Here is a 144,179-nt window from a genome sequence, read left to right on the forward strand (position 1 = left end):
CTGAGAGCCTACTAAATAGTTGTAGAACGTTTGAGCTAATGTCTAGAACGCAAAGCAGAACAGCTGTTCTATTTCTCAGTCACCTTTGGTTTGGAGCCTCAGGGATTGCAGGCCAGCACTCTGGGATATCTACTCCACTGTGCCCGGCATCAGGCTCAGGGGGACCCTCCAAACTCCCACTGTACTTCCGCTCTGGGGTTCTCATTCTCTCAGGAGACTGCATCCAGCATGGGGCTGAAGGAGGCTCTGGAAGACGCTCCCATGCTGCAGCCCTTCCTACCTCTGAGTGGTCCCTCCACCAAGGTTCCAGAGGAATCATAGTCAAGTTGCCACCTGGTGCTGTCTTCCTGCACCCTCTCAGCCTTTACTGGGGACATTGTCAGTGGCAAGACAAAGCAGTTGAGATGTGACAGGAAGTGTACCATCTTTTAGGTGAGCCTGGGCAAGTCGTATACCTTCTCTGATCACCTGGTCCTCTGCACACAAGGTGGTAGGCAGTAGGGGAGGATGGATGGAACACAGGCCTGTCTTGGCACCTCCAAGTCCTCAAAGTTACAGTACTTTTGAGATCTCTGGTTGTTTCCCTCCCCTGTGCCCTTTTCCCTTCCTCCCTCCTCAAAGCAGAAAAAACTCTGGTTTTTCTTTGGGTTTTATCACATTTGGATACGTCCTTCAACAATACTTTTGTTTGCATCCTTTGAACTTTATATAAGGTATCAAACTGTATTGTCTCCCCATGACTTGCATTTTTCTTAACATTATGTTCCTAAGATATAGCTGTTGCTGCATATAGCCGTGGTTCTTCTGTTTTCATTGCTGTTTAGTGTTCCACTGTCCAGATAGAAGGGTTTTTTTTTTAATTTAAAATAATTTTAGATTCACAGTGATAACATCTTACATCACCATCATACATTTAATTCACAATGATAACATCTCACATCGCTATTATACATTAGTAAAACAAGGAAATTAACATTGGGAAACACACAGAGGTTTCTTTCTGCTACTACAAATGCTGCTATGAATGTTCCTTATGTGCTTCCTAATGCACCTGGGAGACGTTTTTCCAAGATATTAAGTAGATGAATTGAGGTATAGAATCAAATATGTAGGGTGCCTGGGTGGCTCAGTCAGTTAAGCATCTGACTCTTGATTTTGGCTCAAGTCATGATCTCACAATTTGTGAGATTAAGTTTCATGTCAGGATTTTCTCTGTCTCTGTCTCTGTCTCTCTCTGTCTCTCTCTGTCTCTGCCCCTCCCTTGCTCATGCTCTCTTTCTCTCTCTCCCTCTCTCAAAATAAATAAATAAGCATTAAAAAAAAAGAAATATGTCTTTGATTTTAAGCCAAACTGTTTTCCAAAGATAGTCCTCAGGTCACATATTTCTACATCTTCACCTATGTTTTTTTTTTATTTTCTTCAAGAAAGTCTTGATATTCTCAGCCCTTTGCTGTGATATATACTTTTTTAAATTAAACTTTTTATTTTGAAATCATTGTAGATACACAAATAATTGTAAGAAATAAGACAGATTCTGTGTATCATTTTAACCAGATTCCTTCAAAGGTAACATCTTGCAAAGCTGTAGTAAAATGCCACAGCTAGGGTGTTGTCACTCAAACAGTCATGGTATAGAACATTGCCATCACCGGGGAGGAGTTAAGATGGAGAAGTAGGGGGACCCTGGGTTTTCCTTGTTTCTCAAAAACAGCTGTATTGAGGTCAGATCACTTTGAACACCCAGGAAACCAACCACAGGTGGCAGAGAGATCTCCACATTTGGAGGGAGACAGTGTGGCAGGCTTACTTCAACAAATAAATCAAAGCACACCTAGTTAAAGGTTCAAACACTCCCCACTGCAAGCAAGGAGGAGCTCTGCAGAGGACTGACCAGTGGGGAAGAGCAGCCAAGATGCAACAGCAGACTGCACACAACATGCACTAGAAACACTTCCTGAAGTGCCAGCCCCTGGACAGTGTATAGGACCCTTTTTTAATATAGCAGTCCTCTCAGGTACAGAAAGCCTAACAAACTTTTAAAATATGCAGAAGACAGAAACTTAGCCAAAATGACAAGGCAGAGGAGTTCTCCCCAAAAGAAAGGTCAAGAAGATATCATAGCTAGGGACTTGCTCAATACAGATATAAGCAATATATCTGAACAAGAATTTAGAACAGTCATAAGACTACTAGCTTGGCTTGAAAAAAGCATAGAAGACACCAGAAAAACCTTTGCTGTAGAGATCAAGGACCTGAAAACTAGTCAGGCTGAATTTAAAAACGTTATAACTGAGATGCAATACAGTGACAACGAGGATTGAAGAAGCAGAGGAGAGAATAGGTGATATAGAAGATAAAATTATAGAAAATCATGGAGCTGAAAAAAGAGTGAGAAAAAATTATTACATCATGAGGGGAAACCTAGAGAACTTAGTGATTCTATGAAATGAAACAAATCTGTATCATAGGAGTTCCAGAAGAAGGAGAGTGGGAAAAAGGGGAAAAAGGTTTATTTGAACAAATTATAGCTGAGAACTTCCCAAATCTGTGGGTGGAAATAAGCATTCAAGTCCAAGAGACACAAAGAACTCCCCTCAAAATCAACAAAAACAGGTTAACACCATGACATATCATAGTGAAACTTGCAAAATACAAAGATAAAGAGAGAATTTTGAAAGCAGCGGGGGACAAAATGTCCTTAACCTACAAGGGGAGACACATAAGATTAGCAGATCTGTCCACTGAAATTTGGAAGGCCAGAAAGGAGTGGCAAGAAATATTCAATGTGCTGAATGGGAAAAATATGCAGCCAAGAATTCTTTATGCAACAAGGCTGTTCATACAGAATAAAAGAAGAGATAAAGAGTTTCCCAGACAAACAGAAACTAAAGGAGTTTGTGACCACTAAACCAGCACTGCAAGAAAGTTTAGTGGGGATTCTCTGAGTGGAGGGGGTGGGGATTCTCTGAGTGGAAGGGAAGACAACCAAAGCAACAATGATTACAAAGGATCAGAGAACATCACCAGAAACACCAAATCTACAGGTAACACAATGGCACTAAATTCATATCTTTTAATAATCACTCTCAATGTAAATGGATTAAATACTCCAATCAAAAGACATAAGGTATCAGAACATATAAAAAACCAAGATCTATCAACATGCTGCCTACAAGAGACTCATTTTAGACCTAAAGCCACCTGCAGATTGACAGTGAGGGGATGGAGAACCATCTATCATGCTCATGGGCATGAAAAGAAAGCTAGGGTAGCCATACTTACATCAGATAAGCTAGATTTTAAAACAAAGACTGTAATAAGAGATGAAGCAGGACATTATATAATAATTAAGGGGTCTATCCATCAAGAAGATCTAACAATTGGGGAGCCTGGGTGGCTCAGTCGGTTGAGCATCCGACTTTGGCTCAGGTCATGATCTCTCACTCCGTGAGTTCAAGCCCCACGTCAGGCTCTGTGCAGACAGCTCAGAGCCTGGAGCCTGCTTCCGATTCTGTGTCTCCCTCTCTCTCTGCCCCTCCCCTGCTCATGCTCTATCTCTCTCACTCTCAAAAATTTATAAATGTTTAGAAAAAAAAAAGATCTAACAATTGTAAATATTTATGCCCCCAACCTGAAACACCCAAATATATAAATTAATTAGTAACAAACATAAAGAAACTCATTGATAATAATACCAACATGTCGAGGACATTAATACCCAACTTACAACAATGAACAGATCACTAAAGCAGAAAATCAACAAGGAAACAATGGCTTTGAATGACACCTTGGACCAGATGGACTTAACAGATATGTTCACAACATTTCATTCTAAAGTAGCAGAATACACAACCTTCTTGAGTGCACATGGAACATTCTCCAGAATAGATAACAAACTGGGTCACAAATCAGCCCTCAATGGGTAGAAAAAGATTGACATCATACCATGCATATTTTCAGACCACAATGCTATAAAACTTGAAATCAACCACAAGAAAAAATTTGGAAATCCCTCAAACACATGGATGTTAAAGAACATCCTACTAAGGAATGAATGGGTTAACCAGGATATTAAAGAAAAAAAAGTACATTGAAGCAAATGAAAATGAAAGCATGTCAGTCCAAACCCTTTGGGATACAGCAAAGGCAGTCCTAAGAGGAAAGTACATTATAATTGAGGTCTATCTCAGGAAGTAAAAAAAGGTCCCCAATACACAACTTAACCTTCTACCTAAAGGAGCTATAAAAGGAGCATCAAGTAAAGCCTAAAGCCAGCAGAAGAAGGGAAATAATAAAGATTAGAGCAGAAATAAATAGTATAGAAACAAACAAACAAAAAACAGTAGAACAGATAAACGAAACTAAATGCTAGTTCTCTGAAAGAATAAACAAAATTGATAAACTCCTAGGCAGAGTTATCAAAAGAAAAGAGAGAGGACCCAAATAGATAAAATCACAAATGAAACAGGAGAGATCACAATCAACACCACAGAAATACAAACTATAAGAGAATACTATGAAAAACTATATCCCAATAAACTGGGAAATCTTGAAGAAATGGAAAAATTCATAGAAACTCACTCACTACCAAAACTGAAACAGGAAGAGGGAGAAAATCTGAACAGACGCATAACCAGCAAAGAAATTGATTAGTTATCAAAAATTTCCCAACAAACAAGAGTCCTGGGCCAGATGGCTTCCCAGGGGAATTCTACCAGACATTTAAAGAAGAGTTAATACCTTTTCTCAAACTGTTCCAGAAAAATAGAAATGGAAGGAAAGTTCCCAAACTCACTCTATGAAACCATCATTAACTTGATTCCAAAACCAGACAAAGACACCACTAAAAAGGGGAATTACACCACTGAAAGGAGATCACTAATCTGATGAATATAGATGCAAAACTCTCAACAAGATACTAGAAAATTGAATTCCGTAGAACATTAAAAGAATTATTCACCATGATCAAGTGGGATTTATTCCTGGGCTACAGGACTGGTTCAAGATTCACAAATCAATCAATGTGAAACATGACAGTAATAAAAGAAAGGATAAAAACCATATGATCCTGTCAATAGATGCAAAAAAAGCACTTGACAAAATATAGCATCTTTTCTTGATGAAAACCCTCAAGAAAATAGGGATAGAAGGAACACACCTCAACATCATAAAAGCCATATACGAAAGGCCCACCGCTAATATCATGCTCAATGGGGAAAAACAGAGCTTTCCCCCTAAGGTCAGGAACACAACAGGCATGTCCACTCTCACCACTGTTATTCAACATAGTACTGGAAGTCCTAGTCTCAGCAATCAGACAACAAAAAGAAATAAACGACATCCAAACTGGCAGAGAAGAAATAACTTTCACTATTTGCAGATGACATGATACTCTATGTGGAAAACTCGAAAGACTCCACCAAAACTGCTAGAACTGATATGTGAATTTGGCAAAATTGCAGGATATAAAATCAATGTACAGAAATCAGTTGCATTTCTACATACCAATAACAAAGCAGCAGAAAGAGTAATCGAGGAATCCATCCCATTGACAATTGCACCAAAAACCATAAGATACCTAGGAATCAGCCTAATCAAAGAGGTAAAAGAGGTGTACAATGAAAACTATAGAACACTTATGAAGGAAATTGACGAAGACACAAAGAAATGGAAAAATATTCCATGGATTGGAAGAACAAATATTGCCAAAACGTCTATGCTACCCAAAGCAATCTACACATTCAATGTAATCCCTATCAAAATAACACCAGCATTCTTCACATAGCTAGAACAAACAATTCTAAAATTTGTATGGAACCAGAAAAGGCCCTGAATAGCCAAACTAATATTGAAAAAGAAAACCAAAGCTGGAGGCATCACAATTCCAGACTTTAAGCTGTATTACAAAGCTGTAATCATCAAGACAGTATGGCAATGGGACAAAAATGGACACTCAGATCAATGTAACAGAATAGATAACCCTGACACGGACCCACAAGCGTATGGTCAACTAATCTTTAACAAAGCAGGAAAGAGTATCCAATGGAAAAAACAGTCTCTTCAGCAAATGTTGCTGGGAAAACTGGACAGCAACATGCAGAAGAATGAAATTGGACTCCTTTCTTATACCATACACAAAAATAGATTCAAAATGGATGAAAGACCTAAATGTTAGATGGGAAACCATCAAAATCCTAGAGGAGAAAACAAGACACTAACCTCTTTGACCTTGGCCACAGCAACTTCTTACTGACACGTCTCTGGAAGGAAAGGATATTAAAAAAAGAAAAAAAGAGCTATTGGGACCTCATCAAGATGAAAACCTTCTGCACAGCAAAGAAAACAATAAACAAAACTAAAAAGCAACTGAATGGGAGCAGATATTTACAAATGACATACTGGATAAAGGGTTAGTATCCAAAATGTATAAAGAACTTATCAAAATCAGCACCCAAAAAACAAATAATCCAGTGAAGAAATGGGCAGAAGACATGAATAGACACTTTTCCAAAGAAGACATCCAGATGGCTAACAAACACATGAAAAGAGGCTCAATATCAGTCATCATCAGAGAAATACAAATCAAAACCACAATGAGATACCACTTCACACCTGTCAGAATGGCTAAAATTAATAACTCAGGAAACAACAGATATTGGGAGGATGCAGAGAAAAGGGAACACTTTTGCACTGTTGGTGGGAATGCAAAGTTGTTCAGCTATTCTGGAAAACAGTATGGAGCTTCCTCAAGAAATTAAAAATAGGACTACCCTATGACCCAGCAATTGCTTTACTAGGTATTTATCCAAAGGCATTTATACAAAAATGCTGATTCAAAGGGGCACATGCACCCCAATGTTTATAGCAGTGCTATCAACAATAGCCAATTACAGAAAGAGCCCAATGTCCATTGACTGATGAATGGATAAAGAAGATGGTGTGTATTTATTTATATATATATATATATATATATATACATATATATATGTATATATATAGTTATGTATACGTGTATATATATACACACATATATATGTACACACATATATGTATATGTATATATGTGTGTACATATATATATATGTGATCAAAAAATGTAATCTTATCATTTGCAACAATGTGGATGGAACTAGGGTGTATTATGCTAAGTGAAATGTCAGTCAGAGAAAGACAAATATCATATGATTTCACTCATGTGGAATTTAAGAAACAGAACAGATGAACATGGGTTAAGGGAAGGAAAAATAAAATAAAAACAGAGAGGGAGACAAACCATAAGAGACTCCTAAATATAGAGCACAAACTGAGTGTTGCTAGAGAGGAGGTGGGTGGGGGGATGGGCTAAATGGGTGATGGGCATTAATGCCCTCCTTAAGGAGGATACTTGTTGGGATGAGCACTGGGTGTTATATGGAAGTGATGAATCACTGGGTTCCACTCCTGAAAATAATATTACACTGTGTTAACTAACTTGAATTTAAATAAGTAAATTTAAAAAAAAAAGAAGGGGCGCCTGGGTGGCGCAGTCGGTTAAGCGTCCGACTTCAGCCAGGTCACGATCTCGCGGTCCGTGAGTTCGAGCCCCGCGTCGGGCTCTGGGCTGATGGCTCAGAGCCTGGAGCCTGCTTCCGATTCTGTGTCTCCCTCTCTCTCTGCCCCTCCCCCGTTCATGCTCTGTCTCTCTCTGTCCCAAAAATAAATAAACGTTGAAAAAAAAATTTTTTTAAAAATAAATAAATAAATAAAAAAGAAAATTTCCATTGTCAGAAGGGTCCCTCATGTTGTCATTATATTCTCTTCCTGGCCTAACCCCTTCCTAACTTTTGGCAACCAACCAACTGTTCTTCTTTTCAATAATTTTGTCATTTTAAGAATGTTATATAAGTGGAATTATACAGTATGTAACCTTTTGGGGGTTGGTTTTCACTCAGTATAATTCTGTGGTGATTCTTCCAAGTTTGTGTGTATCAGTTATTGGCTCCCTTTTTACTGCTTGGCTGAATCCATGGTATGGATTACCCCAGCTGTTTTTGTTTTTTGATTTTTGTTTTTTATTTTTTTATTTACTTTTTATTTTTAGGGAGAGAGATAAAGAGCATGAGCCAGGGAAAGGGGCAGAGGGAGAAGGAGAGAGAATCTCAGGCAGATTCCATGCTCAGCATGGAGCTGGACACAGGGCTCGGTCCCATGACCCCAGAAGCATGACTGGGGCCGAAATCAAGAGTCAGTCATGGGGCACCTGGGTGATTCAGTCAATTAAGTGTCCAACTCTTGATTTCAGTTCAGGTTATGATCTCCTGGTTCATGGTGCTGAGCTCCGAGTCAGTGTCTATGCTGACAGTGTGGAGCCTGTTTGGGATTTTGTCTCTCTGTCTCTCTCTGCCCCTCCCCCCTCCCCTGCTCACATGCATGGAGAATCTCTCTCACTCTCTCTCGCTCAAAATAAATAAATAAACATTAAAAGAAAAGAGTTGGATGTTCAATCGAGCCACCGAGGTGCCCCTGGATTACTCCAGTTTGTTTAAGCACTTACCTATTGAAGGGCTTCTGGGTTATTTCCATATTTTGGCCACTACCAATAGAGCTGCTGTGAACAATCATATACAGGTTTTTGTGTGACTGTAAGTTTTTTATTTCTCTGGGATAAATGCCCAGGAGTGCATTTGCTAAGTCATATGATAGTTGCATGTTGCATTTAGTTGTTTGTTGTTTTTTTTTTTAAATCAAATGCCAAACTATTTTCCAGCGTGGCTGTACCACTTTACCACTTTACATTTCTACTAGCAATGTGTTAGGGATTCAGTCTATCCATATCCTTACCAGCCTTTGTTTTCATCACTTTTCATTTGTTTTTTAAGCCATTCTGAGAGGTATGAAGTGATATGTCATTGTGGTTTTAATATGCATTTCCCTAACCACTAACAATGCTGAACAAAGCTTATTTGCCATCTATATATTCTCTGTGGTAAAATATCTGCTCATGTTTTTTGGCCATTTTTTAATTGGATTGTTTGTGGGAGTTTTTATGTTGAGTTCTGAGAGTTCTCTATATATTTAAATACTAGTCCTTTGTCAGATATGTGGTTTGCAAATATTTTCTCTCACTTTGCAGAATGTCTTTTCAACCTCTTAACAGGGTTTTTGTTTGTTGGTTGGTTGGTTGTTTTTGTTTGTTTTTTTCATTTTTTTGTAGAGTAAAAGTTTTTACTTTTGATGAAGCCCACTTACTGATTTTTTTCTTTTGGTGCTTTTGGTGTCATGTCCAAGAATGCTTCATTTGATCCTAAGTCCCGAAGGTTGTTTCCTATGTTTTTTCTAAAAGTTTAAAAATAGGTTTATGTTTTACATTTAAGTCTATGACCCAGTTTGAATTACATTTGTATGAGGTGTGTTGGAGGGTTTTGTTTTGTTTTATGCTGTGGATGTCCAGTTTCTTCAGTACCAGTTTTTGGGAAAGGCTATATTTTCTCTATTCAATTACTTTTGCACCTTTGCCAAAGGTTGGGCCCTGTTACTGTAGGGGAAGGGTGAATGTCCAGACTTCCTGCATGGTCTCCACTGATAGCACAGGTTGAAGCCCTCAGTCCTGCCTGGTGGGGATGAAAGGCATTGTCTCCCATCTTGGCCTTCCTTGACACACCATTGCAGCTCTGATATTGCTTGGTGGTGGTGGAAGTCCATACTCACAGCTTGGACATTTGCCAGGATAGGTAGGTATTGGGGGAGATCTCAGTTTTTTTCTGTGGTATTTGACTAGAGTAGAGCAGTTATTGACTAATGTTTTCTTTCTTGCTAGGCTCTCCTTTTCTTGGTCCTTTGGTTAGAGAGAGCAGGCTTTCGTTGGGGCTTTATTTTTTTCTGTACTAGGCGATGTGTTTTTTTTTTTTAAGTTTATTTACTATTTGAGAGAGAGAGAGAGGGAGAGGGACAGGGACAGGGAGAGGGAGGGAGGGAAGGAGAGAGAAAGAGAGAGAGAGAACACAGAGGGGAAGGGCAGAGAGAGAGGAAGAGAGAGAATCCCAAGCAGGCTCTGCGCTGTTAGTGCAAAGCCTGATACTGGGCTTGATCTCATGATTTGAGCCAAAATCAAGAGCTGTGCACTTAACCAACTGAGCCACCCAAGCACTCCTCAGTGGTGTTTTGAGTCACCAGCTTCTTCTGCTCCAAGTCTAGGATATATGAGGTAAAAAGAAAACATAGGGAATTCATCACCATGTCATTCCTTGTGTCCCAAGGTCCAAAACAGGTTTTCTTCTCTCCACCTTTCAGTTTTCTTAGCTTTGTTTTCTACATAACATCTAGAGTATTCACTTATATTTAGCAAGAGGAATAGTGAAAAGTGTGTGTGTTCCACCTTCCGACGTATATATTACCAATACCCTGGAAGTCTCCATCACCCTTTCAGTCATTATGCTGCTCCCACAAAGCAAATAACTATTCAGATATGTCAGCATGGATCAGTTGTGCCCATATTTGAACTTCATATAAGTCAAATAAAACAATGTGTACTCTTTTACATCTAGCTTCTTTCATTAAATACTGAGTTTTTGAGATTCACCCATGGTGTTGCATGTAGTTACAGTTGATTAATTTCCCTGCTGTGTAGTATTGCATTGTGTGATTGTATCAGTTCATTTATCCATCAGTTGTAGAGGGACATTTTGGTTGTTTCCAGTGTTTGGTTATTACCAATACTGCTGACTTGTCCAGAATCAGTAAATGTTTCTGGGGCAGAAGTAGTTCAAATGTTGAGCACACTTTTCTGGATTCTCATTTTCTCTAAGATCTAGGCCTGCCACTTTTTTTTTCAAAGTTTTAAGTTTATTTATTTTTGACAGAGAGAGAGAGATGGAGAGACAGAGAGACAGAGCATGAGCGGGGTAGGGGCAGAGAGAGAGGGAGACACAGAATCCCAAGCAGGCTCCAGGCGCTGAGCTGTCAGCAAAAAGCCCTACGTGGGGCTCGAACCCACGAGCTGTGAGATCATGACCTGAGCTGAAGTCGGATGCTTAACCAACTAAGCCACCCAGGCGCCCCTAGGCCTGCCACTTCTTTACTACTTTGCTCTCTCTCCAGTATCTTCAAGTATATTTTTAAAACTCTGTGCCTAGTTCCTCTTGTTGTCCTGAATGAATTTCCTGTCCTTCTATCAGAAGAGGCACAGGTTTGTCTTCTTTTATTGCTTCTTGTTCCTTCTTAATTTTACCAATATTCTCTCTTATATCTTTGAATATATTTGTTATATTTATTATACAATCTTATACCGTTGATCTGTCCTAGACCTACATTGTGTTTCGTTTGTTGTATAATCTTGTATAATGGTTTTACTCCTTGGGTCTCCATTGATTGTGGCTTGTGAGCTTCTGTTTCCCTTGTGGTTATCAGCTGCCCCGTCTGATAATGGCTAGGGATATGGTAGAGGTCTGCTTTTGTCCCTCCAGTGAATATGAAGGAAAGAGTGGAGTTGAGCCCTAGGATGGAGAACTTCAGGGACTCCAGAATTGCTACTCAACATCCCTCTTGCCATCGTGTCACAGAGAACTTTCCCTAGTCAGAGATTCCTCTTAAATTCTTTGAAAAAAAAAAAAAACAGCACTGAAAGAAGACAAGATCTTTAGAATGGTCAGCCACCATTCACAAGGAGATCATCCCACTGTCATTGAAATGCTCATGTGTCAATCCATGAGGGTTTTGAGGAGACTGGGATGGAAGAGTAAATGCCTGGGCATCTGGTCAGCCTGCATGTGTTTTTATCAGAATCTCAAGTCAGCATGGCTCCAATATTACTCTGCGATTCCTGAGCAGCCAAGCTATTGCCACTGACTTCTTTCCTCCAGTGGCAGAGGCTACCAGTCACCTTCCCTGGGAAATATGGGAGAGAGGAATGAACAGAACTTAAAATCTCCCTTCCTGAGTATTTCTTCCCACCTCTGTACCTCCCACCCCCACTTGAGACTGCTATTAACTTTTCACATTAGTTCACCCCAGCTTTAGTCGCTCCAGGAACCAGTCACAATTTTTATATTAGTTGTGTGACATCATTTCTGTAATTTTTTTTTATCACTGATAGTTTTGGAAGCAGCCAGAAGACAAGGCTAGTTCTGTATGTTGTAAGGCACTACTATCCCTCTTTCTCCTCCAACCTTTTCTCCTGGAACTCCTTGTCATTATGATTAATGTCCTCTTCTTTTTTCTTTGTCTTTCTTCTTTTCTTTTTCTACTTACTCTAAGTTTGATTATAGTTTATCTCTACTTTGCAAAATACTCTGCAAGAGAGTCTTTAAAGTTTGTTTTTATTTCTTTACTCTTTTGATTTGTTTTGACTTGTATTTGTCATGAATAGCCTTGATCCAATCATTCTAGTTGTGAATCGCTTGTTTGAGTGAGCAATTGAGCTTCTGTCATGTCAAGTTCTTATTGAGATCCATTAAAGTGGTGCGTCCCTAATATTTAACCTACCATGGGGGTGGGGAAAGTTAAAGTATGTGTAAATTGGCAAGTCACTTCTAGTGACTGGGTGTGGATGGTCGGAGAGCTAAGCAGTGGGTCAATCGATAGAAGGTTGTGACTGCAATAAAAATATCAGGGCAATGATGAAGGAGGTCTACAGGATTCCAAATGAGGGCAAAGTTTCTGCCTCATAGTCTTAGGTTATAATCTTTGCTGATGACTCTTCAATAAAGAGAGGATTGGTTACTGTACGAAGATTAGTAGGTTCAATTATTGGAGTGTTACAGGGTACCGTAAGACCCACAGTCTGTTGCAAGAATTTTCATATGAGTGAGAGACAGGTAGGGGCTCAGCCTCCTTATTGTGCTCATGGAATACTGTGGTCTTCTCTTGGTGGCTAGGAAATGGAACAAGATCAGAAAAGAATCTTAGAAGGAGACAGCTCCCTATTCTATGGAAGGTGTGGTTTTCAGAGTTGTCGGTGACTGGATAAATTAATAAACTGGTTGAATGAGTAGATGAATTAATAGAAAGAATAAAAGGATCCATAGGAGATAGAATGGACTGATTTGGGGGCACCTGGGTGGCTCAGACAGTTAAGCGTCTGACTTCAGCTCAGGTCATGATCTCACAGCTTGTGAGATTAAGCCCCATATAGGGCTCTGTGCTGACAGCTCAGAGCCTGAGCCTGCTTTGGATTCTTTGTCTCCCTCTCTCTCTGCCCCTCCCCACTTGTGCTCTGTTTCTCTCTCAAAAATAAGGATTAAAAATTTTTAAAGAGAAAAGAATGGACTGATTTGTGAAAGGGTAGCTTTGTTGGTGAGTAGATGGATAGATGAATGTCTGGATGAGTGGTTGTATCTATGTATGTATCCAAGTATAGGTAGATGGATGGATGTTGGAGTATATTAATATAGAAAAATGGATAGATAGGTGAATGGAAGGATGAAGGGTTGATGGACAGGTGCAACATGTAGAATGTCTGGATAGGTGAATGACTATGTATATATATGTATGTAAGTTTGTATCATATGTGTGTGAATGGAATAATGAAGAAGCAGGTAAATGGATGTCTGAAGGATGGATAGAGGTAACAGATAGATAGAAACAGAGCTACACAGGTGAGGAGTGATGGATAATGAGCGAATGTATAACTGAACGGTGTCAGTGGATAATGGATAGATGACAACAGGGTGTGCTTTGAAATTAGGCCTGTAGGGCCACCTCGGTGGTTCAGACAGTTGAAGGTCAGACTCTTGATTTCAGCTCAGGTCATGATCTCACCGTTCGTGAGATCAAGCCCCGTGTTGGGTTCTGCGCTGACAGCATGAGCCTGCTTGGGATTCTCTCTTTCTCTCTCTCTGCCCCTCCCAGACTTGCGCTCTGTCTCTCAAAATAAATTTAAAAACATTAAAAAAAGGAAAAGAAAAAGAAATGAGGCCTGCATTTGCATACTGACTTGGCACACTAGCTGTGTGACACTGGGTAAAAGCCTTTAATTCCTCTCAGCCTTGGGAAAAATTTAAATATTCAAGAAAATAGAAGTCACAAGTTACAGTAAAAAATTTAAGGGGAAATACTATTGAAAACAACGATTTCTGAAAATAAAAACATTCAAGAAATAAATATCATTAGCTGGGAGGGTATAAAGATCTTATTTGAAATTAAATTTCCATCAACTGAAATGAAGATTTCAGGAGTAGAGAAGCTGGTAAGATTTGGAAACATTTAACTATTTACTAATATTACTACAAAACACTTTACAAATTATAGTTACAAAATAAAATATAAATGCTATTTATGTAAGAATATTAATATCACAGTAGGTAAAGATGTGGGGGAGGGGAAAAGAAGGCTCTGGATCTAATGTCCTCATTTTTCATATCAAGGCATCAAAGGATAATGCCTAAATTGAAGTATGGAATGTAAAAACAATTACTGTAATCTCAATGTGTTTTCCTCCCAAGTCTTTTTTGTAATCATAAAAAGATCTTTAAAAAAAATATCTAATATTGGGGCTCCTGGGTGGCTCAGTAGGTCAAGTATCCGACTTCAGCTCAGGTCATGATCTTGCAGTTCATGAGTTTGAGCTCCATATCAGGCTCTATGCTGACAGCTCAGAGCCTGGTGCCTGCTTCGGATTCTGTGTCTCCCTCTCTCTCTGCACCAGCACCCCCCCGCCCCGCCACCTACCTCGATCATGCTCTCTCTCTCAAAAATAAATAAACATTAAAGAAAATTTAAAAAATCTAATATTTAACATAGCTAATAAAAAATATATCTAATATATCTAATATCTGAGAAATGTATATTTCTCAACCTAGTCTCAAATATATATCTAATGTATATAATTATATATTTTTATATTAGGCATAACAATTAGAATTAGATGTAATCTTTTAGATTCCTTTTGATTTCTTTTTCAAGTTTTCAATATAAATGAAATTAAATGGAATGACATTACAAATAGCATATATAAAACAATCACATATTTATCAAAATCTTTTGATGTATCTATTTAGCCTTTCTGCAACACACACATGAGAAGACCCTCCTAATGTAAATGCTAATTATTTATGAGCAGTGGCATTTGAAATTTTTTAACCTCCATGCAGTGCTTGAATAATTTATAATATGTATGCCTTCTTTTTACAAAACTCATACTGGTTTTCTTTCATGTAAAAGAAAAAAAATTTTAAATTATCTGCTCATTCTAATGTTGCTATCACTACCGTAAGTAGTTTATTTGCAGGAGTGTGCTGTAATCTTCTACAGTTTAACTCTAGAATTACCATAAATTTTCTTGGGAATGTAACCTCTCACCTTAAGGCCTTAGAAACTGAAATGCTTGTTTTATTTTGTATGTGTAGTAGAGAAGTGTTATTTTTTGTATGTCTGGTAGAGAAAAGTAGTTATCAAGATGCTCGTTATAAAAAATTATGAACGTTCACCCAGAGCTGCAAACTATATAGGGGGTAGGAAATTGATTTGCTCACAACCATTTGACAAGTAATCCTTGACTATGTCCCCTCTGACCTTGTTATAATTAATCTGGGTTTATAAACTAAGGAGAGTGTCTGTGGAATACGAAATTGAAGGTAAGCTTTCTTCCTTAAAAATATTTAGGCAAGAATTTATGGCATATTCATTTAAAAAGAAAACATAGGGTGTCTTTAATGACAATTATGGAGTGTGGCCAGAGGGACAGGCTACCTGGCCTCCCCGGCATGGAGCTTTATCTGGTGGGATGCCAAGGGTACAATACTTCCCTGCCAGCTCAGAGCTATGAGGGGTGGATTTTGCTGTATAACCACTAAATCATATACAGAAGGAGTTGCCTGCCCGCCAGCCAATGGGGTTGAGGACCAAAATTTTAGAAGCTCGGTCACAAGGTGGTTTTCTTTGAGAATGCAGGGTTCCGGCTGACGGGTAGTGTCCCAGCTTTCTGTGGCCACTGTAATCAATGACCACCACTTCAGTTGGAGTTGGTTCTGACCAACAGAGGATGACAGAAATGTATTCCTACAGTTCTAGAGGCCAGAAGTCTGAGAGTAGGATCACTGGGCTGAAATTAAGACGTCGGCAGGGCCACACCGTCTCTGGAGATTCTAGGGGAGAATCATTCCTTACTTCTTCCCATTGCCTTCTCTTCTGTGTGTGATCTTCCTCTGCCTCCCTCTTAGCAGACACTTGTGGTTGCATTTAGGGTCCACCCAGATAATCCGGGATAATCTCCCCATTTTATGATCTTTTTTTTTATATTTTTTAATGTTTATTTATTTTTGAGACAGAGAGAGACAGAGCATGAACAGGGGAGGGTCAGAGAGAGAGGGAGACACAGAATCTGAAACAGGCTCCAGGCTCTGAGCGGTCAGCACAGAGCCCGATGCGAGGCTCGAACTCACAGACTGCGAGATCATGACCTGAGCCGAAGTCGGCCGCTTAACCGACTGAGCCACCCAGGCGCCCCTTATGATCCTTAATTACATCTGCAAAGTCTTTGCCATAGAGCGTAGCATTCACAGCTTCCAGGGAATTTGGGCATGGACATATCTTTGGGGGCCATCATTTAGCCTACCACGGGTGGTAAGATTAAGAAAGCTAGAAAAGTGTCCAGCTCTACAGTGAGGCTCTACAGTGCCTCACACTGTAGAAACTGAGGTTTCCATTTCAAAGCTGTGAATGCGTGAATTACTCTGATCAGAAGCCCCCACCTGGGCGGGGTCTCTCGCTGTCCCAGACCAAGGTAGAGGTTCAGGCTTTCCTCAGGGCTCCCCTGGCACCCACTGGCCTCCTTTGTGGGGCCTCTCTGCAGCTAGAGGATAAAGCCTCAGTCAGAGAAGATAGCTGTGCTGGCTGGCTTGAGTGTTTGTTGTTTTGGGCCCTTGGCAAGGACAGGAAGGAAGAAGGGGCTGTACCGATCCACAAATGGGGTTTCACGCTTCTGGTCCCAACTTGTTTCAACAGGAGTCAGCTCTGATCACATTGTCTCTTTTCTTAACTGTGCACAGGGCATCTGTGTGGAGCACCATTCACATTTAAACGATGGGGCCCACGGTTCAGGAGCCAGAACAAAAAGGAGGTGTTTGCTGTGTATGTGTCAGGATGCGTCACCCCCTCTCTGGATTGCACCGTCTGCTTTGCACCCCCAGAAAATCCCCATACTCGACTAAGTCATGTGGGTTGAGAGGCCCTCCCAGCACGGGGTTGAGTACCTCCGTGCCACTGTTTGAGTGTGCAGGATGTTCCCCAGGAACACAGTGAAGTGGGCAGAGACAGAAGGGTGTGTCTCTGGGGATTCTCACCCAGCACATATGAATCATGGCCACATGCGGTTATCTATCCAAAGATGTGGAATAATACTCCAGAGGTATTCAGATAGACAGTACAGTGACTTATGGATTCCTGACTCATTGTCATAACAACCAAAGGCTTGATGAACATGTTGTTCTTTCCCCCGTCCCTGCAGTCTGAGGGGGCCCATCTTTGCAATTTTACAGAAAGCCAAGTGAAAGAGTATGATTTCAAAACTCTAAGATGTGTAGGGGCGCCTGCGTGGCTCAGTTGGTTAAGTATCCGACTTTGGCTCAGGTCATGATCTCCTGGTTCGTGGCTTGGAGCCTCACATCGGGCTCTGTGCCGACAGCTCGGAGCCTGGAGCCTGCTTCGGATTCTGTGTCTCCCTCTCCCTCCCTCTGCCCCTCCCCTGTTCACATTCTCTCTCTCTCAGACATAAATAAAAACATTAAAAAAAAAACCCAACCCCTAAGATGTGTGTAAGCATATTAAATGAATATTAAAATTCATTGTTAAAGGACAGACTTTATAAAAAATCCAAAACTTTATTCTTGAAATAGGATATCAAAGTAAGCTATGTATTAATAATTAAGCTTCCAGGGGTGACTCAGTTAAGTGTTGGAGTCTTGATCTTGGCTCAGGTCATGATCTCATGATTCGTGGAATTGAGACTTGCATCAGGCTCTGCTCTGACAAGGAGGAGCCTGCTTGGGATTCAATCTCTCCCTCCCTGCCCCTCCCCTGCTCATGCTCGCACTCATTCTCTCTCTCAAAATAGATAAATAAACATTTGAAATAATAATAATAATTAAACTTCCACTGGGGTGCCTGGGTGGCTCAGTCAGTTAAGCATCCAACTCTTAATTTGGGTCGGGTCATGATCACATGGCCAGGAGATCAAGCCCCATGTTGGCCTCTATGCTGAGTGTGGAGCTTGCTTAAGATTCTCTCTCTCCCTCTCCCTCTGCTCCTCCCTGGCTTGTGCGCGCGCTCTCTCTCTCTCTCAAAAAAAATTAAGCTTCCATTGAATAAGTAAATATTGTGCTCGGACAAGAGAGAACAAATATATGTAGATATTTTTGGGTAAAAAGCTATTAATTATAACATTTCAAGTTCCAGATGAATTTCAAACAATAAAGATTAAAATGTTATTACAATTTATGCTGAATGTTAAAAATGATAATCCATTTTTTTTTTTCACATAATTTGTTTTCTCCCCTATCAGTGCAGCCTGAGAAAGTGGGGAATGGAAAAGTCACTTCTTTATTTCTTTTATTAAGTTAAAAAAAATCAGACTTTTGGCTTGAAGCCACCTCCATCTACAATAAATTACAGGGCAGGTGGTACCTTGCAACATGGTAACATCGGCCCTCGTTAAAAAAAAAAAAAAATCATAAAAGTAAATTGGTAAAAGTTTTAGGATAGGGAATGCTTTCCATCTGAGGGCATTTCAATACAAAGACCATTTACTTAAAAAGATAGTAAAATGTTATTGTGTAATAAAACCATGAGGGCAAACCTAAAATTTACTCAGAACCCTGAATTTAACAAACTGTTGGAAAATCAAATCTGAAGTGTGAGTTTTACTTTGAGGACGATGCTGTGTTTTTTTCCCTGGGGTGAAGTTATGGTAACAATAGTGCCCAACTGAGATACGTGTGTGACATTTTGCCACTTTCTACTGTAAACTGTAATATACGGAAGCGCATAAAGCTCCACGTACAACTCCATGCGTTATCACAAAACAACGCCCCCACCACGAATTCAAGACATAGAACACGGAAGGCTACAACCACGGAAGGCTCCCTCATGTCTCCCCAGTTACTAAGCTTTCCTTCCTTGTTTTCTTCTGTCTCCAAGTTTTTGGTCTCATCAGCTAGAAGGCTGGAGTGCCACTAAGTGAGATGGGAAAGTCAGTTTGGGCAGAGAGATGGGGAGTTCAGTTTGGACTTCAGTCTCCAGCCGCCTGGCGGTCCGCACCGATTCCTCCCACCTTCTACCCGCCAGTCATCCACCTGCTTGTTATTTCTCAAACACGGCCCTTCTGTCTTCCTCCAGGCCTTTCCCAACATTCACCTGGATTCTCAGTGGCTTCGCTGGACTTTTTAAGGGTGTGTGTATGTGTGGAAATGTAAATACTCACAGGGTCCAAGCCAGTGCTGTGGAGACCGCAGCAACCCTAAGGGTACAAGGAGTGCTCTGTGCTCAGCTCCAGTCCCTTGACATCAGGCAGGAGTGCCGGGCCAGGGTTTTTCAAGAGAAACTCCGGAATTCAAACTCTCCCAATGTTTGCAGTTAACTTAAAAACACAAATGTCATGTGGGCCAATTAGAACCCATGTGCTGGGCCCAGAGATAGCCAGTTCCCAATGTCTGCTTTATCACAAGGCACATTCTAGGCACAGGGATCGGCTCCAGCCCTTCAGGCAGCGCACAGCCCAGATGCTGGGAGCCTGTGTGTGGCTGGGGTGCTCCTGATGCTCACTGGTCCTTCCCTCAGCTCTGGACCCGCTGGAGCATCCCACTTCCGATCTTTTTCAGCCCCAGTGCCTCCAGCAGCCATAATGACAAGAAGGAGGCCTCCTTCCCTAGAACCCACCTTTGCCAGCCAGGCTCCCTTTCCCAAGTACACTTGCAGCCCCAATGGCCTTTTATTAAGCTCAGAAATCTGGTTGCATCTTGCCTCTTACACTGTCAGTGCCTTTCCATTACCCACAGGCAGCATCCAGGTACTAAAGCAGGTGTGCACGGTGCAACCTATCACTCATTACACTCTGCCAACTGAGACCTATGCACCCCCTGCCCTCCAGGTAAACATACCCCAAGCTTTCTGGCCTCTGAGCCTTCACTGCTGCAGCCCCCTCTGCCCAGAACACCTCCATTCTCAGGTCCTGCTCAACAAACTTGACCCATCCTTCACGATGCAGCCCAAGTTCACTGCTTGTACTCCTGACCCCCAATCTGCTGGGGAACTGGCCTCTCTCACCTTTGTGGTATCACCACATACCTGCTCTTCCCCCTGCATTCCGAGGCGGGTGTCCTTCTGTCTATATGCACTTCTTCATGGCACTGCTGGCCCTGTAATAGGTTATTAGCCAGTTGCCACACTATTTGTGTGCCTTCTTGGTTAGGTCTGTTTTGCTTCCCAAATTGTAAATTCCAAGGGTGAAGGGGTTCCGTTTGTCATGTTCACTCCACAGGCCTGGTGCCCACCACTTACCTGATACCCGAATCCACAGGATGGGCAATTGGGACGCTCCCTGAGTGGAGATGCCCAGGATACAGACATAGCTTTCTCTCTGAAGCCTGCTCCTATTTCAGGGCCAGGCCCTAGGAGGTGCTCCGGGAACTGAAGGAAAGAGGGGTCAGAGGGACCTGAGGCCCCTGGAGCCGCGGAACATGGGTTCCGAGAGGGCGACGCTGTGACGACTGCATATGCAGGCTGAGTGAACCGTCTGCCCACAACAGGTCCGATTGCCTCTGGAAGCCCTGTGTGCTTTTGGTGCTTCCTGGCATCTTTTTCTTTGCTTTCCTTGTTCTTTATTGTACTGAATAACGCAGGTAAACAGACTAAATTGTGCTTTGTCGCGGAGCAGGAGAGAAGGACATTTTCTCAAGGCCATGACCTGTGAGCGGGTGCCCAGACTCTGGGCCGCTCTGGAGGCCGCCGTGGGATGGATGTGTGGAGCCCCGCAGGGCCGAGGGCGCCGGGGCGGGGAAGCCGGGCGGCCGGAACCCCGGGCAGAGCACCCCATCCGGGCGCAGAGCCGGCCCGGCCGCGCGTGTCTTGGGTCCGCGGGGCTGACTTCCTCCGGGCTCCCGGCAGGACCAGGGCCCAGGGACGCGCGCGCCCCCTGGTGGCCGACTGCCACGCGGCTGGCGCACGTGGCCCCTGCGCGGCGCCGCTCTCTGCAGACCTCAGCCTCCCGTTCCCGGCGCGCGCCGCCTCGCTGCAAAGGAGGGAAAAGCAGCCGAGACCGCTGTCCTCCTTGCCTCAGGCTCCTCGTCTGTGAAATGGCAAGATAATTGGATCTCATAGGGCTGCGGTGACGAGTCTAGGTGCAAAATTGTCTAAAGCATTTGGGACGGTGTCTGAGCGCTCCACACACCCGATGTATTGAAACTCTGCGCTTCAGGAACCCTTCTGGAATCTCAGTATGTCTGGGGAGGCTGCCTGGATCTAGAGGCCAGACAGAAACAGTGTGAAATCGGCCTGGGTCCTTTGCCAGTGTAGACGGCAAAGGGAGAGCTTCTGTCTCATCCAGACACCCCCGTTCCTCTTCTGTAAACTAGGGGTAATGAAGTGTGATGAGGATCAAGGTTTAAACCAATGTTCGTCCCTATCTGGCATCTCTGAGGTCACTTTTATGGATTTGGCTTCTGGAAAAGGGGATACCTCGTGTTTCTCACGCTGATGGATGATAGAGTAGAGGGGAGGGGGTTAGCAACACTGGGGGACTGAACAGGTGCCCCTTTAAATTAGTTACTCTATTCTGCCCTGAGACTGAACCTCTCTGACTCCCAGCTCCAAGCCTGGGGCTTCAGGGCCCAGATGGGCAGAGAGAAGCAGTGGGAAGAAAGGGATGGGGATAGAGTAGCTTTCACCCCACTCTGGGCTGGGACAGGCTCGAAGCTTTGGCCAAGAGGAAGGCTGCAAATGCAGCCTTCAAGCACTGCATTTGTGCATTGTGGCTCCTTCAAGCACAAGCGGTGAGTGGCTCCCTGTGTGAGTGCTGGGAGTATTGAAAGGGCAGCCCCCTTGAGGGTATGGCATGGCCCACCAGGATCCCCCCAGTGTAGACTCCAGGAGGGGCTACCTGAGCTAAGAGCTAAGAGCACCTTCCTGGGATTGGCTGGCTGGGGCCCTAAGGCCCTTCTCCAAGGCCCTGACCCAGGAGCCGGGAGCAGGCCGGCCCCACCACTCACAGCCTGGTGTAAGCCAGCCCTCAAGACCCTCCAGAAGTCTCTAAGCCTGGACCTGACTGCCTCTCCAGGCCTTATCTCTGAACTCCTTCATGGGTCCTGTGCCCAGGGGTCTCTCAGAACTTGTCCAGGTTTTGCTGCCTCCTTCTCTTTGCCTGAAGTGTCTTTGCACCTTGGAGTCTCTTGAGATCCAGTCCATCCTGCAGGATGAGCATCAACCCATTTTTCCGATCTCTCAGCCAAATGAGCTCAAAGCACTTGAACTCTGCCCTCTGTTACAGTCTTATTCTTGTTCCCGATATGCCCTTAAAGGCTAGCGACCCTGTGTTTGTCATCTCCAGTCCTCATCTGCATCAGGTACTAAATGAATAAATGGAGACACAAGTGACAACTAGAAGGGGCCTCATTTTCCCCATTCGTAGGATAGGACTAGCCATACTGGCCTTCCAGGGCTGGTATGCACTGGCTCATCGCCTCCTCCTTCCCAGGGTCACTCGGGCAGCTGTACTTGTCTGACTCCTCAGCCTCCCCAGTCCTTTACCCCTTTCTTTGCTCAGCAAATCTCTCCTGTCTCAAGAGGAGACCCTGTATATCTCTCTCAACTGCCACCCCAGCTCTGCTTTCTCTGCTTCCTCCCCCACCTCCCCATCCCTCTGCAAACTGTCTGCTGGCTCAGCCTTGCCTGGAAATCATCTCATCACCTTTTGGGAGCCAGCATTGATATTGCCTCCTTTGGAAAGCATTTCCCCCTCCCCAACAGCCTGGCCTAAGTGTCCCTGGGAGCACCCACGTCCCCCAGGTTCGCCCCCAGTGGTAGAAGATTCTAGTACTGTCCGTATCTGCGTTTTATTTCTTCTGAACTCACCCCACACCTGCAGTTCAGTCAGGGACATACATGTAAGTTCTGGCCAACAGGCTGGGAGCAGAGGTGAAAGCATGTTACTCGGGGCCAGAACATTTACTTACCAGTGCGAGACCTTTGAGGATCTGCCCCTACCTTGTCAACTGTAGTGGCATGTTATGAAATGGAGGGACCTCAGAATACTGGATTACTGAGCCACTGCTCCAGAGAGCCACCTAGACCCACAGTGGACTTTAGGTGAGCAAGACAGGAACTCCCGTTATGTCACATGACAGATTGGTCAGGGGACCACAGCATAGCCAAGCCTGTCCTGACTGAATTCCAATTAGATGAGCTTGTTAGGTGAGTGGATGGAGTGGATGGGTGACTTTGGGAGCCATAAAGATCCGTGTGCATTTTAGTTATTATTATTGTCATCAAGGTGTGGCAGGTGCCCGGGGGAGGGGGAATAGGGACTTCAGCAAGCTGGGGTGACCCCTGTGTAGTGTGGGGACGAATGGCAGGAGAAAAACTTTCTTTCACTTATGATTTGCCAAGGGCTTGCCCACGACCTCTTTACATATTTAATCTCTGAGGAAAGGTTATAACGAATCGGGTGCTATTGGCAGGAGATGGATATTTTTCCCAGGTATGTAGTTCCTGTGCTTGTAGAAGATAGGATTTCTCTTTTAGATTTGCACAGTTTCTCTGTCTGCCTCTCTCTCTGTCTCTGTCTCTGTCTCTCTCTCTCTCTCTCTTTCTCTCTCTCTCTCTCACACACACACACACACACACACACACACACAAAGACAGAGCCCCTGCCAATCTCTCACTTTGGGATTCGGTAATATAATATTTTAATATCAACCCGAGACTGACTGGATTCAGCCCCCAGTTTAGCTGCTTCTCTCCATCTTTGAGAGCGGTTAGAGAACTCCCATTACGGCTTTGTTTCCTAAGCGGGACTCTGCTAACCCACCACCAGGTGGGGGTGTTCCCTTGTGGGTCTGTGTTCAGCTCTCTCAGGGCCTTTTCTCCTGAAAGTTTTTTCCTCCTTGTCCCGTTGCTCTGCGACTCTCCTTTAACTCAGCAAGGGTAATGTTCTTGCCACTTGAATAGAAGCTGGGTAAATGAAGTGGTACCTGGTGCTCCCTACCTCCATAGCCCTCAGTAGATTCTGCACCCCCCGCCATGGGTCAGTGAAGTTCCGTGGGAATAGAGGGGCTTCCCCCCATTTCAGCAGAATAACTCAGTAGGGGCTCTGGGGCTGCAGCTGGGGCTCGAGTAGAAAGATCTGGGCAGCCTGGTTTAAGTCCAGACCCAGCCAGGTGTTATATGGGTGAAGTTGGCCACAATGATCTCCTCGATTTCAGATTCCTCATCTTCAAGTGGGGCCTTAGGACCAGGCTGGTCTCCCTCATGGGGCTGTGGTGAGGGCTTTAGGCCAAAGGATAATTTATGGAGATATGGTATTTGATTTTCACTGTGGGCCTAGCCCTGCATCTGGCCTCTGCAAGGTTTCCAGGCTCAGGGGGAAGCAGGGCAACTAGGGAGCCTCAGCCTGGGAAGGGACCAGAGACTCATACTGGCAGGACCCAAGTGCTTTGGGAGCCAGACCTGAGGATGGTTGGTGCTAAATTTCCGGCCAGCCAGCAGGAAGACAGCAAGAAATCAAACATAACTGATTTAAAGAATAATTGTGACTTTTTAAAGCACACTTAAGCTTGGAGAGTGAGAATTCCACTCTCAGTACTGGTATGAACTTAATATTAAATGTGAGCTCTTAGACTGTTGTTCATGCCTGCTGCCTCCTGATTTCAGCCACCCAGGAAATCAGATTAACAGGCACCCCTTCCCTAATCATCTTTTACTTACCAAAGGCCTACAGAGTCTCTAAATTTCTCAGTGGCCTAGGCACAAGTGGGCGTCCCCAAGGTTCTGCTGCACTGATAGCCCACCACACAGGGTTTAGAGACCACCCACATCGGCCTCACATGAGGGGCCGGTTGAAAGTGCCACTCCTGGGCCCTCTTAGATCCACAGAGATCAACTCAGGGGCTAGCTGGAGAGGTCGGGAATTTGCATTTTAACCACATCCTCTATGAGTGTCTAGCACTCTAGGAAGTTCCTTCAGCTTTGCTCTAGAAGTGAAATGAAGGTGACACCATTATATTCTCTGCTGGCAATCAGAAGAAAAGATTTGCTGTGGAGCCGTAGCACTGGCTGTGACCAAGTGACCGATGATGATTATGATATTAATTCTGATTTATGTCATGGACTTAGCTGTTGGTGTTCAATTCCACTTACGGCTATAAACTCAGGCAGGGATTATTAAGGCCTCCTGAGAGCCCAGGACCGTGGGCTTTGACAGTTATCTGCAGAATGTCACTGAAGGAACAGGGAGCATCTGCGGCCTGCTCTATACCAGGCTAATGGGTTGAGAGTCGCATTATCTCCGATCTCCATGGCTATGGGCCCCTGAGGTTGTGGCCTGGGCACCTTCTCTGGCCAGAAAGTACAGTTCTGTGGGCTCTCTGACAGATACACATGACAGTACAAATTCATAACCAAGTTACAGCAATAGCAAAATTATAATATATTAATAGCAATATCATAATAGAATAAAGCCTTGGGAGGGCAACCAATCTTCCAGAATCTGCAGGCTGGCATCCGATGTTTGTCAGCTCAGCTGAAGGTAGTGCCTTCAGAATTTGGTTACATCGCAGCAAGAAGGACCAGGATTAGTTGCAGGGAATCATTTTCCAAGCAGACCCATTTTAAATGCTGAAACTGGCCCCTGAGGTTGCATGGAGCCTCCCTTCCTGAGTGAGATCTTTGGAAATAAAAAGGTGGCTTAGGAAATAAAGCCATCTCTAATGGTGGCTTTCACAAAGACTTCAGTCTCATGGCAGTTTGGCCACTGACATACATTTTTTGGCTTACTACCGTATAAGCCGTTCTCAGAGGTGGCTTCTGGTATGCTTCTTCTAAGAGGAGTGGCACTCAAGAGAGTCATGTATGGCAATAACCAGTTCCCAGCTGCTCCAGAGGACATGGTGAGCCAGGTGTCTATCTGGCAAAGGGCCAGGTTCAGGGGCAACCTGGTGGGGCACTGATGGCCAAGATCCTGTTCATAAGCTCTGGGCTCGTGCTGTGCCTCTCCTGCTGCTCTCCACTGAGCACACTCTGGAAGAAGGCCCAGTGTAGACAGAGGGAGGTGAGGGGAGGTCTCAGGAAAGCTCGGTGGAGCGCCATGTACTAGCACTGCCTTGCACAAAGCTGCTTTGCAATAAATAAAATACTTGTTGATGAAAGGCCTCCTTTGTGGACTTCTAACTCTGAACCTTTACCACATAGCAGCAGGGTAGTGCAACCCAGGCCCACAGAGGGGCAGTGAGAAGAGGCTGAGAAAATGTTAATACAAGCTTGTTTGGAACAGGGGAGCCGACCATGCTGGCCTCTATTTTGCGAGCTGCAGCTTGCCATCCAGCTTGGTAGCCCTTGACGTCCCCTCAGCTTCATCACTTGCTCTGCCGACATCTGGACTGCCCGTCTTTACTCTTTGACACACAGGGTGAGGTCCAGACAGGGAGGCCCATGTGAGGCCACCTCGTCTGCTCCCAAGAAAACTTGGGGAGGGTCTTCTCATCAGTCTGAGTTGAGTGGTGTCGTCCTCACTTTGTGGGTGTGGGAGGTCGGGCTATGGACCACTTCACAGCCCTCCTCAGGTCTTCACCATGGTGTGGCTTTCTTAGCACAGAAGGGTCTAGAGTTAACGTGAACAGCATCTGGATGACCCACCCTCAGGGTTTCTTGGTTCCTGCTCTGGTGCCTGAGGATGAGGGAACTGAGAGGAGACTGACTGGCCATACTTCCCAACATGGCAGCTTCCAAGATGGCCTTTAAGAGCAGAACACAAAGATCTGAGGGGAAGGAGGCCAGCCCCTCCTGGGTTCCGTGCTGATGCTGAACGGAGACTCAAAGGGGCTACAGCCAGGCTCCCGTCTCCTCTAGCCTGGATCTGGCCATTAATCATAATCCAGCCCTCTCCCTTTTTCCTCTGGGAAGATATGCCTTTCCTCTCTCCACTTAGGAAACCACCCCCACCTCCCAAGGCTGGTGAGGGGCCGGGGCTGCTTTGGTGGTCAGCCAGCACTGAGGAGAGCCTCCTGAGGATCCAGAGAAGACCTGGCCCTCCAGTTCAGTGCCCATCCAGCCCAGGTGCACAGTGGACCTAAGGAATCCTGGGGGAGGAGGAGGCAGGGAAGGCGAATGGTGACTGGGGTTTCTCTCTTATTTAAAAAACAAAAAGGAAGTGATGTGTTAACAGTGAATACAGGCGGGTGTTGGGGGTGCAGGGTCCACTTTCTGGAGCAGGGCAGTGGCCGGGCCGGGCCGGGCATCCAGGGTCAGATGAGGCCCGCAGCCTTCTCCTGCACATTGTATTCCTTGTTCCTCTTCACCCGCCAGCTGATGAACACGAGCAGCAGCGTGCCCAGCGCCTTGTAGCCCACCTGCAGGCCCAGGTACCTGTACAGCAGGAGGAGGCGGGGCCAGTGAGGGGGTGTGGAGGCTCTGTGGACCGGGTCCCAGGGCAATGGAGAAGAGCATCATCATTTCCACAGTGGCCCAGGGACTATGTTGTCAGGTAAGGATCCATTACCACCCAGCTGGGGACCACTTTCCTCATCTCTCTGACCCACGGGCAGGAGCCTCCCAGAGAATAGGCATGATGTTCCCAATCCAGTAGTCCTTCCCCACCCCTGCACTGCCCCCCTCCCTGCCCCCCTCTCCCTGCCCCACCATGCTCCCAGGGCCAGAGACAACACTGCAACCCCAGCCAGTTTGGAGCATCTGGTCCTCCCAGCATAGCCAGGAGACGGGTGTCTGCTCACTGCCCTCTTGGTCCAGCCCTCTCCCGGCCTTCTATGCCACTCTGACACCGTTTCCAGACTCTGTTCCACCCCCTCAAGCCCACTCTCCCCTCAGTTTCTGGTCTATATGGTGATGGGCAACAGGTGAGATGGCTGGAAGGGGTGCTGAGGCAGGTTAGGCCCACCTGCCCTTGACCTGTGCCATGAGCCACGGTGGGGCCACCTCTCTCAGAGCATGGGAGATGGCCTGCATCATTCCACAGCCACAGCCTCGCCTCAGACTGCAGCCAGTCCCTTTCCCTTTGACAAACTTCTTTCTGCTGCTTCCCCTCCTGAGGGACTATGGACCAGGGGCTAGCTCCCAGTAGTGTGTGCGTGTGCTGGTGGGCTCTCTCTCTCTCTCTCTCCACCACCTGGATGGCTCTCTGTCACCAGTGACCCCCGGTCCCTCTCCATGGCAGTGCCCCTCTAGTCCCCTCCCTCAGAAGCCTGGCTGCCCCCTCCCCGCCCCCCCCCTCCCCAGAGCTGCCACAGCAGATGGCTGCCCTCTGCTCTGGGCTGGGGCCTGACCCCCTCTCCAGCCCCCCCAAGGCGGGCTGCCGGGCCCTCACCTGTCTCGGAGAGCATCATTGTTGTAGTAGGCACAGGCCCCACGCCTCCCTGAGCACTGCAAGCTCCACCGGATGCAAGAGTAGTCGATGGTGAGGCCGTAGAGGGCTGGAGACGGCAGCCAGGCTGGTGTCGGTGGGAAGAGAGTTGAGAGAGTCCAGTCACATGGAGGTGCAGGCTGAGGCACCCGACCGGGTGACAGGAGAGCACACCCACCCACCCATCGCCCCTGTGTGGTTTGCCTGAATGAGACCGTCTCTGCCCCAGTCCTGGGAACCACAGTGACTTTGGAAAGCCGAATAGCTTCCCAAGAAGCATGAATTCCTCTTTCACTAGAGGCTTAGAAAAGGGACCTGAGCCATCCTTTCGGGGCAGTGAGTCACAGAGGCCACCGTGATGCCAGCTCAGACATACCACATAGTTCTCACGCTGGATTGGTCCCAAGTGGAGACAGGCTGACCTCCACCTTGTGGCAGGAGCCTCCTGAGGGCATCGACTCCTCAAGTCCTCACAGGTGGGTGGGTACCCTTGTCTTAAGAAGGAGGAAGGTGGGCATGGCTAGCTCACCGTTGCATAGCCGGGAGGGTCAGGGCTGGGCTCTGAACCCTGGTTTCCTCTGGTCCCATCTTTCACCACAACAGGCTGCCTCTGTGGCTGAGACAGCACCCCCACAAGACCCCCAACACTCTGGCTGCTCAGAGCCTCTACCCCAGCCCCCTGAACTTCCCCACAGCTGAGCGGTGAGGCAGAGGCTATGACGTCCTGGTGTTAAATATTCAGAATGACTCCTGTATTGTTAGCTACAGTTCTAGGCAGTCTCGGGACTGGGGAGGGGCTTGTCCGGGATTCACACCCCAAACCCTGCCCTCAGAACAGTCTCCAGACTGTCTTTAGGGCCCTGTGAGAAGCTGCTTCAGGAAGAAAGAAAGAGGAAATCTGCTTGTGGCTCCACCCGTAATGGGAACCTTTGAGAACCAGCCTCTCTACTCAGACCCTGCTCACTTCCAAGTCTCCAGCTAAGCGGGGGATGGAAACTGGCCACAAGGATTGTCCACCAAGGATGCTTCCCTAAATAGAAACAAAATCCAGAGAAATTTTCAACCAAATTTCAGTGGGTAATTTAAAACTTGCTGGGTTTTATCCATGTCCTTCTTTCCACCCCAGAGTGGGGCTGTGTTCATGGGTGATGAATGGAAATGCCTTTAGCCTGGATTTTCTAACTGTGGTTCCAGATGGAGTTGTCTGAGCTCCAATGAGAAAACAAAGGCAGCAGGTGCTTTGAGCAGTGGGACCGTGACTGTTTGCAAGGCGGCTAGGAGAAGGTCCTCAGAGCCCGTCCTAGCTGCTGGCTGTGTTGAGCAGAATGCAGGGTTTCCTTCCCAGCAGAGATTTTGGAGCAAGTTATACATGAATCATGTATGATAGGCTAAATGACAGCAAGGAGGTGTGGTGATGGCAGTGCCTCTGCCACCAGGACAGGGTAGAGCCCACTGCCCTGCATCCTCCATGCTGGTAATACAGGCCTGAGGAGGAGGGTCCGAAGGCACCGTGCTGGAAGGAGGGGAGCAAGTGACCCGAGCCTGAGAAATCCCATTGAAAAGGCTGGTTCATTCCTCAAAGGTTCTCGCTCAGCAGGCCCCACCAGGGACATCACCAACACACCCCAGAACAATAATGGAGGGCCAAGCGAGGCCTGGCTCCTGGATAATAATGCACGGTGGGCCCTGCAGGGATTTCAGCATGTAGGGTCAGAAAGTCCACTCCCATAGCAACTGAAGTCCCTCTGGGGCAATTGCCATATTCCCCACTCCAGTGTGCACACACTGGGTCCTTCATACTCAGTTGAATTTAGTCCCTTTACTTGGTTTACCTGTCACTGCAAGGGTCTGCACATTGATTCCTGAATGTGTCAAGAAAGGAGGATCCAGCACGAGCCTCTGGGAGAGGGCGGTGAGGTCCACACATGCCCCAGCCTCCCCCAGACCATGCCCCCAGGGAGCTTGCCCTCGGGTGGGGGGTGGGGAGCATTACTGATCCTGTGCTCACAGCTCCATCCCTCCGGATGGAGGGTGGGCTCTGGGCTGCGGGAGCGTGGGCAGGGCTTGTCGACAGAGGCTTCCCCCCACCCCACCTCAATGAGAAATATTTGCTGCATAGAGGCAAGGGAGGGAGTTTTGTAAAATGGGAGGGAAGCCAGGGCTGGGCTCAGCTGCTGTTCTGGGACAGGAATGCAGGGTTTTTGTTCCTACAGCCAGTTCTTGGAGAGAGATGAAAAAATACCTGCCTTCAATTCTTTATTAGGTATTCTCAGCTGTGTCCACTTTTCATTTTTCTTACATGGTTTTGTTTGGAATTAATGCCATAGATGGAATCTTTCCTAACCTCAAGGAACAGGGAAACCGTCCATATAGGGTCTTGGCCTTTGCTGATGCTTGATTATGCACAGCTTCTCTTCACAGCAGAGATGAGAGAGGGCTTCCTGCAGCCCCAACCTGCACTTCACAGCCCTCAGATGCCTGGTGCCACTCCCCAGGAAGGAAGGGGGCATCGCAGACACTTACCCAGCAGGCGCATCAGCAAGAACTGTACCCCAATGGCAAATGACTTTTCTTCCTGGTTCACCACACTGTAAAGGAAGATTGGAAGTCAGCAGCTGGAGGACTGAGGGCTGTGCCTTCGCTCAGGGGCAGCCAACCTCAGAGCATGCCAGAACCTGCCCTCCAGTGGCCTGACAGCCACCTGACTGACTGGATTCACCTCAGCCAAGTGCTCCTGTTGTTTATATCTGTGGTTCTCAAAGCATCATCGCTGGACCAGCAGCATGAGCACCTCCCCACACCCCAGGAACTTGTTAGAAAGGCAGATTCCCAGGCCCTACCTCAGACCCAAGAATCAGATCCTCTGGGAGCAGGGCCCGGCCATCTGTGCTTTAGGAAGCCCTCCACGAGATTCTGTTGCACACTCGCATTTGAGAACCACTGGTCCCTGTGACTTTCAGGGTTGCCCAGTGTCCCCTCAAGAGGCAGAGGGCAGAAAAGGCTGGGAACGGACAGAAGGATGGGGAAGGGTGTGTTCAGGGCAGCAGGCCTGAACAACTCCCATGGAGTGTAAATAGCAATAAAGACAGCCCTGATGAAAGTCTAATTAAGGCCCCTGGGCTGTAGGCTTCTGTGTGCAACGAAAAGAATCCTCTCCCTGGGGCCAGCTTCCTGGGCGTGTGGCCTGTGCAGCCTCCCAGGCCCCCACCCTCGGAAAGGCCCCACGTCTGGTTTAACGGTCTGCTGCGGCCGTCTTGAAATTCTCAATAATTTTGGAACCAGGAGCCTCCCATTTTCATTCTGCACTGGACCCTACAGATTATGTAGCCAGTCTTACCCCTACCCTTCTTCCCTCAAGAGGGGATGAATGTTTGGCTGAGGAAGGAGATTCAGAGAGAGATGGGGAAGCTATCTGTCAGTGGTATTGCCAGGCCCTGCCATCCCAGCTGGGCGTGGGGCAGAAAAGGAGGACACCCCATCCACAAGGTGGGGAGCCAGGAGGTGGCCTGCAGAGGCATCAGGCTTCTCTGTGCTCTGAAAACCCACACTTCTGGGTGGGTATCTGTGGGGGAAGGGCATTCGGGGCCGAGGGCACATCAAGGAAGGGAAGTCAGAACTAATCTCCAGGTCTCTGCACACGTTTTGTTCTGTCCCCACAGTCCTGCCAGCAGAGAGGAATGGGACCCTCTTCCAGTTCCTCTGAAGGAAGGCCCAGTGAAAACAGTACTCATGGGGTGCAGCAGGGGAAAAAGACAGCCACTTGGGACCCCCCCAGTGGAAAGTGCCTCAAATCTCAATCTAATGGATGCTCCCTTTATGCCTATAGGTCCCTCCAGTGGCCCAATTCATAAGTCTTGGTCATTGTGCCTGGGCAGACTCCCCTAGATTCTGAACTGAATGGGGCTTGGGCACCCCAATTTGCCTTCTGATGGACAACTTGAGCCTCTTATGGTGTCTGCTGACATTGGAGGTGAATTAACTCTGGCATTCTGCCCACTCTCTCCTTCCACATTTCTGGTGAAGCTTCCCTCACAGCCTGTATTTCCATGCCTAGTTGGGGGTCAGGGTACAAACAACAGTTGGGTCACCTACAAAGTCATCTTTAAGCTTCACCTTCTCCACGCTAAATAGCATCTGTTTTCCCATCTTTCCCAGTGGGATTTATCTTTAAACAATTTGGGGGTCCTGGAGCCTCTTCAATTTCACTTCAGCCCCTGCCAGACTTAGAAGGGAGAGGTTTCCTAGGAAAGCCCATCCTGTGGTTGAAATGATGCTCCTTCTCCACAGCTTCCCTATCCCTAAGGCTTGTTGGAGTCTTCTGGGAGGCAGACTGCTCAGGGACTTCCCTGTGAAATTTCCTTATCCTGTTCCCTCTCCTCATCCTGGCCACCCACAGATCTTTCTCAGGGTTAGAGGGTCCTCCACGGTCCATCTGGTCCTGGTGCAAGAGGTAACCCCACCCAGGGGCCTCAGGTGAAAGTACTCATGCTTGGAATGCACAGGGTGGGGAGTGGTAGAAAGAGGGTACTGACGATATTGGGAGAAGCAAAATGCTCTGGATCTGAGCATCCCCACACGTTCCTGTGGAATATGCTAAGAACACAAGGTTCTGACTGCTCTTTTTCTGCGCCATTTCTCAGGATGGTGGTTGCAATGAGCAACCTGGAGGCATAGGGTAAAATCTTCCCCTAGACTAAGAGCAGTCTTGGTCTATATAGCTGTGACTCTCTCAAGCTCAGTGTTCCTCACTGTGTCATAAGCTCACTGCATGTGAAACATACACCTGGGTGCTCCAGGTCACCCCATGGGATGTGGAACACAAGGATAAATGATGTTCACGCTCCTTACTGTGCTGTGAGTAATAGTCCTTTATCTTTGAACCAGGAGTCTCCTGTCTTCTGCCAGCATTCTTGAAACAGTAACAAAAACAGGAGCTTGGTAGTTTGCAAGCTAACTTATAATTAGGATAAAATCCCAGGTCCTGACAAGCGGCTGCTTCTGTTCTTCATCTCCTAGCCTTTTGGGAAAAATAGGTCATTGGCATCTAGCTACCTGTTAATGATTCTTAGAGTTTGGTTAATAACGATAATTAACTAATATGCAGGATACCTTATATTTACAAGGCAATTTACCAGGTAATCCTAACACCAGTCCTTTCCTGTCAATTATCATTAACCTCTTTTCATAAATGAGGGAACTGAGACTCGGTGAGGTTGGCATTCAGCCAACGCATGGCAGAGCTGGGTCTTTGACCCTAGCGATGGGCATCCAAATCCTGTGTTTTTCCCTTTCTTCTTTCAAGGTGGGTGAGGACAGGAAAGAGGCGGGCAGGGGTGGGTTAGGTGAACTTGGTTGAAATGTTGTTTTCCCTTTTGCAGAGGATGAGGTGAAGGAAGGGTCAGTTCCCTGCTAAAACTTCAGAGACATTTCACCGCCACTGTAATGGGACACCTCTGTCCTCCCCTCCCACCTTGGCCAGCTTCTCCCTTCTGACTGGAGAACTTGGTCCTGGCTCCTCACACACTGGGCTTTTCTTATTTTCATTCTTCCTCATAGCCTTCATTCTGTCTCTGGAAAAACTTTTCACATTTTTCTTCCTTGATTTTGTGCATCTAACTCAATTCTCCTCCTTCTTCTCAGTTCTTCCAGGATTTAAATATGACTGAATCTACAGGCATTTCCACAGCATGGAACCAGGCAGCCCGGCTTCATCAGGACTTAACTGTTCATGGCTCTGCCCTCCCAGGGCTGGGGTCTCTCAGTGCAGAGTGGAGGTGCCAACAGGGCACATGGGTGCCCTGAGACAGACTGAGGCAGCACAGTGAGGGGCTCCGCACCGAGTCTGGCTCGGCAGGGCCCCCGGCATTGTTGTGTTAGTATCACCGTCCCGCATCACCCAAAGAGCATTGCTGATTGGCGTTCAAAGGACTCTGAGGGAAAGGAAGGAGAGGCAGAAGCAGGCAGCATGGGGAAGGAGAGGCGCACTCACCGCAGAACCATCATGTAGAGCGGGTTGTGGGAGATGCAGGCTATGAGGGCCACGAAGGAGATGAGGAAGATGGCCGGGAGCAGGAAGTGGGCACAGGGGATGGGGCATGATCCCGTCTTGGCTGAAGAGGACGCCCCGGTCACACAGCTGCAGTTCAAATAGGTCTTGGGAAGGAGAGGGAGAGGGGAGGGGGAAATCTGCTGTTATTATTTGGCCTCCACACGTGACAAACGCCTGCACCAGCTCTAGCCTAAGAGCCCCTCAGGTTTTGACAGCTCTGCCCTGGGGAGCTGGGCGATGCTGCATGTGGAGGCTGGAGAGCAGACTCGGTGAGGGGTTCGAGGTGCCCCATGGATACCACCTCTGACCTCTGTTTGGGCAATCAAAACCATCTTCACCAAAACTGGTCGTCTAGCATGGGCTGGGCCCCTCCAGCGGTTCCACTCACATCAGGACATGCAGGATCCCACTGCCAGGCAAGGCCTACCCAGCTTGGGACCAGGGGCTGGGAGGGCTCTCTTCAGGGCCAGGCCAGCCTGTGCCCAGCAGCAGTGGTTTCGTGGGTGGTGTTCTTGCAGTTTGTGTGCTTATTGCACAGAAGGTAAGAAAGGTATAAATAGGAGACAGCAGTGGGAACCTAGCTGAATCCGCTGAGCTCTTCATCTGTTAGGCCTCTGCCTGAGCGGAACTCCTCCCGTCTGTGAAGGCCTCTAGCGAAGGAGGTCCCTGTCTCAAATCTGCAAGTCCAGATAGTTCAGCGCTCTTGTAAGACTGGCCTTGGTGGCCACTGCCCGTGACAGGTGGTCTTCACCTTACCTTTCACAGCATCTGATGGATTAGTCTATGACCATTTAAGTGTCATAGCGGTTACAAGGCTAGGACCAGAACTAAGGAGCTAGTATGCCCCCTTCTGGCAGACAGCAGGAACTACACACCTTCTTTGTTTTGGCTGCCAGGAAGCTCAGAAATAAGTTATGTGCAGTATGGCTATTAGTTCCCTCAGTCTGGATTTTTTTTTTTTAACATAGATCTTTTCCCTTTGTAATTTACCGTCTGTTCTTGATATTATGCTAATGGCTCTGTGTAATTATTGGAAACCTGTCAAGATGATTTCTGGAAGCAGATGAGTCAGAGGTAAGTAAATAAAGATAAGGAAACCACAGAAGCCACCACAGACTCATTTGACTAGAAGGCAATGGAGAGAGCATCATGTCTGCACTCCTTGTCCTCCACCTGCCCACAGAGGTGGCTGTGGGAGCAGCCTTGCCCTGTGCTCTCAGAGGATGATGCTAAGTGGGGCTAGCCTTGTCCATGCCTTCCACACAGGCTTAAAGGAACGAGGCGTATGCTTTTCCTTAGGGCATCTTTAGCAGAACTGAACAGACTTTCCATTGCTTTTAGTAAAAGGTAGATCCAAATCCTAGGCCTGGCCTGGCCAGCCTTGGCCTATGTATGACATGCCTCTCAGCACCAACCCTGGCCTTCTCTGCTTTCTCCTGCACCCAGCTAGGTCATGCCCTAGGGCGTTGCTCTTGCTGTTTCTTTACCTGGAATGCCTCACTTCCAGGACTTTCTAGGGTCTTCCTCTTCTGGTTGTTCAGTTCTAATGTCACCTCCTCAGGGAGGCCCCCAGACACTCTCTGTCCATTAAGTCTCTTGGGGCCATGGATTACATTCTAAAACTATCTTGTGCGTTTATTTGATAGAATGCAAACTCAGTGAGAGCAGGCACCTTGTCTGATGGGTTCACTGCTGAATCCTCAACTTCTGTGGCCATGCTGGATGTTCACTAAATATTTGTTGAATAACTGAACAAATGTCTTGACTTGGTTTGCTGCTGACTGATCCTAGAATCCAGGAGTCATAGCACTCAGAGGGCTATTAGAGCCTTGCCAGGTGGGCATAGTGAATGTTGGTTGCACCACTGGAAGGCTGCTGGTGAGGAGATATGTGACCTTGAACAGATGTGTCCCAGACTGAGGTCGGGTCCTGGGTTCTAGTCCCAGATCTGTCCCTAAATAGCTCAGGACTTCAGGTCAGTTGTGTGGCCACATGTAGGGGCTGACAGGTTCCACTGAATACCCTAGGTCACACTTCCAGCTCTAACCTTCTGGGGCCACATCACAGAAGATCCCCTGCCCTCAGTTTATCTAGGCCTGCCTCTGTGGCTTTCCACACAGCCAGTATGCAGGATCCAGGATGCCCATTAGGATCCTTCGGGATGAGGCTCAAAGGCCTCAGCTGAAGCAGTTCTTTGGCTTGTTTCTGCTCTGAGCATTGTTAGGCCTCAGGAATGTGAATCTGTTGAACATCGGCCAATCTTTAATTGACTTTGGGCTGTAGGCATCTGGTCATGACCTTAGGGAAGGGGAGGTGGAGAGAGGGCGGGTGTGGCCCAGAGGCCAGAAGCTGGGAATGAGTGTGGGGTGGGTGGCAGTCTGCCCATCCTGGAGCCTAGGAGTGGTCTGCGAGGGCACATGCTGAGCACAGAGACCCCACGGGGCTTCTCCCACCCTTACCAGCTGCTTGGAGGCTACCGAGCTGACGTTAATCTCACTGCAGCCGGCGTGGCATGGGGAGAGGTACTCCACTCCATTGTCTCCGCAGACCGGGTGGAAGATGGAATCTGGGCACGAGCAGTCCTTGCGGCAGGCAGGAGGCTGCGGATGTATAGGACTTGATGTCCTGCCAGCAAAACAGGAAATGGGGAATCAAACAAAGCAAGACCAAAGAAAAGTCTCCTCACGCCAGCCCAGTGTGAGTTTCCCGCCTGTTTAGTGTGCCTGTGTGTCTCTGTCTTGGGCCAGCGCCACCCTGGGACCTGAATGATGCTTATCGGAGCCGATGGTGAATTGACTGCCTGATCAGGGCTCATGGCATCACCAGGTGCAGCTCAGCAAGGCATGGTCAGCAAAGCCCACACTGAAGAAGGACGTCAAGACACCCAACCAGCCAGGACTCCGATGAAAGAGACAGCAGATGCTATGCAAAGTCACAGGCAATATTTCCCTTCCCTTCTCCTTCATCTGTGCTCAGGCCGAGGGAAGGCTGGGGCTCCTTGAGGCAATCTGGGGTCGAGAGGTCTCCAGTCTCTGGGTCTATGGAGACATTGCCTAGGTCGCTCCACCCCCTGTGCTGCACCCAAGGGGGTTTCACCAGCTGACCTCACCATTCTTACCACCCCCCCCCACCACATCTGATGTTCATGATCGTCTCTGGGGAGGGTAGGCATAGGCTGACAAACCCCAAGCCAGGGGGCTGCTAAAACAATGACACCACTGATAGTTAACAGTAATGGGGTGCCTCTTATGTGCCAGGAACCATGCTCACGGCTTTTCACCCAGCCATCATGACAACTCTTCAATTAATTCCATTGCTTCTGTGATGAGAAAACTGCAGATGAGACAAGTAACTTTCCCCAGCTACAAAGGGCTGTGCCAGACTCTCCCCAGTCTGATGACAGAGCCCTGTGCTAAAAACCCCCACTCAGAGCAGCCCAGGGGCTCCAAGCTCTCGGCCTCTCTCAATCCACAGTCAGCCTGCAGAACAACGCACCCTGGTGGTGGGGGGGGGGGGTCCCCGCCCTGAGCAGCCCTCCCTTCCCTCCTTCACCCACCAAAGACAGAAGAGGTAATTTCAGAGAAAAAGAGAAAACACCAAGACAGAAAGTTACAGTATGTCCAAACGTTGCAACCTTGTTAGGCAAAATGTAAAAGAAGTCGTTGGAAGGGGCACTCAGGTAAAAACAAATGCTCTTTGTTCAGCACCCTTCCCTCACAGGCCCCTAAAGCTCTTCCTGAACATGACACCAGATTCAAAACTTAGGACCAGGTTGCTTTATGCAAACCGACAGGTGTACTTTACCTGCCCTCTTCCTCACCTGCCCTAATTTTGTATGAGTCTGCCATCACTTTCATTGTTCTTTCCCAGATCTTTTCAAGTCCCCTTCTCTCATCTTTCTTCAGCAGCTCAAGGAGACTTTGTAATTGTAGCTGGCACAGAGCTGATGCTAAACATAGCTTATTTCCTGGTTCCTGAGGCTCACAGCCCTACAGATTCATCCTGAAACCAAATTAACCAGTTTTTGGTACTTCTTAAAAACAAAACAAAACAAAACAAAACAAAACAAAACAAAACAAAAGACAGAACTCTGACCCTGATTGCTGGTGACCCAATAGGACTCTCTGATTTCTTTTCATAAGTGAGCATATTATTCAAGGCCTCATTTTCTAAGTTGCCACACAGGAGATTAGATCAAAAGCGGAAAGGAGAGAAGAGAGGAGTTGAGGAAGCAGAAAGGAAGATGCACGACAGCCAGATCCAGGCTCTGGCCTCAGTGAAGGGGATCTTCTCACCTCTCATTGCCTATTACCTGGGGGGGTAGACCTCCGCTATAGTGGGGGTAGAGCATCCCATGAAGAAGAGAGGGGCACAGAGGATCATGGAGATGGTGATGATGGTGGCAGCCACGCGGGGAATGGTTTGCAGAGAGAAAACGAAACGTTTCATGAGGATTCCTCCAAACAGCATCCCCAAGGCCGCGGCAGGGAGGTTCACAGCACCTACAGGTAAAGAGAAGCTGGTCTGGGTGTACAGGACTGGGAGTCTTGTGAGGAGCCGCAGACACTGAGCTGAACCATGGACAAGGAGACACGACTACCTGAAGGGACATTTGATACATTCAAATGCTGTGGTAAGAGCTGACATTAATTCAGCGCTTACTGTTTGCCAGACACATCTACAGAGTTCTCTTGATGTAGCAGATTGTCCTGCTTGTGCAAAGAAGAGAGAAATAAATGGGGCCCTTGCAGTCACAGGGATGTGGGTTGAATGTGCATTTAGTAAGTGCTTTTCATTACCTGGCCCCTCATTGCACCCTCACTGTCACCACATGAGTCACACAGTGGTGCTCCCTGCCTGATGTGCTGGTTGGTGCCTGAAAGCTAGAGGGGTGAGGCCCTGGCCACCTTGCCACATCCCTATGGTCAAGCTCACCTGTGGACTGTGCTCAATAATTCACTTCAGTACTTGGTTGGGACCACATCAGTGATTCTCAATCTCAATTGGCAAAAAATACCAATGCTGGGCCCCACCCAGAGATTCTGCTTTCATTGACTGAGGGTGGGGTCTGGGTATCTGCACTTTTTAAAGCTGTCCAGGGGGTCCTAAAGTGCAGCCAGGGTGGAGAATCCCTGGGCCACATACTCCTTACCCAGGCGAATGTATTCAAGTCCTTGGTGAAGAAGGGAAAAAACCAGGAGGCATTTTGCCTAGTCCCAAATTACACCTTTCTCTTTCCTCTGTTGCCCCGGATGATGTCAGGACCTTTGGGAAGCCCTTAGGCTTCCAGCTCCTCTGATGGAAAGGAAGGCAGACCCCAGCCTCTGCCTCTCCCTGCCTGGAATAATAGGGGCCCCAGAGATCTGCCAAAGACCTTCTAGATGGCTAACCAGGAAAAGTGTCCTTAAAATTCTTTCCCCAGGGCCACAGTCCTCTTCTGGCTCTTATCTGTGTCCGGTCTGGCCTCACCCATCCTGTATGGGCGGCAGAGGGCCCAGCCTCTCCTTCAGGCAGGCCCCCTAGCTCCTACAGCGCCCTCACCCTCTGGACTCACCGATGAGGAAGTTGGCATAGGCTGCGGAGGCACCATACTGCTTCTCCAGGAATTTGTTGAGGAATGTGGAGAGGCCGGCAATGACAGAGGAGAAGGTACACTGGGCCAGGACCACCAGCATGAAGAGCGGGTTCATCAGCAACCTCAGGAAGATGCGGGGAAACCCTGTAATCAGACGGCTGTCAGGGGCCAGGCCTTCGTGGTAGTCATCCCAGGGGTACCTTGATACTAGGTCACTGCCCTTCCTCCTCCTCCAGGCAGCTTTCCTCTCTTTCTCATGGCAGATCTGAGGCACCAAAGTGTTCAGTGGCCAGTCTGGGGGCACAGAGCTGCTCGACTCCCACTCAACATACTCACAGGCTAAGTAAAATGAGGACATGCCTACAAGATATCAGGCGGAGGCTGGATAGAAATAGGACTAACACCGGGAACATTCTCCTCACATGACAGCCACCTCCATGTGAAAGGAGGGGACAGAACACGGGGCCAGACCATGGAGGCAGGGCTGACTGCTAAATCTGAGTCTCCTGAGACCTGCAAAGAAGCAGTCACCAGGACCCCTGGCAGAACCCCTCCTGGGAGATGGGCCAGTTACAGACCACCTGTTCTTACTGACCTTCACCACACACAATACCACATGGGCTGGGGTACCCCCTAAACCTCCCTCAAGACAGACCCCCCCCCCCACCTCCAGGGCTTTGCCAGGTCAGTCAGTTACGTTTAATGAAATCCAGCAGGGAGCTTCTTGGCTTGACCTCGTCCATCTTCCTTGCCTCATCCACTATGGCAGGAGACCTCTGAAGGCAGCGAAGGAGGTGAATGTTAATGTCCGAGGCTCCTTGTTGTGACCCTTCCCTGGGCCCTTGACCCTCCTGGTCTTGGTGGCTCAGGGATGGGCAGCAGTGAGCTGCCCACCCCAGGTGTGTGTGTGTGTGTGTGTGTGGGTGTGGGTGTGGGTGTGGGAGGGCACCCAGAGAATGCTCTCTTGAAACGAACACCACCTGCATGTTAGTGAACCCAGAGTTGTGGCTGCCAGCCAGAACACATCTATGCCAATGCCTCCTGAAATACCTCTGAGCATGTTATCACCTCTAACTTTCCCGTGACTGATGCCAAAAGGTATCTGATCAGATCTCACTCCCTGTCTCTCTGTCGTGGCTGCACTTCTTCCCTGTCCTCAGATTCCAGGGGCTGCAGGCTTCTGGGATACACTGGTCTAGAATGACCTCTGTTTCCAGCTCTTTCTTTCTATCTCCTCTATGGAGTCACTGCTTCCTTCCGGGCCCAGAGTTGAGTCCTGCTCAACCAAGGCTTGGTCCCGGCCCCTGGCCCACGCTTTCTGTTCATACCACTTCAGTGAGCTCGCCTACCACTTATGAACTCATCAGCTGCAGCTCTGCACCCCTACACAGGTGTGCACGGCCCCCCAGGGGAACACACTACCAGGCGTGGGAGCTCCCATGCACTGAGTGTTTAGTCCACATTGGACACTGTGCCCAGCATGCCACATGCACTGTCACTCCTCATGGCCTCCTCTGATACAGGTGCTCTATCTCCAGTATTGTAAAGGAAACTTAGACACGAGGAAGCTTGTCCAAGATCACTTGGCAAGGTTTTAAGTGACACACCTGGACTCAGACTCAGGTTTGCCTCACTCCAAAACCACCACGATGTACTGCCAACCTCCAAAACTCTTCCCCAAGACAAGCGAAGGCTCTCGTACCCCTGTTCCTCCTCCCACACAGGGGCCTACATCTCACTGCCCAATGTGGAGCTTTGGCTCAGAACCTTGATGCTAACTTCGGTCCCTCTTCTCCTCCAGTCTGGCTCACTGCTGAGTCCTTGGCACCCCCTCCAAGAATATCTCTGCCTGCCCTTGCCTCAGCTGTCCAGCAACCACCGCCCCGGTGCTCAGTCTCATCCCCTGTCTCTACACCGGCTTTTTCAGATGGTCAGCCTTCACTCCTCCCTGACTCCCTGACCTTCAACCCAGCTGGCCACCCAGTTACTGCAGTGCCCCAGAACTTTAAGTTTTAGACCCTCAGCCTAACATCAGAGCCCCACCAGACTTCTCTGTTTTCCATTTTCATCCTTTCCTGACTTCGTTCCCAGCAGACAGGGCTGGCAGACACATGGAAGGTCCAAGTGCTCAGAGTAAGCTCACTCTCAGGCCACCCTTATGCTCTTTAGCTCTAGGGACCCTCTTCCCACTCAGTCCTGCAGGTTCAGATGGTGCCAGTTCATATATTCTGCTTTTACTAGCTCTTAACTCTTTATCCCAGTTTAGATGAACTCATTTGTTCAACTACTCATGTAGTTTCCCAAACTACATTCCCTGAAGCTGTCCTGACACCTGAGGTGTTGAAGTGGTAAGGGAACACTGGTGAGAACCCATCTTTAGGGAATTCACCAGCACTCTCACCTAAAGCCTTTGAGAAGTCCTGTATCATGCAACTCATTTAGATTTCATGCAGAATTTGCTTAACTTGCTGCAGCTTCTCAGTTCGGTTTAATTTGATCCCCACCTCCCTTTCTTGAAGTTCTATAGGTAGAGTCAGGGGTTCTCAGAACCTTACCTCCACTTCCCTGATCATTGTTCGAGGAAAGAAAAAAAAGGGGAAAGAGGTGAGAACCAAGGAGGCTGAGGAGATGAGCAGCCCGAGCCACCAGGCTCCAATCCACCGGGGGTCTCCGGGGCTCAGGTTAACTGCAGCTGGAGAGAAAGCAAAGGGAACAAGTGTTTTCTGGATGAATATGGGATCTCACTTTACTGGAATGAGGGCCTCTGATCAAGGGAGCTTTCTTCCCAGGATAGAGAAGAGGTAAGCCATGAGCTAGAACCTGGGTCAAGACAACATTCCCTCTCCAGGCCATCTGGTCTCCAGAGCATAGTGGCCACTCTGCATAAAGGAGAGCATCAGAGAATCCCCAGGCTGAAGGAATCAGAACCTTGGCCTCACCTTATTTTATTCCCAACCCCTGGTAGGAATAATAGCGAAGGAGGCTGCATCCATTCTCCTCTAACCAATCAGAACACTGAGGACCAGAGAAGTCAACCTTGCCCTGGTGCAAGGTTAAGGCTAGTGAGTGCCATTTGATTGCTCAATTTTAACCATTCTTAACCACTGAATGCTATTGCTTCCCAACTTTATTGACCCTAAGAAAGGAATCCCCATAGTCCTTAGGAGGAGCCTGAAGGAACAACAATCATCAGAGTGGGCTCCTTGGCCTCCAAAGGAAATGGTTTTCCTGGCAGGTCTCCCATCTGCATCTGAGAGTCTGCCATTGTGTTTCTCTTTGTGAAGAAACTACAGGGGCATAGAGGGAAGGAGAAGGTAGCAGTATGGCCCGCAGCCAAACAATGACAGACATCTCTAGGCACTGTCCCTGGTACTGAGAGCTCAGCTGCTAGTCTTTTTGGACAATAAGAGGCAAGAATCAACTCAGGAAGTGCCAGCAAAAGGGCAAAGATGGCTTGACCCTGAGGCAGAAAGCTTCCCCTGGCTTTTCCCCATCATGTGAAGTCAAGGCAGGAGATACCACAAGGAAGGCATCATGGTCTGATGGTCCCCAGGAACAGGAGTCTGTGGACTCTGGCAGCATGGCAGGTTTAATGCCTGTCTACATTCTTTGTGAGATGGGCAGACCCTGATCTGTGTGTGAAGAACTGTTGAGAGCATTATTCCTGAGGGTCTGGCTCAGACCTGCCTTCCAGCCATATCTTCTGGCTGGCAGGAACCTTATGTATCACCCTCACACCCGACACACATTCCACCTCTTGGCTTTGTCCACGAGTTTTTCTCCACCTGGAGGGCCTTCCCTCCCAGTACTACCTGCAGAAATCCCACCCACCAGTGGGGCTTGATGCAGACAACAGCTGCCTGAGAAGCCCTCCCTGCCCACCTCAGGAAGTAGCACTGTCTCCCGCCTGCTTGGAGCTTCCAAAGCACTTCGCCCGCCCCTCTGTTATAGTGCTGGCCCTCCCTGCCTTGTGGGAGGCTGGGTGCCATGGAACAAGCTTACAAAGGCGAGGAGCCCTTGCGGGATTCATCATGGGGCTGGCTCCATGAATGGTTAACTCAGTGCTTGTGCCCTGGTCTATGGATTGTATTTTCTCTCTTTTTTTTTTTTAACGTTTATTTATTTTTGAGACAAAGAGAGACAAAGCATGAACAGGGGAGGGTCAGAGAGAGGGAGACACAGAATCCAAAACAGGCTCCAGGCTCTGAGCTGTCAGCACAGAGCCCGACGCAGGGCTCGAACTCACGGAGCGCGAGATCATAACCTGAGCCTGAAGTCGGCCGCCTAACCGACTGAGCCACCCAGGCGCCCCTGTATTTTCTCTTTCTAAGATACACAGTGATTTAGTCCATACCATTTTGTGAAGAACAAGAGCTCACACCTGTGAACCTCTTAATATATATCAGGCATGTGCTAATCCTTACAACGACTCTATTTTACTATCACTAGCCCCATCTTACAGATGAGAAAACTGAGGCACAGAAAGATAAAGACACTTGCTAAAGAGCACTCAGCCAGTGAGAGGTGGAATCAGCATTAGACACAGGTTGTCTACTACCAATGCCCACAGAGTTAAACACGATGTTATACCCTTCTGGATGTGACTCATAATCCATGTGTATATTTTGTGTACTGCTTGGTTTTTTTCCCCTCAAAACAGCTCTTATCAGATCTTTTTTTTTTTAAACAATCAAAACCATCTTAGAATCAAAGAACCATAAAACTATTTTTTTTTTTGAGAGAGAGAGAGACTGAGCACGAGTGGGGGGAAGGGCAGAAAGAAAGAAGGAGACACAGAATCCAAAGCAGGCTCCAGGCTCTGAGCTGTGAGCACACAACCAGACGTGGGGCTCAAACCCATGAACCATGAAATCATGACCTGAGCTGAACTGACTGAGCCACCCAGGTGCCGCCCCCATAAAACTATTTTTAATACCACCACCAAGACGGGCAGCCGTGTTAGCAACACCTGAGGCCCTGCTCCAGGTATCAAGGTGTCCTGTTACAAACTTCTTGAGGACAGAAAGTGTGTTTTCCAGCCCAGCCTGGGAAGAGGAGGTGTGCTGTCTGCTTCTGGCTGGCTGGCTGAGGCTCTGCAGGAGTGAATGAGTGAGGGAAAGAGGAGTCCTGAGCGTCTGGAGTGGAAGTTTCATTTTTTCCTCGACTGTCTGGGGCTTGGGAGGCTGCTTCGTGGAACCGGTGATGGAATGGGCATCCTCGCCCACACTCACCTGTGTCCACTCTGCCGTAGTCCACAAAGATCTGCAGCATGACGGAGCCCAGCAGGTACCCGAAAGCCGGCCCGAATACAGAGATGGCAAATAAGATGGCTGGAAACGGGAGCAGAGAAAGGAGGCTGAGGAGATTGAAAGGGTACCAGGTTGTTTCCCTAGCTGAGGGATTCCTGAGATGTCAGGAATCTGTCCCCTGGCCCTGACAAGTCCACACTGAAGGCATTTCCCATAGACAAGACCAGAATCCCTCAAGGTCCTGAGATGTGCACAACCAGAACTGTTTCTCCTCCAGCCAGCTGCCAGAGAGATCCACTTGCTGAGAGGAAAAGCCTCCTCAGCATTTAAAGTTTCCTGCTGGGGGTGCTGGTGGGTGAAGCTTCCTGCAAATGCAGGAGCTGTGGGGCCACCAAGTGGGTGGGTGTGCCCTGTCTGGTTTGGGATGTGGGCCCTGAGAATGCTCAGTGTGCCGTGCTCTAAGGGAAGGATGGGGCTGTCAGATGGTCATCTGTTATCTGCTTTGCTTTTGCTTCTTTGAAGCCAAACTGCCCCTAAGTGGACGGTTTGGGAAGACATGTGTACCCCGGCCCGTGCCTGGAGGACAGGACAATAACATTAAGGGGCTGATAAAGGAGCTGCCGTGTGCCCAGCCTGCGGCTCAGTGGTTATATACATTACTTATGTAATCCCACAGCTGCCCAGTGCACAGATACTATTAGCCCTGTTCTGTAGGTGAGGAACCTGGGGCCCTGGGGCCCAGCTACCTGCCCAGGATCACACATCTGGTAGATTAACAGAGCTGGCCTTCAAACCAGATCTATTTGTTCCCCAAAGCTCTGCCCTCATTTGCTGTGTTGTGGCACAAAGAGGGTTAGGCCTCAATTCAGCCCCTCAGGGCCTGAAGGAGTGCCACATCAGGACTGGGCCCCTCCCCACAGCCTTCCTCAAGCTTGTGACTCACAGATGTACAGGGGTGAGTTGTTGGGCTCAGAGAAGTCATCCACGTAGGAGATCCCGAATGGCTGAATGGGAACCGTCCCAACGCCTGCCAGCAGCTGGGCGACCACCATGAGACCCCACATGCTGCTGGTCTCCTTCCGGGAGTCCCGGGCGGTGCTGTGGCACTTACTGGGGGGCAGGTCCTGCCAGTGCTTCTGACAGAGCTCAGCTTGGAAGCGGCTGCTGTTCCCTGCAACGAGAGAGCATGCCGGTTACCACCACCCCAGTCTCCGGGTTCCACCAGCCGGCCTCCAAAGCTGGCCTTTCTCCCAGGCCTTTTGAGAGTGAGTGGAGGTGACAGAAAGGTGAGTGTGGGCTTCCTGTCCTGCAAGCAGCCCTTCCTAGGTGGAAGAGGACACTATCCACTCATGGGGAACCATTCTTTGTCCTCTATGGGTAACAGGCAGGGAGCTGTGCATGGAGACCAATGCCATAATTCCTGGAGGAATCCCCCAGTTGCAAAAGGGGGATCCAGGATCAAACCCCAGGCTTACCAGCCTGAAGTGCTTTGTGCTCAGCCTCAGGCCTGGGGTCCCCAGGGTGTGGCTCTCTTTAGCAGGACAAAGGTTATTCTGTCTCACAGAAGACAGTGTCACCCCCACCTTGGATGTGTCCCTCCTGTGTCATGACTCCTTGAGCCTGATTCCTGGATAAGCCTGGCACTGTGTCATACTGGAGAGCCTTTTGCCAAAGGCATTTAATGTCCTTACCAAACATGGGCAGCAATCAAGAATCATACGACTTGGGAAGCTGGAAAGGACTTTGAGACCTTCTAGTTCAATCTCTCCTCTTACAAATGGGGAGCCAAGACTGCACACCCAGGAGCCAGGCTGCACCTTAGACCCTTCTGTGAGGCCCCCAGAAACTTCCAGTGGGCACCATGCTGCCTATGGCTGTGGGGACCTGGTCAGGCTGGACTGCCATCTCATGCCCACACCAACCAGTAAGCACTGTCAGCTCTCCAAGGCCTTGAGAGCTCTTGAGGACTCCCTTCCCATAAGATCCCTTCTTTACTTACCTTGTCCAGGCCAATGGAAACCACTGAAGTCACCAATCTTGCTCTACTAACACGATTTCCTTGAATTCCCATTTGGGATGCTCTCAGAGAGGGTATAGCCCTGATCTAAGTGGGCCTCAAAGCCCTACAGAGAGGAAATATGAAGGCTGTGGACCAGATCTGCCCCTCATGCTTTGCCCAGGGCTGCTCTGGATGGTGGGGCTAGGGAGGTTCTGCCCTCCTCATTGCCCTCTCTCTTCCCCCAGGCACAACATGCTCTGTACAGCCTGGCCCCGCCCTCACCTGTCCTCTACGCTGGTGTTTGTATAGGACACACCTGAAAACTGCTGGCCTGCAGGGTTCCCCCATCAAACAGGGAGTCCTGTCCCAGGAACAGCAAGAGACGGCAAGATGTCTTCTTGTCAGGGCCATCCAGACAGGGAGAAAGCTTGGATGCTAAGTCATGAAAAGACTCCTGGGCCAAATTTCATTCGTCCTCAGTTGTTCAGTTATTTGGCCAATAGTGACTATGGGCAGACACACCACTCAGGTGAAGACAAGAAGGTGACTGAGACAGGCATAGGTTCTGCCCTTACAAATTCTCCAGCCTTTTGTGGTATACAGATCATTGAAGGAGCACCCACAATAGTGCCTGATCCAATCAAAACCCAATGAGATATCTTTGCACACCCATCAGAATGGTCATTGTGTGTGTGTGTGTGTGTGTGTGTGTGTGTGTGTGTGTGTATATATATATATATATATATATATATATATATATATATATACCAAAACAGAAAACATGAAGTATTGGGTAAAGATGTGGAAAAGTTAAGGCCCTTGTACTTTGCTGGAAGGAATGTAAAATGGTGCAGCCATATGGAAAACAGTATGGCAGTTCCTCAAAAAATTTAAAAATATAACTACCAGGGGCCCCTGGGTGGTTCAGTTGGTTAAGCATCCGATTCTTGATTTTGGCTCAGGTCATGATCTTGCTGTCTGTGGAATCGAGCCCTGTGTCAGGCTCTGCACTGGTAGTGCAGAGCCTGCTTGGGATACTCTCTCTTCCTCTCTCTTTGCCCCTCCCCTGATCACACTCTCTTTCAAAATAGATAAATAAACTTTAAAAAAATACAACCACCATATGATTTAGCATTTACATTTTTGGGTATATACTCAAAAGAATTTAGAGCAGGACTTGAACAGTATACCAGCCTTCATAACAGAGTTACTCACAATAGCCAAAATGTAGAAATAATCAATGTGTCCATCAATGGATGAATGGATAAATAAAATGTTATATAGACACACAACGGAATATCACTGAGCCTTAAAAAGGAAAGGAATTCTGACACGTGCTGCATACACAATGGAAGACCCCTGAAGACATTATGTGAACTAAAATAAGCCAGGCACAGAAGTACAAACATCGCATGACTCCACTTATATGAAGCAACTAGAATAGACAGATTCATAGAGGCAGAAAGTAGAATGTTGGTTACCAGGGGCCAGGGGCAAGGGGGAATGGGGAGTTGGTGTTTAATGAGGACAGCTTCAGTTGGGAAAGATGAAAAGTTCTGGAGATGGATGGTGTTGACAGTGGTACAATAGTGTAAATGTACTTAATGCTGTTGAACTGTACATTTAAAAATGGTTAGAATGGTAAATGTTATGAGATATATATATATATATGTGTGTGTGTGTATATATATATATATATATATATATATCCACAATAAATAATATAGCTTGGTCCACATGAGTTGGCAGAGAACAGAAGGCACGTAGGAGGAGCACCATACCCAGTGTTGGTTGGGAGAGGGTTTGGGAAAAGATTCCTGGGGAAGATGGCCCTGAACTAAGAGGAAGCAAAGGGAGTAGACAAAGATTGGTAGTGAGGAGGACTGAGAAGCAGCCTGTGGCGGGGCTCAGAGATATGGGTAACACGCTCTATGGCAGAAAATGAAGTTCAGGGTGGTCAGCGTGCAAGTATACTCAGGGTGTGGCATGGCTGCTTCTGGAGGGCTTGTGTGTGCTGGGAAGGGGCATGGATTGTATCCTAAGGAAAGTTCCAGAAGATCATGAGTGGGGGTAATGCAACGAACACACTGGAGGGATTAAGACCAGTTTGCAAGGCCCCTGTGTAGGGAGTGGAATTGACCTGGTAAAGAGATATTTCAGTGGCAAAATAGGTAAGGCTGTGCATTCCAGGAGGGGCAGGGGGTGCTGGCTGCTCCGTGGTTATGTAGATGGTGACGCACAGCCCAGAGGCATATGTGAGACACAGGCCAGGCTGGCTGCAGGAGTGCAGGTGTGTGACAAATGAAGGACTGGAGAAGAAGTATGTTTTTCAAGAGTTGTAGTTCTTGGAGTGCCTGGGTGGCTCAGTCGGTTGAGCATCCAACTTTGGCTCAAGTCATGATCTCACAGTTCGTGAGTCTGAACCCCATGTCGGGCTCTGTGCTGACAGCTCAGAGCCTGGAAACTGCTTCATATTCTGTGTCTCCTTCTCTCCCTGCCCCTCCCCTGCTTGCTCTCTTTCAAAAATAATGAACACTAAAAAAAATTTTTTTAAAGTTATACTTCTTTATTTCTCTGATTCTTGTTATTTTACTACATTCACATTTAATAGAACACTGTTGCTGGCTTGGCTGGCAGAATTATTTTTTTGTGGGACATTTCATGGTCATCGGAGATCGTAAAAACGACTGGCTTATTAAGTCTTCACACGGCACCTTGCATGCTACACCAGTGCCACAAAAATACTCACGAAATTTCACCTAATGAAATGTCCAGGAGGCGAAAACAATCTGGGGATCATTTGTTATTATTAACCACTAAAGTGTCAGATTATATGTCAGGAACTGCCTTTATTAAAAATGTGTATTTAAAAAATATAACCAGTTGGCCCCGACTCCAAGTCTACAGAGTTCCTCTTTGGCTCTTCTGCATTCCAAATCGATTGAATATCTACTAACAAACTCTCTTTTCCTTCTGCCAGTCCTGAATGGGGCCAAATCCACCCTGGCGCAGGCTGTGACTCATGCGAAATTCACCTGCAGAGGGCAAGGATTCCTTCACCAGGGAGCAGTGCCCTGAGGGAAGCAGCAGCTGGCTGTCCTGGAGGCAGTGAGACCTGGAGCCAGGAGGAACAGGGCACCGCAGTGGGTAGGACCCACTGCTCCCTGGCTTGATGTAGGCACAGGTGTTTATGTCAGAGACAGACATAGTGTGAGCCTCCCAAGAACTCATGCCTGGGACTTTCTGCAGTGGGTAGTCATGGCCAGCTTGCTCTGGTGAGAGCAGAGTCTTCTAGAATTTAGACCATTAGGCTTTTCTCTTAAAAACCTAGAGGACAGGGGTTGGTGAATCCAAGGGCTGGAAGAAGGGGGAGGAAAAGACCTTGTATCAGAAGACTCTGGCACAACTGGGAGTGGTGGGGGAGCTCGGCTTTCTTCACCTCACTCCATCCCTCTCCTCCCTAGAGTGGATTTCTCAGCTTCCTTCAGGAGCTCAGGCCCATGTGAAGGAGAGAGAGCAACCTCTCCCCATTTCGCAAGCATTCCAGCAAAGGCCCTATACCCAGTTACTCTCCATTGACTTATGGAAACACATCACCCTCCTCTTCCAGTGTTGCTAGCTCCAATCTTCCCACCGTGTCAAATCCGGTGGTAAGGTCAGAAAAATGCCTGCCTCTTCCAGTCACCGCAGACTCCAGAGGCTGCCTGCCCACCCAAGGTCACTTTCCTCCATCTTGGAGGGCCCTGGGAAAGGGAGGGAGGGGAGTCTTCATTAGAGGGATGTCAGTCTGTTTCTCATCTTCCCTGAGGCAGACTTCTGGAAGGCTCAAGTTCATCAGAGCACATTCTTTTCCCACAAGACACCAGAAGTCTGGCTGTGCCAGTTTTCACAGGGCTGTGAAATGCTAACTAGAAACAGGCTGGGACCTCTCCCCTCCTCCAGCTACCCCAGCACAACCCCAGCTGCACGTGAGTCAACCCTCTGACTCATTCCACAATATAAATGCAGAGTTTCAGTTCTAATTTCTAGACCTCTCAGTGGGTTTGGAAAGATAGGGGACTGTGGGAAGAAGGTCCACTTCCCCAGAATGGAACCCATAAAGACAGGGAAAATCTGGGCAGACCTAGGTCTAGCCACTCCATTGTTCAAGGACACACGTTCCAGGTGTGGCCAGCCTGAGGTCAGGCTCCCAAGCACATAAAGATCTGAAACTGGGTCCAAGAGAGAAGCCTAGAAGGGTCAAGCAACACAGGAAGGCCATGGCAAATGGGGCTTTCCTTTGATCATTTCATCATTCTGGTAGAGGAAAGAGAGAGTTCTGGGAAACAGGAAACAGAACAGCAGCCGTGAGTCCTCCTTCAAGTCATTTCCTTGAAAGCCACACATTACCTCCCTGCTCAGAAGATGGCGTGGCTTTGGGTGAGTAGAGTCAAGTGAGGAGGAGGTTAACAAGACCCAAGTCTCAGATGCAATCCATAAGAGAATAATAGGGAAAGGTAGGAAGGTGCTTCCAGAGAGTTTTCTGGAAACATGGCCAAGTTGCAAGCCCTCAGACTATCAGCAAACTCCTGGAACTTCATTCAGAATGTTCCACTCTGAAGGACCTATTTCCCCATCCTCCTAAATTCAGCTACTCAAGTTCTTCCCGAAACTCTGGCAACACCCACCATCAGGCCTGGAACAGACTGTCCCAAACCTGGTCCATGATTCGAGATCTCAGAGCGGTTTGCAAAGTGGGTTGTTCACACGTCAGAAGTGATTAGATTCTCAGTGGAGTTCTCAAAGCCTTATTAATCTGTAAATACCCCTGTAGTAATATGTGGTCTATTCCCATTAGACTGACTTTCATTTTGGGAAACTAGGAGAACATATTCTTCTGCACCAGCAGAAAACAAAAGAGTTAGGGTTGAAAGCCTGAGTCACATCATGGGGCAATGGAAGGAATTCACATTTTGGAGCCAGATAAACTAAGTTCAAATCTTGGTTCCACTGCTCACTGGTTGGGGGACCTCTCAGAACCTCAATGTCTTCATCTTCAAAATAGACATAATAATAATACCTACCTTGTAATGTTATATTAGGATTAAAAATAATGAGTATATATCATAACCTGGGGCATAGGGATCACATAAAATCAATTTTCAACCAAAGGGGTCAGAAGCTTTAAGAAATTTAAAGGGAAAAGGGAGATGGCAGAACTCTGGGGACAGGCAATAATGCCCAAGTTTCTAAGAACTTGGGGACTGGGTCTAGAAACCAGAGACAAGTAAGATCAGTGCTGATCACTGGCAGTGGATAGACTGTAATAAAGGAGCTGCTTGGAAGGTTTCCTCTCTGTGAAGGAAAAGAGAGCTTGAGGGAGGAAAAGGAGAATATTCTTGTGTTCTGCTCTCAGACTGTTCCCAAAACTAGTTCTGAGGCTGAGGCTGGGCACCCCTTCCCACACAGCCACCCTGGCACTAGAGGGGCCCTGGGGAAAATGCCTACTTGTACTGAGGAGGCCATGTGACCAATGAGCTGCATTGAAAGGGCAGGTCCACTGCACATTATACTGCAGGCAAGGGGCTTACCCCACCCATACCTTTGCCCCTACACCCTGAGGAATTGCCACCAGGCCAAGGAAGGAGGCATCACCCGGCTTGGCTTGTCATCAAAACTGTTTCTTAGTGGATAGGAGGGAAGGAAAATATACCTCAATGAGCAGGATGGTGGCTCGAAGTCATTTAATTTTAATTCTGGAAGAGATGTGCACTTACTATGCACCCTCCAACTGGGAATGAAGCAGAACTTATTATTCACAGATTTATTCAGTAGGCTGATGAGGAGCTCTTTGGAAAAAAAAAAAAGTGATTAGCTGAGCCAACATGAGTTCATCAAGAGTCAGCCATGCCAAACCAACCTCATTTCCTTTGTTAGTGGGGCTCCCAGACCAGCAGGAAGTTGTAACATGGTGTTACTTGACTGGAGGAAGCCTTTTGACAAAGCCTGTCATAATATCCTGGTAGACAAGATGCGGACACGTGGCTGGAGTGTCCTCTGGGGAGAACTGGCCCGAAGCATGCCCAGGGCAGGCATCAATGGGCCAGTGTGACCCAGAAGATGGTGGCCCTAACTGCCCACAACTCAACACGTTGTCATGGCCTGGGGTGAAAGCAGGAACAGCTGACAAATTGTGAATGACACAAAGCTGGGAAGAATGGTTAACAAGATAGTCCAAAGCCTGAAAGCTCAAAATTAGGTCTGAGGGTATAAAGTGGGGCTGCAACCAAAGAGAACAAATCTAATAGAGTCAGTTTGGGCTGTTATACCAAAGTGTCATAGACTGGGTGGCTTGTAAATAACAGACATTTATTACAGTTCTGGAAGCTGGCAGTCTGTGATCAGGGAGCCAGCACAGATATGTTCTAACAAGAGCTTCTTCTGGGTGGCAGACTGCTGACTTCTATGTCCTCACAAGGCAGAAAGAGAGTGAGGGAGTTCTCTGATGTCTTATAAGCACTCTGATCCCATTCATGAGGGCACGACCCTTGTGACCTAATCACCTCCCAAAGGTGCCACCTCCTAACACCATCATGTTGGTCCTGACTTCTCTTTGCTCTTCTCCCCTGTTAGATCTGAGCCTCACATCCTTTCTGATGGTGGCCAATCCGAGCTCTGAACCCTGAAAATTCCTCTTGTCCCTGAGAGAAAGAAACTGCTCTTGCTGGTTTCCTGCCTCCTAGTGGGTAGCACACTGCCCAAATGTGCCTGGTGATTCCCATTTCAAGCCTTTGGGCCACAGGAGGTGTCTGGGAACCGCCAGAAGTTCTGCTCTACCAGGTGTGGCAAGAAGAGCAGAAAGTTCCTCCCTGTGTCCCCCAGGGATCCTCAGGGAGCCCCAGGCCTCCTGCAGGAGAGATCAATGGTATCTTCAAACCATATACTCCAGCGGGACAGGGGCCTGCACTCTTTCTGTGGGGCTACCTCTCACTCCCTAACAGTTTTCCTGGGGTGACCAAAGCCAGTAGAATTGTAACCAGCCTTTCTTTTCTACTCCATGTGCTGACTCTCCCAAGGAGACCCTCCAAGCCCCCCACCACACCTAAGGGATCCTGCAGAAGTGACTCTCCCCCGGAGCAGGATGCAGGATACAACTTGCAGGATACAGCTCACTCGGCCCCAAGCACGGCTGCCACCCCAGCCTCATTCCTGAATGGGGGAAATGACTAAACAAGCCCTGAGGGCCTGACAGGGAGGGTGAGCCAAGCTCAGGTCCCTACTCAGACCTCAGCCGGAGACCCAGGAGAACAGGGGGTCTCATTTCCAGGCTGGCCAAGGTTGGGGGCGGGAATTGTGGCTTGCCCACAAAACAGATGGGAAGAAAGCCTGACAGAGTCGACTACTCTCATATCAACTGCTTGGGCCTTTAGAGAGACCATGGTGCTATTGCCATGGAGATGACCCATTGGCTCCTTCCCCTAATGTCCAACACTGCAGCTTAGCATTCTTTATCACTTCTCCACAGTGGTTTCTACTCTTTCCTGCACTCCGCAGTAAAGAATGTTCCACATCAAATCTCATTAGTTTTTGTCGGGCTCATCCGTTTGGGGCTGTTTTTTCCTCAGTTGATTTAATAACCCCCATGTGTTTTGTGATTTCTCCCCTCTTGTTGTTTTCTCTTTCTTTTCAGGTTAAATAGATCCAACTGCGCCAACTGCCCACCCACTCATGCCCCCCAACACACACACACACACACACACACACACACACACACACACACACACTTACACCTCCCCCCATATGCCCCCCACCTCCACACCCCCTCCAACCCCTGCCACACACACTTTCCCTCTCACGTATATCCCCATCTCCACCCCCCGCATATCCACACTGTTCTCCTACACCCTCTAAACACCTCCCCCACCTTTCTTCCCTTGCATATGGCTCCACCCCCACCTTTCCCATCTTCAAATACATCCACCTCCCCTCCACACCAGTACACCTCAACTCCCTACACATAAAACACCTCCCTCCCCTCCACACCTATACACAATTACCCCACAAACACACTCATACTTCCCGTCTACCCCACACAGCTTCTGAGCATACCCATCTCACACTACAGCTGGGTGTTCCCCCACTGAACACCCCTAAGCTGGTCTGCCATGAGCAGCTCTCCCGGCGGAAGGGCACTGCATGGCTCCCACCATTCAGTGGAGTGCATTCTGCTCTGGGGGTTGGGGAGCTCATTCGAAGCCTTGCTTATCATCCACTGAGCAAGGGGCACAGTCACTCAGGGCCCAGAGGCTTCCCCTCCTTACACCTCCTTCCCACCCTCCTTCTCAGGGATGAATGAGCCTGGGTGAGGGGCTGGCACATTTATGAATAAAGGACTAGAAAATGACTCTTCCCTTTCTTTTCTTGACTGCTCCAAAAATACAATCCAACCCCCACCTCTTATCTTACAGGAAACTCCTTGCCTGTGTGCATCCATTGTCTGTGTAGGGGCCCACTTCCCTCTGGACTTGGCCCAGGAGCCTTCAGAGGTTACACCTCGTCCTGCCAGACTCTGGTTTCCGAAGACTCCTCTCTTATCTCCTGAGAGAATTGGTGTCACATTGGCCTGTTTCCCATCTACCGAAACCTTGCTGCGCCTTCCAGAAGTGGTCTTGGAGGTTTGGCTGGGTAGCTAGTCTTTTCTCTAAAGGCGCCAGGGCACATTTCCGGACCCCTCTGACATTTAGAAAATCTAAACATTCATAAATGTCTGCCTGGCCTTTTTAAAATTAGCAATTAGTTGTTAAAGGTCTCCATGATTTCCACAATGTTCAGCCCCTCTTTTTTTTTTTTTTTTTCCTAAAATACATAGTTACTCTTCATTTCCCATGTTCATTTCTGGAGTAGCTTTGCTCCAAGGAGACGAAATCAGCAATCAGGACATAATAGGTCTGGGGGTCATTACTCATGAGTAACAAATTTCAAATGTCACAACAAGGGCAGGCCAAGAAAAATGTGCTGGACAGCTAACACAGGCCAGGCACTTCACCTATACTATCTTGTGTTGATTTTGCCCCCAGGACACCCTGAAAGTGAAGGTATTATGGGTTCTATTTTACAGACAAGGAAACCGAGGTTCAGAAAGTTAAAGTAGGAGCTTGGCAAGTAGATGGCTTAGCCATTTAAATGTTGAAGTCTGTGCTCTCTCCATAATACCAGGCTGCTCTAACTGAGGGTCTGGGAAGAGAGCAGAAAAGCAGCCTAAGCTTCAACTAAGAGGAATCCTACTGACTCACATATGGAGGATGCAGCAGGGACTAGGTTGAGGGACAAGCCCTGCTCTGAGCCACAGCAGAAGACCTACAGTGAGGACCGGGGGGAAGCTGCCTTCGAAGCCCCCAGGACAACAGGCCCATCAGTCATGAGCTGTGAGACTCTGCTCACCACAGGAAGCAGGCCTCCCCCTCATTTGTGACCCTAGTTTAACCAGCATAATACATATCTTGTCCCCACCAAATTCTGAGCATGCATCTTCCCAGCCCTTGAAGCCCTGTGAGCGAGGGTCCATTTCATGTAGGGAGGAACTGAGCCTCAGAGCTGTGGAGGAGGTTGCCTGGGCCGCACTGTGAGGGAGTGTCAAATCCCGAGGACTGCCTGACTCCAGAACACCACTCAGGGTGGTGCATTTAATAAAATTCATTTGTTCCTGATCGCCTTGCATAATTCAAAACTAAAGTTCCCGTAGGAATGCATTTGAAATAGGAGTCGCATTTCAAACTTTTCCCATGAAGTAAGACTTTCTGAATATTTTCATTTGCACATTTTAGCACAGCGCCTGCCCATGCTGCACTGGAGCCCAGCACACAGCCCCTGATAGATCCGATGGATGTGGCTCCTGAGCCAAAGTCCTCCTCATCCCACCTCCTGGCACTGGGAAGATGCCCTGAAGGTGGCTCTGCCCTAGCACTTCCAGCTGCTGCTCTGAACCCAGCCAGAGTAAGGGAGACTGATGGCCTCACCATCGCAGATAGAATTTACACACACAAAATGAGCAACGACAAAGAAAAAGTTTCCTCTACTGGCCTACGATTCCTCCCCACAGGCTGAGAGGCAAGCTGTGGTCCCTGTCCCCATGCCCTTCAGTCCCCTTTCACTGGAGTTTGGCTAAGAGCACTGAGGTCAAGGAGGGAATGGCAGAGTGAACTCTGAGCAGGGAAGATCTTGGTGGGCTGAACCCCAGCCAACGGACCTTCCTTAACAAGGAGCAGAGTGACTGCTTTCAGAGGCCCGCCTGTCTCTAACCACCCTCTGTGGTGGCTTCTCTGTGCGAAGGAAATGCCACTGGTATGTGGCCCAGGCTGCAGGCAGCCAACCCACCAACCCATGGTGTGTGGTGCCTGGCAGGAAGCCCTCCCATCAGTCTGGCCCCCGCGCCCCAGGCTCCCTTGCTGATTTCATCAACCCAGTCCTCATGCTGGTGGGGAAGGGCAGGGACACTGGGTCTGGAGTGGGCTTGGCACACAGCTCCTTGGGAGGGTGGCCAGGAACGCCTGACTCTCCTTCAGAGCTGGCCTCAAACCCCTTGTCTAGACTGAGGAGGAGAAAGAGCATGGTAGAACCCCTAGATTTGGTTCTGTCTTCCTCCTGGACCTACTTGAAGGATTCACTCCCTACACAGTCCAAATAGACACAAGGCCACAATGTGTTCATGATAAAAGATTAGTTCACTGGTGATTTATGTAGAAATCTAAAATATTCCCATGATCAGAACCCAACAGACATCTCATCACTAGATGCTATTATTCCTGTTCCATTCTTTTTCCAATCCAGCCACCTGTCTCTCTCTACCATAGGTCTCACAACCTATAAAGGAATCCCTTCTGTCATTCTAAGTGATTCACCTCTCGAATCTGACCTCCACATATAACAACAACAAAAAAAGCCTGGTATTTAAGCAAACAAAAATCAGTTGTCCCTTGGCCTATTTTCTGATGGCTCATTTATCCTCAGACATCTTCAATTCCAATACAGCGGGCCAAGGATGAGCATTTGTGGATTGGCCTCTCACTGCTGTTCATCACAAAACCACTGTCCCTTCTTACATCCCTGAAAAGAAGTGCAAGTTTATCCCAAGCCAATAAATTATCATAAAATTAGCACCAAAGCAGGGTTGTTCCTGGTGTGCCAAGTGAATACAAATGCAAAACCACTTTGTAAGGCTATTTCCCAACCAAGAACACACAAATTTCTGCAGAAGAAAAAAATCCCACTGCAAATGACCCCACAGCCAAACATGACAGAACACACAGGAAATAAGCCACTGTGAACAAGAACAAGCAAACACAAAAATGGGAGGATTAGCATTCCCAAAACTTCAGCTAATGGACTGAAAAAGACTATAAAATTAAAATGTTTAAAATAACTCAAGAGACCTAAATAAAAATATAAATCATAAGTAAATATCAAAAACCATGAAGATCGAGCAGATAGATTTGAAAAACTATCGTAATAACTTTTGGAAGTTAGCAAAATATATAGAGCCATTAAGATATACAATGTATACTAGGAGTTGGACATCAGATGAAAAGAGTTGGAGGGAGACTAAGTGAACAGGAAGACATATCTGAGGAAATCACAAAGGAAGCAGCTTAGATGAATAAGGCACTTGAAACTATGAAAGATGAGAGACAAGGAGAACGGGAATAAAAATATATATATTTATGGATCTTTAGAGGAAAGAACGGAGAAATAGGGCCGTGCAATATGCAATATCAGGAACATTCTTGACTGAAAAATTTTCAGAATCAAAGAAAAACTTTAATCTTCAAAAGAAACAGCACATTGAACTTCAAAATAGACATGAAAAATTAACTTATGTTTAGACACTGTATGGTACACATGCAATACCACAAAAAAAGAGAGAAAAATCTTAAAGACAACTAGAGAGAAAAAATGGAATTCCTACAAAGGGATGACAATTTGACTGATGGAGAAGCCCCAATGAGAGAAGCCCGAAGACAGAGGCTTTGAAGTACCTTCAAAGCACTGAGAAGAAATAACTGTGAATTTAAAATCCTGCTTGCAGCTAAACTAAACTAACTAAACTACAATGTAAGAACAAGGGTAAAATTGTCATTTTCTGACATAGACTTAGATATTTTTCTCATCCATGGGTCCACCTGAAAGTAATGCTAAAGAATATATTTCAGGAAAAAGGAAATTAAATCAACAGGGGGTAGGTGAAATGCAAGAAGCAATTGTGAGCAAAGAAACTGGTAAACGTGTGGGTAAATTTGCATAAGTGCTGACTTTTTAAGTAACAACAATTATAATAATAATGAGCACTGGGGGGAGGTTAAAGACAGGCAGAACTAAAGTACTGGTCAACAAAAACATGGAAGATGGAAGAGGAGACCAAGTAGTAAAACATCCTAGCAACCTTACTTTGTTCTGTTGGAAAATAGAGACATTTGTCATCTTTAGAGTTTGTTAAATCATAGGTCAGTGTGAAAATGTGAGGGTAAGGGTGAGGCATACTGTGTTCATGGACTTGCCAACTGAGTAAACATGTCCATTATCCCCAAATTGATCTATGAATTTAATGCAATTTGAATAAAAATTCCAGAAGGATTTTTTCTATATACACACAAACTGATTATAAAATTTATATGGGAAGAAATAAGAATTGATAAAATAATTTCAAGAAAAATAAAATTGGAGGAATCACAGTACCCAATTTTAAGTCTCAAAACTATAAAACTGCCTCTTAATTATGATATAATGCTCTTCTTCATCTCTTGTTACAGTCTTTGTTTTGAAGTCTAGTTTGTCTAAGTATGGCTACTTCAGCTTTCTTTTGACGTCCATGAGCATGATAGATGGTTCTTCATCCCCTCACTTTCAATCTGCAGGTGGCTTTAGGTCTAAAATGAGTCTCTTGTAGGCAGCATATTGATAGATCTTGGTTTTTTATGTGTTCTGATAACCTTATGTCTTTTGATTGGAGTATTTAATCCATTTACATTGAGAGTGATTATTAAAAGATATGAATTTAGTGCCATTGTGTTACCTGTAGATTTGGTGTTTCTGGTGATGTTCTCTGATCCTTTGTAATCATTGTTGCTTTGGTTGTCTTCCCTGCCCCCCCCGCCCCCCCCACTCAGAGAATCCCCACTAAACTTTCTTGCAGTGCTGGTTTAGTGGTCACAAACTCTTTTAGTTTCTGTTTGTCTGGGAAACTCTTTGTCTCTTCTTTTATTCTGTATGAACAGCCTTGTTGGATAAAGAATTCTTGGCTGCATATTTTTCCCATTCAGCACATTGAATATTTCCTGCCCCTCCTTTCTGGCCTTCCAAATTTCAGTGGACAGATCTGCTAATCTTATGTGTCTCCCCTTGTAGGTTAGGGACATTTTGGCCCCCGCTGTTTTCAAAATTCTCTCTTTATCTTTGTATTTTGCAAGTTTCACTATGATATGTCATGGTGTTAACCTGTTTTTGTTGATTTTGAGGGGAGTTCTCTGTGCCTCTTGGACTTGAATGCCTGTTTCCTTTCCCAGATTAGGGAATTTCTCAGCTATAACTTGTTCAAATAAACCTTCTGCCCCCTTTCCCCACTCTTCTTCTTCTGGGACTCCTATGATACGGATAGTGTTTTGTTTCATAGAATCACTAAGTTCTCTAAGTCTCTCCTCATGATCTAATAATTTTCTTGTCCTCTTTTTTTCAGCTTCATGATTTTGCATAATTTTATCTTCTATATCATCTATTCTCTCCTCTGCTTCTTCAATCCTCATTGTCATTGTATTCAGTCTGTATTGCATCTCAGTTATAGCATTCTATAATTCAGCCTGACTAGTTTTTAGGTCTTTGATCTCTGCAGCAAGGGTTTCTCTGGTGTCTTCTATGTTTTGGGAAGAATTCCCCATCTTGTTATTTTGGCTAAGTTTCTGTTGTTTGTGTGTTTTAAAAGCTTGCTATGTTTCCAGCATGTAAGAGTAATGCTATATCAAAATCCAAAGGAGAACTCAGGCAGCAATCTCTTTGACCTCGGCCACAGCAACTTCTTACTAGACATGTCACCAGAGGCAAGGAAAACAAAAGAAAACATGAACTACTGGGACTTCATCAAGATAAAAATCCTCTGCACAGTGAAGGAAACAATCAACAAAACTCAAAGGCAACGAACAGAATGGAAGAAGATATTTGCAAATGACATATCTGATAAAAGGTTAGTAACCAAAATCTATAAAGAACTTATCAAACTCAACATCCAAAAAAAAACAAAAAAAAAAAAAAAAAAAAGAAAACAAACAAAACAAAAAACAAAAAACAACCCAGTAAAGAAATGGGCAGAACACCTGAATAGACACTTTTCCAAAGAAGACATCCAGATGGCTAAGAAACACATGAAAAGATGCTCAATATCACTTATCAGCAGGGAAATACAAATCAAAACCGTGATACTACTTCACACCTCTCAGAATGGCTAAAATTAATAGCACAAGAAGCAACAGGTAGGGGTGAGGATGTAGAGAAAGGGGATGCCTCTTACACTACTGGTGGGAATGCAAACTGGTGTAGCCACTCTAGAGAACAGTATGGAGGTTTCTCAATAAACTAAAAATAGGGGCACCTAACTGGCTCAAGTGGTTAAGGGTCTGACTCTTGATTTCAGCTCAGGTCATGATCTCACAGTTCATGAGTTCTAGCCCTATATCAGGCTCTATGCTGGCAGCGCAGAGCATGCTTGGGATTCTTTCTCTCCCTCTCCCCCTCTGCTGCTCACATGTATGCTCTCTCTCTCTCAAAATAAATAAACATTTTTAAAAATTAAAAAAAAAAAGAAACCAACTAAAAATAGAACTACCCTATGATCCAGCAATTGCACTACTAGGTATTTACTCAAAGATACAAAAATAAAGATTCAAAGGGGTACATGCACCCAATGTTTATAGCAGCATTATCAACAATAGCCAAAGTATGGAGAAAGCTGAAATGTCCATCAAGTGATGAATGAATAGAGAAGATGTGGTGTGTGTGTGTGTGTGTGTGTGTGTGTGTGTGTGTGTGTGTGTATTCCATTTGCAATGAATTGGATGGAACTAGAATGTATTATGCTAAGCAAAATAAGTCAATCAGAGAAAGATCAATACCATATGATTTCACTCATATGTGGAATTTAAGAGAAAAGGAGATGAACATATGGGAAGGAGAGGAAAAAGAAAGAAAGGGAAACAGACCAAAAGAGACTCTTAATGATAGAGAACAAACTGAGGGTTGATGGAAGGAGGTGGGTGGGAGATGGGCTAGATGGGTGATGGGCATTAAGGAGGGCACTTGTGATGAGCACTGGGGGTTGTATGTAGGTGATGAATCACTTAATTCTACTTCTGAAACCAATATTGCACTGTATATTAACTAATTAAAATTTAAATAATAAATGAATAAAATGTTAACCAATACAAAAAAACTATAAAACTACAATAATCATGACAGTGTGACAGTGGGAGAGAACAGACACAAAAACTAATGGAAAAGAATAGAAAGTCTAGAAAAAGACCCGCACAAATATGACCAATTGATTTTTTTTTAATGTAGCCTTCATGCCCAGCCCAGAGCCCAACACGGGGCTTGAACTCACAACCCAAAATCAAGATTTGAGCTGAGATCAAGAGTAGGGTGCTTAACCAACTGAGCCACCCAGGCCCTCCCATTGATTTTGGATAATGGTGCAAAAAATATTTAGTGGAGAAAAGACAGTCTTTTTTGACAAATGATACTAAAACAATTTAATATCCATATGCAAAAAGAAGGAAAGGAATCTTATAAAAAACTAACTCAAGTGGATCATAGATCTAAATATAAAGCTATACAATTTAAGGAAACACGGAAACACACACACACACACACACACACACACACACACGAGAAAATCTTCCTGATCTGGGATTAGGCAAAGAGTTCTTAAATGTGCACCAAAAGCAAGATCCATTAAAGAGAAAGAATGATAAATTGTATTTCATCAAAATGAAAAACTTTTGCTTTGCAAATGACACTGTTAAAAGAATATAAAGGAAAAGCTGAGGACTGGGAGAAAATATTTGCAAATCTGATGTCCAGTAAAGAATCTGTATTCAGAATGTATAAAGAACTCTCAAATTCAACCATAAGAAAACAAATAATTCAATTACAAAATGGGCAGAAGGCCTGAACAGACACCTCCCCCAAAAGAATACATGCCTGACAAATAAGCACATGAAAAGATGTTCAACATCATAAACTTACATTTACCAAAAAAAACTATATGTAAATATTTACAGCAGCTCTATTTGTATTGGTGCAAACTGGAAAAAATTCAAATGTCTTTCAACAGGTAAATGGATAAACTGTGGTAGAGCCATACAATGGAATACTATTAAGCCATAAAAAGGAATGAACTGCTGATACGTGCAACAATGTAAGTGAATTTCAAATATCTATGGTGCAGAAATAAATCTAGTTTCAAGATGTTATATGCTATATATTTCCATTTCTGTGATATTCTCAAAAGCCACAAATTATAGTGATGGAACTGGGCTAATGGTTGCAGTGGTTGGGGAGAGCATGACCATAAAGGAATAGCATGATGGGGGTGTTGGAGTGATGGGACTGCTCTGTATTCTGACTGTGGTGGTTACACAATCTATAAATGTATTCACATTTATAGAACTGCGTGTCACCCCTAACACAAAGGCAATTTTACTCGCTAATAATTTTTTTAATGTTTCAACATAAGGATAACTAATAATGTATACCTTCCAAACGAGTAGAAGAAAAAAAAAATAAGACTAAAGAAATAGGACATAACAGTAGAAGGAAGAAAAGTATACAAATAAACAACGGGCTTAAGCACACCAACTACAGGAGAGTGGCCACCTCTGGGGAAGAAGTGAGGAGTCAAGAGGGTGTTAATGTCTTCTTTCTTTTTTGAAAAGGGGTATCTGGCAACCCAAGTGTCCATCAACAGGTGAGTGGATACATAAAATGTGTTGCATCCATACAAGGGCATACTATTCAGCCACAAACAAATGAAGTTCTTGATACAAGTTCAACGTGGATAAATTTTGAAAACATGATGCAAATTGAAATAAGCCACGTACAAAAGGACACATATTGTATGATTCCACTGATATGAAATATCTAGATTGGGCCAATTCATAGAGACAGAAAGCAGATTAGAGGTAACCAGGGGCTGCAGGGAGAGAAGAATTCGGAGTTACTGCTTCATCAGTACGGAGTGTCTGCTTAGGGTTGACGAAAAAGTTTTGGAAATAGTGGTGATAGTTGCACAATACCGTGAATGTAATGAATGCCACTGAATTGTACACTTCTATCAGTTAAGATGGCGTATTTTATGTTTTATATATACTTTATCACAATTTTAAAATAACATGCCAGAACTGCTGGATTGTACACTTTAATTTTTTTTATGTTTATTTTTGAGAGAGAGAGATAGAGTGTGAGCAGGCGAGGGACAGAGAGAGAGGGAGACACAGAATCTGAAGCAGGCTCCAGGTTCTGAGCTGTCAGCACAGAGCCCGACGCGGGGCTCAAACCCACGAACTGTGAGATCATGACCTGAGCCGAGGTCGGATGCTTAACTGACTGAGCCACCCAGGCTCCCCAAAAATAAAATAACTTTTTAAGAAAAGGGAACTCTTACTGGGCAATCGGGTGTTATTTAATGCCTCGTTCATTACTTGTGTAAAATTCTCCTACATCTCTCCTTATACTACAGGGCACATCGCTAAGAACCAGGGACTCCCTGTCTCAGAAAGGCCACTTGTCCAAGAATCGGGAGACCCGGGTCTGTCTCTCCCTAACTGACTGGTACCCTTGGGAAAGTTATTGGACAGCTTTGAGTGCCAACTTTTCATCTTAGACCTCTTCTCTCCCCTTCACAGGTGTCAAGGGGACTCCAATGAGATCACAGTGTAAGCGTGTTGTGACCTCAAGAGTGATGAATGAATGTAAAATGTTGGGAAGTATTAAACACATGATCAAACATGCAGAAAATCCACAGATCTCATCATGGTCAATGCTTTGACCCTCCACAAGCCCATCACAGGCACTGCTCACAAGCGTCCCCACTTGTGTGCGCTGGGTCATTCCTGGCACAAAGCACAGGGAATTACAGAGAATCACAGGGGGCGGTGAGCCACCAGCTTCACGCTCTGACCTCAGCAAGCCAGGGCTGCTCCAAAGTTCTTCATGATTCCATATGTTCTCACTTTCAGATGTGCTTTGGGGAGAAACAAAACAATGAAATCCAAGGATGCTTTCTGGTGGGAGGGGACAGCATGGCCCAGAATGGTATCCACTGCCCCAGTGGCATCCCAACCAACTTTGGTGAGATGCCCACTCCTTCCTTATCCTCTTGGAGGCCACTTACCAACACTGGTCAAGGTGTACTGGTAGGGCTCTGAGAGGAAGTGTGGGAGAGTGAGGACAAAGGCACCCGAAGCTAGGAGGAGACCCCCAATGCCAATCAGCCGTGGACGGTGCACCCGGCTGCCAAAGTAGCTGACGAAGATGATGAGGATGGCGTTGCTGATCTGCAGAGAGAGCAGAGGGGCTGAGTGAGACCTGAGACTCTGTCCCTACCCACCCACAGGGAAGACCTGACTGTACCTGGTCCAGGAAAAGCAGAGAGGTGAGAGGCCGCCCAGGGTCAGCCTTGCCCAGAGACCCTCACAGAGGGTCCAGCATGCGCTCTTTCAGCTCTCCCCTATTGGCAGAAACCCTTACCAGCCTCAGCCTTCTGGACCAGACCAAGGGAAGTATCTAGAGACCATGTAAAGCTCACAGCCTAAATTTCAACCATCTTAGAACCAAATCTTTTGGGGGCAAAGTCCAAGGGAGCCTCCAGTTCTGGCTGGCTCCTATCAAAGCACATGGTCTCTAAATGCCCTAAAGACTCTGGCTCGGTAGTCAGAAAATCACCAAGCAACGTGTGCTATCTCACTTCATCCTGGAACAACTCTCTCTTTATGACAAAAGTGGGGCTCAGAATATCAGATAACTTGCCCATGTTATGGGGTTAGGAGGTGGCTTGAGCAGGGACTACTGAATTTAAAGCACCCAGTCCTAGGTAGACTGGTCTCCTGTCTCTTGGAGCAGTGGGTTCCTGTCCCAGCACGTCTGCTACTGACCTGCCCCTGGCCCTCCTTGGGCCTACTTCCACCCCTGCTAGTGAGGGAGGAGGACCAAACCACCCCCTGAGTTCCTTCCAGGCTGCAAACATCAGTAACTCCACATTCTTGGTGCTCCCTGGAAGGTGTGGTCTCTGAGCCCCACCCTGAGCCAGGGGAGGGAACTGAAGACTCAGCCTGGGGATCAGGGTCTCAAATGATAAAAGGGCTGCTAGCAGATCTTCTGACTACAACTCTATCCAAAGAGATGCCCTCTGCCCCAGAATGTAAGCTCACCTGGACTGGAGGAGCCTTAAATGCCAGCACTCACAGCCCTGCCCTATCCACACCACAGCCTTCTGGCTGGAAAAGCATGCACCCCTGTCTCAGGAAATAGGGGTCAGAGTCTCGCTACATGGCTCTTGCCAAACCACCAACTGGCTAATTCTCAGTTTTCTTCTTACGTGACCTCTCAGCACCATGTGATTCCAGTGACCATTTCTTTCTCCCTGAAACACTTCTTTCACTGAGTTTCCAGGACACCCACCTTCTAGTTTTCTTCTCCTGGGGGCTCCCCTCCATTTCCTTAGCTGGTTCCTCCTTGCTCCCCTGAACTCTCGACTCTGCTCTTGTCTTGGTGACCTTACCCGGTCCCACGGCTTTACATGTTCTGTGTGTGCTTCTAATTCTCACAGGCTTAGCACACCCAAACCTCATGTCTCATCTTCCCCCATTCCCCCTCCACAGTCCTCCTCATCTCAGTCAATGGCACCTGCACCCCACCAATGCCCCAAGCAAGACACCTGAGCATCATCCCTGACTGCTCTTTCACACCCACGTGCAACCATCAGCACGTCCCCCTGGCTGGACCTTCAACAGCCACCTGAAAGCTGAGTGCTTCTCTCCACCTCCCTCACTACCTCCTGGTCTAAGGCACTGCCACATCCTGCCTGAACTATTGCAGCAGCCTCCTAACTGGGCCCCAGGGGGGCCACTCTTGCCTTCCTGCAGCCTATTTTCCACCCGGCAGACAGAGTGATCCCGTTGACGTGTCAGACCATGCTTCCTCTGCTCAAACTCATAACAGTAAAAGGCAAAGTCTGTCCCAGAGCCTCCAGAGCCCTATGGGGCCTGCCTCCCTCTGTGTTAAGGCTCTGATGTGCTCTCCTCCATCCCCCTTCTTCCCTCGCCCCAGCTGCTCTGCCTCTAGCTGTTCTAACACATGCCCTCGTCGGGCCTTTGTACTTGTTGCCCCTTCTTTTACGTGTCCACAGGGCTCCCTTGTCATCTAACCTACTTTAGACCTCTGCTCAGATGGAAATGTCTCATTAAGGTCTTCTCTGAAAAATAAGGGAGTGGCGCTGGGTGAAAGGGGTGAAGGTGCTCAAAAGGTACAAACTTCTAGTTATAAAATAAGTAAGTACTGGGATATAATGCCCACCATGGCGACTCTAGTTAATAACACTGTATCGTTTATTTGAAAGTGGCTAAGACCATGGATCTTAACTGTTCTCATCAGAAGAAAAACAAGCTGTAACTGTGTGAGGTGCTGGATGTTAACTAGACTTATTGCAGAGATCATTTTGCAATATACGCAAAGGCGAATTGTTAGGCTGTATACCTGAAACTAATATTATGTTAAATGTCAATTATATCTCAATAAAAAATGAATTAAATATAACTTATATTTATGATAATTAAGTATAACTTATAATTTAAGTTATTTTAAATATATTTTATAATTTAAATTGTATTTAAATATTTTTATAAGTTATATTTAAATACATATATTTTAAATTTATTTTAGAGAGAGCGTGTGTACGTGCATGCACACAAGTAGGGAAGGGACAGATGGAGAGAGAGACAATCCTAAGCAGGCTTCATGCTCAGTGCAGAGCCTGATGCAGGGCTTAGTCCCACAACCCTGAGATCATGACGTGAGCCAAAATCAAGAGTCAGACGCTCAACCGACTAAGCCACCCAAGTGCCTCTAAATACATTTTATAATTTAAATTCTATTTAAATATTTTCATAATTTAAATAGAATTTATATAAAAAGTTATTTAAAATAAAACCACCACTTCCCTCCATGACTTTATCTTTCTTCATAGCACTTACTGTAATCTGATTTACCAAATTTTATTTATTTCTGTAAACAAATGTCATATTTATCATTAGAATGATGGTTTTTATCTGTTCATTTCTGCCTCTCCATACCTAGAGCAGTATTTGACACATAGTTAGGGCTCATTAAATATTTGTTGAATAAATGAATGAATGAATGAATGAATGATAGGCTTTTTCAAGAAGACACAATTGCTCAGAAGATTCCTGCTTTGTGGCCAAGAGTAAGATGGTTTATAATATATACAGAAAGGGGGTGTGAAGGTGCGCGGGGAGGCAGCCTAGCCTGATCTACGGGGTTGCTCTGGCCCCTGGCTAGACATGGTTCTAGAAGATTCTGAAACCCATACCCAGAAGCAAAGCTTTCATTTATGCTTCTTAGATTTTTATCTCCCCATCCTTTTATTTCTCTATCATTTTTTCAAGAAATGATTGCAACTGTCAGACTAGAAAGGCTAAGCTACCTGAGGCTGACTTTAAAAGATCTGGGTGAGGAGGGGTAGCAAAGCACCCCACAATGGGGAGGAAGGCCTGGGGTGCCCGAGCCCTGTCCATCTGGATTTGGCCCCTCCAGCACTGCCAGGGCCTGGGCTCACTTCTTGGAGAGAAGTGGGGCCTCCACAGCACTTATGGCTGATGCTGGCTTAAGACCTTAGTCCCCAAACTTCTCTTCAGCAGTGGAGTCCCTTTGAAAAAGCCATTTTTCCATAGTAAAATATAACATCATTTCATACACATGAATGAGGCGGTTCTAGCTGAGGTGAGAAGGGCCCTGCCATCCACACCTCCAGCTCCTCGGCAGCCCCTGAACAGCTCGTTGACATCCCGTTAGACCCCTGAAAGTTGTTACTGAGCCCTTTTGTGACACCTCCCTGCCCATCAGCGTCCCCAAACACGGGTGTCCCCAGGGCAAACTGGTGGCAGGCATTAAGGGTGGGGCCCCGAGGGCTCCCTCTGACTTTGCCCAGGCCTGGCCTGCAGCAGTGAGCAGAAGAAGCAGCTGCCTCACAGGGCAAGATGCCCATGTCTTCTCCCATCAGCCAAGCTCCTCGTCCTGTCGCTGGCCTTTTGCACCCAGCCCTCCCCTCCCCTTCACTCACCCGCCAGCCTGGAAGGCTCTGGGACCGGGCAGCAGCCCGAAGCCTCATGCACCTGGAGGCTGGCCACACACTCCACAGTCAAGATGGCCTCACCTTCCCCTCCGCCAGGCCCGTTCTCCTCTAGCACCTCTCAGGCTTCTGGCGGCAGCCTCCCTGTAGTCTGTAGGACTTCAACCCTGCACTCCAGCAGCTGCCAAATCCTGCCTTTTCTTCATTTGCACCTTCGCTGGGGTCCTCTTCTCCCCCAGCCTCTCCAGCCTGGCTTGGTGGCACCAGCTCCCAGCCAGCTGACTTCTGGATGCACTGTCCCCCACCTCTAGTGTCTCCCAGTCACCTCTTCCAGGGGGTTCCCATTCATGAGACTGTTCATCCTGCCTGGCTCTGTTCAAGTAGCCATGCCAGTTCCTTACCACCTACCACAAAAGCTGGAAGCCTCGAGCTTGACTATAAAGGCCTCCCCTGATTTGGCTGCCCTCTGCTCTCCTGCTCTGCTGCTAAGAGGCCTACTTTACTACTCAGTCTGTTTCCAAATGCCTGCATCAGAAACAACAAGAGTGTAGAAAGCTCTTTGGCTGAGTTTCCTCTCCTACCTTCCTACACTCACCCATCTATCTCCCATACACACAACGACATACACAAATACACAGACAGATGCACACTGGCACAGATTTTCATAGACACAGATATACAAATAACACACACACATAGTCTCACATAGAGGCACAGATCACAGATACATATATGTAGTGACACACGCAGACACACACAAATACTGAGATACAGATGTACACACAGGAATACACAGTCACACACACACACAGGATTGTTAGGTCTAAGAAATAAACCTGCTCGGGGCGCCTGGGTAGCTCAGTCGGTTAAGCGTCTGACTTCAGTTCAGGTCATGATCTCACAGTCTGTGAGTTCGAGCCCCGCGTCGGGCTCTGTGCTGACAGCTCAGAGCCTGGAGCCTGCTTTGGATTCTGTGTCTCCCTCTCTCTCTCTGTCCCTCCCCCGCTCGTGCTCCGTCTCTCTCTCACTCTCTCAAGAATAAATCAACATTAAAAAAAAATTTAATAAAAAAAAAAAAAAAGAAATAAACCTGCTCGCAGGGCTGCTGTAACTAGGCCCCAAGTTTAGATGCTTCCAGAGGCTCTTAGCTCCGTGCCTGGTTCAGTGAAGCCTCGGAAAAGGTAGCTGCCTCCATGCCTGTGGCATCTAGCAGTCTCTATGTCCCATGTGTGCATCCCCAGCTCCCCTGCCCCTCTCAGAGCCCTCAAGCAGACCCTGTGATCAGGGTGGCACATGAGTGGGGTCCGAGGGACTGGAACCTCCTGCTTACCTCATTCAAGCTGGAAATGAGCCCTGAGGAGGAACTGGAGAGCCCAAAGCGCTTCTCGATGGTGGTGAGGCTGCTCTTGAAGTAGGCGCTGTACAGGAGCTGACAGAGCTGCAGGAGGCCATGGCAGAGCACGAACACCTAGGGGAAGAGACAGTGAGCCCGGGCTAGGACCTTGGCCTTCCACCACGGGACCTCTGCGGCATGGAGCCCCAGCAGTCCGGCCTGCCTCCTCACCTGTTACTTGGGAACACTTACTTTATGGCTAGGTCCGGAGGGTGAAATGATATGGTTGCATCAGTGCTTTACCCCACGGACTCACTCAGGGCTGCTTGCCATTGCCATCATTCCCGCCATTCCTAGCCCTGCCAGCATGAAGTTCCCCGCAAAACCACAGGGCTGGAGAAGCACCCTCACCCCCGAGGGGAGGGAAAGGCATGACTCATCAGCCCCACATCTAGAGCACTCAGCACCTTGAATTGTCCCCTAACTACACCACAGTGCCTGCCCCCCACCCCCTCCCCTGGCACTGCTCTGCCCTTCCTCCTGAGTCCTGTGAAGACTAGAAGCCAATCTCCAGCTGTCCAGGTCACTCTCAGGGACACAGAAAGCCTGAGGGCACTTTGCTTCACTCCTCTTGACCTGTTCTCCATTCCCCACTCCACCATCAATACCCATTCTCCAAGGCTGGTCTCTAATGCACCATGGTGGGTTCCCAAAACCCCTGGTTTGAATGAATGTCCCCCAGCTTGCTATCACCTCTTATCAGGGGTATCTGTGATTGTGCTTGCTCCTCCGTGGATGAATGATAAGGGCCCGGGAAGGCCCTGGGCCACAGTCTCTTCATCCTTCCCTGCCCTATATGTCTGCCCTAAGAGTATAAGTAAATATGAATGTGAGTTTTGGGGTTGATGGGACAGATACACAGCTGGGAGGGTGACAACGACTTGTAGCACCTGGAGTTGGCTCCAGGCTGAGCTTTTGGGTTCTCAGCCAGTGGGCTGGGCCAGAGCAGGCTCAGAGCCAGGAGTCCCACATCCCTGAGCTCCCCTGCAAGGTGCCCCTTGCTGGAGATTGCACTTTTCCTCCAGGGAAGGGTGCGGTGCCCTTGTGTTTCATAGTCTGCCAAAACTCTTCCCTTAATTAAGGGCTGGCATCTTAGAAGAGCAACTGGGTCTCCTCCTTCATTTCCGTTTCCTTGCACAGCCGAGGCCACCCCCTGTGCAGGGGCCCCTCTCCAGGCTGTGGGATCAGAGCTGACATTCCCTCTTCTACCTGCCAGGGCAGAGCCTTGTGAGGGCAGCCTGGGGCCTCCGACAGGGCCCGGCACTGGCTGTCTGCCCACACATGCATCCATGCTCACAGTCTCCAAATCCGAGGAGGCCAAGACACCCACAAAACCACACACCTCTCCAAAGTGCCGTCTGCTAGAGCCCGCGGCCACCTAGCTCCTCACCAGGGACAGAAGGAAGCCTGTACACCTGGAGGTGGAGGGAGCACTCCATACCTGCCTCCCTAGGGAGGCCTTGCTTAGCTTCATTTCATATATTGTGATTCTTAAGATTTTGTGATAAAGATGTTTTTGAAAACGATCTAGTCCCACTGTCTTTTATAAATGGGGAAACTGAAGTCCCGACATGGGGGTCCCAAGTGCCTTGCAGAGCATTCCGCATGCAGTCAGCACTCTGGGCTCGGGTGCCAGGCAGTGAGATACCAGGAGTGCACCAGTTCTGGCCCTGCCTCTTGGGGTCTTGATTTCCCTGTGAGGTAACTGGGCTAAATTGGTGGTTCTTAACTCAGTTCTCAGCCATGATCGCTTAGTGGGGGCTGGTGGTGTCTCTGAAATAGAAGGTCAGGCCCAAACTGAGGCCTGCTGAGTCAAAACTGGTGGAGGTGAAGCCCGAAGTATGTTATTTAGACAAATTCACCCAGCAGAATCTACTGGGCAATGCGTGTTATGACGCCGTGGCTCTGACCATTTGTGTGCAGAGGGTAATGTATGAAGATGAGGAAAAGAAAACAAATTGAACACAGACAGTCCCGAATGTACAGGGGTTTCTGCTGAGGATCGGCCAGGTGGAAAAGCACCTTAAGATAGTGAGGGTGGCAGTAAAGGAGAGTGAGGGACTTTTCCAGGATGGACACGGCAGTGGAGCAGGCTCGAACCCCGCTTCCTGGCCCAGGACAGATCCAGGAAAGAGCCAAGTGATCTCAGATGCCTCACCAGACCTCTTCTGACGCTCTGTCTGTGGTCCCCATCTCTGGGACACAACACCCTTTCTGCACACATTCATTGGAAAATCCATTTGTGGCACCCACATCTCAGTCCCTCATTTAGAACTTTCCCCAGGGCTTGACACTCAAGTCCCTCCTATTGTCTGCTGACTGTGTCCACCTGGACATTCTCAGACCCACGTCCCAAACATGACTCATTGTCCCCACAAACCTCTCATTTTCCCTTCTTTCCCCAGCACCTTCACTCAGCTCCCCAAGCTAGAAACTGGGAATCCTCCTAGATGCCCGTGCTTCTCACACTCTGACATCTGGTGCCCTTGCTGAGCCCTGTGATTTCTCCTTGGCACCTCTTGTATTTGACCTGTGCTTTGTCTGCACGGCATGCCTTGCCTCAGGCCCTCCCCTTAAAATCCCCCATCCCACCACCCCAGAGACAGCTTTCTCAAACTCAGATGTGAGCAGGCTATACCCAAATGAACACCACTCACTGGCTCCCCACTTCCTACAAGATAAAAACCAATGCCTTGGTTTTTAAGATGCAATGGCATGGTATTTAAGATGCTACAGATCCCAGACTTTGCCTGCCTCTGCCTACTCTGCTGTGGCTGATTGTATTTTATGAAGGTGTCTATAACAATATCTGCCATCCCATGTGACAATGACATTCCTTCACCAAGAGGTGGGGTCTTGTGTTCCCCCCCCTTCAATCTGGGCCAATCTTAGTTACTTGCTTCTAATGAAGAGAGTGAAGCAGAAGGTGATGCTATGTGATCTCTGAGGCTAAGTCCTGACACTGACAGAGAATCCTTCTGACTCTCTCCTGGGACCCTAAGAAGCCAGACATCCCATTGTAAGGAAGCCCAGTCTTCCCTGCTCATGGAGAGGTCACGCGTCGTTGTCTCAGCCAACCCCAGCTCAAGTTCCAGCATCAACTGCCAGACATGTCACTGAAAGAGCCCCTGGAGGGTTCCAGCCCCAGGCTTGATGCCAAGTGGAGCAGAAATGAGCGATCCCACCAAGCCTTATACAGATGGCAGATTTGTGAGCAAATGAATGCTGTCATTCTTTGAAGCACTAAGTTTTGCATTGTTTTGTAATGCAGCACTAGATTGCTACAACCCCCATGGCCATACACTTTGCCCTTCAAACTCCATCAAGGTCATACTACTCCAGTTCTCCACAGCACACATTCATTGTCTGTGTCTCTGCTCACAATCTGCGCTGAATTATCTTCCCCTTCTTGATCTGGATAACTAACTCTTCTTGGCTCTTCTTGCCCAGCATGTGGCTCAGTTATGTGTCTAGTTCAAGGTTGTTTCTAAAAATCCCAGCATACTATTGCTGCAGAGGCCTCTTGGAGGCTTGGCACATGGTTGGCATTAAGGGCAGCAGCATCTAGCAGAGGAGTGAGGGCCGTCATAACAGCCTGGGAGAGAGTATGAGATCAGGACGAAAGGTCGGGCAGCAGAGATCCAGGGAGGCACCCACAAAGGTTGAATGCACAAGGCTGCCAGTGATTTGAGTTGGAAGAAAAGGGGCAGAGCTTCCAGCCTCAGGGCCAGGAACGGGGCAAGGCTGTGTGTGCAAGGCAAGACGGGGCCCCAGGCAGGGGAGTGTATATGGAGTGAGAGGACAGTGAGTTCAGTTTTGGAATATCCAAGTTTCTGAGCATAAAGCTCAGAAAAGACCAGTCTCCCTCTAACCAAATTAGTAATGAATTAATAGGAATGACTAACCTCTACCAAATTCCCCAGCAGTCTCATGAGAGGAAGGTGAGGACAGTAGGAGAAAAAAAAATCTGTCTCCAATCTTTCCTGAAAGATCTGCCTTTGCTCTCTCCAGGAAACACAGAAATTCCCCGTTTTCCCCCCCAGATACTAGGTGGGAGCCTCTGCCTAGAGCCAGCTGGCACCTTTCCACATCCTACACCCCCTCACAGAGCCAACCTCATCACCAGCTTTCAGCCAACTTTCACCATACTTCTCCAACCGAACCCTCTCTCTCCCTGTCATCTTCAATCCCCTCACTACATTGTTTTTTCTTTCTCATGGCGCTTCTTGCTTCCTAAATTATATCATTGCCACTTATTGGCATCTTGCCCCACCAGACAGAGACTGCACAGAGGAAAGATGATGAATGGTTTTTAAGGTGCCACTTCCCCATTGCCTGGAACAATGCCCGGTCCATATCAGAGCTCAATTGTTGCTGAGTGAATAGATGTGTCTTTATCTTTATTTTTTTAATGTTTGTTTATTTATTTTGAGAGAGAGAGAAAGAGAGAGAAATGCGTGAGCAAGGGAGGGGCAGAGAGAGAGAGAGAGAGGGAGATAGAGAATCCCAAGCAGGTTCCTCACTGTCAACTCCGCCTGATGCGGGGAATCACACTTGATTCCATGAACAGTGAGATCATGACCTGAGCTGAAATCAAGTCAGACGCTTAACCAACTGAGCCACCCAAGAGCCCCTGAATGTTTCTTTAAATACTCTAACTCATGGGGTGCCTGGGTGGCTCAGTTGGTTAAGCGTCTGACTCTTGATTTTGGCTCAGGTCATGATCTCATTGTTTGTGAGTTTGAGCCTCACATCAGGCTCCTCACTGATAGTGAGGAGCCTCCTTGGGGTTCTCTCTCTCTCTCTCTCTCTCTCTCTCTCTCCCTCCCCCCCCTCAAAAATAAGTAAACAGAAAAAATAAATAAATACTCTAACTCATGAGTCCTTGCTCAAGAAATTCGTCCATCAGAGCCACTGAGGAAGCTGCAGGTTCATTCCAGTGATCTGTCCTCAGTCATTTATGAATGCCCCCTCAGTGCTGCCTTTGATCAGTCTATAAGCCACATAGGTCTCAAGGCACAAAATCACATTTATCCACTCTGCTGCCCCACTCATTTTCTTGGCTCAATGCTAAGTCATTGTGTTGGATTTTTCTAAACCCGAACTAAAAAGTTCAACATTCGCATTTATGTCTGAAGGGGCTTTCTGGGGTAGTAGAAATATTTTATATTTTGATTGTGGCAGTATTTACACAGGTGTATACATTTGGCAAAACTCATCAATCATTTAAAATCTGTGCACTTTTGTATATAAACTAGAGTTCAATAAAGTTGATTTAAGGAAAAACTGATTTTAAAAGGACTTGCAACCATGAAGGTATTCAAGATAATGTACTGAGGCTTTGAAGGGAGTTCCACAGTTTGGTTTTGTTTTTTAATATGAGCATTGGTAGTGTCATTGGAATACATTTATTTACTCAAAGAGCCCACTTTGAAAGGGTCAGAACCCACATAAATGGCTATGTTTGTGTGGTGTGCCAATATAAGCAGCTAGGTTTCCGTGTGTGTGTAAAACTGTACATGTTTTTTGGCACATCTTGTAGAAGGAAGCTCGAGGAGAAGGCTAACACAGGGGAATATTTCTGCAAGGCGTGGTAGAAGGGAAGCTCTTAGACCCAAATGCTCATGCCCACAACCCCGTTCCTTCTCTCAACCCTAACAAACATGATGAGGAGGCTTGGAGAGGAGGTAAGCAGGGAAACTGGGGTGGTCATGAAGATCTTTCTTCTAAAGAAGAGAAATCTTTTTGCTACATGTGCCAAAGAGCTCCAAAAGGCTGACAACATGGCTGAGATGCCAAGTGAGGGTTCAGAGTGAGGCCCTGGGCCCCAGCGAAGCTTCAAGATGTAAGTAATACCACCATAGAGGGTAAGCCATAAGGACAAGGAGGGAAACCTTCGCAGCTCAAGATAAATGAGAAAGGGTCAAAGTGCAGCTAATACATGGTGTCCTTTGCATGTCCATCACCCTCTTTTCCAAACTAAGCATTATGACTATGATCTGAGGCATCCACTCACGATTATAGGGACACTGGGCAGAGGTTCTGAAATGTGATGCCCATGAGGTTGCTACCTGTTTAATCATGGACTCTGCTGTCCACCAATTCTGATTTTGTACACACACATCCTAGGGAAGGCAAAACGCTAAAAAACTCACTTGATACATGATGTCCACTAGGATGTGACACCTCTGAGATAATTTAATCTACCAAGAGAGGCTAGGAGTAGGAAGAAAACCATTCAGGAGCAGGAGGTGGGGCTGGACTGAGACCTAGGCTGTGACCTCCCAGTTTGAACAACTACTTCCCTCCATACATGGCAGCTGCCACGAATCTAAATGGAACTATTCTTTGGAAGGAGGGAAGGGAGGAAAGGAGGGAAGGAAGGAGTGAGGGAGGAGGGGGGAGGGAGGGAAGGAGAGAGAAGAAAGAGAAAAGAAGAGCACAGTGAGACCTTATTCTCACCCTCCCAGCAATTCAGGGAGAGTTCAGGGGTGTGCTGAGGGCCACTCAGCAGTTCTGAGTGAGGGCGGAGACCCCAAGGCACTGCTTGCTTTCATTCCTCCAACTCTGGAGTCAAAATCTGGCTCCAGAGACCATTCTGCCGTTCCTGTCCCCCGGCTGGAGCTGACCACACCCCAGACAGGCTCACACGTCTCTCAGGAAGCATCAGAGCTGCAGAGCCACGCTGAAGACCCTCCTGGGTTTGAGCAACAGCTGGCATTCGGAACCCCCTTTCCACAGTCAACTGGAATCTCTCATATGTAATCAGAAATCCATTTACACTTCTTTTCTCTTTTTCATTCTCTCCCTTCGTTTTGTATCAATGTAAGATGTGCATATGTTTTTAAAAATCAGGTAACACGGAAGGGCTTAGACTGCCAAGGCCCCGCCCTGCCCTCAGCTCAAGCCCAGCACCAGTGCAGCAGGAGGTAAAGGACAACTACCTTTGGTCTGAGCTGTTCGGTGGATTACATCCACACATATCAAAATAACACGCTTGTTCTGCAGTCTCCTGATTTATCACTTTGGACTGCATGCCATTAGAGGAGAGGATTTAGCTCATGTATTCCTACATCTCCCACCCCTCTCCCAGTTCCTTCCAACATGCAATAGTTCTACTATATTGGATCTACCAAGTGACCCAACACTGGATCACTTTGCTCTGCGGCAAGCAGGCGGGGAGCCAGAAGGCGCGAAGCTTCCCTTCTCAGTGTGCACGTGTGCCAGCTGATGGTTTCTCAGCTGAAGGTTGCCTGTGTTTCCCAAGGGTAAACAGATGCTCTATATGAACCCCTTGGGGTTCGGCCCCACTTCCCATCTCTGTCTCTGCCAGCCCTCCACATTCTAAATTGGTCGCTCTCTAGGGCTGTGCCCAGTGCAAGGGTTCCACACGCTGCAGGCCCCATGTGTGCACCTGACAGCGGGCCTTCCTCAGCCCATCGGCGTTCTCAGCTGCCTCCGTCTTACTGAGATTATTGCAACTGTTCACCTACTCATAATCTCTCCTTTCTCTTTTCTGTTACTGGCTTTCACCATTCTTTTATTCATCACTCTCATTATACTGAGGGTGATGGAGATGAGGGGAGACAAATATGTGCCTGGTCTGCCATCTTGAATCATAAACACAATGTCTTTCCTGATGCTAGGTCTAGCAAACAAATTGATAATTCTGTGCCCACTTTTACAACGGAGAAAAAAAAGCAGTATACACCTGTCTGTGGACTAAGTAGACAAACCAAAACGTGTATCCAGGTCTTTCTCTACAACTCTCCCCCACGACCTCCCTACCACATTCATGCATTCTGATACCTCATTTCTTTGATCAGAATCTTCCACAAAGTGCTATTTCCAGTGGTATCTCCAAAAGAAGGCACATGGCGGGAAGGTGGTGCTGGCTCTAGGTGTCTGCCCATCTCCACATGTATTTGCGTCTTTCAGTGTCTCTACCCTCATAGCCCAATCTCAGTCCTGGCTGGCAGTTCACCACATGGGTAAGACCTTGGAGGTGAGGCCCTGGGCTCAAGATGCCCTAGTGCAACGGGGACGAAGAAGAGAACTCAGAAAGGGTGATGCTCGCCGTTTCCCAGTGACCTGACAGACCAAGGCATCTGAAAGGGGAGGAGGCTCTGTGTTAGCTCCTCTGAGGCCCACTTGAAAGGCCCCTCAGACAGAGTTGGATGGGAAACAGGGATCCCTTTCCCCTGTCCTGACACAAGAAAAAGAAGGAAGCAAAGCAAGGACTCGGAGGTGAAAGGCCTCCTTCATCAGTCGGCTGGCTTACCCCTCCTGTACCTTCTGCAGGGTGTGGCTTTGGATCCCAACCATGGCCCAGTGGCCCCAAAGGGGAACGTCTCTTTCAAGAAGTGATTCAGGAAATCAAATATTTTCCCATGCAGGAAGAATGCCTGAACAAGATAAAGTTCAGAGATTCAAAATAGCCAGCCTAGGGTCAAAGTTGGTGGTATTCATAGGGGCAATAATAAAAGGTATCTTTAGTATTATTATAAACTAGAAAAAGCCTTTGATATGACAGGGCCCTGGGAGACCTTTGGAAGCATAAAAATTAGGATAATCTAAGAAGAAAAACATGATTTCCACCACAGCCTCCTTGTTCCTTAAGAAGGAAGTAGCCAGACTGGAGAGTTGTAACTGGGACCCCGCCTGGGAGGGGAAGTGGTCAAGCCAGGCCCCTGTCTGTTCTCTCCAGCGCCCCCTTGCCAGCCTCTACTGTCCACAGAATGGCCTTACTGTATGGCAGGGTTCTCCTAATATGACAGACAAAGGCCACTCTCTGAGGTCTGTGAGAGCTGCTTCAGGGAGGAGGGAGGCTCAGTGGAGGCCAGGAGGCCACTGGAAACCATAGCAGGCACAGAGGGACATCATGCACAGGTGGACGCTCTCCCGCTTCCACACTGCCTGGGGGGTCCTGTTTGGAGACAGGTCTCCGACACTCTGAATTAGAAAAAAGATCTTTTGGCCATTGTTTAGTCTAGTCTACTCAGCTTAGATAAAAATCTCACCTGAAAACTCTCGCCTGTAAGATGAAACTAGAATGGATCTTGAAGGTCCCAATCTGCATAATTCTGTAGTTTTTGTTGTCATTTTGTGTGTTTTGTGTTTAATGTTATTATGAGCCAGAACAGGCCCTTGATAAGCCCAGGCCCTGGGGGCCTTGCAAGTACAAAGATCAGAACCATCTGTAAAGAGATATGGGGATTGCCATTCAGTCCTTGTCGGAGGGGACACCGGGCACAGGAAAGGGAGCTACGTGAGCTTTCTAGCTGCTAACACTAGTGATTCTCAAACACTTTTGGTTGTGGTTGTCTTAGGTTTTATCCTGCTGGTGCCTGTCCGGCACTTGGCCCCAGGGAGGGAGAAGGCAGATGGCTAGATTGATCTGGTAGCATTTGAGAGGGAAAATAAAATGGAGGACAGAGGGTGAGAGACTGCCTGATATAATAGGGACCTGCAGTTCTGGGCTTTAGAAATCAAATTTCTGGAAGAGATGAGACACGAGCACATGAGACTAAATGAATTTATCAGATTAGCTAGAAGTATGGTGCTCAAGTGTCCCCGGAAAAACAAAAACTTTGAAACAAACATATCATTGACATTTATGTAAATATGTGTTCAAATTCTTCCTCAGAAATTCCCAAAGTTATTATTATTTTTTTAACTCAGAAAAGCTTCCCTTCATGGAGTACAAGTGCCATTTGTCTTTTTTGGAAGTTGGCACAAAAGTAATTTGTTAGATTGAAATAAGGCGTTATTAGGGAAACTTCTTTGAATCCACTTATGGCAGGAAAAGAACATCCAGACTGTATTAATATGGAGACTTTACCTATTTTATACTCTTGCTATTCTTTGCAGTAACAAGATAGGATGTTAATATTTTCCCTTGCTTCTCTGAAGGGTTTGAAGATTAAGCCCGCAAGGAAGGGAAAGCTAGTTTTTCACAGAGAAAGTGGGGATGGGGGATGTGGAGTGAGAAGAGCCTGGAACCCTGAGAGCTGATCCCCAGGAAGCTGGCCAGAAGGGAGGCTGGCTCGTGGCCATGGGGGAGCACTGAGGGGCTGTCTGCTTTCTTCACATCATCTTGTTTGCTTACTTTTTTCTCTTTCCCTTTCATCAGTCTTGGTCACCCTGTATCTTCTGCATCTGGCTGACCATCTGGCACATAATAAATGTCCAATAAATATTTGCTCCGTTAAGTTAGTCCTCGTACTGCCCTGAGAGGTAGGTAGGATTCCTTTTGTTTATGGATGAGGAAATGGAGGTTCAGGGAAGCTTACACAATTGTCTCATGTCACACAGCTGGTAAATGGTAGGCAGCCAGCTGACGCCAAATCAGGCCATCACCCTGCCCCACCGAGCTGCCCGATCTTATGAGACTTTGGTGGAAGGAAGCATCCCTGAAGTTGTTTTCAGCAAGATTTCTGGTTATCTAATTGCCAATCCAGTGGCCTCCAACGGTGGCTCTAAGTTTTGTTAGCATTCGACACACTTGGTTTCCCTCACCTTTGTGATATTACTTGTCATCCCTCTTGCTCTGTCTGTCCCTTCTTAGAAATCCTTGGGGGAGCCCTTTTCTGGCTCCCCACCTGAAAAGGGTGGTATCTGTGCTCTGTCCTCAGCCTTTTTGCCCATCTCTCTACACACGTTGGCCCTGGGAACCTCGCCCACCAGCCCCCACAGGGCCACCCTGGCGGCATGCTGAAGTCCTGCCATCGCTGGAGGGCAGACCCCTCCTCCTCTAGCCCAGGTCCTGCAATGAACTGCATTCCACACATTTCAGCTTTGACTCTCCTCCAGTATCTGAAATCCATGCCCCAAACCATGATCTTACCTTGGATCTCCTCTTCTCAATGTCAGTTCTCACCCCGGGACTTCAACCTCCAAACCAAGACTCAAATCCAGCTCATGGTCTCCAGCTCCACTGCCGCCCTCCACTCCAGCCACTGTCAGATCTCGCCTGGCTGCAATCAGGTTCCTACCCTTTTCTTAAGCTCACGCCTTCCTCCCTCCAATCTGTTCTTTAGCCAGGAGTCATATTTTTTTTTAAGTTTATTTGTTTATTTTTGAGAGAGAGAGAGCACGAGCAGGGAAGGACAGAGAGAGAGGGAGGGAGAGAATCCTAAGCAGGGTTTAATCTCATGAACTGTGAGAGCATGACCTGAGCCAAGATCAAGAGTCAGACGCTTAACCACCGGAGCCACGAGGCACCCCTCCTTCCCCCAAGGAGTCATCTTTTAAGAGCTTTGAGTATAACATTCACACACTAAAGGCCTAAGTCATAGAGTACAACTTGGTAAAATCTCACAAACTGAGGACACTTAAAGGACCAGTGTACAGATTGAAAAACAGAACATGTCCTGCTTCCCAAAAGCCCAAGTACCCCTCTCACCACTCCCTACCTCCAGCAGAATGACTCTCCTGACTTCTAGCCACATGGGTTAGTGGCTTCTAGCCAATGGGCTAGTCTGCGTGTTTTGTTTGTACTTTACCGAAATACAATCACATATTATGTCAGCATGATGTTCTGAAAATGAATATCAGAGCCTGTTGTGACCCTCCAATAGATTCCCTCCATCTCAAAGTGAAAACAAGCAAAGTGTCCCAGCCTAGAGGCACCTCCCTCCCCCATCTAGCGCCTGTCTACCTTCTGCTCTCGCTGCACTACCCACCACCTGGGCCTTTTCTCCTATATTCAGCCTGTTGTAGAAAGTGAAAACTGAGTGGAAAATTCACGGCCCCTGTGAGATGAGGTGTTGCCTCAGAGCCATTCACTTTACCTGGGGGCTCTTTACTCCTGTCCCCTCCCCTGGTTAGCTTCTACTCACCTGTCTTTCTGGTGGCAAAGAGTGGCCCTCTTGTTACACACTCTCTGTTCCTATGGGGCACTGAGCCCAGACTGCAATTACAACCACCATGAGTGTTTTGGGCCCTGCAGCAATCCTGGAACCTAGCATGTACCTGTCACCTTCCAGCAGGGCAGAGGAGGAGAATGACCACAGAGCGCGGCTGCTACTTTATGAGGAAGAGGCGATGGCTCCGCAAATGCTTGATAATGAATAAATCAAAGGGAAGGAATACATTTTAGTGAATTGCACCACTGGTAACCTCGGCACCCAAAAACCATAAGTAAGTGGATGTGCAATTATCAAAAGGGATTGCAAATTCCTTGTACAAATAGGTAGGCTTTTTTCCTTCTATTGTACTCATTTATGTTCCAAAAAAGTTCTGGAGGCTGGTAAGTTACTTAGCAAGCCCTTATAAATTCTTTCACTTTCCTCTGAATTAGTGCTGGACTAGCTCCAAATCAGAGCTCCCAAGCATCTCCTCTTGGAGAAATGAAAGCCTAGACCCATCTTTGACTCTTGGCCTTTCCGGGTCTTTTAGCAGACAAGAGACTGGAGACTTGCCCTGAGCGGTGAGGAGGGAGTGGTGAGTGAGTGTCTGGGTGTGGCCAGGGGCCACCAGGTGAAGAGCCTGAGAAGGTTTCGTGGGTCTTCTGGCAGAATAAGGAAAGAGCCCTTGCCCAGGAAACCCCCACAGTGGGCAGCCTGTGCCCACCCACCGATGCTGGGCCTCAGCAGCATCAGCTCTGGGAAGACCAGTCCATAGCCTCCCTCAGAGTTCTGGACAAATCACAGCACGCTCAGCCCATCAAAGCCACAGGAGAGGCCTGAGAACAAAGTGTCAAGAACCTGCAAGAGAGTCAAACACAGCAGGTGTTTGAGAGGAGGGTGAGCCGTTGCCCACTCTGAGAGGCCCAGGCACTGACATGCGTGTGGCCGCCCATTGGCCCAGGCCCAGCCACTGTGCTGGGCACCGCTCCCTGTCAGCACTCTCCCTCCCGCTGCTCTGGTGTCAGAGTGCCTCCCGAGGCTACGGCACAGGCACATACGCACACATGCACACATGCACACACATGCATCAGACAGGTGTGCTCAGCTCGCCACTCCCACCACGTGCACCCACACAGGTGGGGACTCCCCTGCAACAGGCCTGTCACTGGCAGAGACATGCTTTCCTGCTTGGGAACATTGTCACACCCCATCCTGATCACCCTGGCATTCCCCTGCACACCGAGGGACCCAGGATTCACGGGCTGATCTCACAGATGCCCACGCTTTTCCAAAATCTCATTACTCCACGAAAGCTATGCAGCCCCCTAATAACTTGGCCCCAAGTGGAGCAGACCCTTGGCATCCAGGATAAGACATTCAGGAGGCACAAAAAAGAAAACCCAACCTGCAACAGAGGGATGTGACTGCTCCTACATAGGAAAATCACCACACTTCTTTAGTTATTCCTTCCCTCTGATCTTCTGGTGGCAGTTGGAAGGATGTCAGAAGGAAAGGGTTCTTTGTCTCACACTCAAATGTCTCTATCCCATCAGAACCTCAAGGGAATAAAATGTCTTCCCTAAGTGCTAAGCAATGATCATGATTCCAGATTCTGCCACTTGACCTCCTATAGATCACAGCAATGGTGTGTAACCCGGTTATCTCAGTTTCCCCACTGGCCCATGACAAAATATCAAAGATATGGACCCAAAGGACTATACCACCTACAGTGGTGGTCCCCCAACACTCTTTGTTATGATCTTCATGACTGATCTCATGTCTCTCTACACCAAACTCTCTTAGCCCCTGGAACTCACAGAAAAATGCTAAGGACATTCTCTACCGCCTATGCTGCCCCCAGCTTCCTTGCTGGGTATGATGGGGTTAACTGTGTCCTTGGATTGTGTTAGGCTCAAAGCCCTAACTCCTGGTACCCAGGAATGTGACACTATTTGGACATAGGCTCTCTGCAGATGCAATCAAGTTAAGGTGAGTTCATACTAGAATAATATGGGCCCCAACCCAATGACTGGCATCCTTATGAGAAGAAGAAATTGAGATCCAGAGATACACAGGGCAATGGAGGGAGAGAATGGATTGATGTGTCTATAAGCCAAGGAATACCAAGGACTTTTGCCAATCATTAGAAGTACAGGGGACATGCCTTGGTCTTCATCCTCTTGGTTCAGTGACAGAATCCTGTCCCTCTGGCTCAGGTGTCCTCAGCTGACCCTCACAGAAACCTGTGTCACTTTCTCTGGGCCACCACATTACCTCCTCCAGCTCTCAGGAGAGTGCTCTCACCTGCTTTCCAGCTGCTTGAGGAAGTAGGTTGCTTTATTTTTTGAGAGAGAGAGAAAGAGAACACAAAAGAGAAAGCAGGGGAGGGGCAGAGACAGAGGGAGAGAGAGAATCCCAAGAAGACTCCATGCTGTCAGCACAGAGCCTGACTGGGGGCTTGATCCCATGAACCGTAAGATCATGACCTGAGCCAAAATCAAGAGTCAGATGCTTAACTAACTGAACCACGCAAGCGCCTCGCTTTATTTTTCTAGTTGTTAAGTCCCTCCAAACTCACCCCAGCTATTTCCTTAATTCCTCTATTACTCACTTATTGTCCACTATGGACAAACACTGACAGCCAGGACCTTCTGTGCTGGGCACCCATTTCCTGCCTCACCCCTGTTCCCATCCTTGATCTGCTTGCCCAATTTAGGCTCTGCTCCCACAACCCTGGGTGTCTTCTTACTCGTTCTCAGGTTCCTCTGCCTTCTATTCACAACTGGACGGTGCTGACTGCTCATGTTTCATGAGAATTTTCCCCAAACACAGAGACCTCTTTTCCGTGTGAGCCAATAGTTACAGGAAACCCATGTAAAATGTGATGGGGCAGGGGACACCTTCTCTCCTCCAACTGAAATGGTTTACCTCGTACATTTCAAAGCCGCCGTGTAGAAAGGCTTGTCTCCTTGGTCGATGGTAAATTCTCACAAGCATCAGAGAATCGTCTGCAGACATTTTGCCAAAGAATATCTACTCACCATTTTTTCTAGACCTTATAAAGGACATAGCTCCAGGTTGACTTGCTTTTCCAGACTTTTCCTTTTCCAGACTCCCTCTAAACCATGCCTGCCAGCAGGCACACCTGTAAGAGGCCTCCTTCCTCTCTGTGGCTGGCTCTGGGAGGTGGTGCAAGCCCCATCACACTGCACTTGTGTCTATTCCTTAAACACATCTCTCTTCATCTGGGTAATGCCCCCTGCACATGCTGCTCTCAGCCTAGAACACTCTCCTGTGTCTTCCCTGCCCAGACCTCCTTGTCGGCCTGTGATTTCCTTACCAAGCTCTGTTTGAACATCACTTTAATGCCATCACAGCTGTGATTCCAGGGCAATCATGATTATTCAGGGTTGGGGGGGGGCAGGTCCACTCCTAAAATCCTCACTTAGTTCAAAACACACACAAGTCAAGACTTACCCTTCACTGGATGTGGTATCTCCCTAAGACGACTGAAACCGCACCTCCTCTGCCAAAGGTGCAGATATAGTTTACAATTCTTTGGCCTGCCAGTGCTGATAGGTTTTACTAGGGGCTGTGTGTGTGTATGTTGGGGGGGGGTACATTATTGCTAATTGCCTAATTGTTCCTTGCCCAGAAGGAACATTAAAAATAATGTAGTAAGCAGATATTTATTGAACAGCACCATGAGCCAAGCATATTCCAGAAGAGACCAAGGGTCAAGTAGGGCCAGACCCTTCTGGGGCAGTGTATTAGTAAGATGAAACATATGTACACAATAGTGGTAGTAACTACTCTCAAGGCAATATGGCAGACGCTAGAGGAATGATACAAGTAATGGTGCCAGAGGCACTCAGAATATGAGAAGGTGAGGGAGAGGTCCCTGGAGAAAATGAGGTCAGAGCTGGGTTTTTGAGGATGAGGAGAATGTCAGAAAGTGGAGGGGAACAAAGGGGTCATCCTAGCCCAGGAGGCAAGATGAGGAATGGAAAAACACAAGCATGACAGGATTGGGGTCAGGGAATGATCTGGTTAGTCTGAGAAAGTTCTGGCTAGGTGAGAGGGGAAAACCCAGTCAGGAAAGAGGATTGGTGCCCAAGGAAAGCCACAGAATTTTATCTCTCTTTGGCCATCACTGAAGACTTCTGGGAAGACATAATGCACATCAAACATTTTTAGAAAGGTTAAACTGTAACAGGATGAGGGATGGAGGAGAGAATAGGACAACTGGAGGCAGGTAGGCCAATGCAAGGTTTTGGAACAGGTAGAGGAAGCCTCCAGTCAGAAGAGGCAGTGGACCAGGGGACATCAGCAGGAGAAAAGCTCCAGGGAAGGCAATGACTTGATGACTAAGGGAAAATGGGAGGTAGTGAGTGAGGATCTGAAGACCAAGGAAATGGAAAGAGGGAACTCAAAAGACAGTGGGAACATGGTGAGTGGTGAGAGGCACATGTAGACTATGGGGCTGGGGCAGACCCAAGCGGACATCCAGGGAGCCATCCCTGGGTTTCAGGCTGGCTGGCCAGCAGGTGCCTCTACAGATAGTGAGCCTTACTTCTGACAGCTATTCAACCTCATACCCAGGAAGAGAGGATAAGTTCTTTTGGACCACATGGAATATAAGGATCAATCTCCAGAATAAAATGGTGACTCAATAGCTATATGTGGGGTTTTGAAATAAATCCCCTTTGGGCTTTATGCAATGTTGACATTCTTTGGGTGTCAACATTGCAAGAATGCTGCTATGGGAAGATGTCTTATCCCATTATCTCCGTTACGTCTTATCCCATTATCTCCGTTACCTTTTGTTCCTTCTCCCTGAGGCCAAAGAACCCTATGTTTTGTTAGACTCTACACAGCTGCAAGTTACCATCTGTGAGATGCCTGAAATGGAGCCCTGGGGCATACCTCCTAACAGAACTTCACTTGCTAAATTTGCAGAAGAATCAGGTCATTATCTGATGGATCTGAGTTCGAGCCTTGCTTCGGGTGAGCACAGGCTCCACTTCAGGCTCTGCGCTGACTGTGCAAAGCCTGCGTGGGATTCTCTCTCCCTCTCTCTGCCCCTCATGGGAGTCTCTCTCTCTCCCTCTCTCTCTGCCCCTTGCTCACTCCCACCATCTCTCTCAAAAAAAAAAAAAAAAGAAAAAAGAATCAGGATGATACACAGGCCTTTAACAAGGCTCTCTGGGACAGAAGAACTCTGGCTTTTAAAGGTGAAGGATCTGGAGGCTGACAGAAATAGGTTGGTTGCTAGCAACATACATGATTTGGTCCAAGTTGAGTCTTTCGTCTAGCCTCCAGATGGGTAGAAGTCTGCATCAGGATGTAGGTGGTCTTCTGTCGGCATCCCCGGCCAGCTATTCCAGCTCTATTCTCTCCATTGCTTCAGCTTCTTTCTGGACTCTTGCAGACAGAGGGCCACTCCTTCTGTGACCTTGCCTCTTTGACTTTCCTATGTGTCTCTCAAGTTGTCCCTCTCCCCACCTCCCCTCTGTTTGCCTTCCTCCCAGTTCCAGTCCTCAGCTCAGCCAGGAGGGCAAGGAGGGAGAAACACCAGTGGGCCTGCATAGGGAAAGGTAGAAAAGCTGGGTGGGAACCAGTCTTCAGGCAGAGAGGAGAGAGAGAGAGAGAGAGGCAGGCAACACTGCAGAAAATGTCCAAAGCCTCTCTTGGAAAATTTCCTCAGGTCCTAGGCTGGTATTCGAGAAGAAAGGAAACTGTTACACTACAGGTCAAGGCAGGAAGTCAAGCAAGGCATGCTAGCCTCTTTCCCACCGGAAAGCCATGTTTAGATAAGAGCCACCAGAACATCCTTCCCTGCTACCCACACCCTCTGGCACCCCCTCCCACACCACTGCCCAGGACCCCAGGGAGTGACAAGGGGACAGGGCCACAGTGATCTCCATCACTGTGGGGAGGCCTCACTCAGGGTGCCAAGGTCTTCTGTGCACTGTGACATGTCCAGTCCAAACACAGGAAATGAGGGAAGGAGTAGGAGCAAGGGGGAAAGCGAGCACATTTCTCAAATTCTCTGTTTACCTACAGGATTTAATTTTAAGCTATAAATATCATTAATTCGAACACCCCTGACTTCAGCCCCTGAGAACATTTGCCATTCCAAACTACCTGGGGGTAAAAAAAGAGATTGAAACGTCACTCAGCCTGGTACAGCAAGTCTGTGGGCCCAAGGCACCTCCGGAGATTCTCTGAATTCCAACGTGTGGCTCGTCATGCTCTTCCTGGCTGAGCACACTGCCCTCTGCACCCTCCCCATCCTCCCTTCTCCGTGGCCCAGAGGCAGGTGTCAGGGCCTGAGCTGCACAGTCCTTGGCTTTGCCTCAGGCTACATGTAGCAAGAAGGTCCCCCAAGTTCCTCCCATCAGTTGTGGCTCCACTTGAGAGACCCACGTTTCCTGGGAATCATTTCAGTTTACCGGGATCACTTCCCATACGTCACTTTAGTGACTATCTTGGAGACAAGGATATCACAGACAGTCCAGTGACCTCTGATGTGAATCAGTGCTCCGATCTGTGCCTTGCCTCAGAATAGAGGTTCTGGAATTTCAGGGTGCATGAGAATTAGATAGAGGGCTTGTTGAAACAGCTGGCTGGGCCTCACCTCCAGTTTTAGATTCAGAAGCTCTGGGATAGGACCCAGGAGTCTGCATTTATCACAAGCTCCCAGGTAATGTTGATGCTGCTAGTACAGGGGCCACACTTAGGGAACCACCGCCTGAGACTCACGTAGGTCCTCTTGAGCTTTAACCTAAATCTTTCCTTCCAGATATCTCTTTCCTGGAGACAAGGTCCAACCTCTGTATGCAAATCCATTACCAAAAAAAAAGGGGGGGGGTAAAATCGAGAAATCTCATGATTTCTCAGCATTCCCCTTGTGCATCTGCCCATCTGACATGAGGTGTCCTCACATGGTGTGGCTCTGGCTGTACTGTTGGTAGAGGCCGGCACACCAGCCCTGACTATGTACTTTTGTCCACCTCCCCATTCCTTTGACTCCCCCATGCCACCTCACTAGAGTTGTCGGAGGCAAGTGCAAGGGAATGTGTTTTCATCATCCACACCTGGTGTGTTTTGGCTGGGATTGCTACCTGTAGGTTTCAAGACTCATGAATGAAATCATCAATAAGCATCTTTAGATGGGAAAAGATTAGCTAAGCAAATACTTGACGCCTACCAGCTGCAGCCCTAGGAGCAGCAGACATGAGCTCACCCACCTTTCCAACACGGCTATCTACTCATGTCTGCAGCCCAGGGGCCTGTGACCTCAACAGAACAAATACTGATAAGCAACATAAGGAAGGAGTATCAAGGCACTGGTGACATGCTGGGATCTGATCAGCGTAGAGAGGGGAAGCAGACTCCAGTCATGGGAAGTGGATGGAAATGGATGGAATGCCTCATTCTAGGCCTCCTTGCAGCAACTCACCCCAAAGTACGCCTTCCTCCCCTCAGTGATCTCGGCAAAGCCCCTCTGGCCCCTGCGGCACTCCTTTTGGGGTTGTCTATTGCCCGGGAGTTCTCACATTTCTTGGAGCCCTCTGCCTGCTGTTGCCACATTCTGTCATGTACATGTCCTGAATGTCACTGCCCTTTGCCCCTGTGACATGGTTTTTGATGTGTCAGTCTGGCTAGGCTTCAGTCCCCTGTTATTCAATCAACCATTAAGGTAGGTGTTGCTGTGGAGGAAATTTGCAGATGTCATTACAATATATAGTGAGATGACTTTAAGTAAGCAAGATTATCCTAGATAATCTGGGTGGACCTGATTCAATTAATCAGAGGGTCTTAAAAGCAGGTGTGAGAGAACAAAGCTAGAGAGAGGGAGGGAGGGAAGGAAAGCAAGAGGAAGAGACAGAATGAAAAAGATAGATGCTCCCTGAACAGGAGCTTTGGCCCAATGCCTGTGATCATCTTTTCCTGAATGCCTGCCCTATGAATTTTGGAGTTGCTTATCCAGCCCCCACAGTTGTATAAGCAAATTCCTTGAAATACAAATACATATACATACATATATGTGTATCTTCTATTGGCTCTGGTTTGATTGAACCCTGAAATAGACAAAACAATGACCTCCCCAGTGTCTGAGCACCCTAATACTCAGAACCTGTGAACACATGTTGCCTTACATGGCAAAAAGGACTTAAGTAGATGTGATTAATTGTTTTAGAATAGGAGATTATTCTGGATTATCTGGGTGGGCCCAGTGTAATCACAGGGTCCTTAGGAGAGAGAGGCAGGAGGGTCAGAGTCAGAAACAAAGGTGAGAGGGAAAGAGATTTCAAGATGTTAACCTGCTGACTCTGAGGAGAAGGAGCCATAAGCCAAAGGATTAGGCAGTCTCTAGAAGCCAGGAAAGGCAAGGAAACAGATTCTCCACAAAAGCCTCCAGAAGGACCACGGGCCTACCAACATCTTGATTTTAGGTCTTCTGTTCTCCACAACTCTAAGACAGTAAATTGGTGTTGTTTTAAAGCCACTACATTTTATGGTGATTTGTTCCAACAGGAGTAAAAATCTAATACAAACCCTGTTCCATCCAGGACCCTTCCCTTTTTCCCCAGTACCAGTGCCTTCATTCAGGCTACCTCTTTTCCCTCAGCAGGACCACATCTCCTTTTCAGTGTCTGCTAGAGCGTGTTCTCTTCCTTTCCATAGGAAGTCTCAATCATCTTGTCTGCTGAGCCCTCCTCCTGAGACCACCACTGCCTCCCTCTTTCTTTTAGAGAAGGACCCTTATTCAACCACAGGGTTCTAGGAGAAGCCACCAGTCAGAGGACCTTGCCCTGCCTCAAGGAGGGTACCTGAGGCAGGTAAGCCAGCCAGAGTCCTTCCCCAGGATTATTTCAAGTTGGAACTAAAATGAAAGGCCACAGGAATGCTGGTTGTTGACCATCACTTAGCCATGAAGACAGACATTTACATTGGACGATAATGGCAGTGACGTTCAGAGAAAAGTACAGAGGGCAGAGGGAGCCCAGCTGGCGCTCTAGTCCACCTGCCCAAATCCTTTGCATATTTTTCTATTGTAGTTCTTGCCTCTTTCTTGTCAGGAGATCCTATACAATCTAGATATTGGTCTCTAGTCAGTTTTAGACATTGTAAGCATCTCACAATCTGTCATTCTTTTTGCCTTAACAAACTCTTCTTTGTTATTAAAGTAGATAAATCTTCTCTTTAGTTGATATATCTCCTGATTTATCTGCTTTTGTCCTTTGATTTTCAACATTTTCTTTTAAAGAGCATGTAACTGGATTCTCTCTCTCTCTCTCTCTCTCCTTCCCACCCTCCCTCCCTCTGTCTGTCTCTGCTCCTGTCTCAATCTAGTCTGAGATTCTCTAGCTCTGAAATGGTGAGAGTGGCCCATTTTCATGTGTTGTAATTTCTGACAAATCTAGATTTATATCTACCTCATTTTATCCTTTTCTGTTAATGATTATTGCATACATTTTAACATACATAACTGACAACAAAGTTAATTAATTAAAAATTAAGTTAATTAATTTTTCCACTCTCCTCCCAAACAAGCCAAGGACTTATGATTTTAACTCCAATTTTCCCTTCTAATGTTTCTTCCCTCCATAAATCATTATTATTTTTTGCCTACCACCAATTAATAATTACTACCACTTTTTGCATCCTATCCTTTTCTTTTGTGGTTCATTTCTTGCTTTATGTATTTCACCCTTATTTATTTTAGTGAGGACTTGTGATTAGTAAATTACCTGCTTTTGTTTGAAAAATCTCTAACTTGTCTCCCTGAATTATTTAGTTATAAAATTTGAATTTGGTGGCAATTTTCTCCCAGCATTTTGAAAATTGTTCCATTATTTTCTAGTATCTATTATTTATTTTGGGAAGACTGGTGTTGGTCTAACTGCTGATTCTCATAAGTAGTCTGTAACTTCACTATAGAACTCTTAAAATTATTATATTTACTGTTCTGCAGTTTCAGTATAATAAGCAGAGGTGTGCTCTTTTCTTTATTAAAATTTTTTTTAATTTATTTATTTTGAGAGAGAGAGAAAGAAAGAAATACCAAGCAGGCTCTGTGCTGTCAGCACAGAGCTGGATGAGGTGCTCGAACCTACAAACAGTGAGATAACAACCTGAGCTGAAATCAAGAGGGGGTCACCCAAGGACAGAGCCACCCAGGCTCCCGGAGGCATGCTGTAATTGTAAATTCCTGTCAGAACTTATGGTGCTTTCTTTATATCATGGTGCCATACGTGTTCTCAATTCTGGAAATTCTCTGTCATTTCTTCAATAGTGTCTGTCACCTATTCATTCTACTCTCTTCGTTGTTCATTTCAGACCTTCATTGCACTTTGTCCTTACTGTTTCCATATCTCTTACCCTGTCCTTCATAGTCTCCGTTTCTTTATTCCTCTGTGCCGTATTTAGGGTGACTTCTTCAATCTTATCTTCCACTTGCTAATATCATTAAGCGCAGGTGTGATTAAGTTAAGGGTTTCAAATTGGGAAATTATCTAACCTGCTATTTAACCATTCACTGAATTTTTACTTTCTATATTTTTTTATTTCTAGAATTCCCATGTTTCTCAAAACTGCCCATTCATTTTTCAGAGTATTTGTTCTTTCTTGGTATTTTCTATTTCTTCCTACACCTCTTTAAGCATTTTAATATAGTTTTTATAGTCTCTGTCAAAATGTTCCATTATCTCAAAATCTTGAGGTGCTAATCTCCCCCATTGATATATTTGCTGCCTGTTGTTATGGTGGGTCATTTCCTTGTGTAACTTTTTGTTGTAAGCTCCTCTTCCAAAGGCAGTCTTCCCTTGGGGATTCTGGTTGGTCTACATTATAGAAGCATCCTTCTGGAGTGGTTTCACTTTTGCGTCTACCAGATGGCAAAGAGTTATCACCAGCCCCCTAACAATTCTTATGCTAATTTATTTGCTTAGAGATTCCCATATCATGTGGATAGTATAAATTCTGTTTTCCATTCCATGTGGTACAGACTTGGGGTTTTGATTTCTTAGAGGCATTATTTTACCCAGAGGTCCTGTTAGAGATCAGCCTCTTTGCTGTCCCTAGGGTGGTAGGCAGAGTTTAATAAGTTCCCTTCTCACCAAGGGGCCAGCTTTAGGCATAAGTCTGAGGACCAGCTCCCCATGTCATCGTTGCTATCTGTGTGATTACTAATACCCAGTCTCCATTAGGGCTTTCTTCAGGGTTTCTTTACTGATCCAGTCATACCACACACACTTTCCCCCTCGATCCCTGCTGCAGGGTCAGCTGGTACACTCATTGTTTTGGTATTCAACTCATTCTTCATTTCTTGCACCTGAAAATTTCACTTTCTTGCAAGCTTGGCTATGCATTTAAATATTTGGTGGTGTTCTATTTTATGCAGCGTCTCTCAGTATTCATAGTATGAAGTCCCCTGTTATGTGAACCCATCATGCTGATGGAAGCCATAATTCACTATAGTTCTTTATGATCCATCTTATCCTAACTAGCCAGAGCCTTTAAAAGAGAGTTACCTTGTATGATTTGCAGCTGTGTTCCCCATGGAGAGATTATATATCAGAAGTATGAAGGTGACTTTTTAGAATCTAGAGTTCCTGGCCCCCTATGTATTAAGCAGAATCCAGTTCTGTCTCTACCACCTTCTCCCTCATAAAACCCAGTTCGGTACCCTCCTATTTGACACATTTTGTAACTACATCTATCTGTGCATCTGCCCACTGTTTATATCTCTCATGAGAGCATAGCCCACTCTTTTTCATTCATTGTTGTATCTCCAATGGTTGGTGGTAAGTGATCGGTAATGACATGTTGTGTGAATGAATGAACAAATGAATGCATCTCAGGCAGCCATCCTGACACTGTTCTTGCCCTCAAAGTTCCGAAACTCCTGCTGAATACACCAGCAGAGTGCTATCTTACAAACAGTGGATAGTGAATCAAGGCTTACCAAATGACTGGGTGAAAATCCACCCAGGGATGTCCCCACACCTTCCCAGGTATAAAAGTCCAGGCTCAGGACCAGGCAGCACTTAGCAGTTCCTGTCCCAGCCTCTATCCTCACTGCCTCCTCCTCAGGCCCTCTCTTCCTTCATGGCATGGAGCCCATCAGATATACTCACTTCCCTAAGATGTTTGGCCATCTTTAGGGTTAGATTCCCAAGCTCTGAGCCAGCCTCTCAGAGTGGGCACTAGAAGAACAGAGAGGGAAGCAGACAAACACCTCTCAATCTTCCCAAAAAAGAAAATGTTCCATAGGTTAACCTCTCTCTTAGAATTAAAGTATTGTTAACTGACTTTATCTCCAACTCTGAGGAGCCATAGCACTCAAATGCGGTAACAGATTAATAATGCAGGGGGGACAGTGATGGAAACTGCAGGAATGGTCTTTCTAGAGAAGCCCCTGCCGCTGCCTGCTATCCTGGCTTCATCTTCGGTCCCTCCTCAGGTACGTGGAGACCAGAGGTATAAGATATAATGGATATAAGTCCATTATATGGATATGCAGTCCATCTTATATTGCATTTCATATATCACAGCAGAATGTCTCACTGCAAAGGGGATTGTGGGGGTCACCACAGACTAGAGTTTTTTAGTTGGCAGTTTTTTCTAATTACAAGTCCAGGACCTGTTTACTGCAGAAAAATGGAAAATACAGAAAGTCACAAGGAAGGAAAATAAAACCATTTGTAGGCTTCCCACACAGAGAACTATCTGTTTGGCTATAGACCCTCTTCAAGTCTTCTTGTGACTTTTAAAAATGTGGATCATCTCTACATCTGGTTGCCTATCCTGCAGCCTCTGCTTAACATTATAGAATGAACCCTTCTCCCAAGTTTAAACTATTCCCAATAGAACTTTAAAAATAATTTGTATATATGCTACAGATGGATGTCCCCTGATGTATTTGACTCTCCAGTTGCTAGATATACAAGTCACTTCATCATTATAAGCTTCTGAGCATTTGAGTCACATGATAAAATGTTGTTCAACTGACTGGGTTTCCATTTATTCTTCCAGGAAGTGTTTCTAAGCCACTTGATGGCCACCCCCGCCCCAGGCTGAGTCCCTGGTCTAAGTGCTTGTGTGCTGTACAGCTGGAGTATCTGTCTAGCCTTATCAACATGGGTGAGGGGACATGCAACAAGGAAAGCTGAGGGGGATGCCTGTGTGGCTCAGTCAGCTAAGCATCCAACTCTTGATTTCAGCTCGGGTCATGATCCCAGGGTGGTGGGATCAATCCTTGTGTCAGGCTCTATGCTGAGCATGAAGCCTGCTTAGATTTTCTCCCTCTGCCTTTCTCCCCCAGTCTCATTTTCTCTCTTAAAAAAAAATAGAAAAATAAATTAAAATAATTTATTTAAAATAAAGGTTCAGATTTTATTTATTTTTATTTATTTATTTTGACAGAGATAGAGAGAGCAAGTAGGGGAAGGGCAGAGAGAGAGAGAGAGGGAGACAGAATCCTAAGCAGCCTCCATGTGCTGTCAGCACAGAGCCTGATGTGGGGCTCAAACTCACAAACCGTGAGATCATGACCTGATCCAAAACCAAGAGTTGGGCGCTTAACTGACTGAGCCATTCAGGTGCCCCTATAAAAAAGGTTTAAGAGAGGAAAGCTGAGGCACAAAGAATTACAGGGCTACCAGTGCCAAATTTGGCTTGGGAAAATAAAATACTACAGACATTAGCAGCCCTGCTTGTGTCTGTTGGTATGGAGGACTGAAGTAGCACAGTCTGGCTCAGCTGCTTGGGGTTTGTGGTGTGAAGCAGGCAGCAGTCATAGAGAAGAGAATCATAAGACAGAGTTCCCAGATATCAGCTTTGTCACTGTGTAACGTGCCAATTCCCAGGAGCTTCCTGCCAGTTTCCTCCCCTATAAAATGTGGGTAATATGCACCTTGGAGCATGGGAGGGAGGCTTTAGTCAAGATAGCATTTCTGAAAGGACCTAATCTTGTCCACTTATTATTTCACTAAATTTGGCACATAATGGGTTCCCCCAAATACATGCATTTGCATTCACAACTAAATATCCCTATGTCCCCATATATTGCCCATATGTATGTGCCCTAATAAAATGTATTCATCTATGTTATGATAGCTCAGAAAATCGTATCATAATTTTTGCTAATAAAAATGTGTTGCTGAGGGTGGGAATTCTGAATTTGTGATTTTAGGGCATCCAGAATAGGTTTGTCCCCACTCCTTGCTAAGTTTACATATTTATATGTTAAATTCATAGGTTGACTCAGTGGGACTGTGCTTTCCTGGGATGCTGACTATGAAGAAGAAGGAGTCTCAGGCGAGTCTAGAAGGACAGCCTCCTGATGGCAGGGGCAATGTGAAACGAAATGGACAATCCAAGGCTATGTAGGCTCACTTTCCAAGTCAGTGACAAGGTCCAGGGGTGGAGATGGTCCAAAAGACAAGGCTGGTTCTACAATAATTTGGCTCTGCCACTTGGGATGGGAGGGATGTATGGGGTGCATCCTTGGAATACACTCCACAGGTATGTTCCTGTTAGCATTAGGCCAGATCCCTCTCTGAGGGTCTATGCTGGGCCCTCTGGTGATAAAGTCAGAAGGTAAGTCCCCAGTGAGCCCCTCGTCTACTTCCTCCTAAGAGATGTCCTCCAGTTGGGTGGAGGTCCCCATCATGGGAAGATCTCTGCTGGTTCCAGAAAACTCAAGGCCCACCAGCCTCCACACAGCCCGAGGGTTCCTCATGAGTGCTGACTAAGCTGACCAAGCAGTGACTAGAACCAGCAAGAAGACCTTTGTGATCTGGGACAACAAGAATCAGGGGTCATACATGTCCCCTTAACAACGTCCAACTTCAGAGCCTGGTTCACCTTTCAGAGGAAGGTAGCCCAGACCATCTGGCTTTCCATTTTAACCCTGCCTAGCAGCTTCCCAGTTAGAGGGACTTATGGGAGAGGGGAGACTGCTTTCCACTGGAAACATCGAGAGAGTAGCCAGGAAGAGGGGGTTCTGCTAGCTTCCCTCTGGGGATGTACATGGAAGGATAGGGGCAGATTTCGGCTCAGCACAGGAGAGACTTAAAGACTGTGGAGCTTCCAGTCCTGGGCCTGCCTTGAGAGGGGGTGAGTTCCCCATTACTAGAGCTATGCAAACAGAGGTAAGGACATCTTCAAAAGGATTCCTGCTTCTTTGAGCAGATGAGCTTTCTTGTCACTTTCAATTCTGAAATCCAAATATGCTATAATCTAGGAAGTACTATCTTTCTACATGTCAGTTTTATCATGACTTATACGGATTCTACAACATGAGAAGTAAAAAATGCTGTAGAAATCACGATAAGCAAGGAAGATAGCAGGACCTCGGTGTACAGACAAGGAGTCGTGGGGCTTGCTGCTCCATGAGTCCGCCTCCAGTGTCCTGGCTCCCGCTCCTCCTTTCTTTGGAAGACTACAATCCCTTCCTACCATAGATCCTTGAGGTTTATTTCCATCACCGGACACCATCCCTGACCCTCCCTCGGCATCTCCACTGCCCCACAGAGGGTGGAAGTCCATTTGTGTACGATGTCACAGCAAGGGAGGCTGTAGGGGACCAACTCGTCCCAATTTGCCCAGAACTTTTCCAGTTTTAAAACTGAAAGCTCTGTGTTCCAGAAACTGCCTTCGTCCTGGGCAAAAAGAGGCAGTTGGTCACATTGAGAGGCAGGGAATTTACAGACTATCATTTATGGGAAGCTTGGGAGCCTCTTAGGGAGCCAAATGCCAAAACAGTAATACCTGGTACAGAGCCGCACAGGGTGAATGCTCAGTAAAGGCTTCTGAGTGGGTGAGTCCCAGGCTCCTGCACCAACACTCAGCTCCCGCCAACTCCCTCAAAAGCACTGAGGATCAAAGGTAAAGCAGGAAGTTATCAAAAAGGGCCTGAGGCAAAAGGCAGGAATGAGAAAGTGGTCAATTTAATCCCATCCTGCAAACTCCTTGGCAGTCCAATAAGCAGGGCGAGAGTGGCTCTGGAAGCCTGCTGTCCTCCCAGCCCCTTCCTTCTGCCACCATCCCTTTCCCCCAAGGTCCACAGGGACCTCAGTGCATTCTCTAGCTGGCTCCTCTCCTGGGGTGTCCCACAGGGCTCAGCCCAGGAGCTGTCTGATATCCACACCCCATGTCTGTCCCACTTAAACTTTCTAGGTACCTTTCCCTCTGTGCCTCACAAGCTGGCTGAGTGAACTAACCGGATAAACTAGTTCTGACTTGAGGTCTACCTGTGTTGTGTTTCCCAAACTTGGTATGCCCTACCTGCTAGTCACATCTGGGAGACATGAGCCACATACAGCATAGCTTCTGAGAGTATCAATGTTACTCCAAGATTTGGGGGGAAATAGAACATATTCTTTGGAAACACACACCTATACTGTGGAGGAAAATATAAAATTCACTTGATTTTAAGATTAAAACATAAAATATCACAGAAATGTAATGCTCACATCACAGTTCATCCCCTTCATCCTCTTGTCTACTCGTATGTGGAAACCTGATCACTCTGTCCTAGAATTCAGGGCATCTTGGTGAGGCAGTTTGAAAAACACTAGCTTACTACAGCCCTCTCTGATAACATGTGAGTCTTAACTGAGGTCCTCTGTGCTCTAGGCCAGCATCTCGCAAGGATGTTAGATGGGGCATTCTTCAGAACATAAGTAGATATTACCAGTGTTTGAGTAAACAAAAGAAAACTTGTTACCAGGACTCCCAGATTCCTACAGAACTCAGGAACTAAATTTGAGGAACAAGCACACTAAATTTCTAACAAAGAGTTAGTCTGCCCATTTTTGGGGAGGCAGGGGGGGCAGCCTGTGGGGAGCCAGCACCGATCCTGACCAGACTGAATGTCCCAAAACTCATCTGGGATTTACCGTCCCAGGCTGGTGCTGCTCTCCGCACCCGCCCCACCCCACCAGCCACGCCAAGAGCCTCCAGCATCTCCTCTGAGCCTCCTGAGTATCCCGCTCAACAGGGCAAAGAGGCTGGGAGGACAGGCTCTGGAAGAAGGTTGCTCACTGGAGTATCCACCTGTCCTTCAACAGCCAGAGGACACTCCCTGCCTTGGTTTCATTCCCCACCCTGGTCAAATGTAATCCATCCCAAACAGGAGGACACACCCAGAGAATCAGGGTCCTCCAAACTGAGAGAGCTGGGGATTGACCAAAGATAACCACCTAGCCTGCACCTTCCACTTCTGCCAGGCTTCATAGCAGGTCTCCCAGCAAAGCTCAGACCCAACTGGCCCTGCTCCCAGTCTCATCTCCATCAGCAACTTAACAGATGAGAATCTGAGAACTTACAAGGACCTCAGAGATCATTGAGCTCAGGCCCAAATGTTTACGAATGACAGAATCCAGACCGAGAGGCATTCTGTGGCCACGGGAAGAAGAGAACTAGGGAGTGCGATGACCCTGGGAGGGAATTCCTGCTTGCCATTTACTGGATAGGTGTTCTTAAATGAGCCTCCATTTTCTCAAGTATGAAAGAGAGATGCTGAGCACCCCCCACCCCTTGCAAGGCCATGGTTGAGAGTAGAAAAAGTTTAGGAAACTTCTTTTCTTGATTAACAAATCAAGTTCAAGGGAAAAGACAACTATTTAGCTAAGCCCAGAAGAAAACCTGGAGCACAGAAATACACAAGGTCCCATCCAGTTACTAAAAGCAAGCCTCAAATTTGTCTTTAAATCTTCCCCAAAGGCAAAGTAGAAGGGAAACTGAATGGGTTATAAAGTATGGTAACCATAAGATAAACACATACCACTGCAGACTGAAAATCAATCTTCTACCTGATCCTGATATCAAGACTTGCTGTATAGATACAGTGATCAAGACAGTGTGGTATTGGCAGAGAGATATACACATACATCTATGAAACAGAACAGAAAACCCAGAACAGATCCACACAAGCATGGCCAATTGGTTTTTGACAAAGGAGCAAAGGCAATTCAATAGAGTAAGGACAGTCTTCTCAACAAATGGTTCAGGAGCAATTGGATGCCTATAGGCAAAACAAAAACAAAAACAAAAAACAAACAAATAAAATAACCTTGACCTAAACTTCATACATATACAAAAATTAACTTACAATGAATCATAGATTTAAATGCAAGGTTATAAAACTTTTAGAAGAAGACATAAGAGAAAACTTTCAGGAACTAGGTTTGGTGAAGAGTTCTTAGACTTACACCAAAAGTAGGATCCAGAAAATTAAAACTTGATAAATTAGATTTCATCAGAATCTAAACAATGTTTTCTGCAACAGACCCTATTAAGAAGATAAAAGATAAGCTACATACTGGGAGAAAATATTTGCAAACCACATGCCCAACAAAGGACTTGTATTTCATATATATAAAGAACTCTCAAAACAATAGTAAAAATTCCAATTAGAAAAAGGACAAACTATAGGAACAGACATTCCAATAAAAAGCACGTACACATGGCAAATAAGCACATGAAAAGATGTTCACCATCACTAGCCATTAGGGAAATGTAAATGAAGACCATGCTGAGATGTAACTACACACCTATTTGAATAGCTAAAATAAAAAATAATGACAACACTTGGGGCGCCTGGGTGGCTCAGTCGGTTAAGCACCTGACTTTGGCTCAGGTCATGATCTCGTGGTTCATGAGTTCAAGCCCCGTGTAGGGCTCTGTGCTGACAGCTCAGAGCCTGAAGCCTGCTTCAGATTCTGTGTGTGTGTGTGTGTGTGTGTGCGCGCGTGTGTCTCTGCCCCTACCCCACTCGCGCTCTGTTTCTCTCTCTCTCTCTCTCTCAAAAATAAAAACATTAAGAAATTTTTTTAAAAAGTAATGACAACACCAAATGCTGGCAAACATGTAGAGAAACTGGATTTCTCCTACATTGTTGGTGTACATATAAAACTGTATGGCCACTTTGGAGAAGAGTTTGGCAGTTTCTTTAAAAAAAATCAATATGCAACTACCATACTACCCAGCAAATGCACTCCTGGGTATTTACTCCAGAGAAATGAAAGTTTATGTCTGACCCAAAAACCTATACCTGATTGTTCATATCAGCTTTACTTATAATAGCCCCAAACTGGAAACAACCCAAATGTCCCTCAATAGGTGAATGGTTAGACAAATCACCGTACATCCATACCATGGAATAAAACTCAGCAATAAAAGGGAACAAACTATTAATACAAGCAACATCCTGGATGGATCTCAAGGGTATTAAGCTGAATGAAAAAAGTCAATCTCAAAAGGTTACATATTGCATGATTCCATTTATACAACATTCTCAAAATGACAAATTACAGTGATAGAGAACAGATTAGTGGTTGTGACGGTAGTCAGTTGGAAGCGGGTGGGCATGACCACAAAGGAGCAGCACAACAGAGATTTTTGTGGTGACAGAAATAGTTCTTGTGTCTTGAGGCAGTGGGGTGGCGGTTCCATGAATCTATACGTGTGACAAAATTGCATGGAACTATACACACACATTATAGCAATGTCAGTTCCCTGCTTTTGGTATTATAGTGCAGTATGTAAGACAGAACCATTGGAAGAAACTGGGTGAAGGGTATGCAGGACATCTTGGCACTGGTTTCCTAAGAATATGGGATTGTTTCAAAATAAAAAGTTTTTTAAGAGCTCAGAATAAATCAAGCATTGTCTGGTACTAAGAACTCAGCTTTCTCCCATGGTCCCTCAAAAGGAGCCCCCAAGGACCACAGTGACAACCCATCTGTGCTAGTCCTGTGGGGTACAGACAAGTGTAAGTTCACACAGCTATTTCTTCACGTCCTTTATCAACAGAAACTGAGAGTGCAATGCCCAAGTACACAGCAATGATCTTATGATGTAAAATGGGGGCCAGACTCGCCCAGCCCCAGGCAAGGTCCTCTGACGGGTCCATTGCCCGGAACCATCCCGAGCTTCTCAGCTCCACCACGCCTAGCTCTCTGGCTTTGGCACACAACTGGAGCTCTCCACAGGCCAGTGCCTCCACAGGCAGAAAGTGGGGTGAAGCAAGGGCTGGGGGTGGCTGAACCCATGATACAGCATAAGACCAAGCAGGGATGTGAAGAGGAAGAACAAGGAGGGATGAGGTCTACCCTGGGGACCATGCACATTCCTCTGCATTCCATAAACAGGGCAAAAAAAGGTGAGGGAAAGCCATGGTCCCAACCTAACAGCCCACATCACATCCGGGTCTTCTAGAATGGAAAAAAAAGTCACTGTCACAGACAAAAGAGAGTGATGAGAAAGAGATGAGCTATCCATAGTGTGAGACATAAATCACTCTACCCTTTGTTCTGTGGCAGTGTAGGTCACAGTTCATCACCAGGAGAAGGGCTCTGAGCATCATCACAGGAGGAAAAGGCTCTCAGTGACCTGTGACCCCACCCAACCAGTTCCCATTGGTCTCCCCTCCCCCGACCCCCACACAAAAGCAGGGTGGGCAAGCCAGGCCCTCTCAGGGGATAAATGAATGCTGTCCTCATTCACGTCAGAGAAACACCCACCAGCCTGGGGGAGGAGTGGGCACCTCTTAATCCATGAGGTCTGTTAAGTAATTCTTTAGCTCCAGGGATTCTCTTGAAAGTGTTTTCCCCACTTGTGAGCATCAGTTTGGTGGATATAGCACTTTCCTCTGGAAACCAAGAAGTTAAGCTCAAGATGCCTCCCCACAGTTGGGGGTCAAAGGCCTTAGGAAGTTACAGACACAAGCCAAAATAAAGCACTTCTTCCTCATTTTTGGGCTTCCCTCCCAGATCAGAGGTCCCCAGGCCACTCAGGCCAAGCTGTGACATCTGCCTACCCTTTTCTTCACCACTGTACTTCCCCTGCCCTCCATTCCCACTGGACTCTCCCTCACTGATGAGATATGCACTATTTCCCTAAACTGGGACCTGGGGTGTGGGAGTTCATGAAATTTGGGCAGCAATTACCAATCATCTACTCCTTTTATAAGATAACCTCGGTTTGCCCCCCAAAATTTCATTTTAAGAAGAAACAGATCTCTTTGAGGCTGCCAGGATGAGTTAGCCACAAAGGCTGTCTCCTACCTCACCACCCACACCCCCATAATCGCTGAATGAACCTGTTTTTAATTTAGAGTTCTGGATGTTGAACTGGTCTCTCTGACAATGACTAGTGAGCAGGTCTTCTGTTTCTTAAGAATCTTGTAAGCCAGAGGCAATTGAGAATGTCTCCAGATTAAACACAATTATATTTACTACTACAGGAGGGCATACAAAAACCTCACTCCATAAGTGAGAGTTGCCAAGCTCTTTCGGGGAGAGTTATGAAGAATGAAAAGGTATAATGAGCCTGTTAGTGACTGGGGATATCCATCCTGCAGCCACCACAGTGACCCCCGCTGTGAGTGTCACCGGGAACTGAAAACAGTACTGACTCTGGGAACAACTATACATACAGTATCCCCAAGTGCTAAGCCAGAATTGAGCAGCACTGTGTGATGGTGAGGGGAGGGTGCATGGTCTCTGACCCTGCAATCTCACATATCTGGTTCCTCTACACTCCACCCCTTTTTGGCTATGTGTCTACACCTCATTAAGCCCAGTTTTCCTCATCATTCATGGGGACAGTAATAATACTCACTAGATAGAATTGTACTGAAGATTACATATGGGTGAAATATATCCAAAGTTCTTGGTACATCCAGATGGCTTCATTAGTGTTAGCTACTATTACCTTTATTTTGGACATGACTGCTAACTATAGTTTCTCTTAAGTATGCCTCATGTGAGGCATAATTGGTGAAACAACAGATCCTAAATGATATTTAAACAAGCAGTCCTGTTTGTTGAGGCAAGAACTGACAGTTTATTGATGTCAGTCCTGGAGAGTCTTGCATGGTTTACAAAACCCTTTTCCTACACCTCATCCCACATAATCCTTAAGGAGCCCCATGAGGTAGGGATCATTCATAGTACCTGTTTTTTGTTTTTGTTTTTGTCTTTGTTTTTTTTGTTTTGTTTTGTTTTGTTTTACGTAAAGGTTCTGCAGTCCAGGAAAGGTAAGAAATGCTCCCCTTTGTCACCTATTTAGTAAGAGGTTAGATTTAGAGGTGAATCTAAGTCCCCTGGCCTCATTCCCTTCCCTTAAACCATACGGTATGTGGGGTTTTGCAGGAATGTCATAAAGCCAATTGGTTACTCTGTCCCAGCAATGAGGAACCCAGAAAAATCATGGGTCCTTGGGCTGGGCATCCCCTGTTATCCCCCATGTCACACATGTCACAAGACATGTGCCATCCATACCCTAGTGAGAGAGTGCAGGGCGGCCACTCAACCAACCTCTCATTGGGAGGAAGGAATCTCCAAACAAATAGCAACCCCCCAGACAACCATTACCACCCCCCTGGAAGAAATGGCTGAAGTGAGTTTAATGGAATTACAGGCCCCAGATTTGCCTTGAGATATCCAAATTGTACCTGGTTTCAGGTTGATTAAGTGAAGCTAAGTGTAAGTCTCTCCAAACTCTGGTCTCAGCGTTACTATGGCTCAATGGAGGTAATAATTAAGAGAATTTGATTTTTAGAGTTAAGAAAAACTCTTAATTGGTATGAGCCTTCAGGAGGCCAACTGGCCTGGGTCTAGGCCTCAGTCACTTGTGGCTAAATCATCAACATGTGATAAATTATCTCATTTTTATGGATCTTCAAAGAAACTGTTGCCATAAACTCATTTTAGGGATTCAGGGTGGGTCTAAATGAATCAACCTCACTGGGGGGTTACCCTTGCTGTCAGGAAACTGTTCTGGGACAATCTATCCCTCTTGCCCTTGTTGGTGAAAATAGGGAGAGTTTGCCCCTACCCTGGCTCTTTCTTGGGCCTCTTTCTTTTCAGACCACCCAACTGTTGCTCCCACCCTTTCCTCCCAGTTCCTAATTTATAAACACCAAATTTGCTACAATTCTCTACTGAAACTTCTCCAAGACTCTTCTGAATGGTGGGACCAAAGCCACACACAGTGTTTTGGCCATCCAGGTCTAGCCAAAGGTGAGGCAATTTGAGGATTATCTGAAACCATCTCAAAATGTCTATGTCTTATTTACATCCAACCATGGAATCAACTCAGCCTTTATTTATTGTGGTGTGGGGATAGAGCAGAAGCAGAAGTGGGGATCCCAGCTCCTCTGCTAACAATATGAGTAAATACATTCGTGGGATTCACTGTGACCTCCAGATCCCTTTCTGTTCAACACTCACATCATCAGTTCACAGAGACACTCCTCCCAGACCATCCCTTTAATCGCACCACTGGAAGCTTTACCTAGCCCCATCTGACTGTATGATTGTTGGAAACAACTTCTCTGCACCATACCTAACCACCCCCCTTCCCCCACTGTCTCCAAGGAGCCCTCATGTGGACTCTACAGTCCTCACCATAGCAGCTCTGTCCTCTCAGGACGTGTACTTCTAGGTCACTTCTGCTCAGGTAGAACCAGTTAAAAAAAAAAAAAAAAAAAAAAAAAAAGCCTGTTTCAGGCTTCAACTGTTCCAGGCCTCCCTGGCCTGGTGAGGAAGCGGTAAACATTCCCGACCTCCTGGGGAAGAAAGTGTCCTCACCATAGAGCCACTCCCCATAACTTGCTAGGGGAGAGGCACCTGCTTAGATGTTACTGAACATACCGCGAGGGCCTGCTGCTTTCCTGGGGCCGTTTCCAGACCAGGAAGCACGCAGGGTTGGTTGCCAGCCCGGGGGAATTCTGAACCCTGCACGCGGCAGAGCGGTAGGGTAGCGGAGCCCCTGTACCGCTGCTCGTCGGGCAGAAAAACATCTCTTCTGCCACCCACCCCAGGATGAGTTAGGCTCTGCCCTCCATCTCAGAGGAACCACAGCCTGTCACCCGGCACCTCCAAGCTCACCCCTTCACGAAGAAACTGCCCTCAGGAGACCGAAAAAGTGTCCCGCGAGATGTTCTTTTTTCAAAGAGGAAGACACTATCCGACCAGAGTTGAACCTATTGGTTCTGTCATTGTCTTGTTTCTTAACCCCGACGAGGGCGTGAGTGTGTGCGCGCACACACACACACACACACACACACACACACACGTGCACACACGCGCGCACAGACACACGCGCGCACACACTCCCAGAAAGAGATCGCCAGTCCAGGCGCCCCCAGCCCGCCGCCAGGCCCGCAGGGATGCGTCGCAGAGCGCGGCACTGAGGGCTGACGGAGGGCCCCGGCGCCCCCCTCCCCCGCCCCGGGCTCCCGCAGCACCCCTGCCCGGGCCCGCCAAAGGTGCGCCCGGAGGTCGAGGGTTCTCCGCTCACCTTAATGTTGCTGAAGACAGAGCGGGGACAGCGTCCGGCTGGGCGCGAAGAAGCGTCGCTGTCCTGGCGCGCGCCAGGCTCGGGCCAGAGCCCCATGGTGGCGGCCCCCGCGGGGCGGGACGGCGGCAGGCCCCGGGCGGGCGGCGGGGCGAGCAGGGGCCGGGCGCCTCGGGCCGGGGCGGCTGCGCGGGTGGCTGGTGAGAGCGGCGGCGACGGCCGCAGGAGGCTCGCAGCGCGGAGACTGCGCGAGCGAGTGCGCGCCCAGAAGTTTTATAAGTGGCCGCCGCCGTCGCCGATGATGAAACGCGCTCTCCCTCCTCCCTCTTTTCCTCGGCTGTTGAAGGCTCTGCGAGCCCCCGCCCCCGCCGCGGCCGCCCCTCAGACAGGTGTGACGCGGCGGCTGGCCGCGCGTGACTTCGCTCCCGGCCCGGGGTCGCCTCTGCTCCCGCAGCTTGGCTAGGACCCGCGAGGCTTGACCGCCCCGGAGAAGGTCCCGCCTGCTGGGGAGCCTGGAGCGGCGGCCCCGGGGAGGGGAGGTAGTGGCTGGAGGGGCAGGGGACGATAGGAGGGTGGGGGCGCCTGCGGGACTGGCGGGACGGGGGGGGTGCAGCGGGGACCGACAGGCGGGCGACTGGAAGGGACCGGAGAAGAGGTTGGCAGGACTCCGGGGGCAGGAGGAGAACCGAGGGGGTGCTGGAGGGGCCAACGGGAGCCAGGGAACTGGAAGGGGAGCGGGGTTTCAAGAGGAGAGGGGTGCAGCGGCGCCCCTCCCGACGCACTCGGGGAGATTTACGGAGCGGGTCTCTGCTTGTTTGCACTTGCCGAAAACCTGGGCTCTCAGTTCCGGTGATGGCTCTGAGACTCGCTGAGGCTGTTTGTGTCGAGGACTGATTTATATTTAAACTGCTCTTTGCGCTGGAGAGGGGGCCGCCCGGGCAGGGCCCGAACTCTCTGGACTTGAGCCAAGGTAAACTGCGGGCGCTGTCAAGTGTCAGCATGGCTGGGTCTGGCCTGAAGTACTTCTGGCCAAGAGAGAGGACCCCCCGTGGACATACAGGACGCACCCCACTGGCCTCCTTCTCAGGGCTGGAATAGAACAGCAGCTTTATTTTTCCCCCAAGACTTTTTCCACTAGAATTCCTACTGCAGAGAAGAGAAAGAAGGTGAGACTTTTCAAGAGAAGGATAAGAAAGTTATGCCAAAAGCAGCTGCAGTAAGGAATCCAATTCTGGACGTATTTTTCCAGCTCCCTAATCCCTGTAGTCTCCTGATGAGCCAACCTCTGGAAGCCCACCCTGTCTCCTGGAAAAGCATAAACCCACCTTCAATGCCCAGGAAACTTTGGCTAAGACAAAGACCCACAGGATGATGCCTTTCTGGGCCTGGTCTGGGCTTGTCCTCTGTCTGTGGGCTTCCCCTATGCACCTGTGGTCCAAGAACCCTGGACACACAGCAGGCAGTGCTGGAAGAAAAGCCATTGGACAGTGGACCGCCTCTGCCCACTTCATTCACCCACAGAGTAAAGGGTATCTAGAGAGGCTTTCCAGAGCCCTGCAGCAGCCTCAGACCCCAGAACAGGCAGGAAACTCCAAGTCACTAGTCTGCCCTCTTAAGAGAACTTGGAGCACAATGATGGCTGCCACCAAGAGCACCCAATGTATGCTGCAGTACTCACAGTGTATTGTGCCAGGCATTATGTTGGGTAGCCACACGCGTGATTCCATAGAACCCCGGGGTTAGCCCAACAATTATAGGTACGTATTACTATCTGGATTTTATAGATGATGATGCTAGAGAGGCCAACTAAAAAAAAAAATGAGTGAAAGACAAACAGCTAGTAAGTGATAGAGCTGGAACCCGAGTCCAGCTTTGCCTGATTCCAAAGCCCAGACTTGAAGCACTATACCCATTGAAAAGTTACCTATTCCAGCACACTCATTCCACAAGTAAACCAAGCAGAGAGCAGAGAAGGCCCAGGCCACAGGCACATTGCACCTGCGATAACTAGAGTTTCTTCCTCAAACCCTGAGTGAGGCCTGGTCATGGTCCTCTGATAGAAACCCAGGGAGAGTCAGCTTCTCCAACCCTCATTTTATCCTCCTCCATGAACCTTACCCTTTTCTGGGTAAGGTTGTCAGGACCAGCATCATCTCCAAAGGAAAGGCATATTCAGAAATGCTCCCAGATGGTTATCTCTGCCTTTATCTGCTCTTACGAGGGGGGGTTAGCTAAATGTAATGGAGACCTAACCAAAGTGGCTTCCATGAGGTTAATTTGCCTCTCATAATAAAAGCCTGCTAGTAGGCAGTCCAGGGGTCATGACCTAGGCCCGTAAGGATTCTTTAATGTGTGGCTAGCTCATTGTCACAAGATAGCTGCTCCACCTCCAGCCTCTTCTCTTAATTCCAAGAAGGAAGTGGAAGACAGGAAACAGGAAGGGGTTGTGCTCACATCAGGGAAGCAAATCTCTTCCATGCACGCTTAGCTACCAAGACTAGGTCACATGGCTACCCTCTGCAAAGGGGACTAAGAAATGTAGTTTACGCTATTGCTACCTCCTGAACAAAATTGGGGTTCTATTAGGGAAGAGGGGAGAAAGGATATTGTGTATTAAACTTACAGTGTCTGCACAAAGAGTAACTCATTTCCTAAAAGCACCCCCAGGGTCTGTTTCCAAGACCCTTCCCAAATCCTTTGATTTCAGCAAATATTTCTTAACACTGTAGAAAAAATAAAGCACAAGGACAGTTCCTGACTTCAAAGACTCCATGGTCCCAGGGTGGGGAGCAAGAAAAGAAAGCATTATGCGTTGTAGAAAGAGAACATGGCTCTCTGTTGTGCACAGACGCTATGGGGGCACAGAAGGGGGCCCTAATTCATTTTGGAGCAGGAGGAAGGTTTCCTGGAGGAGGAAGGGATCCTCAAGCTGAGACCCAGGGACTAGAAAGATTGGGACAATTAGGGTAAGATTTATCCAAATCTGCTCCATGATTTCAGTCTGGCTGGAGACCCAGGGACAATGGGAATGTAATGAAGAGTCTGGAACATTGAGTGGCGTGCTAGGAAGTGTGGGCCTTATCCCCAAATAAGGAGCCAATCTGACAGCTGGGTAGGAGACAATAGGGAGCCAGTCTGACAGCTGGGTAGGAGAGATTGGGGCTATCCGTGGAAGGAACCCCAGGAGCTATGATGAGGATGTATTCTGCAGCAGTGGGGAGGGTGGTAGGGGAGAGAGAAAGATGTGAGAGACATTGGTAGGAGATGGCACCCAGGTGTTAGTGAGGGAGATGTTAGGGACAACTCCCAGGATCTGATTGTATTAGTGATGCCAACTCCTAGCAAATAGAACCCAGAGAGAGCAGCAGCTACTGGGGAGGGGGGGGGTATGCAGGGAACACCCCCCCCCCCGGGCTCATTTTGAGTTCAAACTGCCTGGAAGTACATGCAGGTCTAGATGCCCAGCAGGGAGGTATAGTGGTTCAGTGCTCAGGGTGGGCACTGGACTAGAGATTGGGTCTTGGACATCCCACATGGAGGTAAGCCTCGGGAACAGATGGGTCTCCCAATGAGAATGTGTTGACAACAAGTCGGTCCAGGACCAGCCATAGCAGTATTCAGAGGTGGCACAGATTATGGAGCCAGCAAAGCAGACAGAGGGGAGAGCCCAGCAGACAGGAAAGTAAACCAATAGAGAAGCGTTGCTTCAAAGAAAAGGTCAGGAAATACATCCAGGTTGTGGAAGAGGGAAGATAAGACCTAAGAATGGCCATTGGGCTGGCCACAGGCTGGCATTGAGGACCTTGGCAAGAGTGTTTCCAGTGGGCAGAGATCAGAGTTTGGGAGTTGAGGAGGAACTGCAAAGGAGCTATCAGCAACTTTCCCAGAGTTGCAGAGGGAAGAAAGAGAGGGAAGAGCTTTGGGCTCTCCTCTCTGGCTGAATCTCCTGCTTTCTCAGGTTTCGTGCTGGACCAGCTGAAGGTTCACACCTCCCAGCTTTTGCTCATGCTGTTCCCCCTGCCTGCACTGCTTGCCTCATAGTACGTATTTGGCTTCTACCCTTCAAGAGCAGCTCCTGTTACTACCTGTTCTGGGCTTCTGTAACAAGAGTTGAAACATGCCTTGCATGGTGCAGACCTGTCACATACATTATCCCTGCTTTCTCAGGGAACTAGATGTCATTATCCTCATTTTACAGATGAATAAACTGTAAAGGCTCAGGGTTCTTCCCTAGTGCATACAACGTGTCTCTGCCTTTTTTATCACAGGTGACAGTGGAGACAATACATATGGTGGTTAAAGGCGCAGACCTTATAGTCAGACATAGATGTCGACCACCCTTCTCTTCAGCTGTGCTTGTTACCTTAGAGGGCCTGTTTAACCTTCCAGATCCCCAGTGCCTTCTCTTTAAGATGGAGATAATAATGTGCACCTTCCGGGGCTGTTATAGTGTATAATGAGGTATCTGCTCTTGCTGTGATGGTTGGCAGTGTTGATGGTAATAAGTGTGCTCTATATCTCTTTTTCTTTTTTTTTTAATTTTCCTTTTAAAGTTTATTTATTTTTGAGAGAGAGAGAGACAGAGTACAAGCAGGGGAGGAGGGGCAGAGAGAGAGAGAGGGAGACACAGAATCTGAAGCAGGTTCCAGGCTCTGAGCTGTCAGTACAGAGCTTGATGTGGGACTCAAACTCACAGACTGTGAGATCATGACCTGAGCCAAAGTTGGACGCTCAACCAAGTGAGCCACCCAGGCACCCCTATATCTCTTTTTTCTAACTCAGCTGTGAGCTCCTTGGGAGCTTCTCTGTTAATTCTCTTTGTGTCCCTTATTTGGCCCAGCATATCTTGTTGCTTAAAAATGTTTATTAAATGGAATTGAGCTTAACTGAACTCCAAAAAGACCCAGTGACTGGGAAAGGTTTCATTGTCCTGAGGCCTCCAAGCCACTGTCTCTGTCAACCCCCCATTGCCTGAAGCCATCCCTTCTGCCCACACCTCACCCCCAGGCTTCTTGTTGTCAACCTTGTCCTCACTGATGGCTGGCATGGGTCCCTAGGTAAGTTAATCAGTACACAGGCCACACCCCCTACTCCTGCAGCAGCTGGTGAGGGCCTCCTGGCAATTTGGATACTCAAGTGTGATCATGAATTAACTCTGGCCGCCTGGCTCCTTGCACATATACAGGCATGGAGGAGGACGTCCCCAGTGACTGTCCCCCCTGCCCCTCTGACAGGTAGAGGGCACATCTGCTGCCAACTGCTCTACCACTTTGTCACTGTCACCGGTGGGGCAGCCTGCTTCCCTTGTGGGCCACCTGGCCACTAGTTTATATATATATTTTTTTTAACGTTTATTTATTTTTGAGACAGAGAGAGACAGAGCATGAATGGGGGAGGGGCAGAGAGAGAGAGGGAGACACAGAATCGGAAGCAGGCTCCAGGCTCCGGGCCATCAGCCCAGAGCCCGACGCGGGGCTCGAACTCACGGACTGTGAGATCGTGACCTGAGCCGAAGTCAGATGCTCAACCAACTGAGCCACCCAGGCGCCCCCAGTTTATATTTTTAATTAACAAACACACAGTGTTGACTGTCCATGCCTGAGACCAATACAGTGTTGATTCATCTAATCCTTAAAACAACCCGATGAGAGGGATTACTTTTATTAGTGCCACTTTATATGTGGAGTGAAGTAAAATAACTTGCTTGGGGACACATAGCTAGTAAGTGGCAGAGCCAGGATCCAGACACTGGCAGCCCAGTGCAAAGCCCCAGCTCCTGGGGGTTCTTATTCACAGAGACTGAGTCATAGCAGGCAGGCAGGCCAAGTCCAACCCCCCACCCATATGATGGTCTTTTAGGGGTCTGAAACCCATTTTGGTGTCTTGCCCATCCTTGCCCCCTCACAACCTCTGCTGCCAGCATCACTGGCCTGGAATGCTTTCCTCAAGTGAGGTCTGAGCACAGGCTGGGGCCGCTGGGGCCCTCCTAGATCCTGCTCCAAGATGCCACTCCATTCTGCTCTTCCCCACTATGCACATCCCATTTCTGCAGCACGTACTGCGTGCCATTCTCTCTTCCATAGGGCCCACCCTGTACTCCTTCAGCCCCACATCTCCCTTTCAGGACCTGAGGCCAACCATGCCCTCCCCTTCCTTGAGAAAATGCAGTGAGATGAAAGAAGGGCACTGCAGTGCCAGGATGTTCTGCCTCCTAGGACCCCAGCTTCTCAGCATATTACCTGGGGTATAGCAATCCTTGGCACAGGCAGGGGACCCGCAGTGGGTGGATTTCCATTTGCTTCCAGGAAAGACTTCTCAAGGCCTGGCTGTGCTCTTTCCTCTGAGTCTCACTCCATGGAGGTCACTCTCTGCTTTGGCAGGAGGCACGGTAGGGGCAGGAAAAGGAGAAACCTAAATAGACCTCACCCTGCATCCCTCCCATGTCTGTTCCCTGTGTGTGAGAAGCCCCAGCCTGGCCCAAGCCTCTGCACCCCACCCACCCCCATTCGGGTCATACCAGAGGGATACTTATCACAGTCTGTCATCCTGTGCTGGCTCATCACCATGCCTGTGTGATAATCAGCCATTCCTGGAGAGCTCAGACTTCACCTCTGCCTCTTGATCCTGCTGGGGTCCCACATAACACAGTTGGTGAACACCTACATCATCCTTGGCCCTGTTGCAGCCCAGGACTCAGTGGATCCTGTCATCTGAATGTTACCAAGTAAACAGAAAACCAGGGCCTGGTCTCTGCCATGATGCTTGTTTTTTTTTTTTTTTTTAACTTTGTTCATCTTTATACTTTTTCAAAAATAATTTAACTGCATCTTAACTCTACTAGGAGAGAGAAAAGATGTTTCATTCGCCCATCATTCCATACTGCTATTTAAACTTTGCTGAATTTTCTATTTTTTCTAATTCTTCACAATGAGTATGTTTTTACTTAGAAAACTCACAGAATACCATTTGTGTCCTACTTTTTAACAATAAGTATTGTTCTGTGTTGAGAAGGGCTCATCATTCTTTAAATGGTAAGGAGGAGTTATTTATTTTATTTTTTTAAATTAAATTTTAATTAACATACAGTGCAATATTGGTTTCAGGAGTAGAATTCAGTGATTCATAACTTGCATACAACACCCAGTGCTCATCCCAACAAGTGCCCTCCTTAATGCCCATCACCCTTTTAGCCCATCCCCCCACCCACCTCTCTCCATCAACCCACAGTTTGTTCTCTATCATTAAGAGTAATGAGGACTTATTTAAACCCTGCACTGGTGTTGAATGTTGGGGATGTCTCTAATTTTCATCTTTTATAAATAACAACTTGCATAACTTTTTGCAAAAAAAAAAAAAAGTTTGCCTTGGGACTGATTGCAAGCAGTATAATTTGAACACATTTAGATATTTTCCTCTACAATGTTCAAAATCAGTCCTCATGCTGCATTTCTACCACTTAGGTCCCTTCTTCCTCCCCAGTGATACCCCTCTCAGCCCCTGTAGAGGAAGACCAGCACCACTCTCTTCCAGCTGGAGAGTCCACCTAGGCACTGGGGACCCCAGGGTCTTCCTTATCCCCAGCAGCCCAGACAAAGGCCTGGAGCTCAAAGAGCCAACTCAGAAGCTGATCCAAGGGTGCTATGAGGTGTGGCCGCCTTGATCCAAAATCCTGTTCCCTACCCCTAGTTCTGTAAAAGGAACTCAGCACCCAGGACTATAGGTCAGAGGCCTTGTATGAGAACCTTCCTGGGGACTGCTGGATCCCTCATCTGTATAATCAGGGTATTGGACTTCATGGTCAAAAGGGGGGTTATCCTCTTATGCTTTCCTTGCTCTGTCAACTTGCTAGCTATGTGACCTATGGCAAGTCACTTAACCTCTCTCGGAGGCACTTGCCACTTAGAGGTGTGTGAAGAGTGAACTGGACTCACAAGCCCTCAGTAATGATCACTGTTATAATGTTGTTTTACCCTAACTCAGCAGTGCTTCCCTCATGGGTCCCTGTTCCTGCTCAGTTGTCCCCTGCTTTTCTCCTTAGGAGGGCCTACTTTCTGCATAACAACATCTTCCCAAAGGCTTCTGCTCAGTAGAGCCTGGGAGACAATCCAGCCCCCTAAGTGAGCTTGTCTGGAGCCCTATTCTCCCCTAACATTGGGTCCAGGAAGAGACGCCAGGATTAGGTCTCCTCCCAGGCCCTGCTGTCTTCTCTCCTCCCCAAGACTTCTCTGCATTCACATGGGAGAGTCTGGGAGTCCCAGTCCCAGCCCTGGCTTCCACGCCTCTTCCCTGGGAGCCCAAGTCCTGGGCTCTGTTGTGGCTGCAGCGTGGACACACACACACACACACACACACACACACACCCTCATGGATAGGCCTCCTTAAAGCCTTCTTGGCATTTCCTGGTTGGAGGCGCCCCTCCCTTCCTCACCTCTCCCTCACCTTGTCCACAGCAGGGGCAGTCCATGAGGGAAGTTCGTGAGGGAAGCATCTTTTCCATTCTCTAAATTTCCCGCACAGCCAGTAGGTAGTACTTTGGTAATCACTCTGGGCCACCTGTATCCGGCCCTGTGCCCTCTCCCTGGTTCTGAATCTAGGTCTGGGCACATGCTCCCACCTGACCCACCCTCGCTTCTGACGCTTCTGGAAGGAATCTTCTCCTTTTCCCTTTGTCTTGCTTCTTGTCCCTCCCCTTCTCCCTTTCCTTTATTTATACAGGTCTGCAGCCTCTTCACTTACAGGAAAGGTCTCTGCTCTATTTCCTTCCCTTATGCACCTCTGCATGCCCTCCCTGCCTTCCCAGGTCCTGTTTCTCTCACTCGGGGAAAGGGAACAGGTGACCTGCCTTGCCAGGCCACACCCTCCCTGCACTGTTTGGACTGACCCTATATCAGTGGATTGTGAGCCTTCGGGGCAGGGACCAAGTTCAAACACAAGTACAGATAGCAGGATGCCACCCGCTGGAGACAGAGCAGGGACGACAGTCAGAAGAGCCTGCCTCTCCCCTCTCAGGCAGAAGGGACTGGTGGGGACATGCTTGTCACATACTTTATTTCCCAGTTGAACAATGCTTGGGATGAGGGTGGGTGCTGGCAGCCAATGACTGCTCTGATAATGACCTATTCTGCTGCTCTGTCCTTGCCCTTTGTCCCACTCCTAGCCTGGCTCTCCTAGGCAGCATCAACTGCTTTCTTAGCTGTAAACTTCGGGGCCTGTAAAGTTCTGTGGGGCCCTGCACCTGGGCCTGGGGTCCCTAACACACCCTGGGCCTTGTTCGCTGTGCACTGAGTCACCTGATGAGGTCACTGGAAGTCAGGCCTCCTCCCTGGTCATGGGTCACAGGGAGGGAACACATTGCTGGGGACTCGGGACGAGAATATTCATGGCTGCCTGTGCAGCCAGCAGGAGAGGAGGCTGAGGAGGGTGACTAGGGTGGGTTCTGATGTGAAGATGGGGAGACCACAGCTCTTTCACACTAGTGTTCAGGAACTAACCTTTGCAGGGGCTCCTGGCCTCACCTGCTCCAAGAACTTCCCTCTGGCCACAGTAGTAGGATGATGGCCAAGGAATGGACATCTGGTGTTGGCCCCTTCCAGAAAGTGTCCTGCTCCTGGTGGAAGCACCTGACATTCCTTTGGTAATGAGGCCTGGTGGGCTCTCAGCAGGGTGGGAGGGCATGGGGGCCAGGCCCAGACATTCTGGTCCTGTGTTGGACAGTCCCTCAGTCAGGACAGCATGCCCTCTCTCAAGGCTGCCAGAAATAGGGGCATCTCCCTCAGTGTTGGGGTCTGGGGCATTGTAGGGAAGAGGAGTGAATGTGGGATGGAGGTCACTGAGGCCTGTAACCAAGTCCGTCATACTCTGGGTCCCACCAGGCCTCTGTATCTAGACTTTGCAGTTCTGTGAGCCAATAGATTCTCCTTATGGTTTAAGTTGTGCTGAGTTGGATTTCCTATTGCTGGCATCTGAAGTTTCTGATAAATCCAATAAGCCAAGGTTTGGACAATACCAGGCAATTCACAGAGTGACCTCAGGGCCAGGACCTTGCAGCTGCCATGTGAGATGGATCCAGTGGTTATTATCCTCATTTCAGAGAAGAGGAAGTAAGGCTTGGAGGTCAAGGGCTTGCTGATCCCTGTGAGAGGTCAGTGTGGCCTGGGTTCCAGGTCTTCTGCTGGGATCTTGTCCTTGTCCTTCTGCTGGGTCTCATGTAGGGGGAGCCACTTATGCTCTGCTGGGGTCAGGCCCTGGAGGCTGAGGATGCAAGGGCAGAGGAGACACCCTGGGGAGACAGCTGAGCTGCAAAGGGTTCTAAAAACATGTGGAGAAAAAGTGAACATGGCCACTGAGAACATGTTTATGAAGAACAGTGAGGAAAAAGCTTATGTCCTGATGGCAAAGAAAAAATAGGGAAAATCTATAGATTATACACACATACATTATATAAAATAATTTCAATTATGTTTTTCAAAAAGCTGGTGCATGGAATTTTTTTAAGACTAAAAGAAAATAACGCAAAATGTTAATAAAGATGATCTTTCCACAGTGGGAATGTGAGGGTTTTAAAAAAATTTTGTTTTTTTCTACGTCTTTCTGATTTTAATGATGAATATTACTTTATAAGAAAGTAAATAAGCTTTTTTAAAAAAAAACAAAGGAAGAGAAGAATCACTTGGCCCCAAAAGTTTTCCACAAGCACCACTTTCAGAATTGAAACTAAATCTCCATCAACCCCTTGTCTAGATGCGTGTCAGGGAAGATACCTCGGTCCAGCCCTGGTTTGGCCTTGTGGTCTTAGGGGAGGGAGATTCACTGCTCCTCACTGTGTCTGCACAATAGGAGGGTATGTGGGTGGCTTCGAGGTGCTCCCAGTGTTAATGTTCCACTCACTGACCTCTGTCAAAATTCACAGTCACATGCCCTCATAGGAGAGCTCAACTGCTTTGAGCACTCACATCAGAAGAAAGTGCCCCCTCATCATGACCCCAGACCCTGTGCTGCATGTTCCACCCTCACAACAGCCTGCAGGGGAGCTCTGGTCACTTGTGCCCCTTTCACTGGGGAAAACACTGAGATTCAGGGAGCCCAAGAACCTGCCCTTGGTGACAGGGCTAGTGAGGGACACAGCTGGATCTTGAACTGCAGCTCATCTGATTTCAAGCCACTGGCTGTGCTGTGATGCCGCCTCTATTCCCAAACATTCCTGGGTGACTTGTTTATTTGTCCATTTCACAAATAGTTACCAAGCACCTGCTATGCACATGACACTATTCTTGTTCACAAAGGAGACGTGGAGGAAATATAAGACACCAGCATATCGCTCCAGCTCATAACACAGGTCTGTGATCTCAAAGGGGAGTGTATTGGGGGCAGAGGACCATCCCAAGTGCAGTGGACAGAATATATCACAACTATTTATAGCTATTCCTGTCTCATAATTTTTAATTTCTATTTTTATGATGGATAATATGCATGATATCTTGATATAGTAACATCCACACAAACGTATGTGATACATCTTTAGTTAGGGTGCAATCAGCGAAAATCCACCAATTGTATTTCTAAGTCTATAGCTGTGCAACTATAAAATAACCATTCAAGGTTATTTGAGGATTAAAATGAGTAAATAAAATGAGTTATTTGATTAAAATGAATGTGGTATGAGCTCAGAGGCCAAGGATGATTGGGAAAGGCTTGTAGAGAAAGTAGGAGCTGCATTAGTGTTGGTAGGTTCTATCCAGGCAGAGAGAGAGGAAGGAGGGCATCAAAGCCAATAAGAGAACATCACCAACCGCGGCTGGATTCGGGAATGTGCCCAGCATAACTCAGGGAATGTGATCACTGCCCCTCTGCCCCTGCCTCATCCCTCAGCCTCAGAGCCTGAAGAACATCAGTCAGCTATGCCAAGCCTCTGGGCCTACCCAGGCCAGCAGGAAAGCCCCTGCCCTGGCATGGGGCATGGTCAAACCCTCAAGACCTTCAGATCTTGATCCTTTGCCTCCTCCATCCCCAGTCACCCCTATGCTTCCTCCCAGACCTAACTGCTCCCACTGCCCTGCCCTTCTAGCTCCTCCCACCCCACCTTGAGCCCTGGATCCATGGTCTCCATCCCCCACCTCCTCAGCCTCTGCCCCATTCTGCTCCCTTTTCCTGCCTTTGGCTGGAACTGGCTTCCCACAAGAGCCTACTTGTGCTCTCCTGAGTGGAGCTGCCCATTCTCCAACACCCAGAGCCACATGAGTGGCCAGAGGCTTTCTCCTGGGTCCCTGAGGCCACCTTTGTTTCTTGGGCCCTGCCTACCATGAGGTTCACATATCCAACCCAGCCCCCATCAGCCCCCTTCTTGTTTCTGTCATCCATTCCCCTGCAGGTCCCTCTCTTCAATCCTCAAGAGCTTTTCCTCTGGTTTCCACTCATACCACATGACCACCCTCCTGTCCCCACATCCTCCATGCCTGACCTTCTCCAGAAGAGGGTGGCCTCTCCCTCTCAGCCACATCAGTCACCCTTGTCTGTCCACACCTGGGGGTTGCCTCCACCAGGAGTTGATCCACCCCTGGAACATCCACTTCTACTCTGGCCACATCTCAACCATAGCTGGCCTTGACTTCACAGAGACGCACAGTGCTTTAATGGCTTCAATCTCCCATCTGTCTGTCCCCACCTATTTCTACTTCCTTCCAGCCCACAGCCTGGACAATTCCATGGAAGGGCTGTCCCTCTTCTTGACTGAGAGTGACCAACCCCTTGGGCTGTGCTCTGGGTCCATTCCCTTCAGCTTTCTCAGGCAGATAAATTGTTCCTTCAATTTTCCTCCCTCTTCCTGCATCTTCCCCTGCACTCTCGCTCTCTTCTCTCTCTTCAGGAAATTTATTTATGCTCTCCTGTTTCTCCACATTAATAACAGAACAACTCTTTGGCTTCCCCTTGCCACTGTCCTGTTTTTTGTTCTTCTTTATGGTCAGGCTTCCTGACATTGTCTCTATTTTTCTCACTTACCATTCACGGCTCAAACCCATACTAGCTGGCTTGGAGATTTCACCATCACAGTGGAGTCACCCTTGACAAGTTCAACAGGGGCTAGGCTCTGCTCTTGGTGGGCTCTCGGCAGCCTCGACCACTCTTTCCCTGTGTAGCCTACACACTCTGCCCCTGCTGCCTTTCCCACCCTGACCCTATTTCTCAGGCTCCTCCACAGCACCCTCATGGTGCGCACACCTCTCAGATGCCAGCACTCCAGTGCTCTGATCCTCTCCCCACTGTGATCCCCGTGACCTCAGCTGCCACCTGCTGCTGTTAGTCACTCACACCAGTGTTCTGTAACCTGGATCCTCTCCAACTTCCAAATCACCGGTGGTCCCTGCCCGCTCGTCTGGATAGCCCACAGATGTGTGGAACTCAGGTGAGTGCATCCATCTTTCCCCCAAACCTCCTTATCATCCTGCTCACCTGTTTCCCACCAACTCCAAGGCAGAAATCTCTGAGTCTTGCTAGACTTCTCTCTCACTCCTGATGGCCAAACAGTTATAATAGCAGCAAATAGGAAGGCTAAGGGTCATGGTATTGTGCATCCCAGACTGAGATAAATCACTTTCTGGAACCAGGCTAAAGTGCCAAGGGTATGGAGTCTCGGCACCCAGACAGTGAAGATGTCCCCACCATGCACATTATGTGACCACATGGGCTCCCTGCTCTGTACCTCATGCCACCCTCAATCACTCCCCTCCCTCATTCTGTCTTTTAATGGAATTTTTTTTTCAACGTTTATTTATTTTTGGGACAGAGAGAGACAGAGCATGAACGGGGGAGGGGCAGAGAGAGAGGGAGACACAGAATCGGAAACAGGCTCCAGGCTCCAAGCCATCAGCCCAGAGCCTGACGCGGGGCTCGAACTCATGGACCGCGAGATCGTGACCTGGCTGAAGTCGGACACTTAACTGACTGCGCCACCCAGGCGCCCCCATTCTGTCTTTTAAAACTATTTCTATCTCCCTAAAGTTTCCATTTTCCTTCAGAAGTTAGCAACTTCCATGTTTTTATGCCCTTGCAAACTTCCACAGACACTGCTGTGAGACGTGAGTCTTGGCCATTTTGTACAAAAAGCTTCCCTATGGTGGAGGGGGGGGAGTCATTTAGACTCACAGTGATGGTAGAGGGTGGAAAACTATAAGAATGTCCTCCACTCCAGCTGCAACTTGCTTCTCCCCACTTTGGTATGTCTGGAGACCTAAAACATTCAATGTAGCTCATGTGCCAAAGTTCATCCTTTGCTACTAATGTGAGATTCATTCCCTTAGCTAGCCTAACTGCTCTTGCTATGCAAGCAGGCCATCTGTCCCTTATGTAACCTCAGGTTACCTTGCAAAACACTTCTTCCACCTGTCCCTGAGAGAGTGTCACAGGCCATATGAAAGCATGGCCCATATGGTCTCTATGATAGCACATTTTGGGTTCCACTCACCTCTGATGCTCCGTCTTCCCCACCACTGAGGGCCTGTTGTGGAAGTCGAAGAGAGAAACCAGTGACAGCAGCAGGACACTGGGGAGTCCAGACCCTTGGGCCACTCAATGAGCAGTGGGATCTGGTGTTCTCACCTGTAGGTTAGGTACGACAATACTTACCTGGCCTGTGCAGATGTAAAGAAGATGAATGGAGGTGTTCCATGTAAAGCAGTGAGATTCTCATATTTGAGGGTGAGTCAGAGACACAGATCACTGGGCCCTACCCCTGGAGCTTCCGATGCAGTGGATCTGGGGTGGGGCCTGAGAACTGGCATTTCTAACAAGTTCCCAGGTAATTCTGCTGTAAGTGCGGCAACCTCATCCTGAATCTCTCATCAATACAGCAGGCTCATACAAATGCGGGCCACTCCTACCCAAACTGGAGGGATGGTCTGGCCCTGCACTTTGGCTCAGCTGACAGTCGTGTGTCCCTTGACATCAGCTTGGTTCTGTGCCTGGACTCATTCTTGGCTCATTTCCTAACTTCCTCTGTGTCATTTTACTCTGTCTGGAGAGCAGAAAGAGGAATCAATGGCTGTTAATGGTGTGCCAGCCATAGGTAGGTGGTAGTGATGGCCATCAGAGGGTGCTCTGCCTGTTTTCAGGTTAGATTCAGATATTCCTTTCTAACTGTTGTGTTTTCTCTGTGCCCCAACCATGGGAGTTTTAAAAGGACACAAAGCCATGCCTCTGCAAAGGTAGACAAATGTTATCAATTACATTTAGAATACTCTCTGTTTCCTCTGGCACTCTGAACTCCCTGACCAGTACTCACAGAAGGACTTTACACACTGGGCAGATGCCAGCCCTGGAAAGGAAATGGAATGAACACGTTTGCTGAGGTCAGAGCATGAGCATAGCCTCAACCCAGGCCAGCACTGATCCCCAGGGGCAAAGCCTCAGAGTCTCCCCGGCTCCTTCCTCTCTGCCCTCTGTCTGCAGGAGGGACTACATAAACAGCTTTTACCTTGAGCCCCCAGCCAAATGTCTCCCCTCTTTCCCTCAGCCAGCAAGGGCTGATCATATCTGCACAGGAAGAAGGGGGCTCATTCTCAGAGGGCTGAGGTGTATGTGCTCAAGAACATACGAAGCTGCTGAGGCAGGGGTTGAGTTTCTCTGGATGAAGCCTCAAAGTATTTCATATTTTTTTTTTTGGCAAATGCTATAATAAAACAGTACTCACTTCCTTACTGAGACCCAGATCTGATTTAAAACAGCCATATTTTAATAAAGCCGGTGGAGCAGTGCCTGGATCACTGCCTGGCGCTCAAAAGATGCTCAATAAATATTTGTTGAATGAATGAACGCATTTATTCCAGGATAATCTGTCCATTCTTGAAGATTTGACATGGTCCTGGCTACTCTCCTCTATAACTGAGTTTTTCCTGTTTCTTTTAATCCTTTCCTTCTTCAAGTTCTCAGATGGGGCATAAAACAAATCCTCTTCCATCCTGCAGCTGGCTGCTCGGGAACAATGGATTGGTCACTCAGCAGCTCACAAATGAAAGTCCCCTGGCCACAGGCTCCCTGTCTACCTGGCCAGCTTGGCTCTCCCCTCCATGGGTCCCACCCCAGAAGAAACCCTCAACTACCTTCTGATGGCCCCCCTACTGGAAGCAGCATCCATGGCTGCCTCCCATTCTCTGGAGATGAAAGATCCAGGAATCCACAAGGGCAGGGTGTCCTTTGATTGCTGTGAGGGCATCCCTCCCCTTGTAGATTCCTCATCAACTGATGCTCCCAATTCCCAGGCCTCAGATTTGGGACCTTGAAAGAGGACTAAAGAACAAAGAAGGGCCAGGGATGGGGCCAAGGGTCAATAAAAGGCAGATGAAAGATTTTTTTAAAGAGTTGATTTGGTCACCAAATGTAAACAAACCTGTCTTGCCCAGAGCCGAGAGTTGGGAAGATCTGCTCACAGCTGGGCTTCTTTTTGTGCCTGGCTCACTTTGTTGATGGAACTCTCAGCCCAAACAAATTCAGGCATAGGTCCTCCCTTAGAGAAGTCAGTCTTGCTGGACAGACAAAGCCACCTTACTGAACAAACTGAGGGTTGATGGGGGGTGGGAGGGAGGGGAGGGTGGGCGATGGGTATTGAGGAGGGCACCTTTTGGGATGAGCACTGGGTGTTGTATGGAAACCAATTTGACAATAAATTTCATATACTGAAAAAAAAACAAAGCCACCTTACTTAAAATGGCTAAATAACGTGATGATGTGGCATAAGTTAAAGAAGTCAGCCTAGGGCACACCAGGGTATAATAAAACGATTATTGACTTTGATGTTTAGATTGAAATAATTCATAGCCATTTACAAAAATGCTAAAGTTTATGTACCGAAAATCATTTCAAGTACCCCCATGGAATATGCTCCTTTCTTGGGCAGTGTTGCCCAGGCTCCTGGTCGGGGGAGAATTCCTTGCTCCAGTGGCTGACTGTTGTCTCCCAGTCCAGCCAGGCAGGGCACAGCTCATGCTGGATTGGGGGTGGGCAGCATGGCCCATCTGGGTCACGTGATCCAAAGTCACAGCCCCAGGTTTCCTTCTCTGGGTTCAGAGGCCAAAACGACTTTTAGGAGCTCCTAAAAGCAGAGTGAGCAGGAAGCCTGCTCCTCAAGTCTACCAAGGCTAGGGTCTGCCTGCTGCCCCCCAACTTGGCCCTTACCCTGCACACACCAAAAGCCGTGCAACTCCCCTCTTGTCTTGCTAATTCTTTCAACACTAGGTCCAGCTCGTGACCTGGCATCTGTAGGGAAACCACGATGAGAAGAAATATGAGGTTCTAGCAGGTTTTTGCCTCAACCTGCCAGTTATTTTAGCCAAGGCTGATGTAGAGGGTAATGCGGCTGCTGACCCACCTAAATCTGGGGGCTGGGCAGGAGCCCAATCCATGACTCCCTCCCAAGGCCAACAGAGGTGTCAACACATCCCCAAAACACTGTGCAGGGAGGCGAAGCAGAGCATGCTCCAGACATTGTGTTTACGAGCAGTGTTCGTCCCAAAGCATTTCACAAGCATATGAGTAAACAAATTAGTCTAAAATGTGACACTATACAGGATAAATGAACAAGACTGATCTGTTTTCAAATATCAAATATTTTGCAATAAATATTGATTTTCCTGGCATATCTCCAATCCACAAGTATTATTAATAGGGCTTGCAAGTGTTGTAGATGTCTAAGAATAAAGAAATCTTATTATTTATTTTACAAATGCATACAATGGTGTCGTTAACCTGGACAGCGTCATAGCAAATACCAGCTCTGCTCTTACGTGGGAATCACTCACAAAGATGTTCACTGCGTCATCCTCACCCAAGTGCAATGTCGAGGTGGGTGTCTTTGATCGGGCTTGCCTTTCTTCCTTTCTGAAAGCGTGTTTATGAGTGGACCTACGGGGCATTACGTTAAGTGAAATGAGTCAGACAGAGAAAGACAAATATCATATAATTTCACTCATATGTGGAATCTAAAAACCAAAACAAATGAACAAACAAAACAACAAAAACAGACTCATAAGTAACAGAGAACAAACGGGTGGCAGCCAGAGGGGAAGGATGTGTGTGAGTATGTGGGGGGTGAAATAGGTGAAGGGGATTAGGAGATACAAACTTCCAGTCATAAAATAAATAAGCCAGGGGTGCCTGGATGGCTCAGTCAGTTAAGCGTCCAACTTTGGCTCAGGTCATGATCTTGCAGTTCGTGGGTTCGAGCCCTGCGTCAGGTTCTGTGCTGACAGCTCAGAACCTGAAGCCTGCTTTGGATTCTGTGTCTCCCTCTCTCTCTGTCTCTCCCCCAGTCATGCTCTGTGTGTGTCTCTCTCTCAAAAATGAATAAACATTTAAAAAATTTAAAAAAATAAGCTACTCCCAAGTAAAGTACAGCATAGGGAATATAGTCCATAATATTGTGGTAACTTTGGTGAAAGATGGCTAACTAGACTTACATAATGCATATAAATGTCAAAACACTATGTTTTCTGTACACCTGGAGCTAACATTATAGTATATGTCAACTACACCTCAATTTAAAGTGTATTTATTTATTTTGAGAAAGAGAGAGAGACACAGGGCATGAGCAGGGGAGGGATGAGAGAGAGAGGGAGAAAGAAAGAGAATCCCAAGCAGGTTCTGCACTGTCAGTGCAGAACCCAACGTGGGGCTTGAACCCACAAATGGTGAGATCATGATCTGAGCTGAAGTCAAGAGCTGGACACTTAACTGACTGAGCCACCCAGGTGCTCCCAACTATACTTCAATTTTTTTTTTTAAGTATTCATGTGTATCTTAGTCCTTTGGGGCTGTTATGACAGAATAGCCTGGTTTAGAAACAACAGAAATTTATTTCTCACAGTTCTGAAGGCTGGAAGCCCAAGGTTAAGGCACTGGCAAATTCCGTATCTGGTGAGAACCTGCTTCCTGGTTCACAGATAGCTGTCTATTCACTGTGTCCTCACAAAGTGGAAGGGGTGAGGGAGCTCTCTAGGGTCCCTTTTATAAGGACACTGATCCTGTTCTTGAAGGCTCCCCCTTCAGAACTTAATCTCTTTCCAAAGGTCTTACCTCCAAACACCATCATGGTGAGGATTAGGTCACAACATATGAGTTTTGGGGGAACACAAACATTGTCTTTAGAATGGGAAAAGAAGAGAGAGAAAATCCAAAGAGACCATTGAAGTATAAGCTCAGAGCACTGTGCAGATGGTAAGTAACTGCTATACAAGCTAATGCACTGATATAATTTCTGTGGGGCTGGGGACTGGGCATCAGTAAGACTGGTGAAAGGCTGCATGCACTTTGTGGGACCTGAGAAAGGGGCATGATGCCAGGGGAGGATAGAATCTGCCCTCACGTGTGGATCTTTGACAAACCTCAGTTCTTTACTACTAGTTACAAGTTCCTTGCAGAGTCTGATGTGGACAGCACACACCAGTGGATATAAGCACCAGGTCAGGGTTGTCAGATAAAATGCTGGATGCCCAGTCCAATGTGAATTTCTGATTAAAAAAAATATTGCATGGAACATACTTACACTAAAAAAATTGTTATTTATTGAAAATTCACATTGAAGTAGGTGCTATATATTTTTACTTGATAAATCTAGCAACGCTACACTAGGTGGCTGAGGGCCATTAGGGACTAAGTCCAGGATGCTGGTGACAAGCATCCAGCCTGGCCAGGCCTCTCCAGACTATACAAGCTAATGCAGGTTGGAGGTGCCCACTGGTCAGGTGGCAGCAAAGCCACGTTTGAGTGACCTCCCAGAGAACAGGTTCATTTAATCCATTCTGTAAGCATGTGTCCTTCTGCTAGCATTTCATCTCAGACACACGAAGCATTTCAGTGAGATAAAAATAAGCAACAGCCACATTTAATGCAAAGATTGAGGGTGACAAACTGAATCTAGATACTTCATGTGAAATGTGTTATTGTTTCTTTGAGGTCACAGATGTCAAAAGCTTAATGGGAGAAGGACTTAAAAGAGATCATTCTCACTGTTGACTTGCTCTGTGAGTTGGGAAAAGACTGTCATTATTTTATCTGAAATGCAGAACTATGTATTCCTGAGGAATGTCAAGCATCCACCAAGACACGTACAACACAGGTGGAGCCCCTGGGGGGGGGGGCGGGCAACAGGTGAAGGGACCAGGAGAGTAAGCCTCAGGCATAACTGGACCAGTTTACAGGGGCCATGAAAGGGGAGCAGGGCCAGCTGTGGGCAGACAAGCAGTGTGCTGACTGGGAAAGATGTTCCTAAGGATGCACGGTGTCTGGTCATGTGTGTACATGTGCGTTGTTGCTGTTGGGGGCACTCTGGAGAATAGGGGGCCCACAGTGGCTGTCCAGCAGAGCCCCAGGACCTGAGAGGGCAATGGTCAAGGGCAAAGCAGGCATGACCCATGTGGGAGGGGACATGGGAAGCTGGGGGTTGGTAATCCAGAGATAAAGCTGGGCCTGGTCACGGCCAGTCCCATGGGAGAGACCTGCTTGAAGAATAGGAGACTCAGGCTGAGGAGAAGTCTTGGGAGGGACCCCAGGGTCTCTGGGGTGAATGAGGCCTGAGTCGGAGTAGTCAGGGCCTGCCTGGCCTGGCACCAGATTGGGTAGGAGGAGGCAGTGAGGGCCAGTCACCCCTTGTGACTTGGTGGCTTGGGTGGACAGAGGTATTGGAAGCCATGCCATCTGGCACAGACTGTTAGGACGTGGGTCAGGAGTTTTGCTCCCACCTTTCCTTGCTGTTGGCCTGTCAGCCAGCAGTGCTCCACCAATCCTAGACCTAATAGCAGGTTCTCTGGTCCCAGCTCTGGCACCAGTGCCTGCGTCTCTGTGGGCAACCACGCCTCCTCTCAGGAGCTGTTTTCTTAGCAGTACAAATGAGGAGGCCCAGACAGCTACAGTGGGTGTGCTCTGGGGGGTCACAGCACCTCTCTTCAGGTGGGCTGGGCTGGCGGATCGTGGCTGCTGAGCCCCAGTCTCTGTGCAGGATGGCCGTCTTGGCCAGGGCCTCTCATGAAGGCGCCTGAGCCGCCACACGTCGTGTCATTGCTTCCCCACCTTTCCTGGTGTTTAATCAAGGGGATCTGAAAGTGAAAACAACTGGAAGAAAGTGAAACCTGACCTTTCCCCTTCTCTGGGGGAGACACCAGCCCAAGTAGTGGAGACAAAGGTCACTCTGTGCCTCTTGAAATGAAATGAAAACCCAGAGAAGCCTGTGGGACTTCCTCATTCCTCGTCCTCTGTCAGCAGGTCCCGGGACTCAGCAGGACCCATAAAAGCTGTCATTACAGTCCTGTCAGTCAGGTGGCGAGGCAGCCTGCCCCGCCCCATCCTGCACTAGGGCCAACAGGGCTGCTGAAGACAGAGGGTGATTTCCTCACACACCCACCATGCAGAGAATCTCACACACACTTGGGCATGCACGGCCATTGCCCATACACAAAGCGCACTGTGACCCTGCACTCACCCGTACACGGGGCCACACTCACACCTGAGCATGTCACCCATCCTCAGGTACACACACTCAGGACACCCCACCATAGTGCTCCCCAGATACGAGACTGCACACACATACCCCTCCCTGCAGCCCGCCTTCACACACATCCACCCCGGCAAACAGATGCATCAGTGGACATGGGACACGCTGCACTCTTGTCTATCCACCCATCCCTGTCCACACACACACCCACTTCACACACACATACCCTGGTGCATGGCCTCGTTGCTGAGGGACATCAAGCCCCTGGACGGGCCTGGAACATCCTCTTCCTCCCTCCACACCAGTCTTGAAATGACCTTCACCATCTCTCCTCCATGAGCTAGGCTGTGCCCCATAACTGCATGTCATTGTGCACTGACCAAAGGGCACTCAACACTTAGCCCTTTAAAGGCCAAGCCACCCCCCACAATCTGCGTTCCCCACATGTATAACCTAGAGTTACTGGATGAACTGGGCATCCTGGCCATCTGAGCTCTGGCGTATCGATACAGTTCTTCTTATTTTCACATTAGAGAAGTTCTTCTAAGCTGCAAAAAACACAGACGTGCTCAAGTTAGTGGGAGTGGTGGCTGTTTGCTGGAAAGGAAGAAACAGGACAGACAGAGATACTTGGGCTGGGCTCCAGCACCATCTTATAGTCAGGACTCACGGTTTAGTATTAAGACAGCCTTAATAATGATGATAGTGAGCATTTACTGAGCACTTGGCCCACCTGGGTCCCAGACACAACACTAGATGCACCCATTATCATGTGATTCTCACAATAGCCTTGTAGAGTCACATTACTGCCATTTGAGAAGGATGTTAAGGCTTAGAGAGATTTCTGACTTGTCCAGAGTCCTACAGCTGGCATGTGCACGGCTGGGATGCAAACCCAAGCTGTCAGGATCCCAGCAATGTAGCACAGGAGAACCACTCTGCCAAGGTGACCCCCTGTCTTGATGCTCTCCTGCCCTGGTGGGTCTGCTGTTCTCTCAAGATGACTTCCCCACACCTCTGCCTCTCTCCTTTCTCTCTTTCTCAATCTCTCTCTCCTCCTCAAAATCTTCCCCTGCTTCTTCTCTGCATGTCCTGACTCAAAGCTTCCGGAGAGAGGATCTTCAGGGTCAGCTGGGGTCCAGTCAGTGTGGAACCACTCTGAAAGCAAAGCACTTGCCGGGCTGGACCCACGCGCCAGACTCCTTTCCTTCTCACCAGGGAGCAGCTGCCTTCGGGTGGGGGACAGTCAGCTGTGGTCAGGGCAGCTGCTTATGGTCAGTCCACATCGGAACCCTGTGGGTGGAGTAGACACTCTACCAACCACAGATTGTCCACTGTGGCTTATTGGAAATCTTTACTGAACATATTTCTCATTTCCTGACTTTGTAAGATTCATCTAGTAGGCATAATTGAACTTTTAAAACAATTAGGGTTTTATGATTCCTGAGACATTATTCTGAATTCCAACTGGATCAGGCTGCAAAAGTAGGAGGTAGACCGCGCTCATGTATGGTGACAGCCAGGAAACTCCCTAAACATCTTTTAAAAATGCATTCCTGTTTGGTTATTTGCTTTCACCTCAATGTGGAGGCAACAATGGGAAGGAAATTCCCTGGCAGTGGGTTCCTGTGAAATCAGGCATCATGGTCTTAGCTGCAAATGCAGGCAGGCCCCGGGGGATGCAGCTTCCTCCTGTGGATCTTCCAGCTCAGGCTGTTGAGGGGCCTCAGGGACTCCTCAGACATGTGGGGACCTGAGCCATCTCCTCAGTCATCTCCCTTCCCAGGAGCCTCCTCTGCTGACAGGACAGAGGTGGGGCTCTTGGGTCACTCTGGCCTCATAACACCCACAAGCACAGGCTGCTAATCCAGTCCTGGAACTGTCAAGAAAAGCCCATTTTAGTTTGATCCTTTGCACAAAGAGATTAGAGGCCACAGACCTTGACATCTGTGTGTTGTTGGCTTCTGTAAGAAAACATCCATATTTCTGGGGAAGCATGAAGGATGGAGCAAAAGTCCAAAACTCATCATTGAAAATACTTGAGGGGCGGCTGCGTGGCTCAGTCCGTTGAGCGTCTGACTTCCTCCAATCAGGACATGATCTCGTGGTTTGTGAGTTCGAGCCTCCATTGGGCTCTGTGCTGACAGCTTTGAGCCTGGAGCCTACTTCAGGTTTTGTGTTTCCCTCTCTCTGCCCCTCCCCCACTGGAGCTAGCGCTCTCTCTCTCTCTCTCTCTCTCTCTCTCTCTCTCGAATAAAAACATTAAAACTAAAAAATAAATACTTGATAGGGACTGAATATTCACACCCAAAGCTGCAGTCTGAATTCTGAACTCATCCAACGTCAGACAGGATTTCCCTGTGGATCTGAAACCCCGTATGCCAGCAGCTACTGTGGAGCCAATGCTTCTGCAGGACAGTCTGTTCCTTTGGGGCTTGACCCCCTGGCTGACCAAGGGGAGCTGAACTTGACTTTTCAACTCAGAGGCTACTGGGAGCAAGGCCTCGGGGCTGGAATTCAGAGCTTTCTCCCTGGAGGCCCCGGGGTGCGTCAGCCAGGGAGGGGCTGGGAGCTCCCATTTTCCTAAGCCAGGAGCCAGTCAAATGAGGAAATTGCCTCAGAGCACTTGCTGCAGTGCGACAGTTACATGACAACAGAGCAGCACTCACAGCTACACCAGGCGGGCCTAGATTTAAGGGGAGTGTGTGTGGGTGGCCCTATGTTGCCGAGAAAACCCATGTTTTGTTTACTTTTTCCTGTTACTCTGCAGAAGAAATGAGGCTTTCTACCAAGGTTTTAACAGGATTTCTACCCTAGCACCTGACTTGGAAACCCTTCCAAGAGGGTCAGTATTCACGGCACTGATATGTGCGTCTCATTCCTTTGACCTTTAGCCTGACTGTTGACCAAAGCAGTTGAAAGGGGATGCCTGGTCTGAAAGGGGGACAGGGTTAGGTGATTCTGGGGAAGGCCAGTGGATTATATCTCATGACTCAATAAGCCTAGTGCAGGACAGGAGGGGACAGGAGAGGAAAGGAGGGGAGAGGAGAGGAGAGGGTCATCTGACAGCAGCTTCCTGGAGCCCTGCTTTCTCATTGGGAGGATCGGAGACACCACAGCTCAGAGGCAACCATTTGACAAAAACAGATCTCCCAAACCTGGCAGCCCAGAATGCCCAGACAGGACCTCCGGAGCATGTGGAGGGACGAGGGGCTTTGGGCACAGGGCCCTGGATGTTCGCCCAGCCCTTTCCAGAGAACAGACTTTTCTCTCCTCTGCCAACAGGAAAAAGGAGAGAAGCTGCATTTTCCATTTCAGTCGATGGGACCAACACCCTTCCAGAAACCCCTCCTCGTGGAACCTCAACAGGGTATGTTCCTAAGGGTCTCTACCCAGAGATGGCCCCCATGGTACTGTCAGGACTCCTCTTGAGCTACTCTTCTGGGACCCAGGGAGGCAGGGGGTGGACCAAGGGGCCCTTGGGGGATTAATGTTTGGGGCCAGTGTGTGTGTGTGTGTGTGTGTGTGTGTGTGTGTGTGTGTAGGAGAGGAACAGAGCAGCACCATTCTCTGGGCTTACTAACATTCAATGAATCCCACCCAGGCCCACTCTATTGGTTTCCTGGGGCTGTGTAACAAAGTAACACAGCCTGGGTGGCTGAAGCAGCACACATCTATTGTCTCACAGCTCTGGAGGCTAGAAGTCCAAGATCAAGGTGTCAGCAGGCTTGGTTTCTTCAGAGGCTTCTCTCCTTGGTTTTTAGATGGTCATCTTCTCTCTGTGTCTTCACATCATCTTCCCTCTGTGTGTGTCCATGTCCAAAATGCCTCTGCTTATAAGGCACCGGCCTCATAGGATTAGAGCCCACCCTAATGACCTCACTTTAATTTAATTATTTCTTTAAAGACCCCCATCTCCAAGTATCACATTCTGTGATATCCTGGGGGTCAGGACTTCAGCATATTAATTTGGGAGGGCACCATCCAGCCCATAACACCTTCTGGAAGCAGCAAGCACCTTATCCCATATGGGCAGTTATGCACCACACTCATAAAGGCAATCCTGCATTGCCCACAAAGCATGTTCACACACGATTTCTCCTTCAATCCCTTTACTTCCCCCCAAAGTCAGCAGAGAAGGCATTTTTGTCTTATTTAAAACTTTTTTTAAATGTTTCTTTATTTTTGAGAGAGACAGAGTACTGTCAGAATCTGAAGGGGCCAGAATCTGAAGCAGGCTCCAGGCTCTGAGCTGTCAGCACAGAGCCCGATGCGGGCCTCAAACTCACTAGCTATGAGATCATGACCTGAGTCAAAGTCGGACAGAGGCTTAACTAACTGAGCCACCCAGGTGCCTCATCTTGCCTTATTTTTATAAACGAGACACCTGAGAGGTGAAGCCAGGGGCCCTGAGTGCTTCTGCCAGCAAGTGAGTGAGCAGGGCTGAGTTCTCCTAGCTCACTGTCTGGGACCAGAACACTTCCCGCCAAGGAGGGAAGAAATTATTTCCTCTGAGAAGAGTCTCACGCCCCAATCAAGTTCATGGGTGCTCACTCTACTTGTCCTATTCAATTTGCCAGAGCTTCATCTCATAACATTTATTTGCTAAGTAAAGTCACTTCTCCCTGCAGTTGGCTTTCTCACTCTGTTGGGCAACTCATGTGTATTACATCTCAAAATAAATCATAAGAAGATAAAAGTAAGCAGCTAGTCAGTGCTGGAGGAGTGCTCTGAACTCAGATAAAGGTAATTCAGAAGCCCATGCTGTTTACAGGATTGTGACCTTCTAAAAAATTTGTGTATTTATTAAGGGCCCACTTTATCCCAGGCACTGGTCAACGTGCTGTTTGGGATTCTTGGGATTCATCACAACACACACTCATCTCTGGCCGTATGGAGCTTTACAGTCTCCCAGAGGGAGACAAACAATAAATACAATAAGTAAATTATGTCATCCATTAGAAAGTGATAAGCTGTGGAAAAAAGAAAAGATGCAGGGTCAGGGGATCAGGAATGCTGGGGGTGGGGAGAGGGCAAGTTGCAGTATTAAATAGGTTGGTTTGGGAAAGCCTCATGGAGAGGGCGATGTTTAAACAAAGACTCTGAAGGAATGAGTGAATTAAACGATGTGGATGTCTGGAGAAGAGTATTCCAAGCAGAGAGAACAAGTGCAAAGGTCCTGGGGCAGGAGTGTGTCTGACGTACTGCAGGAACAGAAAGGAGGCTGGGTGGCTGTGGAGAGGAAGAGAGTGCAAGAGATGAAATCAGTTGAGAATAGTGACCAGCTGTTGTAGGGCTCACAGACCACTGCCATGACTTGGGCTTTACTCTCAGAAATGGGACCAATGGAGGGTTCTGAGCAGAGGTGGGGCAGGGTGTGGTCCAACTTACCTTTCAGTAAGATCACTGCAGCTGCTGTGCTGAGAACTGACTGCAAGGGAACAAAAAGGAAGTAGAGACATCAGTTAAGACGCTTTTGAAATAGTCCAGACAGTGGCTTGGACAAGGTGGGCCTGGTGCAGAAAGTGACAGACTCTGCTGCCATTTGCTGCTGTTTCTCCTTCTCCTTCTTTCTGGAAAGTCTGTGGAATGGGTCCAACTGCATTCTAGCCCTGCTGGTGTGGGAATTTATTGGTGGTCCCAATAAGCAGTTCTGAGGCCAAAAAAGCTGTTTCAGTTCTCTGCATATCAGTTTTCTTGTTTAGAAAACAGGGCAAAGCAGGGTTAACAATGCCAGCCTCACAAGGCTACTTGAGAATTACCTCTGACGATGGGTGTGAAGTGCTGAGTAACAGGTGCTCAGTTACAGATGGCTCTCTGCAGGCCCTCCAGACTCCAGGTCCTGAATCCTGTCTCAGATTAGGGCTCCAAGCCCTTGCCTTCCTGCTCCCCAAATGGAAGGAGGGACAGATCATTCTCTGAATCCTCCAGAATGGAAGGACTTCAGGGCACATGCCACTATGCAATCTTTCCCTCCTTTGGGGGGTAGTGCTCACAAATGGATGCAACCCCCTGTGAGGCCCCAGAGGCAGAGCCCGAGGTCACAGGGCGAAGCAGCTTAGGGAGGCCCAGGGAACCACGGATGAACTTCACGTCTTCTGACCCTCAGGGGAGAGTCTGCAATGAGCACTAGATTAGGAGTCCAGCAACCTGCATCTCTCTTTTTGAGATATAGTAGATATATACCATTATATTAGTTTCAGGTGTGAACACAATAATTTTATATTTGTATATACTGTGAAATAATCACCACAAGAAGTCTAGTTAACAGCACCCTGTATTTCTATATCAACTCTGCCAGTTTCTAGTTCCATATACTTGAAAAATGACTTTTCTCTGGGCCTCAGTTTCCCCATGCGACAAATGCAGATGTTGGCAAAATTTCTGTGCTTCTCTCCAGCTTTCCGGAGGTTTTCTGGGCCTGAAGAGGAGCCCAGGCAGTTGTGGAGTCATGGATTTACTCACTTCCTTGTTTTCCTACATGACTTGGCCCTATTCCCTGGCATCCACTTCTCCCCAGCTAATCTCTTAACTTGGTCTGAGCCAATTCTACATGGAGGACGGGTGATCTGACATGGGGTCAGAGAATCCTGGGACAAACCTGGACCACACAGCCTTACTCTCTCCCCTCAAGGTGTGAGATGCTTCTAAGAGATGAGGGGGATGGTCACAGTGGCAGGAGGTTACATGGTCCAGCTGGAAGGTCCCTCAGAGACCCTCCTTTTACAGGTGGGAAAGCTGAGGCTATGACAGGGAAGGGACTTGTCCAGGACTCACAGAGGTCACTGGAAACATCTGGTATTTTTTAAAATAAACAACACGTTTATTAAGGTATAATAGGCATGCATTGAACTGCACATGAAGTGTACAATGTGGTGTGTTTTGATACTAAACTATCACCTCCAGAAACTTCCTTATCTCCCTCCCTCTGTCATCTCCCTCACCTCGCACTCCAGGCAACCACATTCTGCTTTCTATCACTGTCAATTAGTTTTTGCTCTACTTGAAGGCAGAGCTCCCAGGACTGGTTGGCAGATTGGGGGTGGGCTGTGGGAGAAAGAGAGGGTGACCAAGATTTTGGCCTCAGGACTAGAAGGCTGTAGTTGCCATCATTTGAGGTAAGGGTGGAGCAAAGCTGGAAAGAGCTTCCAGAGCTCAACTTTGGACATGTGTTTGAGCTGTCGAGTGGTCCCCGGGTAGGAAAGGGTTGGTGGTGGTTGGCCATCCGAGTCTGGGGTTCCAGAGCATCTGGGCTGAGATACACAGAGAAGGACTGACAGCCAGGGACTGGACAGTTCCCCCAAGGAGTGTAGGTAACAACAAGGCCTTGGCTCTCGTACACTAACAGGTCATTAGGGCTCTCTAGAAAATGTGCCCTGGCTCCCAAGTCTGCCCCTCATTCAGGGGTCAGGCCTCCCTTAGCCCTAGAGAGGGAGACTTTTGAGGGCAGAGCTATGTCATTCCATCTGAGTTTTCGCCTGGTGCCTGCACAGTGCCTGGTCCTTTATAAGAGCCTGGTACATATTTGTTGAACAATGGGGCTGGGAAGGGCAAGAAAAACTCTCCCTACCTCTCCAAATTTGCAGGAATCCACTTCTGCTTTTTTCTCAGAGCCATGAATCACTGGAGCAGGACCGCTTCCAATAGACCTTCCCCTAACCCTCACCTCTGGCCCGTGATTCTGCAGACAAAGAAAAAGCAAAATGACATTCAATTCACCTTTCCTTCAACTGACCTCCCAAGAACCCCATCGGCTAGGTCTTCTCATCCCACTCTACAGATGAGGAGAGTGGGGCTCCAGAGAGAGGGTGGGGAGATGTGAATGCATGGTCTCTGAATCTACTGCTGACCCCCCTCCCCCCGCCCCACAAGGAGGAAGTTCTCTTGTAAGGTGGGGGGACCCTTGGTGACATTGCATGAAGGCTTGACAGAATCTGCCTTTGGCTGTCCCCCACTGGGCACTGCCCCTTCCATAGGTCTTTCCTTCCTCTGTAAACCAGTGATAAGACAAGCCACTCCCCCTCAATCTTCTTGCCCAGCACCACCCTTTGGCACCCTATCCTCACCTGTGCTCTCCATATGAGACCCGTAATGCCCCTTACTCTGTCCTAAAGAACCTTCTCTGGGCCATGCATGCCTCCTCCCACTTCAGGTGTGTGCAGGCCCACATGGCAGTACATTCTGATGCCCCCAATCCTGCTCGAACATTCACTTTGCCCAATAAACACAGCTGGGGTGCTCCCATTGTATCTGGTCTGGCACACAAGTGACAGGCACTATCCTGGCCCTCCTGTGGCTGGGGAGGGGAGGTCAAGGGCTCAATTTCAGGTCATTAACTGTGACCATAAGGAGCACTCTGGAGGAAAAGTTCAGGTTATGGGATAGAGAGACCAGCCATCCCGGGGTCCATGAAGGTATCTGAAGATGTGAGGGGAAAAATGGAGCTGGTGGATGAGCATAAGTCAGCAAGGGGAAGACATGAGGAGAGAACATTCCTGGAGGGGGAGAAAGTGGGACAGAGCTGTGAGGGGCAGAGAAGGCCTGTGTGCCTCAAGAGGAGACCATGTAGGGGACTTAGAAAGTCTGGAGAAGGGCCCCTGGGTGGCTCAGTAGGTTAAGCGTCCAACTTTGGCTCGGGTCATGATCTCACAGTTTGTGAGTTCAAGCCCTGCATCAGGCTCTGTGCTGACAGCTCAGAGCCTGGAGCCTGCTTCAGATTCTGTGTCTCCCTCTCTGTCTGCCTCTCCCCCACTTATGCTCGCTCGCTCTCTCTCTCTCTCTCAAAAATAAATAAAATTCAAAAAGAAAAAGAAAGTCTGGAGAGAAAGTTAGGACTAGAATTGTATGTCTTGTCTACCAGCAAAGAAATAGGCCCTTTCCTTAGCTGGGTGAATGGCTGGGACCCAGCCATTGTGACCAGGCAGTGGTCCGGGATCCTGAACTACCCTTGGAAGGAAGGTTCCCAGGTCAGTCCTCACTCAGCAGAGACTAGCAGCTCCAAGATCTCTGCTGGCAGCGAAGAGGTTTCTAGTCCCCACACCTCGTGCACTGCAGGTTTCCAGTGCAGCCTGGGAGGAGGCCCAGGCCTTCTGTGTGCCGGAGCTTTCTGAGGAGGAAAGGTGGAGCCCTGGAATGTGCTGACCTCTGCCTCCTGCAAGCCCCAGGGTTGAGACCCTTTCTTTCCAGCACCAGAGCTCTGCTGTAGCCAAGGGTGGGTGCGGTCCAGTGCTAGCCAGGGCCACACAGGAGCATCCACTTCCCTTAGGATAGTTCCCAGAAGGGCTTTGGCTTCTCCCAAACCTCTGTCCTCCTCCCCAGCATCCTTCCCTAATGAGGAGAGGAAGGCCCCTGAGGCCAGGGTTAGCACAAGTACACAGCCAGGGAAGTGCTGGCTCAATGCTTCCTGGGCAGGGCTTCCCAGCACCCTTGAAGCCAGTGGCCCTATAGCACTTTTCAGGAAACTTCACAGTTGGTTTTGGAAGCAGAGCACACATGGCCTTTGTCCAGAGGGAAGTCACCAGTGGCTGGAAGGGGTGGGGGCTCTGAGGAACCTACAGGGCAGGGCCCGGGTATGGGAAGGGCACCAACTTTGAAGGCCCTTAGAAGGCCACTCACCCTCTCCAAGCCTCAATGACCTCACCTATAAATGGAAACCATGGTTGCTCTGCTAATGCCCCCAAAGAGGTTTGAGGTCGCAGTAAGGTGCTTCCCAAATGTGAGGTGAGACTCATCAGTGTCCAGTCACCCTGTGGAGAGATACTGAGGTAAACAAGTGACATCCCTCATGTGGAACACAGAAGTTGCCAAGCTTCCAAGAGCACAGCAGGACCCACAGAATGGGGAGTTAGGCAAAGTCTGAAGACTTTCTTTGCATCCTTGATTTTGAAGTACAGTGCCCTGGGGTGCTTTACCCCAGATAAACTGAGTTCCGCACTCCCCTGTCATACTGAGACTTGGGCTTGCATGGGGGCCAGTGGTTCTTCACTGGAGGCCTCTGAGAATCTGCCACAGGGGTGGGGGGATGCACACGTGAATATTCTAGAGGCTCAGAGAATTCCCAGGGCAGGGGATACATAAGAATCCTGGCTGCAGGACCCCTGGAGGTGGGTGTGTAGGAGTCAGGATTAGGCAGGGAACTGAGAACGAGGCAGGAGCCCACACAGCCCTCTGAACTGCGTTTTGTGTCTGCCCCCTTACCCCCGGAAGTCTTCCCTGTGGTCAGTGAGTTCTCAAGGATGTGGACTTCATCCTCCTAGAAGCCACAATGCGTGCCACTGAGCAGGGCCTCTGTAAGTTTGCTGGGAAAGGAGCAGAACAAACTTGGTAAACTCTCAACTCAAGCCTTCTGCATACAGCTGGTGCTCAATAAATGTCTGGCAGCTATTTATTTTCCAAATAAACCTGCCCCATGCTCAATATGCACCATTCGGCCTTTCCTGAACATGCCTCTTGTTTGCAGCCCTATTCTTTCTGTGGGCTCTCTTTACCAGCTGACGTCGTGAGCATCCTTCATGGACCTCGTTTCTTGGGACACCTTCTCTGACCTGCCTGAGCTCAATTCAGCTCCGCCCCAGCCAAAAACCTCTAAGGACTCTCCTCAGTCCCACACAGACTGCCTGACTCCCAATGCCCACCCACACACCCCAGCCCCCAGCCCTTACCCTGATCCCAATCCTTAACGCAGTGTCCAGACAGACAGCAGTCAGCAACTTACAAACATGCGTAGACATGTACATTCACTCCCTGAGTGGTGCTAGGAATACACACTGGTAAGTGTGCACACGTACATGTGCTCATTCCCACTCCCACTGTCTCTCAGGAGACACCAGTTTGGCTGAAAAAGCTGAGAGGATCTGGACAAGTCACTTTCCCCCATCAAAAAGCACTGAGCTGATGGTCAGGATGTCTGGGTGGGTGACCTTGGAAAAGTCACCCTGCTGAGCCTCAGATTCCCTGTCTGGGAAGTGAGGAGCTGGACCACATCATCTCTCAGGTCTCTCTGTCAGCACCAAAATTCAAACATGTTGAAAGTGGTCAATCATATCACAAGAACAAAATTCCCCAAAGTGAAGGGTGCCCTGACTGGTGCCTCTGCACCCAGGCTCCAGTGGGCTTGTCCTGGCAGCTGGGTCAGCCCCCTCTAAGAACACCACCAGAAACTGAGGACACAGCCGACGGGGTGGCTGTCGGTCCCCAGGTCAGGCCTTTGCCACATTTTGCCCTTCCTATTATCAATTCCCACAAGGGTGCCCTGTGGTCAGCTGTCCCACTTCATTTGAGGCAAATTTCTAAGGAGCGAGCCCTGAAATTGGCTTCTAATTTGGGAGGAGGGAGAAAAAACAGATTCCAGTGAAGGACTATTTTTGCCAGAACATTAAAGCCAGCTGTTGTTCCTGCAGCCTGTGGGCCCCTACTGCGTCATCCCCAGGGTGGCTGGTGCCCTCATCCCTGGGAGCTGGGAGAGGTGCTGTCCCCCAGCCTTTCATCTTACCACAGCCGCCTGCTCAGTTCTATCCAGCAGCACTTCTGCTTGGGTTTTCCACCTTGGACTTGCTCCTGAGAACTTGTGGAAGCATCGAGTTGTGGAAACAGATTGTTTTCATCATGATTATTCTGGGTTTAACCTCCTGGCCCTGTGTCACCAAATATATGGGGCTCTTTCTTAGAACTGTGGGAGGCCTCACCCCCTGAATCAGTCTTCATTTTTCTTCTCTTCAACTCTGGATTCTCTTTGGAGAGGCCCCCAGGCCCCTGCAAACCCTTTCTGCCTCCTCCAGGCGTTGTCTGATGAGGTCTTGGGATCTCTGGGGCAGCAGAGGGGCATCATGACCCTGCCCTCCTGCTCAGTAATCAGATTCTGGCCTCTCCACAGCTGCTTCCTAATGTGAAACCAGCATCTCTGAACCTGCTCCCAAAGGGCTCAAGGGATGTGCCAACATTTGGTCTGAATGCTTTCATATGAAGATTTTCCTATTCTTCAAAACTGTAATAAAAACAACACACCCACACAAATGTGTTACATACAAATTTTAGTATATTGAAAACTACCAACACATTAACTTGGGCTGCTGCATTAACTTTTTGTTGTTGTTGTTGTAGAGACCTTAGAATAAAACTTCTATTTAATTAAATGTAGAGAGCTGATTAAAAACAAAAACAAAAACACTCTTACCAAATATAAGTACTTCTCCATGTGAAATAGGATTTTTTTGATATTACACAAACAGATGGCAGTGGTTCTCAAATGGGGTGATTTTGCCCCCCTGAGGGACACCTGACAATATCTGGAGACACTTTTGGTTGTCACTACTGAGGGGAATGTTACTACTTGCATCTACTAGGTAGAGGCTAGGCCTGGTGTTAAACATCCTACAATGCACAGGACAGGCCCCCACAATGAAATATCTAGTCAGAAATGTCAATAGTGCTGAGGTTGAGAAACCCTGATATGTCAGAAGGTGCTGGATGCCTAGGTTGGCATGATTCTGATTGATTTCTAGAACCCTGGATTTCAAGTGGTTATGTTGATCAAACTGCCTGATTGTTCTCACCAATAGACTTGATAAGTACACACAACAAATAGGAAAGCAATAAATAAAGTTATGCTTAGTAAAACACTGTTTACGTGGGGTTCCAGGTAAGATTCTTTAAAAAGAAATCTGTACCTAAGAAAGTCTGCAACCAGTTGGCCTGATTGCTGGTCATGATGCTTCTGACAGCCTGACTTTCTATCTCTAGTCCATGCCACTTGGCCACCCTCTTGGCTTCAGGAGAGGCACAGACCCCTCCGAGAGAGCCTTCTCAATGTATGGGAAAGAGGGTTTATCATCCCAGTGGAGTGTGGGCTCCATAGGAGAAGGGGTTTTGGTCTGCTTTGTGCCTGGCACAAGGTAGGGGCTCATTAAATAATCACTGAATGAAAGCGAGACTTATTCCCAATGTCTTCAAGGGACTGAAGGTTCTTTCTGACACCTCTGAAGGGAAGGCAGGTATGCTGTCCTGGGAGCCCCTGCCCTGTGCTTCCATGCTGCTCTTGGCCTGGCTGGTTATTTCCCACCTGAGGAAGTCCTGGACATCCATTCACAGGAGACTGACTCCGTCAAAAGAGCCTCTGGACATCCCAGTCACACCTTCCTGGTCCAAATCCTCTGGTCAGGGAGTGACAGTCTTGACCTAGCATGAAACGGTCCTCTACTCTTCCCATCCACCTTTGAAGCCTTCGCCCAGCCTCCCACACACTCCACAAAGAGCCTCACTCAGGCCGACTTGGGGCTGGTGCTCAGTGGCACACTCATCAATAGCTTCTAAGGCTAAAGAATATTTTCAAAGCACCATCCCTTCCTAGGGCACAGGATTGGACCCCGAGAAGTCATCAACCGAATCCACCTGCACCTTCTGGAGTCTCACCTGGGCAATCCAGGTGCCAGGGCTGCTGTGCTGATGGTGCAGCAGCCCCAGTCTTCAGTGATTCACTCTTTGTTGACTGGAGCCTTGCCAGGCATCTACAACGTGCCAAGCCCCATGCTAGACCCATGAGCACAACAGACATTGGGCTCATGGTTCACCCCCACTGAAGTTCACCATTAACTATTATAAGGAAGAGTGCTCTAATGTCTAAGCCCCCAAACGCCAGTATCTCAGCTCAGTAACACCAGAAGAACAGGATTCGTTACTCTTGCCCATGAAGGGAACATTTTAAAACAATGACTGGGCCAGAGGCACTGGTCAGGGTGCTGGGCTTAGCTCAAGGTCTTTGCTCTACAAAGCTATGAGTTCCCTGAGGGCAGGAACTTTGTCTCATTCATTCTTGAACTCTCAAAGCAAGCTTGCATGTGTTTGCAAGGCCCTTACCTGTGGTGATTGGTGATGTCCCAGCCACCATGGGCTGGCACTCTCTGGCTCTGACCAAGGGCAGCCACCACCATGAAGGCTCTTGAATTGGGACATGTGGGCTTCCACTCTGGCCCCACCCCTCCCAGACTATATGATCCAGGCACCTTGCCTAATTTTGCCAAGCCTCGATTTCCCCAACTGTAAGATGGTAACAATAATATCACCCATCTCATTTGGCAATTGTGAGGATCAGATGGTATAATCCATATCAAGTGCTTAGAACAGCATCAGGGATAGAGTAAGCCCTCAATAAATGTTAGCCACCACCATCATTGTATTTCTGCAGTGTCCAGAAGCCTGCAGACTAGAATTGGCTGGAGGACACCTATTTGCCTCCTGATTCATAGGCCAGAGCCCTGACATGGCTTCTTAAAGGAGGAGCATGGAAGTGCCCCCACCATGCAGTGGACAGCCTTTTGGGAGGCACTGCTAAGTGGCCAGAACAAAGCCTCAAGCAACAATGTCCAGAAACTCAGACACTTGAGGATCTGCCCACTCCCCAAACTTGCAGACCCAGAAAGCCCCTCCCACATCTCACTGAAAGCCAGAGTCCTGCCTGGGAAGAACACAGGAACTCTAGGCTCAACCTTGACCTCAGATTTCGGAAGGGGAGTCTCCTTGTAGAAATTATTCAACTTGCAGAGACCCTGGTGGAGGGGAGAAGGGATGTCCCAATAGGAACATCCAATGGGAAAGGTGCTGTTTACATTTCGGCAGCCTCTATTGTTTCAAAAGACACAGAGAGGGCATTTCCCACAACAATGGTGGGATAGGGTCAGAATTCCTCATGTCTTATGGTTGAGGACTGCCTGGCTGGGCTATTTGTTTACAACAAAAGTCATCACTTAACCAAAGTAGCCATCTAGCAGAGTCTAAAAACTATCTTCTAGTATTGAATTAGAGGATTTGGTCCTGAATATGGCAAGTGAGTTTACCTGCTACCTATGGTCTTCCTACAAAGACTAGGACAGGCTTCATCAGGCCGTTGGGAGTGAAAGGAGCAGCCCCTGGACGCCCTACCTGCCAGAAGCCTTACGTAAGAGCTGCACTGCACAGTGGGCTCCAGAAGGGGAACAAGACTGGGTTTTCCTCAAGCCTATGTCCCTACCCACCAAGTATTAAGACAAAATTGAAACCTGTTGTGGCAAAGGTTTGTGTTGCTGGGTCAGATGGTGACATTGAGAGGGTTTCTTAGGGTCTGTCCCTGTCAAGGGCATCTCAGCACCTGCCCTTCCCATAGCTTTACCCACCCCACCTTCCAAGTGCTCAAGACAAAACCCCTGGGGTTCTATCAGTGCCTCTCTCACTCTCACGCTGCCCCCCACCCCCATCTCATCCATCACTGCTGGCTCTTCCTTCAGTTATCTGTCCAGACCAGAGCACCTCCCACTACCTCCACGGCTATCACCAGGCCCAAGCACCATCTTCTGCTTGGGTTACTGCCATGGCCTCCTTGCTAGTCT

General features: G+C 47.7%; 1 protein-coding gene across 1 annotated transcript; it reads right to left on the reverse strand.

Moving 5' to 3' along the window:
• Window positions 1-25,559: 25,559 nt before the first annotated feature.
• Window positions 25,560-107,450, reverse strand: SLCO2A1 (solute carrier organic anion transporter family member 2A1). Its single transcript, XM_030330223.1, has 14 exons — window positions 107,355-107,450; window positions 71,116-71,253; window positions 65,814-65,976; window positions 46,349-46,576; window positions 45,388-45,486; window positions 42,712-42,848; window positions 40,854-40,932; window positions 40,136-40,300; window positions 38,894-39,083; window positions 37,041-37,206; window positions 34,522-34,685; window positions 31,056-31,120; window positions 28,497-28,620; window positions 25,560-27,541 (listed from the first exon to the last, which is right to left on the reverse strand). The coding sequence occupies exons 1-14, from the start codon at window positions 107,448-107,450 to the stop codon at window positions 27,421-27,423; spliced, it is 1,935 nt and encodes a 644-aa protein (XP_030186083.1). The 3' UTR covers window positions 25,560-27,420.
• Between the last annotated feature and the right edge of the window lie 36,729 nt (window positions 107,451-144,179).

This window comes from Lynx canadensis, chromosome C2 (assembly GCF_007474595.2).
Source record: "Lynx canadensis isolate LIC74 chromosome C2, mLynCan4.pri.v2, whole genome shotgun sequence".
Classification (NCBI taxonomy): domain Eukaryota; kingdom Metazoa; phylum Chordata; class Mammalia; order Carnivora; family Felidae; genus Lynx; species Lynx canadensis.

Bases quoted from the DNA above. Each gene is read 5' to 3' on its own strand.
- SLCO2A1 (XM_030330223.1), bottom strand. From the start codon at position 107,450: ATGGGGCTCTGGCCCGAGCCTGGCGCGCGCCAGGACAGCGACGCTTCT. The intron at 46,577-65,813 runs GTAAGTGGCCTC...CTCTCGTTGCAG, and splicing joins GTACACCTTGACCAGTGTTG to GGAACAGCAGCCGCTTCCAA. The intron at 45,487-46,348 runs GTGAGTCACAAG...TCCCGTTTCCAG, and splicing joins CAACTCACCCCTGTACATCT to CCATCTTATTTGCCATCTCT.